Raw genomic sequence first — 144,179 nt, forward strand, 5'->3', positions numbered from 1 at the left:
TGCTCTCTTTTCTTGGTATCTCGTCAGGACACAAAGACTTGGACTCGTTTTTCTACATCTTTTTGAAAAAGGACATGTCCGATTTTTGAGATGTTACGTAAGTGAAAGAAGGCGGGCTTAGAAATTTGTTTTAAGTGAGAATTAAAGGACAAATCGGGATCGAAGATCACTCACGTTTCATTGGAAGCAAGTCAATGTTGTCTGGCGCAGCTATATCATTAGATCAGTGATTTTCAACCAGTGTGCCGCGGCACACTAGTGTGCCGTGAGAGATCGCCAGGTGTGCCGTGGGAAATGATCTAATATCTAGTGTTGCACCGATCTATCGGCCGAACATCGGTAGCGGCCGATATTCACCTCGTTTACCGATGTTAATTGGTATTTGTGGTTAAACCGCTGGGCACGTGCCGCGGCTGGGGGAGCAGTCGCCCCGTCTCCCTCCTCTCCACGCCGCCGGAGGCTTGATGTGTGGCTCGCCTCGAAGTTGTTTTTTTGGGGGGGGGGGGGCGGTCCTCGCTGGTGCGGGGGCTTTCTTTCTCTTGGGCCGCGGGGCGGTTTCCGTCGCCGGTGTGGAAGGCGGGGACCGGTTGGAGGGGAACTGGTACGGCGGTAAGCGGCAGCGACTCTGGACGCGTGTCACGCCCTTTTCGCGGATCACCTCAGCTACGGCTAGGGTTGCCAACCGTCCCTTGAAAAACGGAATCGTCCCGTATTTACAAACAAAAGCACCCGTCCCGTATTGAGCTGAAAAGGGACGCACTTTGTCCCGTATTACTGGGAGATTTATAAAATGGTCAGTAAAAGGCCAATGGAAAATGAATAACAGGGCACTTTATATGAAAATTTACGGTAAACTTGTTCCCAGGCAATGTCCTGCTCTGGGATCAATGAGCTGACAGCATATTCAAACACGATACAGAATACGCTCATCCCATTGGTCGAGGAGGTACTGTTGCTCACGGAGAAGATAGTGGAAGATAAGTAAGTATAAGGAGAAGATAGTAGAAGACAACAAAGCAGCATGGGTGACAGTGACACAGACGCCGACACTGCTTTACGGGGCGGTACAGCTTCGAGCAGCAATACGACTCGTACTCCTCCGAGAAAAAAGCAGAAAAAGATGCAAAAATACCGGGAGGAATGGGAAAAAGCAAACACCAGGGTGGAAAATGTGTGCGGAAATATCTATAAAGCGCACTGCACGGTGTGTTTTCAAGAGTCAGCCCACCACATTCTGTTTGCACTTTTGTTATTGCACTAAAAATATGCACTATTTCAGGATGGATGTTCTGCTTTCTATCTATTGTTTTATATTAATGTGTACAGTTTTAAGTTAAGCAAGACAGGTTTCTGTTTAAGAAAGATTCGTACTTTATTCAGTTAATTTTGTTTATTATTAAAGTGAATTGCTGGATAATAATTTGTTTCCCATGTGTTCAAAAATATGCATCTAAATCAATTCAGGATCAAATAGTTAAAAAATCGTTTCACTGACAAAAAAAAGGGGGCTAAAAAAATTCACCAGACCAGGAAGGGTGAAGGCAATCGGGTCGGCCAGCCCTACCAATGAGGTGTCCCTTATTTATTTTTCAGAGAGTTGGCAACCCTAGCTACGGCCCCGCTGGGGGAACCCTCCGTTCGTGCGGGGGGCCCCTTCCGGCGGTGCGCCTCGGCTGGCGCCTAGCAGCTGACTTAGAACTTGTGTGGATCAGGGGAATCCGACTGTTTAATTAAAGCAAAGCATCGCGAAGGCCCACGGTGGTTGTTGACGCGATGTGACTTCTGCCCAGTGCTCTGAATGTCAAAGTGAAGAAATTCAATGAAGCGCGGTTAAACGGCGGGAGTAACTATTGGCACTCAAAACAGGTCACTCTGAGGAGGGCTGTTTTTGACAGTGTAAAAAGGTGCTGTTTTATATGGTCCTTGTGGTATTTTAACCAAAATATGTTACAGACATTTCATTAAAATCCCATGGAACCATATCAACTGTAATAAAATGGGCATAATATGTCTCCGTTAAATAAAGTTTAGTTAAATCAAAGATTGTTTCATAAATCTGATTCAATTTGTGTTCATTTGATAAGAGTAATAAAGGGCTGAAATAATTTAAAATAGTGCTTTTTAATACATTTAGAAACTATATTACTAACTATATATATTATATGTACTGTGTTATGCCATAGAGTGTCATTTTGGTTGGTGGTGTGCCCCAGGATTTAGTAAATGTAAAAAATGTGCCGCGGCTCAAAAAAGGTTGAAAATCACTGGTCTATTGTGTCGAATACTGCACTGAGATCTAAAAGAATGAGGCACAAATCCCTGATCTGAAGCAGTTTGAAGGTCATTAGTGACTTTTGCCATTTAAGATTAAGATTAAGATGCATTTATTTATCCCAAACACATGCAGAGACATGCACAGGCACACTCATGCAGGTAGGGAAATTTAACCTCTGCTTTTGACCCATCTGGTGCAGGACACACAGAGCAGTGAGCGACCATGTACGGCGCCAGGGGAGCAGATGTTGGGGGAGTAAGGTGCCTTGCTCAGGGGCACTAGACAGGGTGGGGAGAATCCTCTTGGATTTTTGGACAGATTAATCCAGGTTCGTCTTTTTGTTGTTTCTCCGTGGAGTCGAACCAGAGACGAACCAGAGACCTTTTCTGCCGTAGTCCAAGTTTCTGCCACTAGTCCACCGCCTGTATCTGTTCTGTGATTAGCTCTAAACCCCAATGGAAAGTCTTCATATACCTTACTTTCCTGGAGAAACTCACTTACTACCTGCTATAATGCTGTAGTTATACAGCATTATATAAGGAGCAGTGTACCTGTGACAGCTGTGCAGAAGCATCTCTCCAATCACTAGTGGCTATCTATTTAGCAAACTCTATTCTGCATCTTGTTCAAGTCAAGTTCTTCAGATGAAGCTATATGAATTATATCTCTGCAAACTATGTGCAGTATTTCATGACACACCCAGGTCAGCAGAGAGACACCCAGAGTGCTGGTGTGTTCTGTGGTTAAACTAGAGGCCAAAGAGTTGAAAACCCAGTCAGTTGAGACAGTCTGAATTCTTTGGTGGACAGTAAAAAGCAAAAACATACTGAAAACCCACATCATCACAATTCCAGGTGCCTTCAAATCTCCAAAGACCAACTGCAGGTGTAAAATCCATTAGCTGCTTGTAGAGCTGGATGGAAAACACAAAATTATATGCAGCTTGGCGTCTTCATCCTCAGGTTTGGGCTGTTGGCAGACCGACAGTTCAGTCCAATGTTTAAGCAATGAATTCAGAATATGAAGTACTGCACCCACTTGAAATTTCCCCCATATTACATTCTCTTCACTTCAACTCCTAACACACATAGCTGCAATACGGATAACTGTGTCGAAGGTTCTCTTTATTTAGTCTTTATGAGACACATAAGAAGTTGTTGAAACACCAGGAATCTGTAAATGATTTGATCATATGTGAAGTGGCTCAAGCTCTGATGGCTCCATGTGATCCATCCCAGAGTACTCCAGCTCAGGGGCGGTTCTGGCTAATTGGAGGCCCTGGGCAAAGAACAATTTTGAGGCCCCCCCCCAAAAAACAAAAAAAACTATTTTGACTATGTGTGTGTGTATGTGTGTGAGCGAGAGAAAGAGAAAGAAAGTGATTAAATAAGTGTGTGTGAAATGGAGACTTGTGTGTGTGAGTGTGTGTGAGAAAGGGAGACATGTGAGTGAGTGAGTTAGTGTTTGTGTCATACTAACCCAGGGGTAGTCAACCTTTACTATCGAAAGAGCCATTTTGCCCCCTCTTCCCCCAAATTAAATCTGCCTGGAGCCAAACAAATATTTGATAACACAGGTTATAAAGTTATATATATAGTTATACAATATATATAAAAACTATAGTTTGTTGCATTTATTAAATTATAGAACGACAATAAAAAAAACTGTTTAACTGCTATTTTAACCTGTTACAAAAAAGGAAAACACCAAACTCTTATGAAGAGGAGAACATAATACATGTGTAGGCCTACTTTGAATTAAATGAAACACAGAACTATGCTTTTTTTGCTCATCTCCAGCTTGATACTTTTCAGCAGATGCTGTGTGCTCGCTCTGGAAATGTCTTTCAACATGACATTTCTTATTGTTTGCTAATTCCTCGCCACATATCAAGCATACAGGTGTATGACAATGTATGGTGAATTGTCATACACCTGCATCGTTGCATCGTTGGCAGTGAAAGCAAATTAATCTGTCCACGCAGAATTAAACTCTCTATTTACCTCATCTTCCATCCAGTCTGCATCTGAGAGCTCTGGGCTGTCCTTGCCTTTCTTTTCACAAAACTCTTGAATCTCTGCTCTCAGGTCCCATACTGTTTTAAGCACTTTGTCCAGACTGAGCCATCTGACAGCTGTGTGGGAGCCTATGTCCCCATGTTCAGTCTCATGCTCCTCCAAAAGTGCAACAAACTGTCTGTGATTCAGCTCCTGCCCTGATAAAGTTAACTAATTTAGTTACATCAGTAACATGATTCATTTTTAGCACTGACTTACACAACACCTCCTGATGTATAATACACAGGGTTCATACACATTTTTAACCCATGGATTTCCATGACTTTTCCATGACTTTCAATATCTTTAAACCAACTTTCCATGACCAAACATTTTGTGAGATCTCAGTGTATACATGCAAAAGAGACTAAATTTAGTATTTAAGCTAACAATGACAACATTCGAGTCGTGAACATTGAACAGAATCTAAAATGGAAATTTCCAAAATTCTGTGGAGTCAATGACATGAAGAACTGAGGCAGTTTGAGAGCAAGAAGAGGGACTAGCCATTTCTTATGTCATGACTGCACAGTGACATTACAGACAAGCTCGGTCTTTTTAGTGTATATAATGTATATTCTATCCATCTTTGACTTTTATCACTTCATTTCATGTTTGTTTCCCTTACTAAATATGGGCAATGTTATTTTTTAGGTCAACTTGATGTATGGCCAAAATAAATGTCTTTTAATTAAGATCATTATATTTGTGAACACAATAGCACTTTTGCTTCGTGCCAGTGCCTTTTTCTTCAGGAAATGTGTCTCTCTGCAACTGTTTCTGTCTTTGTTTGATGATGTACGCAAGTCTGTCTGAAGTTAAGAATTCAATTAAAGGTAATAACGTTAACTTAAATAACTGTTACAACCAAAGATGAGATGCCAATAAGTGTGTATATATGCCACAACTTAATGCTGAAAGTGTTTAAGAAATTGATAATGGTCTCAGATGACAGAAACATCAATTAATATTAATGTTTCAATTAAAAAAAATCAGTCTCCTGACTCTGGGTCTCATAGAGACTGAGCAGTTTGGGGAAGATCCAAAGCAATCCCCAGAGAAAATGAATGTTTTTGTAGGCTTTTTATTAGAACTTCAAAAGTAAGTGGATGCTGGGAGTGAAACTGGGAGGAGCATTTTTACAGCTGCCCAATTCAAGCTTAGTGATCCATTCATCAATCCTCAAATTCACGAGTGCATATCTTCCACTGGTGTAAATGAAGAGGAAATGGGTTTTAAAGGTCTGCCTTTAATTCTTGTTTGCTTTTTTTCTCAGGGCTTACCACAGTGACAGAGCTCAGCCTCCCTCCTCCAGCGAGTCTGTCTACCGCAGTACAGGAAGTGAGTGTTTTCTGTGGGGATATAAGGAATGCCAGAAGAACAGTACAAACCCCAGCTTAAAAAGCACTTGCACCAGGACAACCCACGGAAGAATTCAGGAAGCTTCGGCAGAGCAGAACTGTTCCAGGAGGAGGGTGAGAAGAAGGCTAATCTTTGGGGCAACACTACCCCCAGCTCAGCTGGAAAGGAATGCATCCTTTCACAAGTTGAATTGAGGCCATGTCTGGCAGGGAGATAATTGGGGAGAAATTCACAATTTCCCAGATTCTGGAGATGGTAGTGGGTGAAGGAGAGCTTGAACTAGAGCAGCCCAAGTCAATTTGACCCTTCTCCAATGAAGACATCACCACATACACTTCAATGTCACGTTAGACGTTTATCATTTTAGTGACACACAAATCAGGAATTAAATGTTTTCTTTTCAATTATTTTCTCTGCGTTGCCAAATTCTGGACGTGTCCTGAAACTATGTCTTATCCGAGTATTGTTGACCATGTTCACTCCTGTGCACAGTTCCATCTTCTGATGAATACTTCCTGCAGGATAAGACTCCAAGTCACAAAGTAAAGGTCTGAGACTGGTTTCATAGACATGACAGGGAGTACAGTGAACCTCAGTGACCACTCCAGTCACAGGATGTGAAATCTAGGGGAACCCTTGGGATGTAGAACAGTAGATTGGCAGCAGATTGGAGAGGTTCTAACTTTAATGCTACAGTGAACAGGAGCTGTTTGAGGGCAAAGGGAGGAACTGCCCAATGTGTTGTATGGTGTTGGTGATAAAGTGCTCATCAAGTGCATATGGCTTGGAAGGACTACCCCAGGTAAAACTAAGTACTGCTGCATTTTAGTTTTCATTGAAATGTGGCTACATAGCCACATTCCAGATGGGCAGGCCTGCTACCGAGCTGACAGGGAATCAACACCGTCTACTGGGACTTGTGGTGGTTGACTGTGTTTACATTCCCAAGGAGCACACATGCTGTGGTTATGTCTCCTGCATGGACAGCAATGGTAACACTGCATTAAATTCATAAGCTTAAGTTATTTGACATGTTTTTACAGGAACGTGTACACAAACTTCCTGTCCACCGTTTACCACTCAGTATGTTGTTCTTGACTTAATGTGGTATCTGTACCTGGTTTAATATTTTGTTTGCTGTCCTTTTTTTGTATATCCAACCAGCAGTTTAAATACACCCCCCCCCCCCACCACCACCACCACCACATTAAAGGTAAGTACTGTACATCAAATAATATCATATTATTCTAAAACTCATCATTCTACAATGAATGCCTTTGAATTTAGGGTTTTATGTATTTTTGTATTTTAATGCTTCTCTAGTTTTTAACATACTTTTTTACACTGTCCAGTTGCTACTTCTATTAAATTAAAAGATATAGGTGATAACTTGATTAGCCTCTACCAGATTTAATGGATAGATTTTTTGTTTTTTACTTTCAAGGGCTCATAAACATCTTTAAAATATTTTTTAATTGGATAAGGCAGAGGTAGAGAAGGTGAAATTACAGCGACCCATAACTTCTAATGTAAATATGATTATTGTTTCATTTGAGAAGAAAAAAAACTAGGGATGCACCGATTTATCGGCCGAACATCGGTAGCGGCCGATATTCGCCTCGTTAACTGATATCGGCTTATCGGTAATAAACTTGACTTTCACCGATATCATTGGCCGATGTTCATATTTGTGGTAAAACCGCTGGGCACGTGCCGCGGCTGGGGGAGCAGTCGCTCCGTCGCCCTCCTCTCCGCGCCACCGGAGGCTCAGTGTGCGGCACCGGGAGGTCCTCATCCGGTGCCGCCTAACGGCGTCGCTGGAGCGGGGGCTTTCTTTCTCTTGGACCTCGGGGCGGTGTCCATCGCCGGCACGGAAGGCGGGCTGTTGGAGGGGACCGGGTACGCGGTCAGCGGCGGCCACTCTGGACGCGTGTCGGGCCCTTCTCGCGAATCACCTCAGCTAAGGCGACCGCTGGGGGAACCCTCTGTTCGCGCGGGGGGGGGGGGGGGGCACCCTGCGGTGCGGTGCGCACCCTGCGGTGCGCCTCGGCTGGCGCCTAGCAGCTGACTGAGAACTGGTGCGGACCAGGGGAATCCGACTGTTTAATTAAAACAAGCATCGCGAAGGGCCACGGTGGGTGTTGACGCGATGTGATTTCTGCCCGACACTCAAAACAGGTAAAACTGAGGAGGGCTTGTTAAGTTATCTTGACTCACGCAGTGTAACTTGGTGTAAAAAGTATGAGCGTAGCGTCTGTTTAAGTACTTTATTCTCATGTGCACCGGCTCCATTCATCCGTCTCATGCACAGGTAACAAGGGAATTGACAACATACGTCATACACACAGAAGCCGTAACACATCTAATAAACGGGCAATACTGCTACCGTAAATCAATGAGAAGAGCGTTCAGGGCTGTTTTAGACAGGGTAAAAAGGTGCTGTTTTAAATTATCCTTGTGGTATTTTGACCAAAATATGTTACAGTAATTTCATTAAGATCCCAAGGAACCATTTCAACTTGCGGTAAAATGGGCATAATATGTCTCTGTTAAATAAAGTTTAGTTAACTCAAAGATTGTTTCATAAATCTGATTAAATTTGTGCTCATTAAAAGATAAGAGTGATGAAGGGCTGAACATTTTTTAAATAGTGCTTTTAAATAATGATTTAATTAATTTTCTGGCACAAAAGGGTGAATGAATAACAACAAAAAGAAAATAAACAAATATCGGTATCGGTATCGGCTATCGGCCAGATTGTTATTTTAAATATCGGTATCGGTATCGGCCAAGAATTTCCATATCGGTGCATCCCTAAAAAAAACTTAAAACGTGCAGGGCTGTCCTGTTAAGATCTGTGTACTCTACCAGCGCCTGAGTAGCCTGGGAAAATGAAGCCACGTCTGCATATCTGTGGTTTTGTAAGGAGTCAGCTCTGCAAGTCATACTGTGCCACACATGGCCCTGTGTGTCCCGGTCTGGAAACACTATAGGTGCTCAGCATTCCTTGTGGCTTATTCCAGAATAAATTGGTTTGTTTTTCATCAAAAAGTAAGAATATATGTTAAGTATAAACAGTGGCAACAGGGCTGATCTTTTGTCTGCATTCAGTGACGTGGAGCTGAGGTCATGTGGACTATTCAAATCATGAGTTCATTTGGTTCTGTTTGCCTGCTTTCTAGTTGGACTCAAGACCCTTCAATCACATGTTGCCTTCGATCATGTGGTAATGCATGGGATGAAACTTGAATAAGAATTCTGTAATTTTCAGGAAAGTTTTCCTTGACAAACAGACCAAACGTAGGACTAATCACAGTATAACATCTTCTATTCCAAACACTGAGTCCTGCCACATAAACATTCAGAACACATTTTCCATTTGCAATTCAGCAAACAATGGAATATTGGTTAAAGAAGAATTTCAAGTTTGAAATGGACCCGGAGAAGAAAAAGTGTATCACACAAACTTTGGAAATACAAAAGATATACAGTTGTCAATTTAACGAAAGGAACTATCATAGAAACAGAGTAAATTTTACTCATGCATATGGTTCAAGGGTTTTTTCTCTTTATGTAACTTGAGGAAACATTTAGTTTCATTTTATAGGTGAAGTGCACTCTGGGAGAGTCCTCTCTCTCCTGAACTCACCCCACATGAGGGCAATGGTTGCATGAGGTGCACCAGGAGCTGTGGTGGACATTTCCTGCACACTCAGCACCTTGGATGAATGACTGGTCCTCCTGTTCTTTGCTCAGCCTTTTAAAAGCTCCTCGTGCATATCTGCTTCACATCAGGATGTGGGGACATAATTACGGTTAGCAAGTTAAGGATGGGGAACAGCAGTGGAGCTCCACCGCCTTTTTCTTTTTCCACTGCCACCCTCACTGTGCCAGCATGGAACTGCTGGGTTGCCAGTTTTGCCAACGAAAATGTGGGGATTTTCTACACTGTACTTACCTAGAGGATCATCATCTTATGTACGCCCAGCTTTCAACTGTGTTTCTTTTTTAGGAAGTACAGAGTTTATAAAACATACTTGACCTTCTGGTACATTTTAATCCTAATTCCTATCACTTGCTTTGCCACATATGTTTTGGAAATATAATCCCTGCCTGGGTTGCATTAGTTCAAGGGGTCCTTGATATATCCTCCAAACCTTCATCTTTAACATTGATCTGATGAAGACCTCCACCCTGATCCACCCCAACTCCTTTTCACAAGTGATTCAAGAGGCCACATATAGTGCAATTAGATAATCCAGATTAATTTGTTTGTGAATGTTTGAATTAGTAATTTAGGGCGGCTACAGTGGTTAGCATTGTTGCTTCAAAGCAGGTTCTGGGATGGAACCTGACAGCTGACAGGGGCCTTTCTGTGCGGAGTTTGCATGTTGGGCCTGTAACAGACACCACAGATTCTGCTCACAGTTCAAACACATGCACGTAAGGTTAAATGAAAACACTAAATTGCCCGTAGGTGTGGATATGAGCGTGGATGTTTGTCTCTGTATGTTGGTCCTGTGTTACACTGTCGACCTGTGCAGCTGGGATCGGTTCCATATACTGCTGGTTCAGAGATGTTCTGCTGATCCAGCTGCATAAAGTGGCAAATGTGATCACTTTAACTTGACTCATCTGAGAATCATAATTGGAAATGTAGGGGTTTATAGAAAATCAATCAGAATCACCACCTTGGAGGGCCAATTATGCAGAGGGTCCAGAAAATAATGCATTATGATCATTATTCTGACAACCATTCTTTGCCAAAGTCTACCGATGTTTTAAGTCCCACAATAAATTATTTCATTATTTCTTTTTCTTTAGTTTTTCATTGTCATCCCCTTCAACCCAACTTTGTCTGAAGTACTTTGAACCAGCCCTCTCTCGCACTCTGGTGGCAACACGTGCTGACCTGTGACATCATAGTGGAGCTCTCCCCCTGACCTCCCAGGGGTCAGCCTGTATTCACAGCACAATGTGACTGTCAACACTCATTCCCCAGCCTGATGGGAGAAACGCCACATAATCAGTGCCGCCGTCACTGAGCGATGTCATTAGGAATGGCTCACTGATCTTCTATGGCCGACCCAGCAATGAGCACACCAGTGCCTGCCTGGCTGCTACTGCCGCTACTGCCCTGCGACCTCTGCGAACACACTCTGCGTTAAAGGTGTCAGCACTCGGCTACATGCGGGTCTGCTGATTGAATCCACTTGCTCCTGTGGCAGAGACACTGTGCCGAGTGATCTCACTGCACTTTGAGATCACCAACTGACACAGAAACATGTGGTGGAATATACAGCCTTTGATGTGAAGAAGACGCCATCAGGGATTCATGCTTTTATGCACATAAAGCCGTGCCTTGCAGGAAATATAAGGCATAGCATCTTCTGAGCTGCAGGGAGAAGTGCTTAAACTGCAGCCTCAAAATGAGCATTAAAATGTCAGCAGTGCAGCGAGTGGCTCTCTTATGGTGATAGGGGTTCATGAGTTTAGCTTCAGCTGATGCATATGTTCACAGTTAATAATGGTGTCTGCTTGATTGGAGCGTGAAGTACCCTTTTCTACAGTCTCAAGCTTTATATCACATTCAGGACTGTGATTTATGCACGTCTGAGAGTACACGCCTCAAGGAAAAGCCATCAGTTAAAGCTAAATTAATCAATGTGGTTGCCTGGAACTCATTAGAATAAATAAGCAATCCCATATGTTCTCAAGAGTGTAAATGAGTCTGAACATGTGGTGTTTTGCTGCCTTTCTGATTTCAAAATGCTGACTGACCTCTATGTCAACAACTATTTAACTTCCAGTTAAAACATCATAAGACAGAAACACCAGTGAAAAGTCTTGATTAAGAAAAGACACCACACACACACACACCACAGCTTCCTTTATATTTTATTTATTGAAAATGTACCAGACAGTAGGAAGTACATGCAGTATGCAGAGTAGGCATTTAAAAATGGAAACAGCAGAGGTGAGTCAAGGCCGAGCAGCAGGACGTACATTTTTCAATTAGGTTAAGTAAAGGATTACTCACTTGTTTTATTTTTTAACTATTATATCCACTCTTTCCAGTATGTTGTAACCTTAAACCTTCACTGTATGTGCTTTCACTACTTTTACTTTAACGCAACATTTGAACTTTATTTTAGTAAACTAAATTGCACAACGCTACACATTGGAATATCCATCCACTATGTCTACTCCTTTGAGGGTCTCACAGGGGGGGTGAGCTAAAAAAATTTTTGGTTACAGAAAATAGAACTTCTGAAAACATGTCAGATGGTATGAACTGCACACTCAATGTACATTGTGACGGACTTTAAAGGTTGATTGGAGCTGAAGTGATACTGAAAGTGCACATAGGGACGTTTAGGGGAAGAGCTTTCACTTCCTTCATATAGATATATAAACGCATGCAAGCAGACATGAACATGAGCATTTCTGCCACATGTGCAACACATAGTAAAAGGTGCAGCTTCTCGTGTTAACAGCTTTTCTCTGAAGTCGACCACTTGAGATGGAGTGGACCTCCCTGGTTTGTTGCGCGACGACCAGCATGGTCACTGCTGGAGCCGGCTGGGCTGCTCTCCAGCTATCTGCAACGACCTGAGCAACAATTACTCAGTATGACAGATTAACGTGAAGTCTGCGTCCAGTGCTGCTGCTGCACTTCTGACCCTGAGAAGGCAGCACACCGAGCCAAACGCTTCTTATCAACATTCAGTTAATCAGTGAACAAATCCTGTATCAACAGCTGTGCTGCTCAACAATTTTGGCTCATGGCCTGACAGGACGGTTCGGCTCAAGGATTTTATTTTCCCTATTTTCCGGCTGCTTAAATTTTTTTTTCTAGGAATCTTACAGACTGCAAATATGTTGGTGAAAGTGATCATGTGTGAGATCTCTTGAGGGTTTTAGCTGTGGGGATCATGCACTCCATAATTTAACTCTCCATTGAGCTGACTACGGTATAGGCTCTACTGTGTTAAATGCTGTTCCTCAGAACTTTGTGCTTGCAAGCGTAAAGCTTTCGTTGTGCACAATTTCAGAAGATTCCTCCCAGGGAATACAATCTCAGGCAGATCCACTTAAGGCCTATGGTTCTATGCTCTCTAATTTCATATCTGTTTGTTTTTAGATGTGTTATGCAGTTTTTTTTCGATCACAAGAACTTGCAAGAAACATATTCCAATGAAGGAACAATCTAAGAGCAAACATATTGCAGTAGTAACCAGGAATTTGTTAGTTAAAATGTTCTTCCCTTCATTCCTTCGATAGATTTTGGTGAAAGACATTCTCTGTATAAACACATGATACTGTTTCTTGCAGGAAATACTAGAAATACCTGATGTTAACCATATCCTTAGCAGGGAAGCAAGGAAGATGAACCTTTGTCACATGTTAAATGGTCAGGACTGTGTGAGCTACTTCAGTTTCCATGAGCACAGCCTTCAATAAGGGAATATGCATTCTTTAATTTAGTTTCTTTAGGGACAGTTTCTCTTTAGTAGATAAAATGAGAAATCTCCACTCTCCATCCACTCTGCAGTGCCTTTACCGTTCTAAAGGAGAAATCACCTCTTTAAACCTACTAAAGCTATTGCAATTTTTAAACAGATTCTGAATTTCACCAATGTTTTCTTATACAATGTTTGTTCTTTAAGTTAAGAACAGAGTCTATGCTCATGCAAGAGCACTCTTACTACTCTGCTACTGACGCATTTGTCTTTTCTTCAATTATAAAGTTGTATGACAGGATCAAGAAAGAAATGCTTCACTTAAAGGTTTCAGAGCATATTTTTATATTGGCAAATTTGTATTATTTACTTATGTGACTATTTTGAAACACATGGACATGTTGAAGAGGAGACCACTTTCACCAAAATACTCCCATCTTTAGCTGTTCGAACCATGTGCCATGGTTTTACAGCTACATCTATTAGTTACACTGGTCTGTCCTTGTGCAGCTAAGAGTATGAGAGAAAACTAACCAAGATTGTTTTGAACCCGACAGGCATTCTGTTTTTTGTGTCCGGCCCTGATCCGGCCCAATGCAGTTAATGTAGGGTGCACATTGAGTTTGTGCTACTCTGTTCCTGACACATGAGAACAGATATTTGCAGTGTACGAAAACCGCCCAAGCCAGCATGACGAATATCATGACATAATTATTCTCTGTACCTGTGCCGGCCTGTCGGACCCGCCGGACTCGTGGTCGGGTATCCACAGAGACTCAGCTGAGGGTTCACCTGCAGTGCTATGTTTCAGGTGATACTCTGCTCCAGCTCAGACAACTGTCAAGCCTGCCTATGCAAGCCTGTCCGTGGTCCGACAGGTCCGACCACGAGCCTGGCAGGTCCGACACAGATGCTCAGCTGAGGGTTCACCTGCAGTGCTGTGTTTCAGATTTGTTTGTTAACTGGAAATAAACTGCCAATGAATCTGTATGCTGTGCATTGGGTTAGATAAGTAGATTGACCAAAGGCAGCAAAAAGCCAATTCTGCCAGAGAGGAATGTAATTTAGCAAACAGTACTTTTGTAGCCTTTTCTTTCAAGCAGCAGATAATTTAAACACCATATACCCTAAGAACTAAAGAATATCACATCTATAAACTCCAATTCTATAAAACAATGGTTCAATTGGCCAAATCGTTTTTTCCCTTTTTGTCTCATTCACTAATTGATTTACTTTTGTTTTACTATTTATACTTTGTGTGCTGTCAATGTGCTGTCAATGTGCTGTAGGCCTTTGTCCATAATTGTTCTGTCATACAGTGACCTTATTGATTAAAATGTTGCACTTAACCTCACAACTTAAGTTAGTTAATGTGCATCGTCCCTCTTAGATAAATGCAACGCTTTGTTTCTTGCAAAGCCCTCGTGAGTAAGTACTTAATATACCATAGCAAGGTAATTAAAAAATTCAATAAATTCAGAAAATATATCAATGGCAATTGGAGAACAAATGCGGTCTGTAATTACTGTCAATTTGGGGATGGATGAATGAATGGATGGTTGGATGGATTGTTATTGACATTGAATGAAAATCTAATCTCAAAAGTTGTCATGATATTTAGCCTATGTAACTGTGAATGCTGTGCTAGGAAATCCATTGAAATGTTTCAAAGATTAATTTATAAAGTGAAATCAATCAAATTGTATACGTATAGCTCAGATTCTCAACTCAGAATTTGTCTCATAGGGCTTAAATGAGGGATCCAATCTCCCCTGACAGACAGAAGTGTAACCGAACACATACACAAAATTACAATATTTACAACATGATTAGATGAAACAGTTTGTAACATAATGGAAAAGTGTGTCGTTGTTTAAATGATTTCTACATAAGAACATCTCTGATCCAGATGTAGGGAGCACCAATGAATGTGCGTAGGCGCATTGTATGTCCAAATAATAATAAAGAATAATAGGACTCAGTAGAGCACATGCCTCTACCAAGGCCAAACAGTCCACTTTTAAATTCATTGGATCCAGATTTGAATTTGTAACGAGTTCCTCCCTGACCATCATTACATCCCTCCAGCAAGTTCTGTGGTAATCCGTCTTGTAGTTTTTGCTTAATCCTCATGACTATAAAAACAACTTTTGAGGTAATGATAATAGTAGTAATGCTATCTCTACCTTCAACGGTTATATAGTCAGACTTTTAGTAGGCACATCCCCCTTAACATAAACACATAACTCCCTCTTTAATCATTTCAGTTTGCTAATACAATGTAAACATGTGGCCAGGCGGCTTAAATATGGTTTAAATGAACTACTGATGACCTTGACAATTTAAATGAATGGAAATTCGAAGAACACATAATCGTTTAAGTTTACATTTATGTAATTAATCAGACAATAAACAATTATCTGATTGGTTTTGGTTTTGTATTACATACAAATTTCAACTTATTCGAATGTTAATGAGGTTTCAAAAAAGACATTGTTTCCTAAAGATAGTTTCTTCATTACTTCTGTTGACTGTACTGAATCTATGGCAGACATTATATGTCATTTTATTACAGAGGGGTTTGAGGCACATTCCGTGGAGCAAAAACACAGGAATACCTCTGCTGCTCAGTCTCCTCCACACCCTGTACTTTGTGTGGACAATCGAACACGAGCCCTCTGTGCTGACATGTGCTGTTTGCTCAACCTGGAACAGCAGTCAGAGATGCCATAACTCAGTTTAACTACCATGTTGAGTTTAATGGACTGGACACACATCAAACTGTTGTTGTCAGTATGATAACAGCCCGTTTTATGGCTCAACATCCCTGCAACATCCCATTTCAACATACAGATGAACCACTTAGCTACACGGCCTTCAGGGAGTTGTCATCTTTAGAAAAAACAAAAGAAAAACATGATCAGCCTCATTTACTAAAAGTCCTGCATGACTGAAGGTGTAAACGCTTTCATCTTTGTTGTCATGGCTGAGGAAGGAAAATGTCTGCACCTCAAAGTTGAAGAGAAACAACACAGTGGTTTGCTAAGTGAAGCAACACTGGAACCAACAAGAAGTGAAAGTGAGACGGTCACAGTTTACATGAAACTGGCGTCTGCTCTGGTCACCCGCGACTACTTCTGTGTTCATGTCGCTGTTCTCATTTCTCAAGTTCATAAGATTTATTTTAGCTCCTCCACACTGGCCTTTAGGATTTTAATATTAATGTGATCACTCCTAATTTATTTTAAGACATTTTTAAGTAATTTGTGATGATTATGAAATGATTGAGGAATTTTAATATCTACAAATCACACACCGGTCTGCAGAGGAAGATCATGTGATGGGACTGAGGGCTCCAAAAAAGGGCCCACAGATATTTGTGCTGAGATATATTATTCATCACTGAATCATATTATTAATTATTATGATAATCTATAGTTTTATTTCCTTTCGAAGTACGTGATAGACTTTAAAAAGTGGAAGAGCAACCCTAACCCTAACCTTAAGTGATGTTCATGGGTGTTTACACCCTGTCGCTGTTTTCTGTTCCATATTGCTTGGAACAAATGTGACCTTTGCGACATTTGAGCATTAATGGAAAGCACCATTAAATATTTTACAAAATGAACACTGATCACTGATCTGGCAAGCTGTGAAGAATGAGACGACAAAACAAAATTCCAGACCTAAGGATGGTTTTGTGCTGTACAGTAATGTAAGCCTTTGAAGGCCTTACAAAGGTGCTATTGTTATTTGTTAACCCTTTCAAAAAGGTATTGACAGTATTTGAAGTGAAACCGCCTCTCTAAGGTTTTTTGGGGCAACAGTTGTAAATGTGGACCCTCAGTGCTCTATTGGCTTCACTGGTATGTTGCTGGGTCAGGCTGTTTTCACAAAGGGGCTATCTGCTTGTCAGGTATATAAAATGAACGTTCTCCAACAGGTAGTCAAGCAGTTCAGCTCAAGAGCATTAGCAGCAACAGCAGCAGCAATAGCAGCGGCAGTGACAACACCTGGCAAAGATGACTTCCAGTGGCATGAACATGATGAGCAAGATCATCTTCTACGAGGAGAAGAACTTCCAGGGCCGCTCCTATGAGTGCATGAGCGACTGCCCTGACATGTCCTCCTACATGAGCCGCTGTCATTCCTGCAGGGTGGAGAGGGGTTGCTTCATGGTCTACGACCGCACCAACTTCATGGGAAACCAGTTCTTCATGAGGAGAGGCGAGTATGCCGACTACATGAGCATGATGGGCATGAGTGACTGCATCAGGTCATGTCGCATGATCCCCATGCACAGAGGCTCCTTCAGGATGAAGATCTACGAGAGGGAGAACTTCCAGGGCCAGATGCACGAGGTGATGGAGGACTGCGAGGACATCATGGATCGCTATAGCATGTCTAACTTCATGTCCTGCAACGTGATGGAGGGCCACTGGCTGATGTACGAGCAGGCTCACTACAGAGGAAGAATGATGTACATGAGGCCTGGAGAGTACAGGAGCATCATGACCATGGGCTCAAGCAGCATGAGGGTCATGAGCATGAAGCGCATCATGGATTCCTGCCACTAGATGACGACTCGTGATGGTGCAGCAATTAGTTTTGAAACAAACTCTTAAGCATGTGATACTGAGCAACTTATCTGCAGCAGATAAACAAACACCAAAGAACTGTTCTTCAACTGCGAAATGAGAAACAAAATAAAGTCAAGTTTGTTATAAAATATGATATTGCTTTTCTTATTTCTATTCCTCTCTCTTCCAATTGTTTTCATTCGTCTTTCTACGATTCCCAAACACATCTCATCAACAGTGCAACCCCAACTTCTGATATAACCTTGACAACAAGTTTACTGTAAACATAATTTATTATTATACACAAGTGACTGTGCTAGTTGTTCAAAATGAAACAATTGTATCATTGCCCAATGTGTCTTCGAGCCATGTGCTAACCCTGCCCTTTGCCTCCTCTGATTTCTCTATTGGGTACTTTTTCAGGTAACACATTTTAGTCGTTTTAGTTACATTATTTTCAGTGTTGTGCATACAACTGAGAAAGCCTACAAAGTAAGTGTGATTTTGGATGTGACATTTTTTGGGGTTGTTGTTTGACTTCAAGTCATTTCATATCTCCCAAGCAAGGAATATTATGCTTGTGCTAAGATGGCTTGAGTCTTTTGAAATCTGGAATCCCTGTGGGTCAGATTCCTCTGCTAGTGGTTCTAAACAAGAGTTAGAGATACATGGCATAATAATCTGTATTTCTTAGTAGAATATATTGAGCTAACAGATTTGGTGCAGCTGAGGCACCTCAAAGCACAGAGGCAAATTTCAGAAGTTGACCCTCCAAATTCCAAACCTTTCACACTGAGTTTTTGAGTTACTCCTGCTTTCCCTTTTCTTTCTCCTGTGCCTCTGTTGCCTTGTAGAGAGATCACAAGAAGAGAAAGGAGAGGGATGAAATATCCCTATTCACATCCTTTCTTGAAGAGAAGCAGCCATCTGCCAAATGTCTCTTCACATTAACTTTGCACCATTGACGGCAGTGATGGTGAAAGACAACACTGCACAATGCTGGGGCCATTATGGCTGGAACATCCAGTTCTCCAACTGATTTTAATCTCCCTTTCACACCTAACAGCAGGGTCTGAAAATGTCTTACTTTCCCATTCAAATTAATGGTAATGTTGTCTCAGACCTCTGTGTATCTCTCAAATGAATACATGAGACCTGATCTGAAAGTGAAAGATTGTGTAAAAGGCTGGTGAGGAACCTTTTCACTATCAAGGTCTATTAAAGTGTTCATAATACTTTTGATTGATGATGATGATGATGATGATGAGGATGGGGATGATGATGATGGAGATGATGATGAAGGGGGTTATTATGATCATATTCACTGCTGTATTTAGGCACAACAACTTGCTCAAACAAATCCTCACATTAAGTGGTGCCATGTATGGCTTGTAAAGGCAGTAATTCCTCCCTTGTATCAAAATATTTTACTTTGACAGGCAATCAAATATTGCAAATAAAGCAAGCAGATATTGAATAGTTGAGTGTTTATGGCCTGTTGAGCGAGCACTCATAACTGCCCTGTGCTCACCATTTCTCCTTTGTGATGATGATTCTCCACTTGCAGACATTGTTCTGTGCACTAATATCACATGCACAAGTGTGGTTGCTATGTTTGTGGGCAGAATGTGATCTTGTGAAAGCTGCATGTTGGGCACCCGAACTCAACTGAAAAGCTTTACCTATAGCGCCCTTTACAAAACCCACTGACACCCACTGGCATTTTGCTTTTGTCTGCAATGGGCATTCACTCCCGGGTCAAATGACTCTACTCAAATTTTGATTGGTTATGGCATGGTAGCGATGTAAGAGAGCGGCTATGCTGTCAGGACATTCTAGGGGAAAATGACAGAGGCAAACACTGCTCCAACAAGTCTTTTACGTCAAAAAATGATATGTTGTCCATCTCTCTTGGTCAGAACATTTCACTTGTTTTTCCTTGACAGCCACCATGCTGGTCTGCAATGACTCATAACAGCTACAAGTGTGTTTCGATTCCACTGACTGTGACCTGACAGTTCTGTAGCTGGAGGGGACCACTCGCAAGGACATGTTAATACTTTTTAATATTTTGTTTAGGCTATTGCAAATCTAACACGCCACACACAGCCTTGAAGCCAGAGGTTTGCCACCCATGGTTTGGGGTTTAACTACTAGCAAACAAAATAAAACATTTTGTTTTATAAGAAAGTCAGAATGATATTGGAAAGCTGCAGAAATTATTCATGGGTTGTGCTGAAAATACCTTCTGTGAATGTGGGCAGTGATCCAAAGTAATAGGTTCCTGTTTGTCAGAATCATCCATTTGGATTGGCTATCTGGATCCACTGTCAATTTAGGCCTGATCATTTGTACAGTGACACAGGTCAACAAATACATGAGACTTCTTCCAACGGTTGGGTTCAGCAAAATAAAAGGAGCTGAGTAGGTCTAACAAGGGTGTGAGTCAGATTTGAGATAGTTTGGATGTTTGAGCGTTGGCAACATCGGTACTAAGGTTACTCAAAAACCTGTTTAAAGAGAACAGAGTCTGGCAGCAGAGCACTGCTATCAAAGCTGCTTTTGTAAGTCACATCGAGACAGGGCTCTAACCATTTGAAAAACAGCCATGGGGTGAACGAGGCCAGCATTTTCTCGGACACAAACAGCACTACTAGGGAAACCAAACCAGAGAAGTCAGCACAACTCTCCATCACAGCACCAGCAGTGAAAATTGGAATCATATGAATGATGTTTGCAATTCGTAGTCATAGGGATTTGTGGACAATGGTGTGAAAGGATCAAACACTTCAGGAGCTTTCGCTTCTGACAACCTTTCCAACTTTACCAACTAGGCAGATGTGAGGGAGTGAGAGAGTAAGGTTTCAACTTATTTGTCCACTACGCTCGAGCAGTTTTGTGCATTCAACCAGCTCCACCACACTAGTACATTATCACTATTAGAATGATATATTGCAACCCACACCCCTATGAGGAAGGTTTTTTGTCCCCTCTGAGTTGTATTCATTTGGAACAACCTTGTCCTTATTTGTTCTTTTCCCATTTATTTGTTTATATGAACAGAGAAGGTGAAGTATTTCCCCAAAATTTGTTAAATTGGGTACAAACTGATACTTTGCTGAGACATCATGGGCAGAGAGATTTACAAAGAGCTGTGAGTGTAACTAAATATCAAGGAGAATATATTTGTGCTGTTTACTGCCGTCCAGCCATCAGTTGTCTGGCTTTACCGTCTTAACAGATAATTTAAAGTCGTCTTGACGTGCCTCAGATGGAAGCTTCTGCCAGGATGTGCCTTTCTACCATTTAACGATCAAGAAAAATTTACTGTAGATTAAAATGTATACAGCACACGATCCTTATTATCACAACAAAATCAACCATATAGTGAACCTGTTGGAAAAACTTGCACCTCAAAGAAACTTCCCAAACTTTGTGCAATGGGCAATTAACAATAAACAGTGTAAGAAGTGACCTCAAATGAAAACATAGCTGCTCATAGACCGATCTCCAGAGAACTTCCCGACAGTCTCCAGAGGGGATGTACAGTGCCTTGCATAAGTATTCACCCCCTTTGGACTTTTCTACATTTTGTCATGGTATAACCACAGATTAAAATTTATTTCATCGTGAGTTTATGTAATGGACCAACATAAAAATAGTGCATCATTTGGAAGTGGGGGGAAATATTACATGGATTTCACAATTATTTACAAATAAAAATCTGAAAAGTGTTGAGTGCATATGTATTCACCCCCTTTACTGTGAAACCCCTAACAAAGATCTGGTGCGACCAATTGCATTCACAAGTCACATTTGCAAGTCACATAATTAGTAAATAGAGTCCACCTGTCTGCAATTTAATCTCAGTATAAATACACCTGTTCTGTGACGGACTCAGAGTTTGTTGCAGATCATTACTGAACAAACAGCATCATGAAGACCAAGGAGCTCACCAAACAGGTCAGGGATAAAGTTGTGGAGAAATATGAAGCAGGGTTAGGTTATAAAAAAATATCCAGAGCTTTGAACATCTCTCTGAGCACCATAAAATCCATCATAAGAAAATGGAAAGAATATGGCACAACCGCAAACCTACCAAGAGGAGACCGTCCACCCAAACTGAAGAGTCGGACAAGGAGAAAATTAATCAGAGAAGCAACCAGGAGGCCCATGGTTACTCTGGAGGAGTTGCAGAGATCCACAGCTGAGGTGGGACAATCTGTCCACAGGACAACTATTAGTCGTCTACTCCACAAATCTGGCCTTTATGGAAGAGTGGCAAGAAGATTGTTGAAAGGGATCCATAAAAAATCCCGTTTGGAGTTTGCCAGAAGCCATGTGGGAGACACAGCAAACATGTGGAAGAAGGTGCTCTGGTCAGATGAGACCAAAATTGAACTTTTTGGCCTCAATGCAAAACGCTATGTGTGGCGAAAACCCAACACTGCCCATCACCCTGAGCACACCATCCCAACAGTGAAACATGGTGGTGGTAGCATCATGCTGTGGGGACGCTTCTCTTCAGCAGGTACAGGGAAACTGGTCAGAATAGAGGGAAAGATGGATGGAGCCAAATACAGGGAAATCCTTGAAGAAAATCTGATGCAGTCTGCAAAAGACTTGAGACTGGGGCGGAGGTTCATCTTCCAGCAGGACAATGACCCTAAACATACAGCCAGAGCTACAAAGGAATGGTTTGGATTAAAGAATGTTAATGTCTTAAAATGGCCCAGTCAAAGCCCAGACCTCAATCCAATAGAGAATCTATGGCAAGACTTGAAGATTGCGGTTCACAGACGGTCTCCATCCAATCTGACTGAGCTTCATCTTTTTTGCCAAGAAGAATGGACAAACCTTTCCATCTCTAGATGTGCAAAGCTGGTAGAGACATACCCCAAAAGACTTGCAGCTGTAATTGCAGCGAAAGGGGGTTCTACCAAGTATTGACACAGGGGGGTGAATACTTATGCACCCAACAGATGTCAACTTTTTTGTTCTCATTATTGTTTGTGTCACAATAAAATTTATTTTGCACCTCCAAAGTACTATGCATGTTTTGTTGATCAAACGGGAAAAAGTTTATTTAAGTCTATTTGAATTCCAGTTAGTAACAGTACATAATGGGAAAAAGTCCAAGGGGGGTGAATACTTATGCAAGGCACTGTATGTGTGAACACAAATGTCCAAGAGAAAGCCTTTAGACTTTCTGCTGAGTTTCTCCGGCCAGTCCCCTCCTTTAATGTCAGCAGAATGTACAAAGGGACGAGGGGAGAACACAGCTGGAGAATTCACCACAAGCGAGTGGGTGTGTTGACGACGATTCTAACATGTGGCAGGTGTAAAATAAAAAAAAATGAAGAATACATATATCTCAGAATGAAAAAGTGGTGCTGTACATGCAGAAGTCAGTGGTGAAGATGTCAAAAGAGCCTTTGGTGATATCTGCCAACGCTGGTGTCGATGTGTTGTAAACAAAAACATGTGATCAACGCAGAGGAATTAATACAGTACACCCTGCCTCTGCTCCTCCCGATCCATTGTTCATGTTTGTAAGGCAACCTTATGGAGAAGGTCCAGACCCAATTCTGGGGACATCCTTGTTCATGCCTGAAAAGAGCTCATGTTTGGCCTCTGCCCCAGAAAGCACACCAGTGCCTTGTCCCTGAAATACTAACCCTGCTCATGGTTCTGTTGGCATCTGATCGTGATCGTAGTGGCGGATCCTGTATCCTGTTGGTAGCTGATTGTCGATAGTGGTGGTGGATCAAGATGGTGAATCCCAATAGTGTCAGTTGATCATGATGATGGATTATGGATTATGGTGGATCCTGATCATGGTGACAGCTAATCGTGGACTATTATTTTCAACAAGACTTCTTGATAAACAATATGCCTTACATTACTGACAATAATTGCTCAATTCATTTACTTTCCATTATATTATGAACTGTTTCTTTTAAACCAATGCTGTAAATTATCTTATTTTGCTGATGTGCTCCATTACACATGGCCTCTATTACACTTCTGTCCGTCCTGGGCCAGGGATCCTTCACATTTGGCTCTCTCTGAGGTTTCTATTTAGTTGGGTTAGATTGTTTCCACTGTTAAAGGGACTTTTGGTAGTTTTTTCTTACTCTTGTTGAGGGTTAAGGACAGAGGATGTGGCATCTTGTTAAAGCCCTATATGAGACAAATTGTGATTTGTGTTTTTATTTGATTATTTTACCAAATATGGGAGCCATTCTATCGTCATAATATTATCTTTGTTTCTACATCTAATTTAAATCTGCTTTGATGGAAATGACTAAATATAATATAATGTTAAGACATTACATAAGGTCTGAAGGGATGTTACTAGTTGACAAGCATTGACATAAGTTGAGTTAAGACGTTTGGTTAAATACTAATTGGTTCATATTGTCTTAGTTTTAGCAATCCACAATAACATTGTGAGACTCACCAAGTGATTTGTCTAGATCACAGAAGGCTGCAATAACATTGGTTAAAAAATGAGCAGTCAGATGAGGAGGATGGTTATAAAACAAAACAAATTAGCCTTACGTGGAAATGTAATTCAAGGCAAATAGTCAAAGAATGATCCTCTCTTTTGCAAAGCTCCATCATTCTTCTTTTAGCTTAGTTCTTTTCTTATTTTCTGTACAATGAAGTGTTATTAGCAGCATTTTGAATCCACTCACTGAATTTTTTCTATACAAGTTGTACCATCTTTAAAAACTTTCAGATTTTCGAACTGCTCCTGTGTTGGATGCCTTTGGCTTAAATGAGTCTTAAGGATCAGTTTCAGAAGTTTTGCTGAAAAGGGAGTAGGTGCCACCTCACTATTAAGTTACTGACACGACTAAAGGCATTTAGTTGCATTCACTCTCGGGAGATTTGTACTCAACATAATGTTTTTCGAGGCTTTGTTTTGTGGACCTTTATTTCTCTTGTTGCCATGGATTAAGGCGGACAGACTGGAAAAGCTTGTTTAGGGCACAGAGGGGTGGCTGGGATAGAATATCAGACCAATGACCCCAAGGCCAAGGACAGTCTATCTAGTGTGTGTGTGTGTGTGTGTGTGTGTGTGTGTGTGTGTGTGTGTGTGTGTGTGTGTGTGTGTGTGTGTGTGTGTGTGTGTGTGTGTGTGTGTGGTGGTGGGGGCTCTTCCACATTGGCTCATTGTTATTTCCCTGGTAAATGTACATGGGGAAAAACAGATGTGAGCTGGTATAGGGGTTGAAAGAATCCAGTATTACGAGTGAGAGGAATACTATTTCATTCTGACTGAGGCAAACAGCTGCACTGTTGCACCTTCATGTTGTCAGCCAGTACAATGGGCTCACCAAAACTGGACAGCTGAAGACTGTAAAAACATAACAGTGTCAGAATTTGCCATCTACAGGACCTGACTTTATGCTTTAGCCTATCTAGTACAGTATTGTTGCTTGCTGAACATGTATATTTTTTCTTTATGGCCACAGTTTACCATCTTCTAATGGTTACTTCCAGCAGGATAGTGCTAAATTTCTCAAAGATAAAATCATCATCATTAAAATGGTTTCATGAACATCAGTGACATCAGTCACCAGATGTGAATAGCATGGACGCCTTTGGGATGTGCTAGTACAACAGATTAGCAGCATGAATGTGCAGCTAAGAAATGATGTTATCATCATCCAAACGTTTGGCTCATCAGTTTAAGACATAAATCCTTTTCAAATGTTTATAGTCCCTTAGCTGAACCTGTTTTAATGCATGTTAAACCCTGGTTGGCTGGATAGTGCATGCTGACATAGTCCTTCTGATAGGACGCCTGGGATAGTCTTGGTTCCTGCTTTAGTTTGTAAAGCATGAAACTTATGGGACATGATAAAGTAAAGCACATATCCATAGTTTTCTTTGTCTCGTTGCCTGAAGTCTGGACTTTAAACTGTTATGTCCAGAAAGCACAACAGTTTTAGAACTAAGCCAACAGTTTCCATGGAGTATCAGGGTGAAAATCCAAAATGGGTGGGTCCTGCCTGTCGCGGGCATCAGCGTGGTGGGTGTGAGCCACGTAACAAAACTGCCACAGCAGGTACATAGAAACAGACAAAGTGCTGATTGTCACTGGTGTTATCTGAGTAGAGTGATGGCAGCTGGCAGGGTAGGTTTCACCCAGTGAAAATGTAAAGTGACCTCATGTTATTGTGATAAAGTAAAGCAGGGGCCAGTTTTATTCCAGGGGCTCTCTTGATCAGCGACTCGAAGTACATGATACAGGCCAACTATGTAATGTGAGCCTGGCACAAACTGCCTGCTTCCCCTTGTGTGAGTGGTGAAAAACTGCTAGCTCACAGCAAAAACGTTACTGTCTGTTTCCAGTGCCCGGCTCAGAATGAAAGTCAGTTCTATTGAAACATCAAACAAAACACTTTGTTCTGTTTAAAACGAAATTAAACAGTATATCTGAATGTGGTTTGGCTTTGTAATGAGTAACAGAATAAGCAAGATAGAGTGAGGGAGCAGACCACAGATCTCAACTCAACATGCGGGGTGGGAAAAAAGCAACTGGCAGTGAATTGAGGGAGCATATTGCCGAGATGGGAGTAGCAACAGGAGTCATCAGTTTGGCTAAAAGGAGACAGAAGCAAGACAAATCTATCTCTGACATCTATCACCGGCATCAGTGAAATGAAAGGTTGACGTCAAGACGGAAAACCAAACTGCTGTAAAGACAGTAAGTCTTCATATGTGCGGTTGGTAATGCTTCATCAACATGCAGAGTGATAAAAGGGGGAATGAAGGAGGGTGGGGGCGGAGGAAGAAAAACCAATATAAGAGGGGGTACAAGCATTCCCGAACTCTGCACTTCAAGGAGCCCCATGCTTCTCTCCTCTAGCCGGGGCGTTGTGGAGCTGTTGTCATGGAGATGTGGGTCAGAGTGCTGATGTACGAGTGCAATATGGATTTGGCGCTGGCAGCCGAGTGCAAACAGCACGGGCTGGAGCCGGGAGTAAACTCCTGCTGAATCTAGGTCACCAGGATTCTCTCGAGCAGAGGCAGAGTGAGGCACAAGTTACAGCAGAGAGGGTGCAAGGAGCTGGGGGGAGGATGGGGAGGAGTGAAAGCTGTGGCTGGGAAATAGTGGCTCACACACAAATGGATCGCTGTAACAAAATAGTTTGCCACTGGCAAAATGGCAAACCAATTTGTTACAGGATTACATTGTAGTTGCTGTTAACAAATAAAATGAGAGTCAGCATTTTGCATTTTTGAATTTGCAAATTTTACTGGTTGGATTCGCTGGTGGATGCATTCAGTTATTTATGGTTTTTGATGTGACTCTAGAGTGCTGCTGCAGTCACTGTTTTCTACTGACAAACCAGCAATAGACATGTTTTTGTTGATATACAATACACAATATTTGCTGTAAAAACACAACATTTTTGAGAGTTTCATCCGTGTATTTGTACTTCTGTTTGTACAGTAGGATTCAAGAAGTTGGTTTGAATGATATTTCTGCAACCAATGTCATTCTGATAGTATGTATTGAGGCCCAGTGGTACATTGTGGTAACTCACTACAAAGACTTTGGGCATGGTATCATTTTAAGAATGATGACAAGGAGGAAAGAAATTATATATGCACTTTTATTACTGGAAACTGGAGTTTTTAATAGGTTACACAGTGTCTCCCAAACACAGCACCTTCAGCTTTTTCTTACCCAATTTAATCTGTGACTTATTTATTTATTTATTTCAGATTATTTTCAATAGCTCAAATGAGGGTTTTTGTGTTTGTCATTTGACATATCTGTTGGTATATCCAGCCCTGTTTAAGATATTTAAGATACAGACACTAAATGAAATCAAGGGTGTGTGGAAACTAGGGAAGTCTCTTCTCTGTTAGTTGACAGTGAAGTGAGCCTCATGTCCAAAGCCCTAAGCCTTACACACAGTGAAAACTGTGGTCACAATTCAGCTGTTTGTCTACAAAGACAGACTGTTTAGTGTTCCCAGCAAATAAACGCAACACACAGCAACTTCTCCTGCATCAGCAAAACCTAATTCAAACCCCTGCTGAATATTTGACAGTACAGGAAACAGTTCCCCCATTCCTTCTCCATAGACACAGACAGACAAAAGCCCACGATGAGAGATGGATTGCGATTCCTTCCTTTTAAGTGTCGCCCTTTCAAAGAAAAATGCTAATTAGGTGCTGGAACGCGAAATGGGGGAGCAGTTAAACTGGCACAGTGCAGCCATTGTCATTCTGATTCACAACCTTGACAAGGGAAATAATTGACTAACTACTGGTTACCGCAGGAGTTAACTGAGTCACTGAGCAGGTTCAATAGAAGTACATCAGTGCTTCACTCTCAACTTTAAAAACTTTCAAAACCTTATTCAAACACAAGCTAAAATATAAAACTGTATTGTTTCTCTTAAATTACTTTATTTTAAAAACTTCTTTTAATCATGATTCATCACTTATTCTGTGTAAACAAAACATGAACATATTATCCCTTAAGCTTAACTTGGGACCCAGACAGCACACGGATGTTGACCACTTCAGGCAATGATGCAGCACTTCTGGCCTTGTTGTGGCCCAGACACAATGGATGTGACACAGAAAATATCCCAAAGAAATGTGGGCCACTTTTGGCAAACATATTGCACTCTAGACAATGTGTTATCTGGATGTGAACCTAAAGTGGTCCATGTGGTAAATGGTGAATATGGCTCAAACCGCACACAACTAATTCGGGGCCATGGAATATTGCTATGGCTTAATTGTGGCCCATATCTTGCATACAGGAGCGGACTGCCCAAGTGCCATCATTCCACAGGGCATGTGGGCCGGATGTGTGGGATGTAGGCCAAATCGGTGCCAAAACAGTTTTACTATGTGGGTAGCCAATAGCTGACACATCTAGTAGATACCGAGCAACCTGGGCATTTATTCCGAGCCGCTCCTCTGTCCACCTCATGAATAAAAGGCCTTGTTCAGAACTGGAAATATGATCATGAGTGATCTGATCATAAGTGGACAGAGTACATGTGTGAGCTCACCCTAGATGCATCAAGGGAACATTTAGATCTGATCTCTCAGACCATATTCAGAGGTGGTCTTTGATGCATGTGTCCACATTCTTTATCAGTGTGACCACTAATGTGTCCTGGGCTGCATTTTTGGACAGCTTCTCGGCTGGTGTCGTCTGACCCGCAGTTTCATAAGGAACCCAAAGTATTTTTACTCTTCTCAGTGCCTACACATGGATTTATTTGCGGCCTCTGCCACAATATCAACAAGGATCAGCCCATATGGAGCGACACCTGGGAACTAGTTCAGGCAGCCAACTCGAACTGCGCTGCTCCAATCATGTGACATACCTCACTCTCTACAATTATCCATGGGAAAACAGAAAGATTTGAGATAACTTACTGCAAGAGAATTTCTGGTTTTTTGTCCAACTTAAAATCTTAACTTTGCACCGACTAATTGAATTGTTTAGACCACTAATCACGGTTTCAGAGTTATTAAAATTTATATTTTTGAGTTCAAAATACTAACAATCCCAAACAATTCAAGTTGTGCAAGCTAATTATGCTTTGTAAAGACAACAAACAAACAAGTTTAATCTACATGCTTATTTAAAACGTGACACAGTATTTGAAGCATAAAATAATACTTTAACAGTGCAAGACATGTCAGGAAAATATCCTCCAAATAGTCCCAAACAAAAGACTCCTCCGAGCAATGTCTGGAAATCAGGAAAAAACAACAACATTACAGCAGTGATAAACTGGCCTTCTATTCTGACTATGCACATACACTCACATTGACTTTTTATTAGGATCACTTAGTTAAAACTAAGGCAGTATAATACAACACTGTCACTGGAATGTTAGGAAACAAGACAAGTTTAGAAAAGCAAACTAGCCTCGTGTAAAACATCTGAAAATATCACTTTTCTTCATGTTTGTTTAACAGGTGGCTTGATAAAAAACTCAAATAATCTTACTCTGTCGAGTTAGTGTCTCTTCACTTGCCTCTGCGTCCCAGCATTTGAAATGTGAACCACACTCTCCACAAAGTCTATCATTCTGGTCTTGTTAAATCTCAAAACATAATATCAACCTCCAAAACATTACATGATAATCTTCCTTATTAAGTTTCAATGTAGTTTACTTAATGCAAAAACTTAATTTCTACAGTAGATTAGAACACTCACCTTCAGGACGACAGGCTTCACTTAAAATGGAGGTAAGATGAAAAGTCGAAAACCCCTGCAAAACTGCTTAGATCCCCGTTCTGACCTTCAAACTCAAATGTCTATATTTGGCCAACTTACATTATGTATTGAGGCCAACTTCACACAAAAAACTTAAACATTTTTAGACGCAAATACTTTTTATGTTTTAAAATGCGATTAAATATTTTTTCAGTTTAAAAAAAAATCCTATCAAGATGAACAATTAAAAGGCCCCCCATCCCATCTGTTGGCGCCCCTGCTTACCAACAATGGTTGAAAAACAGACGACATCAACACCTTACCGCTATTCTCCTCACTCCCTAAGAAGTGGCACAGCTACAACTGCAGCTCGCCATCACCAATGCTTACCATGCGATGTCAGACTCAACAAGAAGGAATATTGATCGTCAAAGATCATCAGTTGCTGCACCCTTAATACTTCAATATGTACTCTCCGCTGCTACTGTTGCAAATCAGATGATGGCTGGCTTGCTTCAATACCCGGAGGGTCTAGCAGCCTAAGACAGTGAACTGGAGCTGCAGCATTTGGAACTGGATACTGCCACGGCATAGACAGTCAACACCAGATGATGAGCAGGATTTTGCATCACAACCAGGCAGAAGGATCTTTTGCACATTTAAAACCACTTATATATCCTCTTGTGGATATAAAAACCTTCAAATAAAACACAGAATAAGTGTGAAACATGAAACCTTTAAGTTGTCGGCCATTAAACTAAAACAATTAGATGAAATATGTCATAAAGCTCTATAGTAATATTGAAATTTCCATAAGTAAGTGCCAAGTTTTAGCTACTGTTTGAAACATGGGGCACCAAATTAATTTATAAATTAAATTATGTACACGGGCGGCTGTGGCTGAGGGGTAGAGTGGTCATCCTCCAACCTGAAGGTCGGCGGTTTGATCCCCAGTCTGACCCATCTGCATGCCGAAGTGTCCTTGGGCAAAATGCTGAGCCCTGAATGGCCCCCCATAGAATAACAAAGTGCTGTTATTAGATGCACTGTATGACTGTATATAAATACAAAACCATTTACACTTGTAGGTTCATGGAATAAGTAATGTTGACAACATATTCAGTCTTTGGTCGCAAAACCAATCTTACATCCTGTGCAGTAAATAATCTAAGTATTAAGAAAAACTGCATAACGTTGTGAAAAAGGTGATCATGAAGTCTAAAATTTGAACAAGCTGACCTGATGAAATTCAAAAGGCTGATGTTTGTTGCAATGGCTACAACAAACTAGTCCTTATCAACTTAACATAATTGAAAAAAAGCTAGTTATAAAATACCATCAAGTGCTATAGACTGCATGGATGCAAAATAGACCAAAATACATAGTGTTTTTATTTAATGGGGATGGATCAGTTGCTGTGACAGCCTTGGGCAGTTTCTCTTTTTAAAATTGTCTTTTTGTCTTGCCCAAAGACGCTGCTGACACATGAGCCAGGCACTCTCAGCCAACATTGTTGTCACTTGTAACTGAATTCCCCATTTACACAAAATGATTGTGTAACCAGCAAAGGCCCCATCACCAGGGAGACCTGGAGACCTTCTTTTGCAAACAAGAAATGAGCATTAAAACAATATCAGCTGAGATAAAGCATTTATTCATCTGACACAGACTTAATAGTTATCTGTCTGTCTTTAAGACTTCTTAACTAATTCTTCCAAATACACTAGATATGACTCATTTCCCTATTTAAATTGAGAGTCAGTGACAGCTTGGATAATAAAAAGGGGGGGGGGGGGTACATGGGCAGTAAGTCATTATCGCTCATTATGGTTATCTTCCTGAAGGTTCTGAATAATGGAAGAAAAGCTGCTGTCAAATCAAAGATTTTTCTGAACATCACTCATCCGATGATTTGTTGCCATGATTATGCTTCGTAAATAAGACGTCTGATAAGTATAATTCTTACCACAAAATATAAAAAGTTACATTTTGCTTTCACGTATGTGTTTTGTGCGCAAGTTATCTTAAGTGTTCTCTTTGTCATTATAAGAAACTTTTAATTATGGATATTGGTTCTTGTATTTTTGCACAGTGAAAGTGCAACATTACAGATACAGAGTCTAATGACTAATACAATGAGGTCTATCTTTGTGAGTGACTTTCCGGAGCAAAGTAAATGACTGTCAGCTCAGCAGCCATGCTATTTTTAATGGTCCCTTAATTCCTAGCTGCTCCTTTTGTGTCCCTCTTCAACATTGTTCACATGCCCACTGATGCCTTTATCCGTCCAGACAAATCCCAAGCAACTGTGACCACATCCTTGCCATTCTTTGCAAGAAAACTCCATCTACAGCAATTAGTGGACTGTGAGTTGCTCTATGCGGAGGGCTTGGGAACATAACATCCATAGACCTCGGAAGACCTTTCAAAAGAAGACAACAATGCCTTTCCGGCATTCCACAGAGAATATGTACATATGCCCTTGAGTGAAAAAGGGGAAGAGCTCACATTCCCTGTCGTACAGCGCTCACAATTAGGCTCTGATGGAGTACAACAGAAAGACGTCTAAGAGGTCCTGTCAAGGATGGAAAAAAACAATTGAGATTAACTGTCTAATTCTAGTCGACTGAAAGAGTTCTGGTGATCTGCAGAGCACGGAGGGCACATGTTCAACCTGTTTCCCATAAGCCCCTCGGAGAAAAGTGGCCGCAGATGTGGGGTTAAATCCAGGCATGAGCAGCAGTGCAAGTGTGTCACATAACGAAGAATTCCCTTCTATCCGTCAAAGAGAATAACAAGCGTAACGGGACATAATGTGCTCATTGTGCTGTGCAGCATCACTTCTTATCTTCAGTAAGAGGAATGCCGAGGAGGGGTTTTTCAGGAGCTGCCACAGGTTTGCAGCTGTTAGAGCCAAACACACCAAAGTTGCTACAGGCCATTCTCAGTCAACACAAGGAAAGTGTGTGTCCCCAGTGGAAGGAACTCTAGAAAGATTATGGATGAATGTAAATTTACATTTTAACATTTTTCATTTAGCTGACGCTTTTATCCAAGGCGGCTTACAATAAGTGCATTCAAGTGCTATAAGTAAGTGCCATTTAAGTGCTACTAAGTTATTAGTTATAAAAGTTTTATTCAAGGTATAGTCGGAAGAGGTGTGTTTTTGAGTTTGCGGCAGAAGATGTGTAAGCTTTCTGATGTCCGTATGTCGATGGGGAGCTCATTCTACCATTTAGGAGCCAGGACAGCAAACAGTCGTGATTTTGATGAGTGTAGAGCTCGCAGTGAGGGAGCAACAAGCCGATTGGCTGAAGCAGAGCGGAGTGAACGGACTGGGGTGTAACGTTTGACCATGTCCTGGATGTAGCCACTGGTAGCCAGTGAAGGGAGCGGAGGAGCGGAGAAGTGTGAGTGAATTTAGGTTGGTTAAATACCAGTCACTCGTTGCATCCTGAATGAGCTGCAAAGTCGGATGGCGCTAGCAGGTAGACCTGCCAGGAGGGAGTTACAATAGTCTAGACGTGAGATGACCAGAGCCTGAACCATATCCTCTCCTAGTTACTCAATAAGTGCGGTCATTGAGGTACGAAGAGAGCAGGGAGAGAGCAGAACCTGAGACACCCAGGTCCTGAAGGGAGGAAATAAGGATCTGGTGGTTCACTGTGTCAAATGCAGCAGAGAGGTCTAGAAGGATAAGGACAGAGGAGAGAGAGGCAGCTCTAGCAGTGTGAAGTTGCTCAGAGACAGCAAGGAGGGCAGTCTCAGTTGAGTGACCTGCCTTCAAACCAGACTGGTGAGGGTCAAGAAGGTTATTGTGGTTAAGATAGGAGGAGAGTTGACTAAAGACAGTGTGCTTGAGAGTTTTGGAAACAAAGGGAAGAAGAGAGACAGGTCTGTAGTTATTTACTTCAGACGGGTCGAGGGTGGGTTTCTTCAGGAGAGGATTTACTCTTGCCTCCTTCAGAGAATTAGGGAAACAGCCAGTTGACAGGGAAATGTTGATAAAATGGGTGAGAAAAGGAAGAAGGTCAGGAGCGATCAACTGGAGAATGTGAGAAGGGATGGTGTCAAGGGGGCAGGTGGTCGGGCGGGCGGGGGTTACCAAGGTAAGAACTTGATTGGGAGACAGGGGAGTGAAAGAGGAAAGCAAAGGGGATGAAGATGAAGTTGATGGAAATGTAGTTATAGAAGGAGGATCAGAAAACGAGGAGCGTATGTCATTTATCTTTTTTGCAAGATAGTTGACAAAGTGGCTTGGTAGAAGGGAGGAAGGAGGAGGGGGAGTGGGGGGGTCAAGGACGTTGGAAAAGATGGAGAAGAGTTTTTTGGGGTTAGAAAATGAGGATTGAATTGTAGTTTGGTAAAAAGTGCTTTTGGCTGCGGAAATAGAGGCAGAATAAGAGGAGAGAAGAGACTGATAAGCGAGCAGGTCGTCCGGGTGTTTAGATTCAGCCATTTCCTTTCTGATGCTCGCATAGTGGCTCTGTCGGCACGCACCGAGTCAGACAACCAAGGAGCTGGGGAGGACTTGCAGACCTGTCGTGACATAAGAGGACAGAGAGAATCAAGAGAGGAGGACAGAGTAGAAAGTAGAATGTCTGTGGCAGAGTTAGGATGCATGAGTGAGAAAGAGTCAGTGGAAGGGAGGGCTGATAAAACAGAGGAGGCTAGAGGAAGGAGAGAGGGAACGACTGTTGCGACGGACAGGTACAGACTCTGTTGATCAATCAATCAATCAAATTTTATTTGATGTGGTAGGGTTGTCAGTTGGAGAAAGTGGGAGAGAGTAAGAGATAAAGAAGTGGTCGGAGACATGAAGCAGGGTTACAGTGAGGTTAGATGTCGAACAGTTTCTGGTGAAAATATAGTCAATGTGGTTACCGTTTTTTTGAGTAGGAGGGGAAGGACTGAGTGAGAGAGCAAAAGAAGACAGTCAAAGTAATAGGTCAGATGACTTGTCGGTCGGGATGTTAAAGTCACCAAGAAGGATAAGCGCAGGGCCGTTTTCTGGGAAGTTTGACAGGAGGCCATGATCTTTTCAAATTTAATTATCCATACAAATACAATGTTTGACCAAAAACAAAACCTTGGATTAAAAAGCAAGCAGCTCATATTTGACAGATTAGAGCTTCTAATCCAGAGTAGATGGACAGAAAAGTATTATTCAGAAACCATTGTGATAATTAACCTGCACACCAGTGTTGCTGCAAAGGCATGGTATTGTCTTAAGCATTGTGTGTGTGTGTGTGTGTGTGTGTGTGTGTGTGTGTGTGTGTGTGTGTGTGTGTGTGTGTGTGTGTGTGTGTGTGTGTGTGTGTGTGTGTGTGTGTGTGTGTGCGTGTGTGTGTGTGAGAGATTTTTTAAGGCTTTCTTTCTATTTCAATAGGGGGATATTCAACAGACTGCCCTAAACACAAAGCACCTTGTGTAGTACGTCTGTATTCATCAGTTGTATCTTTAATCTCCTCTCTTCACCTATAAATAAAACCTGTGAACAGAAGCTAATGCAGAGGAGCTCATTGATTTCTGTCTGTGGAGGGAAATCATTTCCTCCTGTTCCTGCTGGTATCTAGAGTTCTGCTTAATATTGACTTTGCATTCATTATTTATGTAATCCCATGGATCGCAGTATAGTGTATTTGCAGGATCTCCATTATCTTAAAATCTGGACAACATGGCATTCTTAGACCACACAAATCAGGAAACATACTGAGGACAACTAATCAGACATTCAGGATGTTTTAAAACTGCTGTTCTTTCTTCAGAGATAATGTATTCTCTAAGTGCGTTAGCATTGGCAATGCTAAAACAAGTCAATGGAAAAAGAAAAAAAAAGTCCCAGAACAACATATACATCCTTTTAAATATGTATAACAAAAGAAAGGTGAAGATGAATGGAACAGCTGGCATGCGATGTTCAGAGAAATTGTTTGTGTTCCTGTGGACTTGTATCCGCATTGCTAACAGAAAGCTGGTTCGATTTAAACTGTTCTTTGATCTTGGTGTGCATGTATCAAAGACATAAGCAGTGTAGCCCTGTAGTCCAGTGAGTAGTCGATGGCAAGAACATTGCATATGTCGGATCTCGGCAAGGAGACCGAGAAGCAAAGATTGAAGAAGAAGAAGAAGAAGACACAGCAGATGGCGGTAATGCACCTTGATGTTGGTTGCCACCCATCAAGAAACTGATAAATAAGAAGATGAAGAAGAACATTGCTGTAGAAAATCGTGTGTATATGGAGTTGTGGGTGACTGCATGTGGGTGTGTAAGTCTGATGTAACTGATCACATGTTGGTGTGATGCACAAACTGATCTATTTCCCATGCTTTATATCTCTTGTAAATAAAATATTGAGTGTACTAATTGTAAGTTGCTTTGGACAAAAGCGTCAGCCAAATGACTTGTAATGTTAGCTTGACATGGTTGTCTTGGTTCACAGAAATAGGTGCTTCTTAGGAACCATAAATCAATCACAGGTCTGCCAGTGTTATTTTTTTAAATACCAGAACAAAGTAAAAGCATGCATAGCCTAATTCAAATTCCACCACTGCCAGGTCCAATGGATTAGAGAATCAAGGCTATAGGACCTCTTGGCACCTGGAGCCAACATGTTCCCATACCTGCACTCTGTCTGGATTTGATTTAGTTAAAAGACATGCAGCTGGGACCACAATGTGTCTAACTTCTGGAGAACACACAAGTTATTTTCATGCGTCCTTCCCGTGATGACTTTTGTGAAATGGCTTCACTGTGAAACTGACAATATATTCCTCATCTCATTTGTTGCACACATTTACTGTGACAATCTATCATGAGCTGGCTTGTGGGCCAACCTGAGAGGTGTGAAGTTCAACCCAAGAGATTTATATCAATTATTTCTGTACAAGTCCGTTCCAATAAACCGACATAAGCCACACATTAAGGTGAACGTGTCTCTTTGTAACAGACCACTTGGACTGGCCTCATTCCTGATTCCTTTCCTAGTTTTTTGTGGTGACACGATGAACGAGAAGATTGCACCGAAAGAGAACTTGATTTGCTCTTATCTTAAAAAATAATATGTGACGTCTGTATTTTTTACACACCCTGTGTCGGTGCTTGCCACTGTTGTTTTGCAGTTTGTTCCCCTGCACAAAAAATATAATATATAAAAATATAAATAATATAAGCTCATAGACCTTCCTTTTCAGATTCTGATTTTGGCTGAAGCCCTAGACTCCTCTAGTTTCATTTGTAAGTTTGTCTGTTAATTTCTGCAAAATATATTGTTTCCACATTTGATCGCATCTTGCTTTAGTCAACTCAGCCTGTTAGCATTAAACAATTTGATAATAATATGGATAATACTGCAAAATTGCAAACCCTAACATTAACAAACAGTCAACAGATGGCTTTACAAGGTCTGAGGTTCTCGTTATTACATAATTTTCTGTTGCACATTTAGTTAAAGCAGGATTGACAACATTGTGTGCTATGAATGTGGGCTGAGCTGAACTACAGCCACAATCCCTGTTGGTGTAAAAATACCAGGTGCAGCCGGGCAGTGCTGTGGCCTGGAGCACATATCCAGGAACTGTGCTTCCTCCAACACCCAAAACAACCCCTCTGAGGCTCGCACGCTGCCAGCTGGCTGCCAGCCACAGAGCCTTTCCTCTCAGATCCCCCTCACCCCTCCCCAGCTGGCCTCTGAGTGATTATCAGTAACCGATGAAAAGAAACACGCAATACAGAGACCTGCACAGGAGCCCTGGCACCCACCACCCTGACCTACCTGGATCAGATTAAACTACTCAGCTGATGTCTTCCACATGCCCAGGTCATTGTATACACCCCAACAGCCCAACAGCTGGCGTGAGTGAGTGGAAAGTCAAAAGATGCATAACTTAATGCTTTTTGTTGCCATAATTGGTTCTGAATCTGCAAATATTATAATAATATGACTTACAACAACATCAATTCACACAAGTAGTAGGATTTGGTGTGGATTCTGATGGCTGGATCCATTATGGATCCAAATATAAGTAAAAGGTAAAATATCCAGAGGATCTATAGCCAATGCATTACTTTCCTGATCTCGCTTCATCTTTTTGGACCCTGCAGGAATCTGCACAAAATCAATCTAACTATACCAAACTGCAGAACTTAGCTAAAGTATTAGCAAAAGAAACAATTTACAAACATTTGACAACTATCTTATGCCAAGTCTGGAATACATTTCAGATTATTCTCACTTGCATGGTCATGATCTGCATAATTGAGCCAAAAGTTTATCCCAACAGATTTTTCACAGAAAGTATTGTCCAAGCTTACTTCAAGAAAAGTTCTAAAAAACCTTTAAAAAAACCCCACCAGAGAAGCACTTACTTGTAAAATATGGACGTCAAAACCACTCCTTCACTGATTACTATGGTACAGTTGATTGGCAGCTGAAGACTTACTCTACTAACACCAGAGGTTTGTCAAAGCCACACACGTAAAGCATTTGAGCTGAAATGCATGTGCTTGTGAGAATAGCAGATTGGTGCTTATGATGAACAAAGAAAGCAATGGTGAAAAGCCAGACAGACAGTATTTCCGGAATTTCGTACAGACCATCTCCTAAGACGTCTTTCTTTTCTTTGTTACAGTTTTGGTAAGAAAAAGTACTTGCTCTTTAACATCTATCAGCTCTCGTCGAACGGTTAACCAGAGAATTTATAAATAACAGGACCAGAAACCAGAAGAAATTAACACATTAGCAAAGTGCCTCTAGCGCTTTGGCTCCACGCCTACTAGAGTTTAAGAAGCTCAATTGTAGATCGATGCACAAACACCAACGCACAACTATAAAAGCTCACAATGGCGTAGGCCCGTGCGCTTACTGCTTAGCTTCGACACAGAACCACGAATCGGCCTGAAGTGTTAGCAATGTTTTGCATTCACTGCTGGTAGACGTTGCGACATGACTGATGAGATCCAATCAAGAAGCAAATGCAGGTGACTGAGTCATCATTACCAAACATAAGTTGAAAGTAGGATAAAGTGCAGGTGACATGTTGAAACCCACAAGAATTGCCCTCGAGCCAATTCACATATAGGAGCAACACTTTGGAATACAAGATGTGTTCTAATCATATGTTGTCCCCACATAGGGTGATGTGGTCCAGATTATCCCCAGTGCAACACTAAACGTCAGTAAAACTACTGCAATCGTTAACAGTGATGAATGAGGCACATTTCGGGGAGCAGACCCTTAAGACATCCAATAACAGCTCAAACTGTTGGCCTGACGCAGCAGGAGGTCCTCGAAGTTGAAATGAGTGAGGCCTAGGGGGGTTCACAGTTGGGATTTTGGTCCAGTTTCTTGCTGACCCATACATTCTTGCTACAAATGCTGCTAATCTGATGCAGCGCACACAGCAGCAGTCCTGTTTACTGAAGCCAGGGTCAGAGCTGCTCGCCACGCGTTTGTCATTAATTGGGAGCAACTGGTTGAAGGACGATAAAATAAGCGACTGCAGACATGTAAACCCAGTCCAGGACTTTGAGGAAGGAAACTGTATTGGGCTGGATCAGCACACTGACAACTCAAAGACCTTATATCTTAAACTGACAGTTGATTATTAATTTTGATGCATTTCTGTCGGTAATCTTCATTTTGAGAAGTCTTTCCATCTCTACAACCTTAAGGACCTGATGGTGCTAAAAGTTTTATTCTAAACCATATGTGGCCAACTCATTTCTGTTGTTTCTTCCATTTCCAGTTTTGCGTTTTCACTTCCAGTTAATGTGGCTCACGATAGCAAATTAAGTTAACAGTCTCAGTCCCATCAGTTCACACAGCCCACTGTTCATTTATCAAATACCTGTTTTACACAACATTTGTAGGTGAACCCACTAAAATTCCCATTTCAAACAGAAGCCAGCTGTTAGCCGGTGTTGTTTGATCTTTGGAAAAGGAGCCTAAGTAGGAGAACACTTTCACATTTTTTGAGGTGCTCATGTGGCTTGACATCACTATATTCACTTCAGATATCACTTTCAAAAAACATCTGTGCAGCAAAGCACATTAGCTGTTAACTAGCTCACAGCTCTGAGGTCAACTGATCGGTGACATGCTGGGTTTTTGGATTGTGACGAGTCCATGGGATGGAAAAGGGAGTGTAACTAACCAGACAAGTCTCCACTTTGACACTTGACCGGGTATTAACATCCCTCCTGAGTGATTTGATCACGGGAGCACAGCAGTAAGTACGGGTGTGGACGTATCGAGGGACCACCTCCTCAGCTGATATCATCTGACGTGCTAAAGTTTCACAATTAGGTATTTTCACACATCTCAGAGTTGTATAGATTTATTTGTGGCCACCACCACTATATTAACAACTACCAGCACATAATGATTTTAATTTTTTTCAAATGGATAAAGTTATTTAGTTGTAAAACTGTGTATTGATTCAGCCCCTCCTGGCTCTGCTCTCTCTCTCTCCCTCTTTGTATCTCTCCCTCGCACAGCCACACAAACTCACATTGATCATGGAAATATTTGTAAACTCAGAGTGGCTAAAAACCACATCATTTGGTCTTTGCAAACAGAAATAATGGATGTGTTTATTTGAATACAGAGCAGGGAAGTGAGATCTGATCACTGGAGACATGTGGGGACAAATGTTTTTTATTTATTCATTTTCAGAATGAATACCAGATCTGAACAGTGACACTGTCGATAAAGAGATATGTTAAATAGTAAATGGACTGTATTTATATTGTGCCGTACTGTCATAAAGACTCTCAAAGCGCTACAAGGCACATCCACCCAGTCATACCGCATTTGCTTACACGAGTACCTAACCCACGATCAAACCACAGACCTTCTGGTAACTGGACAACCCTCTCTACCTCCTGGTCCATGGCCGCTGACTAAAGAATAGATACAGTGATGTTGTGATGCCTGGAAAAGTGTGTATACTCTGAATTTTTGCCATTTATGTATTATTTTTAAAGCAGCCTGGCCAGCTTAGTAATACAAAGTGACATATAAGACTACTCTTGCATAGTTTTTCCACCCAGAAATGGGACAATATTATTTGAACATTTTCACTTAACTTCTGGGCATTTTGCTAACATTTTGCATCCCTAGTGGCCCACACACTTTAAATAGAGTGAGACAACCACACAATTATGCAACTATTCCTCAGTCCACACTTATGAAAATTGGACGATTCTTCTCTTGTCTTGCAAGGAGTCTGTGGGCCAGTAGTTTATTTTGTAGGCTGTCACTTGGAACAGCTAATTTAGCAGATAGTGCAGGCCAGAGGGTGCCACCATTATAAAATGTGCATTATTTGTCATGGGGTTGTTTGCTCCTGTTACTGGATAAATATTACAGTTTGAAAATAATATAAATATAATAATAATAGTTTTACTTAGACTGTTTCCACGGGATGCAAGCACAGGCATGGACTTGGGTTACTCTGATATTCTTATCCTAATTAACAAATCACCACATACATAAACCAACTATCCCAACCATCAAAGGCAACGAGCCAATCAGGGTAAGGCGTTTATCACACTACTGAATGATAAATCACAATTTAGTGGTTGGTATTCACTTTGCTGATTGAAACATTAGTGGGCATACATGGACTCAACCACTGGATATGTTATTACAGTGACAACATCTCCTGTATGGAGGTGTGAAGAGATGAACTTAGACTGTCATCCCAACACACATGTTGGATAGCAAATCCAAATGGGAATCAAACCCAGGTCAACTTTTTGGAAGGCAGCTATCCTCAGCACTATACCACCATCTCCACATAGAGTGTCAGACTTTCAACTTGGGGTTGTGTCATCACATTATTATGGACAAAAGAGAACTATTATAAAGGTCACAATGACCGTTATAACAGAGGGATAAAAAAGCTGATTGCAGATCTGAGCAAAGAAACTGATGTGATGAGCACCTACAGTAGTTATGATCAACCTAAACTCTATAAACAGATTGTTCATGTAAATATGCAGAATCCCTCTGTGAGCGACAATATTTTGGGTCCTTCTGGTTTCGTTTTCTACTTTGACCAATCACATTTGAGCATGTTTGAGCAGCTTTGGTTGCCTGCAGGTAAACAGTCTGTGTGGTGAACAAAAGAGGCGGAACGCATTGGCTCAACTGTATAAGCTATCGGCTATTTAATTTGTCTTTGTTGATATGCAGATAGCAATTAATCAAGATTAGATTAAAACTTCTTTTTTTTTCAAGCAGACGTTGTTATGTGATCCATTCGATTACGTTCATGACAGAAAGTGTCCCGTCACACTGAAGCCAGAATGGAAAAAGCATCAACTAGTGAGGGGTTTGAGATCACTTAGAGTTTTAGAAGGGAGCACCAAAGCTTTTATGACAGATTTATTTTTGCAGTTTATATGCTGGGCATGTGGCGCACAGACTAAACATCCACTCTGTGACACACGCGCCGCTCCGGCTGCATGTGTCAGCCAGTGGCATCACTGTGGCTGCAGTCTGTGCTGACACAGCAATCCACACAGACAAAAGTCTTATCATCACACACACACAAACAACAGCCCAGCAGAACAGACACACACCACAACTCACACTCTCTCGCCTGCTTTAAATCACATCCTCAAAGGGGGAACGATAAATGATCACTCAGACACGTCAGAAAATATGATTGATTCGACTTCTATCGGATCAGCTGTGGGTTCCTCTCCCTAACTGTGTGCACGTTGTCAATGATTTATTCTGCTCTCAGCCACTAAATACAGCTTTTCACCCATCACTTTCGCCCGCTCTCCTGACCTGCTATTAGACAGGTTGTGGAGGAGGCTGTGCGGTGCAGGTGTTTAGCCTTGGGGATTGGTTAAAAGGATGCAGCCGTACAAACTTTGAGAACATGCATGGACTATTCCTTACCATTATTACTTCCAGGTGACCGTTTAGGGAGAATATCTGCAGTAAACTGATGGAGCATTTTTTGGGGATGCAGTTGACCTCACTCACAGATGTAGGAAATGTTTTCTTTGCTTGATGCTTAGAATTGAGCTTTTTAAAGTCCCATGGCAGTTTATTACCTCCACCAAGGAAGTTATAAACTTAGTTTTCCAGTTACCTGCATTTGAAAATACACATATTCATTGTCTGTAGAAGGGTCATATGAGACAAGTGACACCACTCGATGTGGAGTGGTATGAATCTCAGGCAGAAGGAGTGGACACAACAGGAAACTGCTTGACTCCGACGCTCACTGATTAACAAAATGTTGACATCTAGTTTCATCTAAACAAAAAGCAGCGAATGGAAGCTCCAGGATGTTACTGGTCAAAGCCAAGAAATAAGCCAGAATCCCCAGTAAAACAATGTAGCATTTTACATGTATACATACCTCAAACTTCTGTCATTCATGACAGAAGCATGAGGTTCTCAACAATTTTCTTAATGTAAAAAAAAACATCATTTCTGTAAAATCTAATTAAAAGAGGCGGTAAGAAACTGTAAATGTTAGGCTTGTTAATCGGGGATCATTTTGCTGATAAATGTCATCATTGATAAATGTCATCATTGAAAATACATATTAGACATAAAATGATTTCCCACAGCAAATGCAGACTTTTTAAATAGCTTGTTTTGTCTTAGCAAGCAACTTTAACCCAAAGATATTCAGTTGTTAGTTATGTAAAAATCCTCATATACTATGCTTGAAAAATGGCACATGATTAGTTGAACATTATCACAGCAGCAGATCGATGGCTTTTTATCAACTAATCACTTCAGTGACAAATTTTATATTTCGGATGAACTTATAGAAGAGTTATAAGATATAAGTTGTTCTAATTCAAATATGATTGTAAAGTTGTGGGCAGAGGCAACTTGTTTACTGTTTAATTCTGAGTAACATAGCAGACAAGTGGAGCGGTAACTACCCCCAGCACACACTCGAACACACACACACACACACACGCACACACACACACACACACACACACACACACACACACACACACACACACACACCACCACCACACAAGGCAAAGCAGCCCTTATTTTGTTCAAACACGTGGTATATGCAAATAAAAGTGCTGTGTGGAGCATGAAGTCACTGATAATCCCAGCGTGGTGTTTTACTTGCATGGTGCCTGATTCGCCATCTGTGTAGTAGAGTACATAGACACACCCAAAACAGACGGTGATACTCCCTGAATGCTCCCAGTCAGGGTGGGGGACCTGAGCAGAGGAAGAAACAAAGCGATGGAAGCAGGAACTGGGGCCAGAGCACAGTGGGGAGTGGAGACCTGCAATTATACAAGCCAGCGGAAGCAGCTCCCTCTCCCTCCTCACACAGAACTTTAGCTTGTGAGAAAGAAGATCACGTTTCGGCAGCTTTTGTGCGGGTCCGAGTGTTCGATTCCTATACCTTTTGTAAACCAAGCACGTAGACAAATCTCCAGTCTTAGCAGCCAGGTTGACTCAGGCTATTCCCACAAGGCACAATAGGCCCGGCTAATAGCATTCCTGTAATGGCAGCAGAAAAGCTGAGGACAAACATTTACGCTTGGCCAGATTGAGTTTTAAAGAGCTCTTTTCTCCCCTGTCCCTGTCCCTTTCAGACAGGTCAATGGGCTCCTCCCTGCTGTTCTGTGCGACGCCATTCAAATCCCTCTATCACTCAGTGCCTCCAACTCTCTCCCCAGTTCTCTGCACATTCCCCAGCAAGGAAAAGTGTTGAGGGTTTGAGGATGGGGCCCCTGGGCTGAAGGAAAAGACAAAAACTATCTTGATCTGTGTAAACACAGTTTCATATCAATTGTGTCCCTGTTCAATCCCAGTCTATTATATGTTCATGTTAGGGCTGTGTTTAGTTATAATTTTCGTTGCCGGTTATCTAAAAAAAAAAGTTAACACCTTCTAAACCCTGACACACTCCAAAAACTAAGAAAAGAGCAAATTCTCACTCTTGAGAAGCTGCAACCGCAACAAATGTTATGTACTTCTGGTTGAAACAAAGCAAAGTCTTCAGAATATTTACTGTGATTATTTGTTTCCACTTCTGTATCATCTCCTAGAAAGTAAAGCATGCTATCATTTTAACTTGTTTTAAGACACTGTCAGAGACAATGAGCAGACATGTTCTGTGGTGAGCGAGCTCGTCGCTGAGGATCTGAAACCTTATTCAGACAGTTGTGTTTGCTTTTCCAACGGCTGAATCTCAAGCTCTCTTTTGTCTTATTTTCCCAACAAACACTTGATCAGGAAAATAATCAGGCACAAGGCAACACAACCAGTTCAACCAATCATCAAATCCAGCGATAGTTTAAGACCAAGCTATAAATCCTCACACTTCTCAAGGGTTAAGGGTGCAGGATGTTGCTCCTTGTTAAGTCTGATGAGTTAAATTGTCATTTGTGAATATGTGCTACAAAAATAATATTTCGATTTGATTTGATAGTTCAGTTAATCTACTAATCTGTGTGGCTCCACTACGACTCATTGGAACAAAAAACGGAGTCAGGTGGAGGCTATGAAGGCAGCGTGGTGTGTTCAGGCTCGGGTAAGAACATTCTTACCTCTCGATATGGCAGAACACTTCATGCAGCTTTGTTCATTTGCAGCAGGCTGCATTTGAATAAGCAGTACATCAATTAGTCTGGTAGTACACTGAGTTCTGGTCCCTTATTAACTCAAACTGTCCCTAGTGTGTATTGGACTTAAATGGCTTGTGTAACATTTTAGCCAAGACAGTAAATTTACATAGGCACCAAAGAGGTTTTGCCTGAGGACATACACTCAAAAAGAAAAGGCCTGGGACTTGCTGGTTGGACTGAAAACATCTTTGGTGGTGATGAGACAGCAGTGTGCATAGTGGTCACGACTCACAGTGTTTTATTCACCATCTTTATTATGCAGCCTCAGCAAATGCACGTGTCAAGTTTATATCAGCTGAGGACACAAGATACTGGTCACCTCTTATTTATTTTATTTTATTATTTGCATTTATTAAATCTTTTGTTTGAAATGAGATTATCACATACCCAGAGGCAGATTCTGGCACCTGACAGATAACCTTTAAATATTTGGTGTAAGATCTAAAAACATGTTTATCTTAATGCTCCAGTGTGGGAAAAAGAAATGAAACGCAAATGAGAATTTAAAATAAATGTAAGAAAAATCTATTTTTTACCCTAATGAGTCATCCTGATTTATTTTATTGAGAATTATTTTGATGCATTAATGAATTGATCACGATTTATTTGTAAAGCCAATATTTACACATCACAATTTGCTTCGTAGGGCTTAACAAGGTGCGACATCCCCTGAACTTAACCTGAAGCAAAAGTCATAGAATCTACACAAAAAAATACTTAAACAGGGAAAACCCTGACACCTCCTTGAGATCTGCATGTGAGAAACCCTTGGACAGAAGTGCAAGAGATGTCCCCTCAGCACTCAACTTATCATCAGGCCAGAACTGAGGTAGCAGCTGACTGAAAGCAGCAGGAAAGTAGCTTTGGATGTCTGGATGTATCCGAACCGTCAGAGATCATTTTATCTTTTAAAATTAAAGTGTATCAGTGTGGATACATAACAGCTGAAAGTCTCACATGTCGTGCAAGTGAGTACAATCAAGATGAAGTTTTAAGTTGAGTGACTGTGTGTTTAATCAACGTGTCAGGTCAAAAGGTTTATGGAAACGGGTCAGGTGAAGATTTGATTTCCAGATAATTGGAGAGGGTGCAGGTTGGCAAAATAGGACCCATAGAGGACTCTGCCCTTATGCACCGTTCACATCAAACAAGCCGAGTTTAGCCAACACCGTGTCCGCCGAGTTTGGTCAGCTTACCAATTTGTGTGACATTCAGGCAGGGGTGGTTTTATTTAGGGAAGCAGCACCAATGGGTTGTTTATGTGTTAGTTAAATCTTTTAATGCTGATGAAAATGGCTCACAGTGGTAACCAAGTAGCGGAGGCCTTACTTGCTGACATTGCCAAAATCTAATGTTGATGGTAATATTTAGCTTTATTTATAGAACACCCTTCACAGCATAAAATGCAAAGTGCTTGTCAATGAAATGTGGTTGAAACCAGAACATATCAAGACAATGACGTCATTACGAGAATACAACTTAAACAAACTAAAAGAGGTAATCTATAGTAAAAGAGATGACAGTAAAACACAGGTTATTGTAGTAAAATGAATGTTAAGATCGTACTATAAAGATCATTTAGAGAAGTTTCTTCAACGTATTAGTGAGGTGCGATACACCAGGTTCTATTCTTATGGTTTGTCTAAACAAAATACAAATATAAAATAACAGATGTATATCTTTTTCACGGCAGAATCTTCGATTTGTCAAAGTGCAAAAATACATTTTTTCCTAATAACACTTCAAGGCAACCCAGTATGAGGAGCCTGAATCTGAAGGAGCTGAATGGAATTACATTACATTACCCGTCATTTGGCAGACGCTTTATGCCAAAGCGACTCACAATTAGTGCATTCAACATCTATGAGGGGCCATTTAGGGGTTCAGTATCTTGCCCAAGGCAACCTGGGCATGCAGATGCAGATAACCACCAACCTTCTGGTTAAAGGACAACCACTCTACCCCCAGGATTCATTTTGATCAGCACCAAACAGTTCAAGTGTCAAAAGTTCTTAATGATGCCCCAGCATGTTACTGATATCTTATTGCAGTGGCAGAAAATACGATATCATATTGAAAGTTTAGTTTAACTACTATATAAATTACAGGGTAGTTCAATCTGTAACAATACATAATATCTTCTGTTCTGATTACATTCATTTAAACCAGATACATCAAACAGTACACTCACCAATGTATATTAATTCACATTATGATTGTGTCTGATGGCTTGGTGTTCCTGTTTGTACTGAGTAATCTTAGCCAATGAGGGTCCTCGCTGAGGGCAGTAAAGCTAGACAAACCAGACCCTACCAGAATACGTCTTCTTACGAGTTTACGTCAACTCTTAATTGGCCGCTCCTGTCATTTATCAGAATTTATGTTGGGTGTGTTGGATGATTATTAAATCAGGATTTTATCAGCAGGGCCGCAGATTGGGAATTACTGCTGCTTAACTTGTAGTGTTTATGGGCAGAAATTAAATAACTGCATCAGACTTCAGTTGTCGGACAACAGAGCAGGCCACTGAGCGGAGATGGAAGAGGCTGTCACCCAGCAGACAGACAGCTGGGTCACAGGCCATCCTGAGCTCTGTGTCCAGTCAAACAAAGACATGTTTACTAAAACTTCACATCAGTTGGCAAACACCGAATTGTTGTGAACACATCATGACTATTGTGATACTGGAAGCTGTGATGCTGATGAGTGACAACACTGTTTAGGAGTAACCCCCAAAAATCAAAAGATGACGGGAATTTTGTTCTTCTGGCATTTCTGTTGTAGCTTTTATTTTCTAAATAAAATGTAACACATTAAGTTTTGCAAAACATGGGACCTGAATCATTTCCAAAAAGATACAAATTCTGATAGTAGCCTTTTTTATACGTGCCACAAAAATGCAGGGGCTCATGTATAAAGTGGCATTAAGAGATAAATAAAGAAGTAGTCAAGTAGCCTATATTACATGGAACTCATGAGAGTCTCAGTGATGTCATCATCTGCTGCCAGTCAGCGGTGTACAATGACAGCCAGGTGTCCCAGCATCACTGAGCTAATGGGAAAAGCTGGTTTCCATCTGAAACTTGATATACTGTAATTAGCACAACAATAAATCCTTATTCACAACCTCCTTTTGAGAAATGCATCGCTTCCACTCAGACAAGTTTAGGCAGCACACACAAATCATTTGAACCACTGTGGGAGTTGTATATAGTTCAGCTGTTTTTATGACATGTAGGCATGCTGAGAGTGTTGCCACACTCACTCTTGTGGCCTCAAAATACGTTTAAAAACCTATTTACTGACCCAGGCGCCTCAGACACTAACAGGAGCACCAACCACAAGTTACTGCATGCTCGCGCTATGGTCCATACGGTTGTTACAGTCCACGAGGACAGTCTTTAAAGGGATTTTTCACTGAAAAATGAAAGTTCACTTATTATCTACTCACCACTATACCAATGGAGGGGTGGTTGAAGTGTTTGAGTCCAAAAAAACATCTAGAGTTTCAGGGGTGAGCAGCATTGCCACCGGGACCCCTTCTTCAGACATAATAAAAGAACAGAAAAAAATAACATACTCCTCTGCCATATACCTCCATACTGTTTGCGTGGTGTCATCCAAGTGTCCGGAAGCCCTGACATTCATATTCAACTCAAAACAGCGTCATTTACACTGTTTTTTAAACATTATTATTTTTGTTGTTGTTGTTTTATTATCTCTGAAGAAGGGGTCACTTTGGCTGCATCACTGTTTCCCCCCAGAGAATCCAAAAGTGTTTTGTGGACTCAAACACGTCACCCTCCAAGGTTAACAACTTTTCCATACTTTAAGTCAAGACTTTTGTGATAGTGAAACCTCTCGCTCAAGTCTTTTCACTAATTTTTCCATTAGCTGAGTGGTGGTTTATGTTGGTTTTTTTTCCAGAAAAAGTCTACTTGTATGTCTGATTAACCATTGAGTGAATCAGCTGACAGGAAATAACCACTAACCAAAGTGGACTTACAGTGGGAAGAAGAAGAATGTTAACCATTTTAAATAACTGGTCATAAATTGTAATGTGATCTTCATCTAAGTCACAAGTACAGACAAACACGCTATGCTTAAGCTAATAACACACAGTTATAATATTTTGTTTCTAACCCTAACCCATTACATATCCCCAGTGTTGTTGGAAAAGGAGCTGAACCCCATGGTTTAATAACTGGCCTAACCTCCTATGAACTGGTTTGAACGTATCACACTCACCCGGACATTTTCCTGGAAGATACACTGATGAACTGAGGGAAATAACTCTCCCTCTAGCTGACCTGATGTCGAGTTGTCCACACCCAGAGTCAGAAACCGCACAACTCATGATGCTCCATCCTCCCTACTTGATAGTTAACAGTCTGCATTTATAGTTTGTCTAACTGTGGACTAATGAATATTTAAACTCTTTAAAGACACTTTCAGAAATCAGTTTACCTCAGCCTACATCCACACGACTACGTTTTCATTTGAAAACACCCCTTTCAAAATGAAACCATATCTGTCCACATGTCACTACTAACACACCGCTCTCATACACTGGGCGTGCGTTTGCCAATGTAAATAGGAAACATTTGGTTGTTAGTTGCAGAAAATTTACCAACACATGTAAGCAGATGTATTATTGTAAAATGCAGAAATTAACTTCACGACAGCTGTTGGCAATGACAACAGAGTCAGTACCTCTTGTAGTCGAGGCTAAAGCCAGTTGTTTTCTTCCAGTAAAAGGTCATGTGATAAGAGACGAATCAGCGAAGGCTACACCAGGAATAAAAAGACCCAATCAGCAAGCGGCTGTGAGTGTCTATTGTTATTGTTTCCAAACATCTCAGATTGTAGCATGGGTGTAGCCTCAGGGTTCACATACTTTTTTCAACCTACACTGTGAATACTTTAATAGTGTATTCAGTATCGATAACAACAATACTTGGGTGGTTTGTACCTCAGACTACACCTTGAATAAAAGTTTAAACTTACAATTGAGTAGCACTTAAATGGCAATTACTTATAGCACTTTGTAGTTTGGCTTTCTTGAAGAAATAGTACTTTCTTGATTCTTGTTGTTCTGGGTTTGTTCCCTCATGGTTGAACGCACTAGTTGTAAGTCACTTAGGATAAAAGCTTCAGCTAAATGAAATGTAATGTAATGTCATTTTTAAGATTGGTGTTGAGTCTATTAAGCTGTTGACAATGGATACAGCGTGTGAGAAGACCAGAGGATGAAGTTTGTCAAATCCAATGAAGACCACAATATTTGGTTGAAAGCTCCAGAGGAAAAGGTAAGAGGACCATTTGATGCTAAGTTTTGAAGCTGCAGCTTTATATTATCACTTATTTATGTCCATTGACACACAGGCAGGACCACACCTACATGACTGTGGTTGAACCGCAGGTCATGAAAATAAAGTGAAAATGCTGTTAGGATGTCGGGGTGTTTTGAGATTCAGTCGATAACATTTAAAAGCAGCCAACTGAAACCCCCTGTGCTATTGCTGGGCTGGTTGTTCCAGCTCCACTCATCTCGGTGCAGCAGAGGACAATTGACTGTCTTTTTGGATTTGCATTGCAAATGTGGGCTAAGGGACCTGTTTGAGCACTATCAACCTTTCCCATGGGGCACATCACATGGTCTTCTAGACCGCACGGTGCACACTCCCAACCCACTGCTCCCCACCTTTCCACCACCTCTACACACACACATGCAAACACAGCGGGGGCTTGTTCAACTGTTGTTTGTCTGAGAAAGTTCCTGAAACCAGCCAAACTTGATAATTATCTTTTGACAGAAACTGTAACTGTTCCCAGTGCTCTATCTTTGTCCTTTTAAAATACTGTATTTCTACACTGGCAGAAACCTTTTACACAGTGTTCAATCTTTTCGGATTCTGTGTTAGACGTTTGATTGATCCCATCCGAATGCATGTGACAAAGTAAAGGTGGGGCGAGATGGTAGCTTACTTTTTGATTAGTTGGTTAAATTAAAGCCGTTTTGTCCTTTAGACAAATTTTTCTAACTATACGACAAAGCGACGCAAGCCTCACACAGCCCGCCAGGCTTGTGATATGTCTGCGGTCGCAGGACAGTCGCAGGACTATATTTCTGACAGTCGCAGGATTATAATTCTAGTGAAGGAGGAGGAGGGAGGGGCGCGGCGGGGGCTTGTGAGCGCCGCGGAGCATGTCAGGGCGAAATTCTCACAGGAACTCAAATAAATTTCCCGCCGTCAGATATCAAAACACATTTTGGGGGGAAGTGATGACAGAGAGAGTATTTTTATTCTTAAATTTTGATGAATGAAGAAAAAATTGGGCTCCAGCAGAAGGGGCACTTTTCTCATCCAGGGCAAAAGGGCAGGTGCTTGAGCACCACTAGGGGTTCATCTGTGCATGACTATATGCAAGAGTTTGTTGAATTCATAGCGGGTATTTCGATGGATTATGATTATAAACCTATGGCTAAAGACTTCTTAAATCTGAGTTGGCAAACTGGCTCAAAGTGTAGATTTTCCTGAAAATATTTCACACTTGACTATTACAATGAGTCCATTCAGAAATTTCCATACGAGTGAACAGACAAAGGTAACCGTCCTCATGCTGTTCCCAGGACAGTCATGCTTAGAAAAAGTATTGGGGGAAATGGGCACGAAAAGAGCCTTCCATTTTTGGTTGGACAGTTGGTGCCCCAGATGAACCAGCCTGGCTGGTCATTTTGGACCTTAAAAATATTGTCAAACTAGTTGTTGCAACAGTGCACATTACAAAGTCCATTGCTTTCCTTGAAGCCAATATTTGGTACCATAGATATAGGTTAAGAGAGCTGTTTCCATGAAAGTATTGCCCAAACATCACTTTGTGGAACATTATCCACAGCTGATCAGATTTTTGGTCCAGTAGTTGGGATGTGGACGATGATGCAGATTGAGGCGAAAGTATTTTCAAACAAGTGGTTTGACAAACACGCTGCTTTGAAAACTTACTCTTGTCCCTTGCGGTTAAGCATCAGTTAATGATGGCATATCACTTGGAGTCAATCTCAGCCTCCACACTGGGTCCACACTTTCTCCACATTTGCCTTTCACACATGCCCAGTGCCCAGACACGTCACAACAACTATAAATTCTAGGTGAGGGGTGGATCAACAGACAGCTGGTGCCTTCTACTTGTGTGGCACCGCTTTTTCATCCTGAGCAATTTGTTTTCTTTATGTCTAATACCTAACCCCATTTTTGCATCTGTTGCGTATGCGATTCTTACTCGCGGTGAATCCTGCAGAGGATTTACAGCTGTGTTCTAACATTGAATTCTCTGTAAACAAATGCATCATAATAAACATCCTGAAAGTGTTTCATAACATATGAAAATGATGTTAAGTGCTGTTGTTTAATTGAAACGTGTGGTTAATAAACCAAAACAGTGGTGGCCACAATAAGATGATTCTATGGTCTTAAGTGTTACATTCAAGGCAAACTAAAATTGTAAAAACAGAGATCCAATTCAGAGTAAGGATCATGAATTTAAAATTCACAAAATTAAGGCGTACTTTATCTTTGCTATCCCACACCGTGAAATTCAGATTCTGCATTTTGATTTTCAGGTAGAACACAGCATTTCACCTGTGAAACATAAAGAATCCTTTGAATTCTAGAAATGTTTACTGGTCCACATGGTTCCCAATGACCAACGGTCAAGTTAATTTATGTTTAGTCCAATCAGTCTGTAGGTTAAAGTGTCCTAATACCCAAGTGGATCTGAATGGATTCGCTTTCTACTGAGTCTAATATCTTGCGACACCTACATGTCAGATCTTGTGTGCAAACTGAAATTATAGCTCCAGGAAGTTAGACAGAGGACAAGTTTAGTTTATACTATCACATTCAGATGAGATAAAAGTGAGAGTGTAAAGAAGACGAACCACAAATATATTTCTGGAATGTATTCTTATATGGAAGACTTTTCATTTGGTTCATTTTTAAAATGAATGATGAAAGCCATTATTTTTGTGACATGATAATTAAACCAATGTAGCTGGTTGAACTGTGATTATTCCTACGTACATTGAATGCAGCGCCACAATCTATTGTTCACTCCCTTTCCCCAAAGCCCCGCCCTCTCCCGGAGCGGGGGCTGTGATTGGCTGAGTGTGAGTGCGGTGCCGTCATCGCCCGGAGCCTCCATTCATCTCTGCACTTGGGCGTTGGACTCGGCATCTTATTAGCAACAAGGGAAATTTCTCCATTTTGCAGCCTGCCTACAGCGACACGGCCACCGGTCTGGGATTTTATTACCGCTCCTCACCTGCCAGCGCGTCCCTGCTATTAAAAACCCCTCTGCTCATTCCAGGCGGACTTTGCTTTACATTTTCCCCGTGAATCTTCCCTTTGTGCACAGGGGAGAGCGAGAGGGGGAGACAGCAGTGAAGAAGAGCGTTCAACAAAGAGGCTTGTGGGTCTTTGTTCGGATTTTTTTTTAGGGGGATCAGAGTTTCTTTGTTGGAGCAAAGCATGGGAACGCAATTTGCCAAGGCAGCTGGAAAGGCTGAAACTGTCGCGGAGAAGCCCGGGGAAGCTGTTGCTTCACCCACCAAAAGCAACGGACAGGTAAATGATATTTTAACATCCAGCTCCTTCCATCCATCGCTGGGAGAGGGAGGGGGTGGGGGGGTCCGCGCACTGGGGGCGCAATCCGTGCGTAATTGTGGTTGGATTGAATGGCGATCTGCGGCGAGAGTTAAAACAAAATGGAAACTACTAATGGTTTTTATTTTGTAATGAATACTTTATAGGCCACTGAATGAGCAACAGTTGATCGTTTGAAATGTCCTCGCCGCGGAAACCTGTGCGTAAAATTGCGCCGATGAATGAAAGAAACGTGACCAAATACGATTTATGGTCGAGATGAAGAAGGAACCGCTTTTGTTGCCGATCCCTCCGAACCACACGCTTTGAATGACGCCATGCGCTGAACGGCTGATTGGTGACCCCCCTCCCCAAAATGAATTGTTTGGGGTGATTGTGAAAAAGCGGATCGTGCAGTCGCCTCGCGATCGTCATTTGGAAGCTGCTGAATGAGACGAGATGCCGCCAACAAAAGGCCGAGTGCGCCCGGAGCACCACGCCTTTTGTTACAGATGCGCGACTAGAAAGTGGAGAAGGCGGTGAGCGTGTGTGTGTGCCATGCAGGAGGAGAGCGCGTATCTGAGCCAGTGATGCGCCCCGGAGAGAGAGGAGGTTGTTCTGCTGGGAGCGGCCTCCGATTCTAAAAGTTAAGATATTTATCAAACTGGTTGAGATGTGATACATTTCTCAGGAAGTGAGTGTGCGCCCTGTGATGAACTAATGAGCATCTGCGTTTTTAATGAGCAGCTGCTTCGCTCCGCCGCTCCACAGTTGGAGCTGCCTCGTACCGACCCCTTGCGACCCATTGGAGGCACTGCGCTCAGCATGTGAACGAGATCCGGAGAGAAAGGGGAAACACGTTGCATTATCCTAGTCTCACACGTGACCAACCTTTTGTGCGCGTTTAATTCCCGTGTCAAGCGTCTATTTGCTCTCAAAAGTTGAAACTAGAAGTTGACTCCAGGCCGGAGGGGAGCGCTGCTTTTGTCACTGCTGATTCGATGGTGTCTGCTGCCCCTGGTGTCCATCAGTGGCACTGTCCAGGTTGAGTTCTGAACCCATGCCAGCTCTGTACATGGCAGTAACAAATGTTGTTTCTCTTTTTTAGGAAAACGGCCATGTTAAAGTGAATGGGGATGCCTCTCCTGCGGCGGCTGAGAATGGCAAAGAGGAGGTGCAGGCCAACGGCAGCGCCACAGCCGAGGAGAGCCCCAAGGAGGAGGTTGAGAACGCCGAGGCCGCCCCCGTTGAGGCCGAGGCCGCCGATGGAGAAAAGGTAGAGCTGGCGTCCCCTGCTCCTGCCGAGGGAGAGGCAGCGAAAGCGGAGGATGGTGCCACGCCTTCAACCAGCAACGAGACCCCCAAGAAGAAGAAGAAGAAGTTCTCCTTCAAGAAGTCGTTCAAGTTGAGCGGGTTTTCTTTCAAGAAAACCAAGAAGGAGACGGGAGACGGAGCCGAGACCGAGGAGGCGGCAGCGGATCCAGCAGCATCCACAGAAGAGGCCGAGGGCACAGAGGAAGCAGCAGCAGTCGCTAGCGAGGAGACCAAACCCGCTGAGGGGCAGGCCGCACCTGCTGCCGAGCAGGCCAAGGAGGAGGTAGCGGCCAAGCCAGAGGCAGCAGCAGCAGCAGCAGAGAAGCCAGTGGAGGAGGCCAAGGAGGTCGCTCCTGCTGAGGAGCCAAAGGCAGAGGAGAAGCCGGCTGAGCCCACAGTCGAGGAGGCGCCCAAAACAGAGGAGGCCGCCCCCGCCTCACAGGAAGCAGCATCAGCGGAGGCTCCTGCTGCAGAGGCTGCTGAATAAGTTCACGAGAGGAAGAAATTAAAACAAAAAAAGGATGAAAAAAAGATAATCAAAGAACATTTCCCTGTTTGTATGTGGGAGTGATGCCAGGGCTTTGAAGAACTTGTCTACAAGCAGGGATATTTTAAAGCTTTTCTTTACTTTTTATTTTTGGTTTCCATCCCCCTCTCCACACAAAACCCATCTCAGTCCATTGTTACTTCCATTCATTCGGGCTGGGACGATGGGTGGCTTCAAAACGTACAGCAGATTTATTACATCCACACTCTGCCATATATTTTTTCATCAGTATTAAAATTTTCTTTTTGAATTTTTATACAAAATGTAAACAGAATGGTATGGACATGCCCGTGGTATGAAGGAGACAGGGGGTTGAACTGTAAATGAAGGCGGGAGGTGAGTTCAGGGAGGGAGGAGGGGTCCTGGGAAATGTGCAGCAGACTATTATGAAAAGAGTAGTCTTAAAAACGATTATACCAACACCTACATACACCATGCGGTTTACAACACTAAGTCATTCCTGCGATAAGACGACAGAAGCATCCCAGGGTTAGGGTTTTTTAGGACATATAAACTCATAGGAGCTTTTCACTTCTCATTAGCTGTTCCAGTCAGTGATTCAGTAGAAATACAAGTTGTATAGGCTTTATTGTTTATTGTTGGTTTCATGACCTTAATAAAAAATGTAAGTATGTATAGGAGGGGTGTTTTTAACTGTGATTATTGTACAAAATGAAATTTGGAGCTCAAGAAGCACATGAAGACAGCAGCTCTCTTTTCCACCCGCTCTTTTTTTGTAAGATAACAACCAACTCAAGAAATAAAAATAAAAAGTCACCCCGGAAAAGAACGTCACCAATTTTGAATTCAAAAACCAAGCTGTGATAAGTGGAATGGTTAACTGTTTATATACTGTGGTATGTTTTTTTGATTACAGCAGGCAATGCTTTTTTCAGTGGTCTTTGACAAAATGTACTGAAACCTATCAGATGCATATGTTTGTGCAGCATCTTGTCTCTCTCTTTCCTTTCCTTTTGTAAATACTGGAGAAGCTTTGGCCAATTTGACTTAGAGATGGAATGTAACTTTGCTTACAAAAAATGCTATTAAACTTTTCTGCTTAAGGTGTTCTAATTTTCTGTGAGCACACTAAAAGCAAAAATAAATGTGAATAAAATTTGAGCTGCATCTGTCTTTATTTTAGCATTTATATATATATATATGGACGAAAGCATTACACCTGCATGTGGATGTTGACTACAGCTGTGGCCATTAATGTGCTGTTACAACAGCCTCCGCTCCTCTGGTGTCAGGCCTCCGATCATATGTTGGAACCAGTTCATACCAACGGTTGGATCATGCTGAGGTCCTGGTTCTGGGGAAACCATTTCTTTATGCTGGAGCGTAAAACATCCCATACTTATATGTTACAGACATGAAAATATTTGGGTTTTCTGTAGTTAATAAAACTTCTCCCTTTATGAAAAATCCAGAGCATAATAAGCAGTAATTGTTTCAAAAAAGTCTGGCTAGTTGACACTGTCTCTGACCTCACTACAAAGTCCACCAGTGATATTTAACCCATACGATTCGATCTCCATGTCACAACTGCATTTGAGGGCAGCCTGGCTTCAAACCCACAGTGATGTCATCAAATCGATTATACAAACGCTACTTAGGCTGAGATGTAAGTGACACAACCTTTGTCTGGTCAGGAGGTGGGTGTGAAAATTCTGCTGTTACACACACACACAAACACTCCCTGCTCTGCACAGTAAAGATTACAATTGAATAAAGTATTAAACAAGTAAAAGACAGTTTTTGGGGAGGGATGGTTAATCTGTATTTATAAAGCATTTTTCTAGTTTTGATGACACATTGTGCTTTACTGTAGTTTTCTGCCAGTCACCTATTCAGACACACACACATTCACCTATGGCCGGCTCTTTTACTATGGGAACGGGACAGCTGTCAGCGGCACGTCGGGTTCAGTATCTTGCCCAAGGGCATTTCAGCACGCGATAGGGGGAAGACTGGGATCGGACCACCGACCTGGTTAGGAGGTCAACTACCCCCTGAGCCACTGCTGCCCTGGAGTCTTCTAGTTTCCTGTCATTGGAGCTTTATGACCCAAACCATGACAACAATCAGCGATTAGGACACTTACGTTTGCACATACACAAATCTCTGCAAAAAATCACCGGAGATCTGATCTGGTTCCACATTTACATTCAGTCAAGGTGGATCTGGTGAAGTAGCTCAAATATCCAAGACAGAGGTCTTAGGGCCTAACATGCAAGATTTCCCCGTTTTTATTATATGACCAAAAAAATGGCAAAAGCGTGTAATAGACCAATGTTCAGTGAAGTGAAAAAAGGTGAGATTGATTATAAAAAGCAGATCATGTAGAAAAACTTAAATGCTTTTTCTTTCCTGATAAATGCCAAGTACAGACCTTTTTATGTATTCAAAGAAAGAATTTCAAACAGCATCTTTAGTTTTCTTTGTTCAATTGTCTATAAATTAGGAATAAGTTTAAGCCTCAGCTCCACAAATTGATTGAAACTAGGCATGTAAACTAAGGTGTGGAGATCAGGGGACTTTTCTGAGGTGAGGCCCATATTCTCAGACTCTCACAACCCCTGGTAACAGACTCCTCAGTTCCTTACTTTCACTGTTCTGTCAACAAGAGAAAACCAGAGTGAAACTCAAGGGACCGCAGGACACTGTGAAATGAAAAGGGGGTATTTGAGACTTGAGAACAGGCAAGCAGGTGAAAGGCTTAGAAACAGCAGTCGGTCTACTCAAGCTGGCATCAGTCAATGATCAAAACTGCAAAATGGAGATTACAACCAGAAAGAGAAAGTTGCTCCAAGGAGCCAACTCCTTGAAGTGATTGTGCACCTTTTTAATACGGTCTAATTTATTCCACTGCATCACAGACATCATATTATTCAGTCAGGGCCGAATGGTTCAGCATTGAGGTGGAGACAATAAGTAACCTACCAATGTTTACTTTTAAACTGATCAGTTAATACACGTCGGTGGTCTGAGGTTTTAAGCCACTGATTCAAATTCATCCAAAACTCACACATTTCAATGTTTCTGACAGCTAGAAGGTATCAATGCTGATGGGAGATCATGTTCGAACATTTCAATTTGTCACAACTTAAAAAGACACAGGTGACATTACCTGGAACACAACTTCAACTACAGTGTTCCCTAAATATGTAACAGTGAAAAGCAAGTGAGGCTTATTTTACCATTTTACTCATCTTATACTACTACACAATAGTGGCTCCTACAACCAGCATTGCACCTGCTGCTTCAGATATCTTAGGTCAAAGCGCCCCCTTGTGGATGAACATTGTTATTACACACAGCTCAGATCATTGAGCCAGCAGTTACCACAAAACACATTAACGGATTAGTATAAAAAGTTTTATTGACAAATGCAATATATCAAAATTCAAGGGTCACTGCAGGTTCCACTTTAGATGACCTGCCGTTTCTTTAAAAACAAGCCAGTTTCCTTCAGAAGATCAAGCACATTGGAATCAAACGGGTATCAAAGGACGTCAAATTCAAGTAGTGGATCCAGGCGATCCGCTGGTAGACTACACAAAGAGAGGCTGATGCTTCATCAGAGATTTAAGAGTAGAAAATGGAGTCACAATAAATATAATGCTTCTGACGGTGATTTGTGGCAGAATTGGATCCTTGATGGTGGACAGCACCGCAGGGTTCACCTCAGAACCATTCAGTCACTGCTGGGCTGCTCGGTCTTCACACTGGATAAGACAAGACAGTTGAACTCAGCTGGGGTGGTTGGGGGCAGTTGCACTGATTCAAGTGGGATTTCTCCAGAGAGACAATTAGAGGAAACCATTCTACTACAGATTTCTGCTATAAATATATATTAACAACTGTATAAGTTGTCATAAGAACATGATTAAAGTATGGCTGAGGCTGTGGTCACACCTGCTGCTCCAGGCCAAAGCAGAAATTTGTCAAATTTGTTATCAATACAAACTTATTAATAGCTGAACCAAAACATTTGCTTTCTTAAGTGTAGCCTGATGAGCAAGACAGATTTTCTGAGCAGAACGTGAAGGGAGTCGAGGCCAGTCAGGTGTGAACACAGCCTTAAACTAATGGTGACTGAATGCTGTTATAAATTAAGAAAGGCGAAGATAGGAGAAATGCAGAAATAATACCAATCTTTTGTGTACACGTGTGAAAACAAGTCTTTGAACTAAAATAAACAGAGAGCTTTGTCACCTTTTTGTCTCCGTCTTCTCAGGACTGCTCTCCTTGGTTTTCTCTTCCTCTTTAATCTCTACAACTAGACGGAGAACAAATAAGTCACATGTAGAAACAAATTTCCACTGCTTTTGAAAAACAAGTTGAGAGCACCCACCAGTTTTCTTCTCCTCTGCTTCCTTGTCGTCATCATCAGCTCTGGGCCTTTTCGCTCCCTTCTTCTGATTGGACACATTCCGCCTTCCACCCTCGCCCTCATCCTCAGAGTCAGAGAACTCTTCATCGCATGCTATCCTCTTATCTGTGGCACGAACTGCAACCAAACAACAACAGGATACCGATTAACAACATGACGGTCAGAGTGATTGTGTAGCAGTGTACGTTAATGCACGTGTAATAATATTCTTATGATAAAATATGATAGCAGTCACAGATATGTTTCTTTTTATTCTTTAAGATCATTTGAATACTTTAATAGTTTTACTTAACAGTTTAAATACAGACATTTATATATAACAGAGTAATGCTTACAGTGTGGTGTTTGTATTTTGGACTTAGTTTTTGACCGCTGCTGCTGTGTATTTAAACTAAAAATGTTCAACTATGAATGGACAGTGTGTTTCATAATTAAAATTAAAATTTGCATGATTGTGTAAAACAGAAAAAAAATATCACATTCCCACTTTTTTTTATCCCATTCGTTATTTCTACTTAGGGTTAATGACTTCTGAGTTTTTACAGTGAACTTCTTTGGAGACTCAAACCGAAATTAAATGCTGGAGCTCTAACAGATAAACATGGGCACATTAGTTACTGAATATAATCAACAGAGTGTGGGGTAAAGAGAGATTGTCTTACTGGACAAGCGTTTATCAGGATCCTCCGTGTCCTCGTCCATGGCGTCATCTGGGACAGCATCCTCTGCGACGGCCTGCATCTGAACTCCAGGAGCGTGAGGAAGCATCCGCAGGTTCTCGTACAGCCGCTGCCTGAACAGTCACATTCACACAAACCAACGTGTTCAGGTGACTCAGGATGAGTTTAAATAACACAGGGATACTTGTTACAAGTGCTCTGGCAGCAGTCTGTGACATTGATGTAGAAAAGTTGAATTTATGTATGTGTTTATTACGTGTTTGGTTCATACAGACTGCCTGAGAGGACACTCTTTGCTCTACCGTAAATACACAGAAAAGAACTGACTTAAGTGCTCAGATAAATGTGACATTTCACTTTAATGGTCAGTATTTATATAACTTTCAGAGTAGAGCAGCTAGGACGGTAATGTCAAAGAAGCTGAGGTATGGTCACTAGAGCACATTCAAAAAAATATGCTGATAAAAGCCCATTGAGGGGGCTGAGGGCCTCTAATAATACTTTCAACAAACAACCAATGACCAGAGGTTTCTCAGCCTCAGACTGACCAATCGGTGATAATACATTTAAAATCTACTGCAGCTTAGTTCTTACTAATCAAATGACTCCACACTTACTTGATCTTTTCCATGTACTCCCGTGTGTTCTGATTGGTCATGTTGGAGGGGCTGATGTGCAGCTTGAAGTCAGGTCCAAAGTACTCAAAGTAGTCATTGTAGGGCAGTTCTGTAACAGAGACATCATTGAGAAGAGTCACCCATCTGTGAGAATTAGGATAAACACAGCTGTAGAGGAGATGTACGCTGTAGCTAGAGCGTCAAGGGATCAGAAAAAGCTGCCAAAACACACCTGTTAATAGGATTTACTGAGATTTAAAACCGACACTCAACCTAACTGAGAGGAGGATGAATTGAAATGAGCGGAGACTTCAGTTAATGTCCTAAAATACCATTAAGAAGACTTCTGTCCACTCAACAGCCTGTGATTACAAACCCCGTCTTTATGTTGCACACACTCAGTGGAACCGACTACTGGCTCAGTTCCCTGTGAGGAGGAAAGGTAGGTAGACGGACCCTTTCCAGAGGTGAGCTCATTAAACATTCTCTCACCACCGACCCTCAATTTCATCCAACACCCCAACACTCAGAGGGAGCTGTAGATGAAGTTGAGTCAGGCACAAAAGCTTGGTATCACATAGACATTTTGGCCATGTTAAGCCCTGGTACCAACATCACTTGTGATGCCGTCACAAGCTCTTAGTACAAGTGTGAATGCACCAAGATGCATTGTGGACTAAATTTAAGATCAAACAACTGTGGGCATTTTTGGAGGTAGTCTGGAACACATGTTGCCACATTCTTTTAGCTGTGTGAACGTGACCTAACTTAAACACATGCAGGTAAGGATGCCACAGTACTCATGATGCAAAAAAGGTGCACTGGCCTATTGAATTGACATTTTTAGCATTCTTTGTAGTCATTGACATGAAATCCGCTACAAACCATCAGGGATCTCTGTATCCAGAGCCACAGCCGTCTCATAGGTCCAGCAGCGGGCCACGTTACGGATGGTGTATCCTCCTCCACCCAGCATGAGCATTGGGAGATTGAAGGTCTTCATGTACTCCACACACTTGGCATGCCCTAGGTGGAGTCAATGTAACCATGACAAATAAAAACCTAAGCAATACATTCACCTGTTTTTAGACTAATCTCTGATCAAAACTGAATAATCACAAAATAAAAGTAATTTTTTGACAGTTTTGTGTAGATCTATGCGTCTGTACCGCGGATGGTGAGGTTAAAGCAGCCGAGGCGGTCTCCTGACAGAGAGTCTGCACCACACTGAAGAACCACAGCACTGGGCTGGTACATCTCCATCACCTTGGCCATCACCTGCAGGCTCACAGAAGAATCACACTCAGGAAGTGTTGAAAGATAGAGTGCATCGTCCTTTAAACAGTTATATTTGAATATAGTTTGGCAAAAAGACTTAAAGCAAAGAAATTGATTTTCCTAAACTGTAAATCCCTGAGTAGCTTTAATGCTTGATTATATGGAGAAGAAAAACAGCGCTGCTTGTGGGACAGTCAAATAGCACACATGAAAATATGACTTGTCAACTGCATGTCAAAAACAAGAGGTCCCCCTGTTACACATCTGCTTTAAATGCCTATACCTTATCACTGCAACTCGCTAAACCTCCATGAGCAACTAGTCTCAAACGATGCACAGTGTCAACAAGTGGTTTTCATAGTCGACTAGTTTGTGAAACACATAGCTGCATGTGTCTGATGTAATCACAAGTCATGACTCACAGCACTTTAACTGCTTTTGAAAAAGGTTGAGATTTTTCCATCTCTGTGCAATGTGGACGCTGCTGCAAAAAACAACCAATAACCCATCAACGTGTTCCACAATGGCATCGGCATCAGGTTTAAGTGTGAATCTGAAAATGTCCACGGTATTGCCAATGGGAAAAAAGTTGTACTCACAGGCTTGAAGATTTGCTCGTATGACTCATCGTCAATACCATCACGCAGAGGGAAGTTGACAGCATAGTATTTGCCTTTTCCAGCTCCAATATCCTAAATAAAGAGGTCAGTACAGAACAGACATGTTACTAAATTATTAGAGTTTTTAATCAGAGGACTTCTTTGCCTTTTCATTCATTTATAATACAATTTAAATTTATAATTAATTAGTTTGTTGTCTTACACTAATAAAATCCTGTTCTACTTTAATGGCTATGCACGGCATGAAGTAACAATCTCATGCTTGTTGTTTTCATGTAAACGTCTTGACCCATATCTAAGACTGATGCTCACCCTGAGGTCTCCAGTTCCAGGGAAGTACTCCCCGTATTTATGGAAAGACACAGTCATGACCCTGTCTGTGGTGAAGAAGGCCTCCTCCACTCCGTCCCCATGGTGGATGTCGATATCAATGTAGAGCACCCTCTGGTGGTACCTTGAAGAGACGGATAATTTATACAAAGTAGAGGAAAGTACAAATAATACATAGTTTGGTTAACACTCTATTTTCCCAAGACACAACCTGAAAAATAAGGTCCCTAAGACAATGCTTTGGAGAACAGTGTTTTTCGTCAATTGGATGTAAATGCCCTCTCACGAAGTTGAGTTTTATCGAGCTGTTTGTGACACTCACTTGAGCAGCTCCAAGATGGCCAGCACAATGTCATTTACGTAGCAGAATCCAGAGGCTTCAGACTTCTTTGCGTGGTGAAGTCCTCCTGCCCAGTTCACTGCAATGTCAGTCTGCTGTCGGTTCAGTTTCACTGCACCAGCTGCACACAACACAGAACACACTTTTTACAGTCTCATAACAATGTATACAACTCTGTACTTATCACTTTCCCAACAAGATTTCAACATCAGTTGTTTGTGTGTGTGTGTAAATATATATATATATATACATAACTTGTGACTGTACATAACTTGTGACTGTACATAACTTGTTTATGTTAGCTTGACACAGTTGTACACTGTGCTATCAAACCATGGATTCAAAGTTATTAACAGAGCAAGACATCTGACCAATACAACTTATGGTGAGCACAGCTTCAGCAACAGATAACAAGTCATTCAGAAAGGACAACCTCTACGGGGGAAATTATGACAGTATGCTAACTATCAAATAATGACAGTATGCTAACTATCCCAACAATGCTTCATTCATTAGAATCCACAAAGTTTTATTTATTAGCCTCTTTCTCGAAGGGTTGGGGTCTAACAAGAACATGGAATAATATGCCAAAATACCATTCTGACTGTGCTCCTTACTAACTGGATGTTAACATGACTTGAGTGAAAAAATAAATCATGTAATTCAAAGTAGCAATCAGCATTAAAACATCTGATGACAGCTGTGAAGGTGTTTGCTGATACTAGCCAGTGTCTCTGGTTAGTGGCAGTGACAGTGACCACACAGAGTCCCAGCGAGAGACAGACACTGCAGCCTGCACATATATGGACAACATCTACTGCAAAGACAACTCTAGTTTCTTCTGACTTACCAGCAGAGCCACCAGCAGAGAGTTGGCAGAACTCAAACAATCCATCGAACACAGGACAGTCCTCTCCAACATTGACTGCAAGAAAAAAATGTGAGAGATCATCCACTGAATACAACCAAATCAACACCTTGGAGTAGAAGATGTCTCGTAAAAAAGTATCCTTTGCAATATGGATATAATCACTTTGTTTTGACCGTTTGCACTAAAATGCCTGAATGGTTGGATACTCCATCATTATATTTCAGTCGGTCCATTTCTCCAATATCACACAAAATCAGTTTGCTAGCTCTAAGTCTTCATTGTAGACCTGTGTGCAGCGAATCATTTTGGTTCCTCCTGCCATAGTTGACAGGGGGAGAGATGTAAAGCTGAGTCAGAGCTGAACATGTGCTGCTGGGGTGCTCTGGTGTCCGGACTGTCCTGCAGCATCGGTAATTAAATAAGATTGCGTTAGAGACACTGGGACCCACAGCCAGAAGAGTCTGGGGAACGGGACTCATCTGAGAGTTAAGCTCTGTTACAAAAAAGAACCTTTTATAAATAGGTTTTCCACTGTGAGTTTTTGTTATTTTAATCAAATTTATATTCTGCCATTGTTAACTAAATTCATTTGGATTTGAAGTATTTTTTAGACAATACTGATAATTGATGAAGTCTCCTTGAACTGTGAAGTTGTGGTCTCTTTCTGCCAATGCAGAAACTCAACAATGAATAAGCTATGAAATAATCAACAAATTAATCAAAACGGAAGAAGTTGGGGGCCTGCTGAGAAGCCTTCACAAGGAGCCGACAGACTACTCACAGCGCTGCATCTGCTTGCTGAACTCAGGCATGTTGTCTGGCCGTATGTATCGGAGGAACTTGATGTAGTCATCGCTGTGATATTTGGTCATCTCCTCTGCTGTGGCCTTGTGGGGTCTCTGTAACAAAAAATTAAACAGTTGGTCCACCTTCATGCACTGCTTCAACAGTACAGCACATAATGAAAGTTGGTGTAAAGAAACTTACATAGATTTCCATTTTCCTGTATAGTCCATAGTTCAGAAGCAGGTTGTGAGTCATACGGATCCTATGTGGTTTCATGGGGTGGCCCTGTCCATAGTAGTAATTTCCTACGTCACCTGCAAAAACATAGTGTGAAGCCCAAATTTAGAAATAATAGTGTACGTTTGTCTTGTACAGTCTAAAAACAACATTGTTCAACTATTGGTATTGTGTTGATGTCTGCTCCACTGAAAACCAGTCCCATCGCTAATGAGCACTTCTATAACTTCAAACTGGACCATTATTCATATATACATGCTGCAGCTACGTTTCACATAGAAAATTATAATTCTACATTATTTCATCATGCTCTCACAAGGTGAGATTTCTGTCAAAAACATCTAATGAAGAGTCTGTGACAGTCTTTAATAATAAAATAATTTCTGACTTGACCGAAGTCTATTGGTTCCTACTGCTGAAAGAAATACAAATATCGTGTGAGTGCAGTAATTACACATAATTTTATCTCAACAGCAAGTGCTCAATGAATTGTTACGGGAATATTTTCAGCAGTGGATTACTACAAATTGAGTTTTCATTTGAGCATTTCTCTCTGTTGATTTATTGATTTGGCGTTATTTAATTCAGCAAAACAGTATTTCTCTAGGCTTATGTTTTGAAATGTCACACTGAGTTCTTTTGTCTAAAAAGATAAAGTCATAGTGAATTAAGTGAGATGAAAATAAGACCAGGCCCTCGTATTTTATCTCTTATTTATAAGCTTATTCTTTGTTCTACTGTATTTTGGTACTTAACTGTGTATTCTAGTACTTTATTGTTGTCATCTATTTAAGGCGTATGTATAGTTTTAATTACATTTAATGTTGATTACATTCTATTTTGGTCTATTTTAATTCTTCGTTGCGGTTGTATTGCCACTTCTCTCTATGTGCAATGTCATTGACCTGCTGCTATATCACAATCATTTCCCAATTTGGGATCAATAACGTATTATAGAAGAATAAACTATATTAGATAGTAAAGTAATATGTCTATCTATCAAACACAAAGTTGAACTCGCTCGACCCTTCGTACCACTGCTGCACAGTAGATACATAGAAACGCAGGCCCAGCTGATGGCTCATAGAGAACACTAGTGGAGATCATGTGTAGTCTCTTTCAGTCAGGTTTTTTTTGTGCTTGTAGATTATCGTGTATCTGAGTCGTTATATTTCAAAGTGCAACATAACTAACTGGACCCGGTGGTTCGCTTCCTTCCTCGCTTGGTTTCCTCTCCAGTAAGATGTCGCTGGGCTCAAACGGGCACAGACACAGTCACTAATGTCCCGCTGCACTTAGGCCTGAACCCGATGTGGATGTAAAACTTAACTTCCTGCACTTTCTCCTTCGTTTCGTGAACTCACTGGTGTTCGTGGAAAAAACACACACACGACGCACAAAGCCTGGCGCACGGCCGCAAACACAAAGCTCAAACGATGATGCTAATGAATGGTGCGGTTTCACTTACACGCACGTTAACGTCAAGCTAAAAACACACAATTAACCGCGTCTAGCGTTCATTTACACATTCAGGTTGGATGGAAGTAAAAAGAAAACAAAATGTTTATTTGGGTCGCTACATGCTTTAAACCCTACTTAACACGTAGAGTGACCACAGACGCCACTTTACCGATGGTCATTAACGCTAGCCTGCTTGTTAGCTAACTAGTGTGCGACGCCATTCATTTGAGCGGCAGCTAAGCGGACTAGCTAAGCAGCTAGCGCTAGCCTGCCTTAGCTCCATTCAGACACACTCCGGATGTCCCGTACCGTCGTAGTAGTAGCAGACCTTCTTCTTCGTCCCACCCGCAGTCGTGTACGCCATGTTGCGATTCTTGGTCTCCTTCTAAAAGTTGGCTTGAGTTGGATTCAGCGGACGTAGAGATGCATGAACGCGACCAGGAGCGACAGACGGTGCGGAGCGCTGCTCAGTGGGAGGTGCAGCTGCAGCGGGGGGCGGGGCGGACCTCAAGAATATAAAGGTTCTTCTCTTATAAACAGTACGGGGTTGGGAAGTGGTCCGGAAGTGAATACACTGTCATGCTGAGACTACACCGGGGCTGGTGCTGAGGGGGTCAGCCTCAAATGATCCGAACCAGAGGCCAACCGCGACGTGTTGAGGGAGAGCAAGGCGACAGTGGCAGCAAGTAAAAGAAGACATTTCAATGGAATCCAGAATGAGGTCAATATGACGAGGAGTAGGGGCTGGGTGTTAAAGGGATGGTTCACCCATAAATTGAAATGCACTCATTCACTCAGCAGTACACTTAATATGATAGGAAAACATGCAACGGGTATTTTCGAACCAATATACAGAACCAAAAACAATAGAACACATCCAGAATGCAGGAAATCTACAGGATAAAATAAAGAACTGATGGAACAAAAACGCACAATGAAACCAATATTGAACACTGTTGAAAACATATTAGAACGTTGAGAGTGTCAGCAATGGAGAACACTGTTTTTAGATTTTTTAAAGAGACGGGACTGGACAGACGATTTAAGAAATAAATGGAAACTGAGGAAGATTGAAAACTGAAGGGGGCGCTACTGCAACACGTTGCATGCCAGCGTCTGTATGGTAAAACCTCATCGTTTTTTGCTGCAAAGTAAGTACATGGGCATCTCCATGCAGTTATGTGTGAGAGTTTGGCTGACAGGTAATCTGTACTTACTTATTTTATTAATCAAATTATCAAATAATCTGTAGGAGTTTTCTAATTCAGGGGCCATAAAAGGGCCACCATTCGCACAGAGAGGCCAATTACATGTCCAGAATCCAAACACAGTTCCTAATTCATTAAGGTGCACATTTAAGTCATCCTTTGTTTCGTAATAACATTACATAAATATAATTTATCTGACACTTTTATCCAAAGAGCCTTACAATAAGTGCATTCAACAATGAGGGTACAAAACCCAGAACAACAAGAATCAAGAAAGTACTATTTCTTCAAGAAAGCCAAACCAAAAGTGCTATAGGTAAGTGCCATTTAAGTGCTACTCAATTGTTAGCTTAAATTATTATTCAAGGTGTGGCAAATTGTGGCAAATTATTTCTTTGAATGTCATATTAGTGTGTTGGCTTGGCTCGTTGAATGGTTTTATGTCTTATCTCATGTGCAAGACATTTTCACTTCCCACTCACTTGATCCTTGTAGAGGAATTATTGGGGGTCACACAGCAATACTTCAAACCTAGAGCCTTCTTCCTGTGAGGTGACTCTTTTCTAACTCATTTAATTCTTAACATGATTTAAAGGTTCAGTTTGTAGGATGTAGTCACTTCTTGTTATGAAGTTGCAAACAACTGAATAGACAATGTCTTCAAAAGATAAGTAGTATAGATAAAAGATGGGTGTATGGATGAATGCACTTCACCTTGGCCATTCTGGGCTACTTTAGAAACATAGAAGTCCAACATGGTGGACGCCAGACTACAGATGTACATATAAGGGCTCTGTCTAAGGTAACAAAATAAATCAATTAGTCCCCAATGTTCATACTCTGTGGAAAAAATCATAAAAAATAGCCGCTGTCCAAACAATTGGACCTTCTCAGGAGTTTGCGTTTCACGTATAAACGATGTATGTGGAGATTTTCTCCTCTGACATAAAAATACACAGGACTTAAAAAAATAAACTCACAGGTCACAGGTGCGGGGTGGCTCAGCAGACAGAGTCCTAACGTATAAATTCCTCTTTTTCATCCAAGGATTTTTGTATTCTCTTGTTTTTTCAAAATTTTCTGTTGGTTTCGTTTTAGAAACATCATCGACAAACCCACGCACTCACAGTGAATCCTGCAGTTTCACGAGAGAGAGAGATTTTCTAGGCCGCTGGTCGGAGAGTCTGGATTCTCTCTCGGAAATTGGCGTTCTCACATACAGCCCATTCTGAGACGGTCAGGAGATTATCTTCAATTCAGTGCAAGTCTGAAAGCACCTATTGTGAATTTGATGTCCAGTTTCGGCCAATAAATTACACTCTCTTGTCTGTGTTATGAATAAAGCTGAAGTCAGGAGATGATTAGCTTAGCATGGCCAGTTGGAGTCATTGTGAAACAGCTAGCCTGGCTCTGACCAAAGCTCAAAAGCTAAGCTGATCCCCTCCAGACTATTATCAACGCAGACGGGAGAGTGGTAACTGTCTTCTTATTGATTTCGAAAAATGTTAACGATTTCTTTCAGTACCAAAATGTAAACAACAAAACACAATAAATCAGTTGACAAATGTCTACACGTTCTTTTAATTTAACCTTTATTCAACACACAGGATACAGAATAAATATCCGCACGGAAACAGATTTTATTCATTGTCTAAGAATAAGCTGTTGGTTTGACGGAAAAGAGGACAGGATTTTTTTTCAATATGGCTTTTTGCCAGGTATTTCGCTAACCAATGAGAACGCTGTAGGGGAAGAAACAACATACTTACAATAAAACACAAGCTCAAGTCTAAAATGCTTGGAAGGTGTTGAGCCAAACTTGAATCACTTTATTATATTTTGATGGTCCTTGTCTGAATCACGTTAGGTAAAGAAGAAGATGTCACTCTCTAATGGACCGATCACAGCATGATGGGAAATATATGAACAATTTTGTTGATCATGAGATGTAATTTTTCATAGAGTTTTATGATGAAAAGAAAGCATCTCACTAAAAGCTTATCTTAACGGCATAAATGTCAGTGTTTGATAGTTTTTTTTAAGCAACAAAAATAATCACAGATTGGAACTGTTTTTTTCTCCGCAGTGAACATTGACAGTCAAGTGAATTATTTTGCGAGATCAAGTGCTTTGAACTGAATCTTTTAGTCAAACCAATCAAACCATTTTGCTTTATTTTCACACATGTAAAAACAGACTCACATCAAGTTCCTTTTATATTTGGTCACAATGTTGTTTTTGTATTAAATTCAGTCAAAGTGCTATTAATATCTTTTGAGATCTTAAAGTGAGGTGTCTTGTTTTATTTAAAAAAGAAAAACCCTAATCCAGGAATCTCATTTGAGAGGTTCAAAGCTCATCATGGCCAGTTGAATGTTCTACCAGTGATCTGGTAAAACTTCTGATTGAAGGGGTGAAAGAACTTCTGCAGTTTTGTCACCACTGACGGGTCCACCTCTGGATGGATGCGGCCCTTGCTGCCTGCCAGGCACTTGTTGAAGATAATGTTAAATCGCAGACAGTAAAATCCCCTGGTAGCATTGAAATACAGATTATATTGGCTGATCCTTGAGGGTAGGTTGAGGAAGCGCTCAACGAGCTGCAGCTCTTGCAGTGGGTCCATGATAAGACGGTCCCCGTCCACAATGTGGAACTGCTCTACAGGAAAGTACTTGAGCCAGCGCTCGAGGTGTTTCGTGTAGATGCTGGTCCGAACAGCTTTGTACTTGGTGTTCACCTCACAGGTGTTGGTGTCAATGGCCAGCTTCTCAAACTTGTGGTAGGTCTTGTTTTTACGCTCCTTGCCCTCTAGAACTTGAGTGTAGTCAGACACAGCTCTGGTGGTGGGTTCACGGACGATGATCAGCAGCTTGATGGAGGAGTTCATCTTGAAGATGCGTTCAGGGACCTCCTCTGTGATGAAGTACGCTGGGCTCTTCTCAATGGTGATCTGGTGAGGGAAGGAGAAGGGCATTTTCCCTCTGTACCAGTCGATTCCACGAGCATAGTTTTGGTCATTGTCAAAAAAGTGAATCTCCTGTGAAGCCTTGACCACCGCTGGATGCAGGTTGAGCATCTCCAGCAGGGCGCGGGTGCCTCCCTTGCGAACCCCGATGATGATAGCCCGAGGCAGCTGCTGTACCAGGTTGTGCAAGTGAATTTGCTCTTTGGTGGCATTTCCCTTACGTAATTCATGGAGCAGGCCACGCTTAAACTGCAGGGTGCGGAGAGGGATTTTCTCTGGCTCAGGGGGGATCAGTCTGCCTTCAATGGGGCAAATGGGCTGTAGCCTGAAAAGGAGAAAGCAAAAGAGGATTGAAAAAGACATTTTTAAATATTCTTTATAATAAAGATTCCTAGCTTCATTTGTAATGGAATGTATTGGTTAGATCAGGAGTGAAACTTGTTTTTGGTACAACACACCCTGAAACAACCATTTACTAATTTGCATTAGAAATTACTTTAATTCATGACAGATTCTAGGTGTGCCCTCTCTCTGCTTTGCCATGATAACGACAGTATATGGTCCATACTAATGTTGCAGTATATCTACAGAAGCTATTCATAACTATATCCCAATTTTATATTATATTATACATTTTTATTTGCTATCCATGTTTCAAAAATCTTCCCAAGCAATAGTTATCTGTTTTTGCATTTTCTTATTATTATTTCCTTATTCTTATTATATAACATTTTTAGGATCCAATAGACAACTGACAATAGCCATAAAAACCGGAAAAGGAGGGGACCGTGAGGATGTTTCTTTTAAAGTACACAAATTTGAACAAGGCACCAAATCATTACATTTTCTTCACAACAACCTGACAACACAGAAGTGATGTATTATCGTGTATTATGTGTTGTGTCATATGTTAGCAAATAAATACATATATTTACAATTGTGTTTCTGGTTTCTGTTAGCTAGCGGTTTCTTACTAACAAACTAGGCTTCAATACTCAATAGTATACTTTTCTGTTAATGTCTGCACCAAAATACCAGCTTCTGTAGCTGTTAAATGCTCCACCATGTTTACCATATGGTTGTAACCAGTATCCACTATCTGGTGCTAGAGAAGGGTGGGTTTTGAAGAGCTTGTATTAAAAACACACTGGAAACAATGTTGATGAGAGCAGCAGACTGGAGGCAGCTGTAAAGGTGCTGGCAATAAAACCCCAAAAATCTTTAGAGATGCTAAAAAGGTTCATAAAACTGAGGAAAGCTTCAGAGTCAGTCAGTCACTACAAGGAAGCGACTTCTTTCACATTTAGCACATTTTACCTGTTGGTGTCATAAAAATGATGGACGAATTCAGTTCTAACTTGTTCATGAACCCAAGATCACACCTTTGCACAGACACATGGGATAATTATCAGCTTTCTCAACAGCCATAACCCAAATATGTGGGGTACATTTTTTTGTCTAAATAGCAGAAAGCACCATTCTATAGAATTCATTTGAAAATCAAGCCATCACTTTTCCTAATGTTATTTCAATTTTGCCACTTTCCATACAAACTGCTGTCGGTGCTGCTCCACTGGAGGAATTCTTGCCCTGACTTTGGTCACTCAGGAGGCATTTCTTTTCTATTCTTTATAATCAAATTATAATAATACATTTATTTATACAGCACCTTTCATACATACAATCCAACTCAATGTGCTTTCCAATAAACAGATGTAGATCTAGGAGACCGAGCAAAACCGCTCAGGTATGTCTGTGACATGGCACTGGCCTGTAAAAATATCCCTTTTTTGTTCTAAGACCAGTTAAGTTTTCGTATGAAGCAGTAGATTTAGATAACTTCATGAACCTACTTAACCTGCGCTATATTATCCGCACAAGATCCAGTGAGAATCTTAAAAAAATAACGATGCAAGATTCAATGAAAGTGCTTTATACGCAGTATTCTTAAGAGTGCCAGTGATGACTTACCTATCCAAGGTCCCAACCCTAGCCACGAGATAGAGGACACTTCCGATAGCAAGGCTGCCCAGTACGAAGAGCTTTTGTCTCAGCAATGCCTGCTGTTTGAATAGCATGGCCCTCCATCAATCTTCAGGACTGCGTCTTCAGCCTGTAGACAGCAGAGCACATAAACCACTAATAGCCAGGGGAAGAGAGACAGCCTAATGTTTATTAACACACACTCAATCAAGTCTTACAAGTGATCAAGCCACGTTCACATGAGCCTGAAAAGTGCTGCAGTGCCATTACAGAAAACGCTCATCCACCAAACACCACTTTGTTACGTTCATTTATTTGTTTTATTTCTAGCAAGTGGTGGATTGATTTGATCTAATATACTGACGTACTGTAAGAGCCCTGCTTTGTGATTATTAATGAGTAACATTTCAAATTAAAGGATATACTACAGAGGAAAGATGAATGACTCCCTTCAGGAATACGACTACATTTGACAAAATCTGGTCCCCAATGCCAAACTCCCACACAGCACAGAAAAAATAACAACAGCAAAAACGACAGCATGTTTTCTTCTCCGTTTGCCCCCCTCCACCCCCCCTGCCCAAGACCTAATCATGCTGATATCTTTTCAAAACCTCCTCAAGTACTTTATCAACAAACAATTCCCCTGTCTTTTTTTAATCCTTTGCTGGTGACTCTATACCTTTTTATATCATCATTACTATAATTATTATCAATATTATTTTAATAATTTCTCTCCACTTCTTGTCTCCCTTCCTTTGGTGCCAGTTAAATTTAGGATTGATCTTTAGATTCGTTTAATGACTTTTAAAGCTCAGCAACGCCTGGCCCCCAGTTATATATATGCAGAGTGACTAAATCCCTATGCTCCAAGCTGTGATCATAAGATGTATTATTATTATTATTATTAATATTATAATAATTATTAATACGAATATTATGTGCAACATAAGCATCCCATATTTAGCATAAAAAATGAAAAGCTGGGGTAAAGTATTTTATTTATATTTATATATATATATATATATATATATAAATATATATATATATTAATCACAACTTAAGCATTTCTTGTATACGTTTTCCTCTTGACTTCAGTGAAAGTCTAGACTTTAAAAATCTAGATCTCCAAAACTCGAATCCCAAAAAGCACAGAAATGTTTGCTAATTCTACAGAGAAAATACAGTTTTTTTGTATTTCATTATCAACTGACATCTGCCGGCTTACCACAGTGTGACTTGGAAAATCACATCATGGAATAACCGATCATTACAGAAGTCATAGCACTATTACATAAGGGCCAGTTGCACTCAAATCCAGCCTTAAAACTGCCTGTCATTACCAATGGAGCAGATCCTCGAAACCATCTCATAAACAAGTAGAGAGAGGTTTGACCCCAGTGTGACTGGAAAACATTTCACTTGTATTGCCTTGTGGTGACTTCACAAGGGAGACCAGCAGAGCATCTGCAATTTCATCAGTCTGACAGAGCAAAGGAATAAAGCAAGTTAGCCAGGGGCCAGCCCTGTTTGTGGAGTCCCATTTGGAAAATAAATGTTTTTCATTACATCCAGCATATCTCTGAAACAAGAGGGAGCCATACATTTAGTGGTTTCCATTGGAAATACTTTCCATTTTTAGGGGCAGTACACGTTACTTCTAAAGTAATCGACCTGCTTTCAGTGTGATTTATTTCAAGGATATTTGATAATATTTTCATTTAGACTGTAACCTAGATTTTGTTTTTTAATTTAAGATATTTTATTCCCAGATAATAAAATGTTGAATCCATAATTAATTCAATAAAATCTGGTGTTTTGCTGTTACAGACTTACTGAGCTGGTATGAACTGGCACGGTTGTCTTCCTTCTCTCCTAACAAAAAGGTGTATTTATAATTATGTGCTTTTTAGAAAGTGTCCTCTCATAGATATGGGGATGGCAATGAATTGGCTACTGGTTATAGATAAAGTTATAATGATAAAAAACTAATATTGTGTTGCTAGTGTGGTCCTGATCACCAACTCTTACTTAGCGACCTAAGCTAACTGAGCTTGGACAATATGATAATTAGCTACACTGGATTTCTTGGATAGTTCTAATCTGATATTCCTCTTGTATCGTGTTGCAAAACAAGGGCTATTAGAGGTTTGCTACGGTGAAATATCAAGAAAATCTCCAACCCGCAAGTTGACATGGCTGATTGCCTAGGTATGTGGCCAGGGCTTAAGACTGAGGATGTCCTGCTGTCGAGGGCAGTGGTTCCCAAAGTGGGAGTCCCGACCACCCGGGAGTCACGAGATGCTTACCAAAATCCAAATACAGTTTTTAGATAATTTAAAATGGAAAATTCATCCCATAATTGTATAAATAAATACATACATATGAGTTGAAATTAGAATAATACCATGCAATAAAACATAAAGTACATAAAGTGACATAAAGTGCCAGCTGGTGGATAGAGTTAAGAAAGGGAAATATGCTTTACAGTTAGATGAATCCACAGATATATTAAACTCTGCCCAGCTGCTTGTTTTCATCAGATACACTTTTGATGGAAAACGTAATGCTGTTTTCCTCTGCACTGAAGGGGATGTGCACGGGTGAGGACATTTTTACAAAACCAAAAGAAGAGGGACTATCTTGTAGAAATTGTATTGGTTTGTGTAGGGACAGGGCTGGAGCGATACTGGGGGAAAAGAAAGGACTGAAAGCGATCTCTTTCAAGCAAAACACTTGCACCACAGCTTAAACATGTTCTTGACACTGCGATAAAAATGCTCAACTACATAAAAACATGTCCACTCAATATCAGACTTGCTCTTGTGGGGAAATGTGCTGAGTGGCCTGTATGAGCTGCGAGACGAGGTGCGCAGATTTCTGATGGAGCATGGATCCCAGCTCACTGACCACCTCACTGACCTTGACTGGTTAACTAGGCTGGCGGACTTGTGCCAAAAGACCATCTCATCACTGACATACATAAAGAATAAATACAGTTGCAGCCAAAAGTTGAGAATGATCTCTGAGTCGCCGTCTCCAAAATAGAGCCCAGAATGGACTTGCTCTGCTCCATGCATATTGCCCACACATTTTTTTAGTGAGTTTAAGAAATTAAAGTAATGTTTAGCCAAAAATAAATAATCCTAAAGTTTTTGCACATGGCAGCAATAAGGTGTCTGCTGCTCGTTGTGCACACAGACAAACACAGACATCACCTGCGCACTTGTTTATACTTATGTGTTCAGTCAGCCCCTGTTTTTGGTTATATTCTATTTCTAAAATTACTATAAAATAATATCATGGCTGTTGTTCTTTTGTGTTGTGTTAATGCTCAAATTTGCATAGGCCTAATAGTGCGTTTGCCTGGCTGTGCGCAACATTATATACCACATCCAGGATCGGTGGGGGTCGCCAGTCTCTGGAACCGTTATTTTGGGGGTCACAGGCTGAAAAGTTCAGGGAACCCTGGACTTCAGGGGACGGCAGAAAATATTTTTGGGACGGACAAAGATCTTCCCAGTGACGCCTCCGGGACGAACAGGAGTTTTATATGCTTGTAAGTATAATGATTGTTTATTAAATGACACTGAAAACAACAATGTTGTTTTACTGTTGTAAATAACATCGCTGAATGGCTACCTAGCGCAAGACCTACGGAAGATTCTAACATTTGCCCGCGCCTCAGGTCACTGACGCTTGTGGCAGGAAACTGGAACCTGCATTTTGCCCTTCATCGCATTCAGTGATGTCAGTAAGTGATGTCCTTACGACAAACCCCAAGTCTGACGTAAGGGCAACTGGCCATCTGCTTGCTTCTTGCTAGCTAACGTAAGCCTGGTGCTTCCCTGGCTATGAATGTCTATAGTCCTGTTATGCTTTTTACGTATGAAGTGTATTTGGCAATTAACTTCAATTGTATCGGATTCGGCTACAACCGAGACTCCAAAACCCACCCCTCTGTCGGCATAGTGGTTATTAGATGACGAGTGAATTTGAATTTTTTTGGTGAACTATCCCTTTAAGGCAACACTTCTGTTCAGCACAAGCTGCATAGTCTTGTTTTAAATACTGAACACCCAAACTCATTCAAATGTAAACTCTTTTGGACTGGGTCAACAGTTTCCAGAGTCTTTGACCTGCAGAGACCCATAGCAGCTCTCTGTAGACACTACTCTCTCCTACTAATGAATAGAGAGTACCACTTCCTGCACATTCTTTGTGACTTATTTATAAGCATACAGTACATGGAAATTAATTGTTTGCCCTGTCAAGGAGCTGCAGCCAGAACAGCTGTGTTAGGCCACGTGCACAAGTGGGGATTCATACAGAATTATCAATTATGGAGCAGTTTGTTTTCAAAAACTATGCACTGGGACAAAGCAACACATATTTGTGCATATTTAATTCTGCTAGACAATTAGAGAGAAGTATATGCAGTACTATAGTGAAAAGAAAAAACGTAGTCACTGTTTGCTTATCTACAGAGCTGGTAAAGTGTTTCACACTGCTCACTTTGGAATGACACATCTGCTCCTGCCAAGTAAGATCAATCCTGAAAGGAAAGTGTAGATTTGGTTTATCGTGTCCTTAATGAATACAGTGTGACCTTAATAAATTCAATAAATAAACTTCAAGAAAGTGGCATGTTATGAGCAAACAACCAGAGGGGAGCATCATTGAGAAAGTAGTGAAAGTGTTTTTTCACAGATGTTAGGCATAATACCTTGAACCCAGAAATGCTCAGCAGGGGAAATAAAAAATGTCGGCAGATGGTTTAGAATGAAGTTCACTGTCAGTAATATTCTTTGGGGGAAATCCTCCTGCAGTAGATGGGCACAGGGTGTCTGATCAGAAAAAGTTGTTCACACTTGAGAGCTTTGAAAGTTCTGCTGATTTGATCTTTTCTGGGGAGCTGACATTAGTGTGGGACTTTTGCAAGAATTATGATAGTAATCAGTTTAAAGATGGCATGCATAATAATGTGTGCCCAGCAAGCAGTGTGTAGTGCTTTGTCTATAAGCCAAACAATGACTGGATATATATATATATATCCAGTCATTGTTATATTATATACATCCTGATCAGGATGAACAAAGTGATAACTCCCAAAAGTAAAGCCAATACACCTTGATTGGCCCCATGGTAGCTGGCTGCAGTATAGGTCATAAAGCGATTCGACCCTCCTAATCACTACTACGTAGATATAACATCACCACTGCAGAATGGCAGCTCATATAACTGAGCTATTTTGGCTTTCTTTAGTAGAGTGGGAGGAAGTGGAGAGGTGTGATCCATCTACACAGTCAGTGATGCAGGAAATCTAATGGGTGTTCAGCATTGCCAGACTGCCAATTGACCTTGTGAGGTTTTAAAGTGACACTATGTAGTAGAAGAAATAGCAGACAAAATTAGTCTCTCTATCTCTTACAAGTCAAAAGTTGATTTCCTAAACCCCCTTGCTGAAGGATATATAGCGTTTATATATATATTGCTCTATGATTACCAGTTCACTAGTTTTTGTTGTTCAATATTGTTGTTGTTTTTATATTGTTTGTATATTGTTGTTTGTACAGTGCACCAACCACACCAAGGCAATTTCCTGTATGTGCAAATATACATGGCAATAAAAATAATTCTGATTTCTGATTAGTGCTGCACCATAGGATTTACCATCATCCTGCATTTGTTGGCCAAGGTGACCATTGTTCTGCAAAAGTTACACATGCTCCAAGCTGGCAACATAAACTTGTTGTAGTTTGAACACAATGGAGATTCCACAATTAAACTGGTTTATACTCTTTGAACCCTGAATGGGCTCAATGTATATCATACTAGTAATCACTTACCATTAGAACTTGATATTTCTTGTATAAAAAATATGGAAACATATGTGACTTGACAGTCACAGGAACAGTCAAGAGGTCCATGAACGAAGATTCATCATCTGAGAACCATGAATATCTACTGTTATTCAATGGGAAAATGGTGACCATACTTAAAGTGTAAGTCAGGTGGAAACTGTGATCTAATGTTAGTTCTGAACAAAAGGTCAGTGGGTCACAACAATCATTACGATTTCTCCCCTGGGGATCGATAATCGTTAGGTGTAGAATGTAGGAGAGCAAAATGACAGCCATCTCCATCCTTGTTCCTGTAAATTTACAAGCTTCTCACGTCCGAAATGTAAAAAAAAAAAAAAACCTGTCCAAACATTTTAACATTCCAGTCCATTCCAACAAAGATCACACTCCTCTGTCCATTTTTCATTTTCTCTCCTCTCAGCTCCTGACCTCAACACGTCTCACATCACCCTGCTTTCATTCACTTTGACCACACGCAAAACAGGAAAGAAATCAAAAGTAGGTACATTTGCATACACACGTCTGTGGCTCAGCGGTCGTCGAGAAGGGTGGCGGCTCGATCCCAGTCTACCCCATGCTGCAGAAGAGTCCTGGGGCAAAATACTGAACCCATAGTGCTGCACATAGATGCACTGTATAAATGTGTGTAAATGGTAAATGGTTTTGTATTTATATAGCGCTTTTCTAGTCTTGATGACCACTCAAAGCGCTTTACAGTACAGTTCTACCTTCACCCATTCACCCACACTTTCATACAGTGCATCTATTGGCAGCACTAAATTATTCTATGGGGGGCAGTTCAGGGTTCAGCATCTTGCCCAAGGACACTTCGGCATGCAGATGGGACCCCTCATCCACAGCCGCCTGTGTGAATGGGTGAATGGCAAAAACTGTACAGTGCTTTGAGTGGTCATCAAGACTAGAAAAGCTCTATATAATACAGACCATTTACACACACACACAAAGACACACACAGTTTTCAGCGACACGTCATTACTGATCAAACCATACATGAGCACAGTGTTCTGGGCTAATGGGCTCAGAAGGAAGCGCAGCAGAAAACAATTACAAAAGAAGCAATTAGACCAATGTTGACCGGCTTTTTTTGTGTGTATTTAAAACACTGCAAAGTGCTAGTTTGCAGATCTGATAGGAGCTAATTAGTTTCCTAATTCGGGAACATGTGAAATTCTAATAACAAACTACACTGCTCTATTCTCACCGGTAAAGCCTGGTAAAATACCACAGCATCTTAGATTACTTCCTATCCTGTTATGTGTCAGTGAAAATACCGCTTTAGGAAGAAGACCACCAGCCCTTCATCACACACATTCACTGTAAACTGTGGCGCGGAGTTCTCAGTCGTAAGGAGGCAGGAACAATCTTTGGAGAGACTAATGCTATATTGTTGTCATGTTCTGTCATTGTAGTTTGTTGATTTCAGTCTCTTTGTGTTTTCTGTTTCCTGATTTATTTTTTAGTCTCTGTTCCTTGTGTGTTGTTTCTGTCTTCACTTCCTGTCAGTGATTGTCTTCCCCAGTCCTCATGTGTAACACCTGTGTTTAATTGCCCCTGCCTTCCCTCTGTGTATTTAAGCCTCTGTGTTTCCTTTTGTCCTCTGTCGGATCGTTTGTTCCTCTACCGTCCATGGTGTCGTCTTATCCTGCGTTTCTGTCCTGATCTCCTGAGCCTCTTCACCTTTGAATCCCTGTGTAAGCTTCGTTGTGTTTTGTTAAAAGAACTTGTTTAATTAAAATTACCTTCTTTTTTTTTAACTCTGCATCTGGGTCCATCTCCTTCCCCGAAGCGTCACAATTGTGCCCAAAACTATCAAGTCAGATCAATTCTATTTCCTGCACTACACACATAACTCAGAGGGGCTTTGCTGTTACAGTGGGCTGTTGATTGCCTAGTGTTTATAGAAGCACACAGTATCCATACAGATGAACAGGGACATGACAGAACTGAAGAACTGTGATAGTAATAATATTATGCCCAAAGCCTTATTACTATTTTAAATTACCTCTGTTAACTTTTTTTTTTCAATAGAAAAAAATTCCTTCCTGGCTTTGAAATGGCTCGAATATTAACCTACACATTTATATAACTTTGTATTTTACAGATCTATTTATATATAAGTGACACCTGCCGCTATCTCCTCCCACCCAGCAGCCATGAACCTGCAGCTCTGACTCTGTTTATCAAACACACACACCTTTCTTAGTTTGCTGTTCTGTTACAGTAAAAAAGGCAATGTATTAAGGCCAATTCATGCTGCTGCATCGAAGCTACGTCGTAGCGTACATGTAGATGTGAACGCTACTCAGAGCACTACGCACCCCCCCTTAAATGTAACTATGCGTAGAGGCGACACAGACTAGAAGAGCTGTGATTGGTCCGCTTAGTAGCATCCCAGTTCCGGCAGACTCACCGCCATTTTTGAATTGAGTTGAAGGAAAAAACACTGACGTCTTTTTTTCATTGCTATCAGCTCCAACTCCAACATGATCCGCTAAGTAACACTTGCCATTGTTCTGAAGTAAACAGATGTGCCAGAGAACTTGTAAATAGGCAGACCAGACAGGTAGACACTCAACCCCACCATGGAAACTCTACCGCTACTAGCGTTTCGGCGGTGTTATCGCAGAGCGCAACACACCACATGCACAATAAAGGGAGAGGTTCAACAGTTTAGCATGTAGTGCTTTTGTCAGACTCAGGCCATGTCCAAACTAAAGAAATGTCGTTTAAAAGATTTTTTAAATCCATACAGTACGTACAATACTACATCATTGTTTGCCAGTTCCTGCCCGTCTGACAAAAACGCAACCCCAGAGATTTCAAACTTCAACATTAGGTGATTGAGAATTTCTGATGATTTCAAGTGTTAATTTAGCTATTCCTCTCTGCAACAGAGGTGGTGAGTAGTGTTATCATGCACTGTACACACAATTTTGTAGAAAATTGTAAAATTAAGACCCAGATAATATTATTTTTTTCCTTCAACAGTTTAAACTGCAGGATATTTCTGCACATACCTGACTGTTCATCTTTTATTTGCGGAGCGAGCCAGCGAGTGACTATAAATGGCCGGCACCACAGTCGACTTGACACAGCCTCACAACTGTTCTCTTATGACAGAACTGGTGCACACTCCAAAGCAATGAAAGATTAAGTTATCCAGTTAACAAAAAACATTTACATGTAAGAAAAACAGAAAAAAAAAAAATCCATTTGATTCTTTGTTAGTGGAAATATATTTTTCAATGTTGGATGGAGATGAGGACATTGTGGAGGGAGACATGGAGAGGCTAGAGCATTCATGAATAACACTATGTGCCTTATTATTGTTATTGATGCACAAGGGAGTGATTCTGCTGTTGAGCTTAGAGCTCCCCTCTTAACCGACCTCCACCCAACTCGTGTCCATTTTGTGATATTGCACCTACATTATTTATCACCAATCACTACAGATCCCCGAGTCTACTGGCATCATATTATCCTGTGAAAATGATTTTTTTTTTTTTATATGTAACATCAAGGTAAGATATACACTCCTGATCAAAATCTTGAGACCAGTTAAAAAATTACATGAATTTGCATTTTGCACTGTTGAATCTTAGGAAGGTTCTAAGTAGAGTTTCAAAATGCAAAAAGAAGAAATGGGAATAACATTATTGTCGATCACTTCAAAAATTCGTTTTGGCATGCTTGATGCAAGTGTTTCCAAAAGGCTAGTGCGAATGTTGCGCCAAGTGGTGAAGATGGCTTCACGAAGGGCATCCACTGTCTGGAACTGAAGTCCATTTTTGTAAACTTCCCTTGCCATCCATCCCCAAATGTTCTCAATTGGATTAAGATCAGGGGAACACGCAGGATGGTGTAGGATGGCAGGATGGTCCAAAAGAGTGATGTTATTCTCCTGGAAAAAAGTCTTGGTCAGACGGGCATTGTGAATTGGAGCATTGTCCTGCTGAAAAACCCAGTCGTTACCACACAGACGAGGGCCCTCAGTCATGAGGGATGCCCGCTGCAACATCTCCACATAGCCAGCTGCTGTTTGACGCCCCTGCACAACCTGGAGCTCCATTGTTCCATTGAAGGAAAAAGCACCCCAGATCATGATGGCGCCCCCTCCACTGTGCCGCGTGCCAAGTCTAAACGGGCAATTTTGTGGCGTTGAAGGAGACGTGGCCTTTGAAGACGTTTCTTGTTTTTGAAGCCCTTCAGATGCCGTCTGATGGTTATTGGGCTGCAGTCAGCACCAGTAATGGCCTTAATTTGGGACGAGGATCGTCCCATGTCTTGACGGACAGCCATTCGGATCCTCCGGCTCAGCGCCGGTGAGATTTTTTTGGGTCTACCACTTGATTTTTTTGTTCCATAACTCGAGGATCTTTTAAGAAATGCAAAATGACTGTCTTACTGCGTCCAACCTCAGCAGCGATGGCACGTTGTGAGAGGCCTTGTTTATGCAGTTCAACAATCCTACCACGTTCAAAGACGGTGAGCTTTTTTGCCTTTGCCATCAAGAGATCTTCACAGTGTGATTACTTGACAGGAAATGACATGGAATCCAAATTTTTGCACAGATTTTGGCTTTTAAAGGCTGTGGTCTTAAACTTTTGATCAGCTGATGAACAGCCTATTTGAGTTAAATTGTTGTTTTCAATAAATTGCCTGCTCACAAGTTTTGGTCTCTTGTTCCCATTTCTTCTTTTTGCATTTTGAAACTCTACTTAGAACCTTCCTGAGATCCAACAGTGCAAAATGCAAATTCATGCAATTTTTTAACTGGTCTTAAGATTTTGATCAGGAGTGTATATATATATATATACGTTGTAATGGTTTGTCATCTTGTTTTTTATTTTCAGCCTCTTTTTCAGGAGTGTTTTCTGTTTCCTGTTTTATTTTTGTAGGACCTGCTCCTCGTGTGTTCCTCACTTCCTGTCTGTGATTGTCTGCCCCAGTCCTCATGTGTTACACCTGTGTTCAATTGCCCCTGCCTTCACTGTGTGTGTTTTTATAAGCCTCTTGTCCTCGTTGGATTGTTGTCTAAGTTTGTTTAACCGTGGTGATTTGTCCTGTCCTGCTCTCCTGTCCGTGGGGGATGGTGCCAATCCACACCGTTGGGTGAGAGGCGAGGTTTACTTTGGAGAGTTCTATGTTCATGATTTACCAGAATCGCCACAAAAAACAAGAATTTGAGTGTCTAATCTATAAATATAGATAAATTATTAATCTTTATATGTTGTTCTTTTCTGCTGACTGGATTTTGAATTTGAGAATTTTTTGACCATCCTCACACATTACTGTATATGCCACTATATATTATCTGTATTTTATATTACATATCTGTACAGGTGAAGAGTGCCAGTCTGGATGTATCAAGTCCACATTAAAATCTTCTGTTAAGACATCAGCTGCAGCCCGAGTTATCATTTCACCAGCTTCCAGTAAACTTCCATAACAGCAAATTACCTCATTCAAGACACTAGAAACAACTTCAGTTTCAGTTCAAGTTGTAAATTTCCACCCTGGGGTGATTTAAGCCTGTTAGATGTGACATGAATGAAGACATTATACAAATGATCAGGGAATAGTACTGAATATGACTTATGCAACATAAATGTTGATGGACCTCAAAGTGTATCACACTGTCATTATTATGCCTTGAGTAAAATTTGTAAAACTTGCGCAGCATGATAACAGCGCTGGCATGACAGTCAGATTTGTCAGTATGTGAAGAAGGGGATGTTTTAGAGAGTGGCAGTTTCTCATTATAGAGACAGTTTTCACACATCCAAATTATAGAGACCTGCCATGTGAACACTGTCTGAAACTAATTTTATCCCCAACCACTAGTGGCTCAATTTAACAATGAGCCTTTGAGTGTGTCTTTGAGAGCTCTGATGTGACAACATTGAACCCAGGAATAATACAGCAGAGAATGTCAACACTGAGCGTAAAACTTAAAGAAGCAATATATCTGGCTTTACTCCCGACTCTGACCTTCAAACACAAAATAAACCGGCAGTCATAAACTTTGAGTTGGGAGACATATCCCCACAAGGTTTGTGCTGTTTTATCTCAAGGTTCTGTGTAGAGTGTTAAACTACTCCCATTTTAACACATAACACCTCCTGCACTCAAAACCCACACATATGCAGGCACGCTGCACGCAAAGACAAACACGAGGTCGTTCCTTTGAGAGGTTCCGATAAATGACGAGAAGTAGCCTTTTAAGAGTTGTGAGAGAACACACAGTACATACCGCTTCAAACATTAAATGTTGCCATGCCATCAGATTCTATGGTCTTAAAAATAAGCCAAATTGGAATAAAACATTCCCAAAGTAGGTTTGAGTGGTGAGAAAAACTGCACTTGAAACAGCATAATGTGTTTTATAAAAACAGGAAGGCGTTCCGATTACTAGTGGACATCAAAACTATCTAGACGAGAAAATAGAAACATTGCATTTTACCAGGGATAAATTTATAGCCTCAAAAAATTAATGTGATCAGACTTGCCACGCTACAACTGGCTATCACTGTGGTTGGATCTCAACCAGGACTAAAGGGAATCAGTTTAATCAATCAACATTATCAAAGCTGCACAAAGTAAGGTTTTGGTTTGACCCACTTAAACAAAATTGCACCTACTCTGCAGCACCCTGTCAGCTTTACAGGGTTTTTATACTCGTTGTTCATTGTTTAGCTTTTTCAACCCGTAACTTTACTCTTTGTTTTCTAGTGGGAGCAGGCAGCTATTTTGAGTTTTCAAGCTTCTGATGAATCCCCTATATAAAACTTTCTGTTCTAGTCCACCTACACCGCCTTGAAGCATTTTAACCATATTGTTTTGGTGGAGCTTTACAGTTTTGATTTAGTCTCCCAACTCCTTCCCATTAACCTGCTTCCAAGGAGCTATAAGTAAAACCACAATACCACATTCTACAAAGGCTATAGAACAACACAGCTATTATTACCACAAAGGTAAAATATGTTTATATCATTACAGTATATAGTTAATGCCGTACCACAATACCACAGTAATGTTCTACAATTATGCAATTACATAAGTAATTGCTTCATTTTGTGAAATAGAGCTTTGGAAACTCACATATCTGATGATAATGTGAAATGTTCAGGTAATCGACTAGGCCCTGTTGTTGCCCAACAAACATTCCTTTCGATTATGACCATGACCTTTGCCAGTCACCAAAATGTGATCAGTTCATCTTTGAGTCCAAGCGGACGTTTGTACCTAATTTGAAGACGTTCACTCAAGGTGATCTGAAGATCTTCAAGAAAAACATTAACATAATTTGTGAGGCCACCTTGACCTTGAGCTTTGACCTTTGGCTACCAATCTCATGTGATTTATTCCTTGAGTCCTAGTGAATTTTTGTGCCAAAGGATTCCTTGAAGGAGACAATAATATGTACTTTGTTAGGTCACCTTGACCTTAACCTTCGACCACCAAAGTCTGATCAAGTAATCCATGAGTCCAGGAGAATATTTGTACCAAATTTGATGAAATTAACTCAAGGCAGATATCCCGTTCACAGGAATAGGACGTACGGACAACCAGAAAACAGAATGCGTCCGGGACATAAAAACTATATTTAAACTTTTTCACTTGCAACTCACCTCAAACCCAGAGGGATCAATCCACCTTTATCTAGCAGAGCAACCCAGTAAGATTAACTAACAAGATCTGTTTTTAATCTTAAATTTAAGTGCACTAATGAAATTTGGTAGCGAGGGGCTTGGGTTACGGTGCAAAATTAGAGTGTTGGTGTGTGTGTGATGGGCGGGACTCTCCGGTCTCTCCACCTCTTGGGAGATCCTGAATCACATCAGGTACAAACACCTGCTAGCAGAGAGGTCTCTGAAGCAGCTGTATGAATCTAACAGCTGGTGAACCACCTCCCCCTTCCCATTGCCTAGAGAAGAGACTGTGTCCTAACAGGTTCACCCTACAGCTGAGGAAGGAACAGGGGGCTGCTGTTGTCTGGTTGTGGCCCTACAGGCAGACCTATGGTGTTGCCAAGCCTCGGAGCGCCACCTGTCGTGTCTTCACTCAATTCCCACAGCTCCCTGCAGCAGCTTGCCTCTGTGGCTTCTGGTTTTCCTCTTTTACCCTGACATGCTGCTCCCCACATTGGGCACTCTCCTCACCATGTACAGTGAGCAGTAGCTAAAATAATAGACATCCTTCTAAAAGTTTGTTTGTTGAAAACGTCTCTATCCAGATATTCAGTTGAAGTCTGATTTACTCAGGATTACAAGTTCATGAGCAATGAGCACACTTCTTGTCTAGACACTATGTTGGTTTGTTAGATCTCATGAAGTGTTGTAAGCACTCAAGCTCCAAATGTTACCTCCCACACTGATGAAAAAAGGAGTCAAGGTATGCTCATCATGCCTCTGCAGAAGTGTCTTCATTATGAAGTGTCCCCCCTACAAGATTTGTTATTTACACCAATTACCATCAGTTTTTAGTATTATCATTATTTGCCAAGGCGCTGATGCTGACAGCTCCCTTACCTAGGCAGAAGATATATGCCTAGTTTAGGATCTATTCTTATATCATCTCATGAGAATTGTAAAGATAACAAGTTTAAAAAAACACTGAAAGAGTCGCAACTGTGATTAGCATGCACTGTCCCCACAACAACTGCATTACCAAGATGATCCACGTCTGTTAGCACCTTGCTGTTTAACACTTTCCAATGTTTTGCTTCAGTTTAAAATGGTTCTGGATTCAACTGGCTAATGCCAGTTATTTTCTTCTTTTTTTCCAAACGGCTCTTATTCTGCCTGTGCAAGCTAAAACACAGTCGTGGAATTTTCCAACTTTTCTATTTTAGTCGAGTTAATGCCTTTCCAAACAAAAACATGGTTATGTATGTAGCCTCAGGTGGAAGGGGGGGGGGGGGGGGGATGACTGAATATTCTGCTGTATGAAGTCCAATGTGTGTTGAAAGAAGATTTTGGAGGTTAAATAGTGGGCACAACAGGGAAACAGCCCACTGCTGCTAGACAGGCTTGTGTAATATCCAACGTAGTAATCCAATTTTATTTAATGCCTGAGGGCTTTGATAATCTTTGTATAAACCAGTGACGTACTTATTTTATTGTCTGGTGTATAAGACTAATTTAGAGCTGTTGAAAAAAAAAAATCCCTGGCATCACACCTCAGAAATATCTGAATCTGGAGCTCTGCTAAGAAATATCCTAATAGATTATATATTTCTGACATAACACAAGGTCCTGATTGCCTACCATCAATAACTATTTGCAATTAGGGATTGGAAATCAGTTTGAGTTTTGGGGAGTTGCAGAGTCTCGACCTGGTGTAAAAAATATAAACTGGTCCAGCTTTAAAGATTGTAACTTCAAAGTTATAACAGTTTTACGACAAATGTAGTAAAACAAAGTCACACACACACACACACACATGCATTCGCACACACACAAATCAAATCAGTATTCTTTTACGGCTGAAGAAGGGACATCCCATCGACACAGGAAAAATCTTGTCACCTCATTTCATAGCTGGACTAGCAGAGGCCCTGGGGGAGAACAGAGAGAGGGAGGTGGCAGGCAGAGGTTAAAGCTGAGTAATGTGTAAGTGAGGAATCTCTGAGTCATGAAAACACTGCGGGGATTGCTGAGATATCTCCCTGCTGAACAGCAAGCTCACACCATTCACCTCCTTGTTTGTCAGCTCAGCCTCTGATCAGCTCCCCTTTGTTGGTGAGAACTGCAGCAACCTTGGCCCATCCTTGCAATGTAGCTCTGGATAATTTACAGTATGCGTGCTCCCTTTGGAAACCATATCAAGAGCCAAGGCTGTCCATCCATTTTTCCCAAATGTAAGTGACACTGACTCAGATATGATGTTGGCGGGTGTTTTAAGTCTATGTGAATGTCCTGCAGATTGCTCAGGACTGGGCTGAGGGAAGCAAGGGAGGCTCCCGATGTAGGAGCAGCCCTACAGTGGTAGAAGACATATGCACGCAGCTAATTAGCCCCTTTGCTCACTCAAAAGCCTTTTAACTGTTTCCAGCCATCAAGCACCTTGTGATTCCCTCTGACAGGCCCTCTGCTCTGCTTTGCATATAGATGACAGCTTGGGTGTTTAAAATTTCATCCACCTCTCTCAGCAGAGGCCTATCACTGCCCGGGATCACTGCTCCATTGGAGTGCTGGCAAGTAGCACGACTCAGTAGGACAAAGCTGTGTTTCATTAACCCTTTCTCATACTGCTCAGCTGGTACAATACTCTTCTTTCTTGATTTAAACATATTGTAATGTCAAGTCAACTGTGCCAGAGGAGTGTGTTGGTCTCAGTGATGTTGGGGGAACTGTTGGGCCAGTGGCTGCTTGGACTACTTCATTTCTGCCACATAACTTTTTCTCACAGCATGTAAAGCAGGCCTATATTACGATTTGAGTTCAACACACCCAGGATATATTTCCGTTATCTGTCTTGATTTCCCCTAACAAATGCAATAAGGCCAAGTACAAACATGATGCTGGTAATCAATTGGGTAAGTCAGTCCAAATTTTCCTTATATAGATATGATCGTGTGCATATAGAATGGGTGGTGTTTAGTACATATGACCAATCACTGACTTGGACAAGTGTACCGACAGCAGAGTGGCATATTTCACAAACGAAGAGCTAGGAGTACAAACACATTATCCACACAGAATGAAACACAGCATGAATGTGTAAGCGAATGTTTTTATAGTAAAGCTCGTTTCAATAGGGCAAGAGTTGTTCTGACTATAATTTAATTTGTGTTTCCATAACATTAAAGTGTAATTTACAAGGATCCTCATTTGTGGATGAAGAGTTTTAGCCTTAATCTTTCAAGTGCAGCCCTGGTGGGTTCTAGAACACTTAAGAGCCAAAATAAAACAACAGAACCCCACAGTGAACAAGTAACCCACACAAGCAAAGAAAAATAGAGCCATTCAGTCCGCCAGTGGTACTGTGAGCACATATCTCCTATGTGTCAAGTTGTATACATAGAGCTCCAGCAGCTAACTTTGTTAAAGCATTCCCTCCAATGAAAACGTAAATCATTTATAGAGACTCTTATTTGCGTAGGTAAAAGGATTTCTCAGACCCCTGTCCTTCTCCAAACCCCTCTAACAATCCAAGCACAGAGCTCCATGGGATCCTTTAAGAACGGTGGTGTCCTAACCATAACCTGCTTAGCTGTACAACATAAGTTACCATGGTGATTTACCCCGATAAGAAGGGAATGAGCGTCGTAGGACTTAAAACTGAAAGTGACTTAAAGAGACCCTGATAACCGCAAATCCTGCTGAGTGGTACAGGACCCTGATGTCATGATTACATTTCTGCTGATCAGAGCTGGAGGCTTTTAAATTAAAAGAATAATTAGACCTGGCAATGAACGTCTCCTTCACACTGAAGATAAAAGCCAGATATTAGTGTACAGCTTGACTGCAAACAGTCAGACAATCATACAGATGCAAAAAACAACAACTGTGAGGCCAAATTAATTAGGAAGAAAAAAAGGGCTAATTGTAAAATAATTATCCAAATTAGAGAATCTGAGAAAAATCTCATTAAAAAACAGATGTTAAAAACTTGTGCCAAAACACTTTTCCTGCCATGATGGATTATTACTGAGCCGATTAGGGCTGTGACTAACAACTGATTTTTATAAATGTATTGGAAACATGTAGATAGTTGTTTGTATGTCGTTTCTTTTGTATGATCTTTTCAAGCATTATTACATTTCTTTCATTGGGTTTCATTTTACAAAGGAAGGCTTGAGGTTTAAAGTTATTATCTAAGCTTATTAACATTAGATAAATAAGTTTACAGACCAGTGCTGTCTCGATCACAGTCTTCAGGTCACCTTATAGTCTCATGTCAGTCACAGATTGGTTGAACTAATCATCCTCTGAATTTCATTAGTATTCAGCAGACACTCACCCAGAGAGATGTACGGTGAAGGGTGCAGGAAGAATAGGGTCATGCTCAAGGATAGAGTGACAAATCAGTAATATTTAGGTAATTTCAGGTAATGCTGGATATTTAGCAATTTTGACTTCTGTGACTTATTCCGATATCCTGACATTCATATTCAACTCGAAACAACGTAATTTACACCATATCGAAAGAGGTACTGTTAATGACAAAACTCAGTATCTTCTTTTAAATCTGTTCTTAAGGCTCACTTTCATCAAATGGCCTATTTTTAACTGTTAGGATTTGTTTCTAACAATTTGATATTATTTGATATTGTTGTAATTTGTGAATCTTGTAAAGCAATTTATGGCTGTGTTTTGAGGTCTGAATAAGATATATTGCACTTGGTTAGAACACAGGGGAATAAATAATATGTTTAGTGCAAAACATTAAACAGAAACGTAATTCAGCTTGAGTAACTTTTAATGTAATCAGATAAGCAGAAACACTACTAAAAAAGAAATTTGTTGCCCAAGATAAAGTAGTTTTACAAATTCATCATTGGGTCTTGAAGCATTGTATCACTGAATTTTTGTGTTTGTCTTCTCGGTTAATTTCTTGACAACAGCTCCTAAATAACTTGAACAACGGTTGAATCTTGTGTATAATTCTTGAGCAGGAAATGAAAAACACATTTTCAGTTATGCCAGGAGCTTATAATTTACTACACACTTCAAATACTGAATCTACATTAATAATGCATCCAAATATATATATATACACCTATGTTTTACTTTTCTTGGAATGTCAGTCATGATAGAATATTTATTCATCCTTGCTGATACCTAGGACACAGACTACTTTAGTGTTGTTTATACCAGACCCTGCAGTTTCTGGAACAGAGTTAGTAAAAATCCATTTGTACTTTTATGTCTTTGACAATAAGTTGTACTTTCTTTCACTCAGGCTTGGATTAGCTTTAAGAGCCATGAGTATGCGAGAGCTCAAAAAGCAGATAAGGATCATAAATCACAGACGCTGCTTCTGCCCCGCGTCGATCTGATCCATTGTTAGTTTGGATGCGTGGGTTGTAGTTGCCTCTGATAATTAAACGTTCTTAAGAGAAAACATTTATGCAAGTAACAATATGGGGAAGAATCCATCTAAAACACCCAGCCCTTGCTTGCTCCTTAGAGAAACACTCCACAGATGATAATGCATCTTTTGTAAAAGACAAAGGTGGCTTTGCTGGAGATCTTCAGGAGTTTTTTGCAGTGCCCCAAGCAACACACACTTCCATTTTAGTGGCTGCATTAGCCTTTGGACTCTGCAAAGTATTCCTGTTGCCCTTAAATAAACACTCGATAAGATTATAATGCAGGAGGTGATTTTTCAGTCACAGATGAAACAAAGCTCACCTGTCTTTAGTCTTTCTCAGACACATTGGCCATGTCTGTAATATCACAAGGAGGATGCAATAAAACACAAGCCTGGAAGCTTCAGTTATTACAATTAATAATTCATATGAGTGCATTAACTTGGCAAAAGAGAGAGGGAGAGAGAGAGAGAGAGAGAGAGAGAGAGAGAGAGAGAGAGAGAGAGAGAGAGAGAGAGAGAGAGAGAGAGAGAGAGAGAGAGAGAGAGAGAGAGAGAGAGAGAGAGAGAGAGAGAGAGAGACTCAACAGTATTCAATATAACACACAAGTTGGAGACAGTGAAAGAATAAATAAATACACATAAACACATCATGCTTCTTTGTGTCGAACACTTGAATCTCTTAATATTTCTCACTTCTGCAAGGCTTGGATGCAGAGACATTGATTTGACTGCAGGGAAAAGCTAGACTAAAGAAGTAATGTAGTCTTGGACTGTAAATCCTGGTGATTTGTGTTGATGAAGAATCTAATTTAAATGACAATTTGAACTTGCTGCTTTCTGCAATGCCTTTTACTACCATTTAATTTCAGATCGTTCTGCTTGGCATTATCACTTAGTTACATTGTCGATTGCATAGTTCAAATATACTTAAAACTAGAAATACCACACTGTGGTTGTATGCCTCCACCAACCACTGCAGTTTCTATTTCTTTTTCGACGTAACCTTTGACCACTGACATCAGCTAATCTTTGAGTCCAAGTGGTGAAAATATAAAGCCAGATTTGAGATATCAAGAAGCAAAAATCATGTTTTGCGAGGCCACTTTGACCACTCAAATCTAATCAGCTAAACTGGGGATCTAAGTTAACACCTGTTCTAAATGTGTTACTCTCGAAGCGTTCTTAACACATTCATGAAGCAAAAAAGGGCTTTGTGTAGTCACAGTGACCTTTGACCTCCAAATTCTAATCAGGTCATCTTTGAGTCCAAGTTAACGTTTGTACTTAATTTGAAAGAAATTCCCAACAGCGTTGCGATGGACTGACAAGTGGTTAATCTGAAAACAGTATGGCTCAGACCACCGGCTGTAGCTGGTGAAAGGACATAATTACATCCAATAATTCTCCCTCATTGCAAAAAGTAGATTCTAATATATATATATCGAGTTTCCAGTCAAACTGCTACACACGAGGTCTCCTGCTTCATTGGATCTTTTCTCAGTGTGTGTGACCTGCTGGCACCTAAGTTCCTAATCACAGTGACATGTTGGTCCATGATGGGCTTTGCGGCAAGGAAATGTTACAATATGTGTAGAGTGCACATTTAGTACATCCTTCTGTACAGTGACGCTGACATTCCTGTGAGGATGCAATAAGAAAAAACAGGCTTTGTACTAGCGGGTGACTTTAAGTAATGGCTGAGTCTGTGGTCAGCACAAAGAAATGATGATGAACAAACTATTATGAACATGTGATGCAGAAATAAAATAAAGTAATGTCAGAGTGTTTCTGCAGCTGCAGAGAGAAGATAAGTAGTGAAGGTGTGATGATGTCAATCTGACTGTTCATTTGTAATTATGAACAGTGTGTGGTTCTATCATTTTAAGAAAACACAAGAGATGGAATCGTTTTTATTTTTCATCATATTCTGAGCTGCACTGGAATAATGAGAATCAAAGCATCGTCACTGTCAGGAATTCTGGCACGATCAAAGAAAGTTGTATCTAAATGAAGCTTCAACAGCCGTGATGTATTCACTTGGTGTTATTAACTCTCCCTATATGTCAATTAGAAGCTCTGTTTTAAGACTAGAGTAGCTGCAGTGTGCAGGGTCAGGATAACTTATTCTTTAGAAAAATTAATCAAGAGTTCCATTTATTTTCTCCAAAGGGCAAAGAGAGAGTAAGATCATTTCAGAATGGACACAGGCAGATGGCATCCCATTTAGAATGTTTTTTTTATTCTCTTCATGGGTTGATGGAGTCAGTAATCAACATATTTTGTGTGTGCATGTTTCACACATATGTTTCAAAGAATGATCTGAGAGAAAACTCATAGAATTCCAGGTAAATAAATCTCACAGTACCAGCAAGACAGGCTGATGATGTCATGTCTAGCTAACCACCCTCAGGACTTGATATCAGAATGAAGTGCTGTGAAGTCCCATCACGCGCAGCTGTAATTTTGATTCCAGCAGCCAGTCGGAGACATGACGCATCACAATGTCTTTGGGTTTAATTACATTTTAAAAGCACCTACAGAGTAAATGAGGCTTTAATCTCATTTTTAATAAAGTGCTCCAACTTCCCAAAGCACACAAAGTTGTTTCATGAGCATATCAAACTGCTTTAAACAAGTTAAATAGTTAGTTTTTTTCTTCATAAAAAATGTCTTTTAAGGCTTGAGATTAAATTATTTGTTAAAACGTTTGAAAAGCATATTTTCTGCATTTTAAACTGCAATGTTTTGGGAGTTGTTTTGCTGGAGTAGGATGCATTAGAAGACCACTATGCCAGATTAAAGCCCACCCATCTCACAGCACCTGATTCTATAAATAGAAGGAGTCAGCGCACCATATGATGCAAGGCAAGAATTGCAGATATATTATAAATGCGACCCTGGGAATGTGTGACTACAGGGACTGTAAAGCTTTTTGTGTTGCTGTACACCTGTTTTTTGGCCTCTGAACTACACTGTTTTCTATTTTCTGTATGAATCCTCCCATCAGCACAATACAGGCTGAAATCAGCATCGCCAAAGATTAATGTTGCTGAAAAATTATGATGGTGGAGCTATATTTTGTCCCATTCCCAGCAGGTGTTTCAGCAATGCTGCAGTTACCCTTCAAGTAGCATACAAACAGCTTGATATCATTTCACATTTTATTCTCTCCTAGTTATTGACCTGTGAGCACATCTTATATGTTGACACTATCATTATACCAAAGCACTGAAGTCAAGGGGCTTGTGTGAAGAGCAGTGGTTTATGTGAGTGTTCCTGTTCCCTGTGTAACCCGCTGGCGTTTTTTTTTCATGTATACAGAGTGGGTGACCTCAGTTTCACTGGCTGACATGACCCTGCTGTGTCCCTCTCATGACTTACACACTGCTCTTGTCTTTTAATATCAACTTCAATTATGGCATCTTGTCTCAACTGCCCAGCTGCGACGCACAAAAATAAAAATAAAAAACCACAGAGCCCCGGGCAATATTGATTTTGTGTGGCTTTCATCAGCATATTTCTTCCATAAGTTTTCACAATGGAGACATCTCCACAATAATCACTGTAAACACAAAACATGAGTAAACCATTTTAATGTTTCGACAAGAACTATTAGTGACAGTGATGGTAAATAGATGGATATAGGTGTCTGTCCTTTCCTTGGAGCAGTATTTTGTTGCAAATCATTTCCTTTTAGATTCTTAGAAAAGGGAGGAGGGTGGACTCGCTAGGAGTGAAGCTATACAGTGACCCCAGTGTAGAAACTAAAGCTAAAATACATCTATGATCACAAGCAACACAAGAGTGATCTGATTGCATCGTAATGAAAGTGTGATCATGTACTGAGTAGTAAAGTGGGCAGGGTTATCTTGGATATCCATCGATCTGAAAGGTCTGGCTGAACAATATGTCTGACATGCTTTCTGTGTAGACACACTTCAAGTCTGGAGCAGCAGTATTCACCTGTTTTCAGCTAAAAAGCCAGCCATATTGCAAAACTATTATCAGTGAATGAGGCCAGTGTATGTCCATCGTGTATTTGTCAAGGTAAATACTACACAGCTCGCAGTCCTTTGTGTTCGATCTAGTATTGGGATCATAGCCTAATATAGGAAATACACTTAGCCTGTATGTGTTTAGTTTAAATAGGCCAGAAGATGCATTACTGCACAGCTGGTACAAGTAAGAGCTAAAAATAGACCTAATCTATATGCAGACAAATTCTGCAAAACAGTACTGTTGCTTTCCAACCTTTAACCAGCTAGATGTTATGCGCGGCGAAACACGTTTAATTACTGGACTCCTCTGTTGGGGCTGTTCTTGGTCCATTGTGCTGGGAGCAGGTATTGATTTCAGGTTGTCCTCTGCCTCATTAGACCGTAGCGGAGCTCTGCCCTGCAAGCTGGAAGGGAACGGCATCAATCCATAAATAAGCCGACTACCCAACATCTTCTATTATGTCGGGGTGAAATATCTGGATGCCCGAAGGTGTGTGAGCAGTGAGCGTTCAGCCTTTTATAGTTACCCTGAAACATTTAAGCCACAACAGGGCAGCCCCCTTCAGTGCCCTGGAGCTGATAAGAGCGCCCTGGGTGTAAGGTGGCATTAGGTGTTTGCATTGAATCAGAGGTAATTATGTCATGTAATTATTACCACTTTCTTGTTGCCACTGGCCTACAAGAAAGTGGAGATAATTATGTCATTGTAATTATTACCCATTTCTTGTTGCCAGTGGCCTACACAGGAGACAGAGACATGAGTGAGGACAGGCGGTCAGAGTCACAACTAGGACCAAAATGATGGTACCTCGCAAAACCTCACTCACCTCACAGCCACAGCCCAAGGCCCTGGCTACTCCTGTATGCTTGATCACTTAATTAGAAATGCTAAAACTCTGTGAATGACCAGAAAGAATTAATCTGGTAAACCCATGTTAGAAGTTTGCCTCCTGATTTTAATCTAGAGATGCCTTTGGTTGAATTGGACAGTAGATGTTCAATGAGCTGACATTGATCCTTTCAGATTTATCAAACGGGAAATTAAGAAATAGGACACGAATCATTTCATTTCAGAGCTTCAACAAAAAATCCAATAGCTACTAATACATTTTGTGAGTTTGGGGAATCATTAAGACATGGTATTATTGAATATATTTTTGGAGAGCAGAATATTTAGATCTTTGATTGAATTTGTGACCTCCTATAGGGAAATAAGTAGCATAGAGAGAGAGACACAGCTTCATTGCAAGGGGTCTTGGTTGGGTACCACTGCATTGGAGGATGGGTCCAATATGGTTTTGGTCATGTCACTAGGTAACACCAAAAACGTGTTGCAGCATATGTGCTCTCACAGCAAAACAGAGATAAACCTCCATCAAACAGTTTGCCTTGCCAATAAACACAGAAAGAAGTGGACGTGAAGCTTCAGGATACTGCACTATGAAAAACTTGTGTCTACACCAAGTTGGTCCAAACGAAACCAAAGTCATTACTATATTCGTACTTAAAGGTAGTGAGGTTCCTCACCTAGACAAAGAAAATCTTCATTCAAACTGTGGAAAAGTACACCCTATGATTCTGATGTGTTCTATATTTTCAAGCTGGAAGGAACCTCTGCTTTTCTAAATCGTTTGGTTTTTCTACTCCATCATTCAGTCACCGCTGCCTCACACAGACTGAACTAAATCTCTGTTATTTTAAAAAGGAAATGAGGAAAATTGAAAGCTACGACTCAATTTTCTGTACTTTATAATGGATGACAGTGGCGGGGGTGAGGGCAGGTGATGTCTATGGCAAATCTGAAAATGTAAATTCCAGCCCCTTCAGAGGCAGCCTAAATTTGTAAAGACAGGGGCTAAATTAAACACAGTGCAATAGCTGATTTCAGAGCTGCACCCCACATTTTAGTAGATGTGTGCCTGCATGTGTGTACACCTGCATTATCTTGAGCCCATATGTGCATGCTTGTATGATGAAAGTTAAAATACATTTCATCCACTGCGTTTGACTTCATGCATAAGCAGAGTAGCCAGCCTCAGAAATCAAGGAGCTAGTTGAGGTTTTCAGAGAACTATTCAATTCAATTTTATTTGTATAGTGCCAAATGATAATATGCATTATCTCAACAGGTTCTACAACTCCTACAATGAGCAGCACCTTGGCAACTGTGGAGAGAAATAACTTTAAGAAACCTCTAGCAGAACCAGATTCAATGTGGGTGGCCATATGCCTCTACCGGTTGGTTCTCAACTCACTTATTTCTAGCAGTCTGCTCACATAGATCTCCACAGCGCCAGAGACAGTTTTCCTCTTCTTCCTCACCATTCAAGTGACACAAAAGCAATAAAGAGATATACACTACAGTGTTAAAGGTAACCTTCACAAAAACCTTAATAAGGTATGTATTCTGTTGCTTGCACTTGTTTGCTCTCAGTAGGTATGCGCAAGCAAACATCCCTTGCAAAACAATAAAAGCTATAAACAATAAAAGCTATAAATGACATATGACATACCAAGGTCGTGCACCCTACAACAAAGAAGCGCTCCAATGGACTGGTCTCGTGAACAAAACACGACCCAGATAGAAGAAAACATTGGATTTTCCTGGAAAATATACAGAGTCCTTTGCACAGAAATCAGTCCACATGCAGCCAAGAAACTTGGGATGGGATTTTTTTAAAGTTACATTACATTCCGCTCACATCTGTCATAAAAAAAGTGATAACCTACTTATAATACCTTTAAAGTGAAAATTACATTAAAATATAGTTAGGGTTAGGCATCTTTACACATCCTTGGTGTTTGTTGTGATTCAAGTACTTAGCTTGACATTCGGGTTTTGACTGATGCTGTCAGTACTGTTATTTGATTGATGGAACATCTGTGCGGTTGGGCACTATAAATAATTCATTGTTTCAGTACCAATACCTTAACATGCAACAGTTGCTGGATCAATGACAGAGAGACAGCTGCAGGGAAAGAGGCTTACAGAGGGAGAGTGGATTTATTGCTCTGCAAGATCCCCATCGCTTTATAATGAGGGAGAGACATAACACTGAGTGAGGTTCTCAATGACTTAGCAAACACTGAAATGACATGCATGAAATAATGTCTGGAGGGAATCAATGCTGACCTCTAATCAGGGAATTGAACCCTTATTTTTCTGATATAAAACTAGTTAGCATAGTGAGCTAGTTTACGCTTTGAGAGGAGAGCACATGATGAACCAAACTTGTACCTAGTTAGGAGAAACACAGGGTTTAAGTATGTTGGATAACAAGACACGGGTGAAACTAATAGGGCAGATGTTCAACAAAGGAGGGAAACCAAAGAAGTACGGGAAGTAAAGTGGAGATACACACAAGGAAAGTAAATCAGGAAATAAGGAGCTTGAAGTGCAAAGTAGCAATGTGTGTGCCTGTATGGACATGAAAACATTGTGCATGCAGGAACAGGGGCCCATTGTTGCAAAGAACATATGAAATCATCTATTTGGGATTATTATTTGGTTTTAAATCAGAAAAAGCAAATTGATGGAATAAAGTGAATTAAGTTGTTGACTTTGCTGACAAGACGAGAGAGAAAGAGAGAGAGAGCGAGATAGACAGAGATAGAGAGAGAGAGATTTAGATTTTTGAAACCTTTATTTTCAAAATGTATACAATGTTTCAATGGATAGGCACAGGACGTTTCAGAACAATTCTAAAACCTCCCTAGAAAAGAATATTAAAACATCATCAACCACAGAACATACTACATCATTAAAACACAATTATTTGATGAAGCCATCCATGTCCTTCATTTCTTTAAAAAACCTAAAATCTACCCAGTCTCCCGTTTCAGCAGCGAAATAAAAACAGGAAGAGCTTCTTTTCCTGTCCTGTCCTCCACTCTGTTCTTCCTGCTGCTGTAAATGGACATTTTAGCTTCTCCTACAATCCAATTTAAAAGTTTCCATTTGCACTCATTTGATTTCCTATATCCTACTCCTAATATGAAAGCACTCTTACCCCACGTCTCCCCAAACTGTTTAAACCTCCTGCAGTGTATTAAAAAGGAAACAGAGTCTTTCACATTCATAAAAAGCATGGAAAACTGTCTCTGCTTCTCCACGAAAAGGACAATTGCACTTGACTGTTGGGTTGATGATGGATATAAAACTGTTAACCACAATGGCTCTGTGTAAAATCCTCCACTGCAGGTCACCAGTCCTCTTTCTCAAAGGCGGTTTGTATAAAACCCTCCACACTGGTTTGACATGGCTGTCCAGATCCAGTCTCCTCCTCCACACCTTGTCAGGCCTCACATCCAGCTTGCTCCTGTTCAAGGTTAAAACCCAACATTCATACACAGCTCTTCCTTTTGCTCTGTACAGGTCCTCTTGTTTCCATTCTGTTTTATTTAAAAAAGGTCGTGTGAGCCAGTCCAGATTTTGATTAAAACCTAACTCCGGAAAAGGGTCGCTGTCATCAGGGGTTTCTGTTCCAGCAGAATATTCCTGTAGCATCTTTACCTCCTCGCCCATGAGTCTTTTAATCCATTCATTTAAAATATGAATTGCCTGTCGCCTGGACCTCTGCCCGACGAGGGTCGACACCGGGATGTTGATTAGCCCAGGACCTGCTGCATCGACTATCGTCCTCAGGGTTACAGCTCCGGCCGTGCACAGCATGCTGGTGAGGCCTGGTGTGGATTTGCTCTGGACATCCAGCCTGGCTCAATTGATCAGCGGCTCTTCTAAAAGCCAGTGCAGAGAGTTGCAGCCTTTTCTATTTAAAAAGGTTCCATGTCTTAAGAAGTGACTGATAAAAAGGAGATAATCCATACAGTTTAAAAAGCTTAAAATCCATTAAGAACAGTTGCATGTCTAAAACCAGCCCAGTTGTCCCCCTCAGGATGCTGCTTGTCACTTGTCTCCAAACAACATCCTGTGGACGTACAACATATTTTTGTAAAAATTGTAATCTAATAGTGGATATTCTACTTTGAATGTGCACCAGCCCTTGCCCCCCCTCCTCCTTTGGTAAAAACAACACACCCTGGGGCACCCAGTGTAACCCGTCCCAGAAGAAGTCTGTTAAAATGGCTTGTAGTTCTGTACTAAGCCTTTCGGTGGTTCCAAACATGCCAGCCGATGCCACAGAGCAGAAGCTACCAGGTTATTTATAATCATTGTTCTGCCTCTGTATGATAACTGTGGTTTCAGCCATTTCCATTTGTTGAGCCTCCCTTGCATTTTCTCAGCCACACCCTCCCAGTTCTTCTGAACCATGGACTCCTTGCCTACATAAACTCCCAGGTACTTGAGACCGTCCCTCCTCCACATTAACCCCCCCGGCAGACTGGGTAGACCCCCTTCCCACCTTCCAACTGCCAGCGCTACGCTTTTCCCCCAGTTCGCTCTAGCAGCTGACATGGTTTTAAAATCACTGACTATTTTCCCCAGTTCTTGGATGTCCTCCTGATCTTTTACAAAAACGATAATGTCGTCTGCATATGCTGATAAAATGTGGCTTTTTTAAAAATCATTTAAAATCAACCCTTCAATATTTGCTCTTATCTTACTTAGCATGGGTTCAATAGAAAGTGCGTATAACATCCCTGAGAGCGAGCAGCCCTGTCTCACCCCCCTGTATACTTTAAAAGGTGCACCCATGCCTCCAGTGATCTTCAGTACACTCTCAATGTCCTGATACAAAACCTTGATCATAGCTATGAGACATGGGCTGAGGCAAAACCTCTCCAGAGTCTTCCAGAGTCAAAGGTGCTCAACCCGGTCAAAAGCCTTTTCCTGGTCCAGAGAAATGAGACCAGTTTTTAATGCCTAATGAACTAGAGAAGTCCACAATATCCCGAGTCAAGGACACATTGTCCAGGATAGACCTACCAGGCACACAGTAAGTCTGGTCTTGATGAATAACTTCCTCCATCACCTCCCTCAGATGGTTTGCCAGCACTTTGGACAGTATCTTGTAGTCCGTGCATAAAAGCGACACCGGACGCCAGTTCTTGATCTCCTGAAGGTCTCCTTTCTTTGGCAGGAGAGTTATCACTGCCCTCCTGCAGCTTATCGGCAGCACCAAGTCTCTATAACTCTCATTAAAAACAGTGAAAAGATCTTCCCCCATCTCGTTCCAGAACTCCTTAAAAAACTCTACTGGAATGCCGTCGATGCCTGGGGCCTTTCCCCCTGCCATGCTCTGCAGGGCCGTGTAGAGTTCCCTCATTGACAGGGGGCCGTCCAACCCAGTATTCACGTCTTGGGGGACTTTGGGCAGCTCTCCACAGAAGGATTCATACAGGGAATTGTTCTCAGTATATTCAGTTTTGTACAGATCCTTATAAAAACTCACGGCTCTCTTCCGGATCTCCTTGCTGTCGCTGAGTTCTTCTCCCTCAGGAGATCGCAGAGTGTGGATGATTCTGCTTTGTCCGTTCTTCTTTTCTAGTCCAAAGAAGAATTTAGTCGGTGCATCCATGAGCGCTGCCGTCTGGAACCGTGACCTGACCAGCACCCCCTGAGCCTTTGGGCCCAGTAGGTCTGTAAGACTACTTTAATCTTTAATATGATCTCGATTTCCAGTGGAATCTATTAAATTCAGCGCCACCACAATTTTCGACTCTAGATCCTCCATAGATCTGGTTATGTCTCTTATAACATTGAGGGTATACTGTTGACAGAGCTGCTTTATCTCAACCTTACCACAGTCCCAGCACAGCTTTAAAGAAATAAAATCGTTCTTTCTTTCTTTAAAACCGCTCCCAAAAAAATTAAAAACATCCTAAAATGTGCATCACATAAAAGAGACGTGTTAAAATGCCAGTATGCGCTTCTAGACTTTAGCTTGGAGATAAAAACGTTGCAAATAACCAGCGCGTGATCCGTAAAACCAACTGGGAGTATACTGCACTTTCTGAAGATACTAAAATTGTGTTTAAAACAATACAACCGGTCCAACCTCACCATGGAGATGAGATTCCCTCGGCAATGAGTCCAGGTGTATTGTCTCTTATTTTCATTCATTCTTCTCCACACATCACACAGATCATGGGCCTATAGCAGCTGCCTCAGTGCACTCTTTGAAGCTCTGTGGGGCTCCAGGTGGTTCCGGTCTAAAACATCATCTTCTCTAAAATTTAAAATCATCAATTTTACTCTTCTTAACGCCGTTTCTAAAACCTTTAAAAAACAGACTCTGTCGGGTCCTGAGACCCGAGCATAAACATTCATAAAAACAAAATAAAATTGCTCGACCTTTGCCCTCACCACCAGTAGTCTGCCCTCCACCACCTCCTCCACTTCTAAAGACTCCGGTGCGAAGCTCCTGGAGAAGATGATGCCCACCCCCCCACTAGTTGTGCTTAGGTGGCTAAGGACCACCTGCCCCTCCCACTCTCTATTCCAGTCATTCTCATTTTTTGGGTCACTATGTGTTTCTTGTAAGAACATCACTTCAAAGAACTGATGTTTAAAAGACTCATATTGTAGAATATAAAAAAAAAAACACAAAAAAACAGGACTGATTGGTAATCAGGATGTTCAAGTTTATTCATCATCGTCATCTTCATCATTGTTTTTCTGTTGTCTAATTCTCTGAACAATTTTCCTGAGTCTATATATCTCCTGGCCAGTGAAACCCGAGTTTGAAAACAGCTTTTTATCAGAGAAATAATCTTCTACTTTCAATCCCTTCATATTCTTTGTTTTTATGAGAAACACTTTCATCTTCCCCGCACTGTAGCTTCTTGAGCTCTTCTGGCTTCCTGTCTTGAAGTCGGAGGATTCACTGTCAGCAGAGTCGGTCACCATGCTGGACTCAGACTCTGCTGCTCCTCCCCCTCCTTTCTTCACTGTCCGTTTCTTAGCTTTTGAGGTTCCACTGTCGCTCCTGGTCTTTCTTTTTAGACGAGGAACTTTAAGCACCTCCTCGTCTCCATTTCAATATCACTTACTTCCCCCTACACCTACCTGAACCGCCTGTTGGACCCCCCCTGTCCCCTTCTGTCCTTCCTCACTCACCTGATCTGCCTGTTGGATGCCCCCTGTCCCCTCCTGTCCCTCCTCACTAACCGGACCCTCCTTTGGGATCTCCCCTGTCCCTTCCTCATTCAACTGACCCTCCTTTGGGATCTCCCCTGCCCCCCCCCCCCCCCCCCCCATTCATCTGACCTTTCCCTGGGACTCCCCCTGTCCCCTCCTCACTCACCTGACTCTGCTGTTGGACTCCATTTGTCCCCTGCTGTCCCTCCTCACTCACCTGACTCTCCTGCTGAACCCCCCCGTCACCTCCTTTTGTTCCTGAGTGTCAGCTGTCTTATTTCTCTTAGGACACCCTTTAGCTTAGTGTCCTTCTTTCCCACAGCTGAAACAGTTCGTGTTGTTTGAAGTCACAAAAATTACGTAGACAAACTCCTCCACTCTGATCTTGAACACCAGGTTCAGATCCTCAGTCCTGTTGTTAAGTATCAAAAACAGATGCCCTCTGTGGGAGGCCATGTGTTTTAACAGAGGGGACTTGCATCCTGAGGACACTTTCTTAACCTGAGACACTATTTTTACCGTGTCCTGCCAGTTCTCTTAACAATGTCTCGTCTCTAATTAACGGAGGGACGTTGGACAGAGTCACTTTTACCACCGGTGTGGCGAGAGGCAGAACAGACATGAACGTATCGTTCACTTCAATCCCGTTCGCCACCACCATGTTCACCTTCTCTACGCTGTCCAGAAAAATGACAACCGCATTGTTCATCCTCGCAGCGGACTTCACGCTGCTGTTGCCGACCACCCTCCCCACGGCCAGACTGCACTCCTCCACAGAGCACGGAACGGCGGAGCGATCTTAATGCCGTGCTTCCGGGCTAACCTGGCGAGGTCCATGGCGTTTAGCACGCCGGCCCGCGGCCGACTGCAAACACTCAAACACACACACACCACCTAACACCTCCTCCGTGTACACCGCAACACCACCAACACTATAACCAACAATACACTATATAACTATAAACAGAATTATCAATAAAGAGATCAAAATCGCACAAACCGCCACCAGCTCTCAACTCACACGCATTCCACCACCACACTCGAGAGAGAGAGAGAGAGAGAGAGAGACAGGGTCAATCATTGTTTCCACAAAATATTGTGTGTTTGTGTTCTTTTGAAAAATTCAAAAATTTGCACAAAAGCCAGTTGATATTTTGAAGATAACTTGAATGTATGTGTGAATAATGGGTGAATATAAAGTGGTAATATAGGTTAAAGTAATGCATGCAGAACAAATATATTGTTACATTTTTGAGTATGGTCTCTTTTATGCTTTCATAGTTTTAATTAGTATGCTAACTGTATTTTAAATGGAGACATTTGTTACAAGGCATATTATATTTTTCTGCCCATAAATGTAATCATTACAGTGAAATGGTCAAATAAAATATACTGTTTCCCAAATGCCAGGCATTATTTGTGACCTACACTACAATAAATCCCTGTGGGATTTCTGAAAACAGCTTTTCAGGAAGAAATGCATACAGCATCACAAATGGCATAAACTATGACTAGTCAGCTGAGAGAAGCTGAGATACAACTAAGGTAGAATCAGCTAAAAAATTATTTACAATAATTGCGATTTAATTGACCAACCAGTAAAATAACTATTGTTTGCTTTGCAACTTGTAAGACTTCCTCGACATCCACTGCTGCAGGAATGCCTTAGATTAAAGTGCCTTGTTTCACACAAATATTATACTATGTACTATACATTTTTGTTGTCCTTGTTTTTTTTTTTATATTTGTCTATTTCTGTCCATTGAGAGCAAAAGAAAAACCGGTGTCAAATTCCTTGTATCAGTACCGATACATGGTCCGTATAGCTAATTCAGATTTTCAATGCCATAAACCTTTTTTCCCCCTTCGGTTGTTCATAATGACATTTGTTCCATTTAAGGTAATTTAGTCAATTACTGGACTTGAACGGCTTGGTTTTAAATTTGAATATTGGTTGTTCTAAATCGATATACTTATGTAGGTAAGTATGCACTGTATGTAGTAAAGGTCCGGCTGTCCTAGTTCACCTGGTATGGACACAATAATAATTGTGCCTCTGAGAAAAAAATATTACTCTAAAACAGGATACATCAATTTTTTCGCAGGACACTTCTTTTGGACACGCATTCCACCACCACACTCGAGAGAGAGAGAGAGAGAGAGAGAGAGAGAGAGAGAGAGAGAGAGAGAGAGAGAGAGAGAGAGAGAGAGAGAGAGAGAGAGAGAGAGAGAGAGAGAGAGAGTCAATCATTGGCTCAGTCAATGTTTCCACAAAATATTGTGTGTTTGTGTTCTTTTGAAAAATTCAAAAATTTGCACAAAAGCCAGTTGATATTTTGAAGATAACTTGAATGTATGTGTGAATAATGGGTGAATATAAAGTGGTAATATAGGTTAAAGTAATGCATGCAGAACAAATATATTGTTACATTTTTGAGTATGGTCTCTTTTATGCTTTCATAGTTTTAATTAGTATGCTAACTGTACTTTAAATGGAGACATTTGTTACTAAGCATATTATATTTTTCTGCCCATAAATGTAATCATTACAGTGAAATGGTCAAATAAAATATACTGTTTCCCAAATGCCAGGCATTATTTGTGACCTACACTACAATAAATCCCTGTGGGATTTCTGAAAACAGCTTTTCAGGAAGAAATGCATACAGCATCACAAATGGCATAAACTATGACTAGTCAGCTGAGAGAAGCTGAGATACAACTAAGGTAGAATCAGCTAAAAAATACCCAAGTACACGAACAACGTCTCAAAATTACAGGGTCAACAAACTTTTAATGTTAGAATTAGGCATTGCCCTTACACTTGATTTATGGCTTTCTGTGTATATTTGTGTTGTTTACACATGCCAGCAGTCTTAATTTGATGATATTTCAGAGTGAACCTGTCACTTCATTTCAGAATAAGCCTATAAAGCAGCAAAGGTGCTGACACATGAGAAGAGATATGAGAGGTAGGATTAATCATGTGCCACAGAACGTGTATAAGTAGGGACATAGCTCAGCTAAGCTGGAGGGAACGAGGTAGAGGGAGGGAGCGAGAGAGCAAAGACACTCACACACATACATTGATGGATGAGCATGGTGTGGATTTACTGCTCTGTCTACCTACACTCAACTCCACCCCCACCTAGCTGGGGTTATTACTAAACTAAGAGAACAGGCTGGTGAGGCAGCAGCAGGTCAAGTCATCGAAGGCAAGAAAGGGAAAAAGGACAAGTTAAAGGCCAAGGTTGGTCCACCCTCACCGTACAACTTTTAAAGACTGCTCCTGAATATCCCACAAATTAACAATATCACCAAGGAAAATCGTATCTATTATTAAACCTATACTTTTTTGGGCAATTTAGCCGAACAATTTGAACGTATTTAGAAGGAAAAGATTGAAAGGTGCTACTTCAACAACAACTAAGCAAACTTCAGCTGTTGATGCAAATGAAAGCCTCCAGAGCAAGTATAAGGATTTTAAATGGAAAGGTTTTTATTGAGGACTAGTCCAGTCTGCTGAAAGTGGTCCTTCCAATAATCATGTTAGCACAGATAAGGAACTATTATGCACTCCTTTGGCTCAGGAGGTGCAATGGTTCATCCATGAACCAGAAGGTTGGCAGTTCAGTCCAAGTCTGACCCACACGCATGCTGATGTACCTTGGGCGAGATACTGAACCCCAATTTGCCCCAGATGGCTGTGCTGGCAGTGTGTTATGTGATAGACAAAGTGCTACTCATAGATGCAATATGTGCAAATACGTGAATGGCAAAACTACACCACTTTGACTGGTCATCAAGACTAGAAATCGCTATAAAAATACAATACTATACAAGATACTAAAAAGCCTAGATCCATACAATAAAAATCTTCTTATGTCGGCAAAACTACATTTGTTTGGCTGCAAGACGTACAAGGATGTGGTATTGTGTGAAATGAGATTTCAATACATACCCTCTATTCCTCATGACTGCCAGAGGTGGTGTTTAGCACCTGGATACTTCTTTATGCACATGTGCAGATCCTCCAACTGTAATGCAGAAAGAGAAATTCAGACTAAAACCAAACGGACAATCACAAATGTTAGATCTATTGTACAAAGAAAAAATGATTAGGATCACATAGAGCAGAAAAATGAAATGGAAAAATGTAGTGCCTCCTGCCATCCTGAATTACAAACTATCACACCATGAAAATGTCTGAACACACCCACTGACTGATTTTAAGCTCCCAAGGAAAGGTTCATCCAGTTTATAGTTTGCATGACAAATGGGCGGCAGAGGCTGGCATCTAGTGGGGAAACTGCGTGCTAAGATGAGAATAAAACACAACTTGTCAGTGTGAAATTGCTCCTCTCCTCAGTTAATTAAAACCAGCCCACTGAGTGTGTGGACGCCTGGATAGAGAGGAGTCTTAAATCTGAAAGTCAAAACCCCGGTTATGTAAACAGTGACCACCGTTGAGCCAAAGCTGCACATGAGGAGCTCTGTCCTCAAATAACTGTCTCACAGAACGTGGTCTCCTTCAGTTCTGGAGACAGAGCTTGTCCTCCTGTGGTACAAGGGAAAGTGTGAGAGTTGAGTTTATCTTAATTTTGCTGCTTGCAGGAGCAATGCTCTAAAACTGCAAAGATCAGAAGGTCAGTGCCCCACTGGGTTGAGTGATGAGGAGAATGTCCGTCCTAGTACTGCGAACACATTGGAGGAAAGAATCCACAATCTAGTAATAAGTGAGTGGGTAAATTCTATTGGGTGGTAGGTTACCATAGAAATATCAGCATTGTCAACTCAAACAAGGTCACGTTGAAGCCCTTGAAGCCCCATTGGAATATACATTCAATGACAAAGGTCCAATTGAAGTGAAATCTCACTGCACACAAGATCTAGGTCAAGATGCAAAAATCTGGACCAAAATGTTCTGCTGTCCTGTATTCAGCTGTTCCCCCGTCATCTTCAGCTTTTCAACTGGCTCTGCTCTGATTGTCCCAAAAGTCACTTGATATTTTGCAATAAGGCATGCTGTGTATCTGTCTGAAGCAGGATGCACAAGGAATATGTTGTCCATTTCTTTTATAAGAAGGTTTTGTATTTCAAAAATGTCATTGTTTGACCCATTTCTTCAAAGCTTAACTCAAATAAAAAAATTGACACATTCACTATAACGGTCATTTCATATTATGTGACATTTAACAATGTGAGGTTGATATTTTGTTATTGACAATTTTTATATGGGAAAGGCATGACTCTCTTACCTTCGGGTAAAATAAAATCTCTCCAGTAATTTGGTTTATGCCCAAATAAATGTGCACCTTAGTACTATGGTAAAATTTCTGTAGTTCAACTGAGATCAAACAGCATGTTGTTTATGGTCCAACATGTGCTCTGTAAATTAAGCATCATTTTTTCTCCTCTAAGAAAAAGGACTTAGGGGGAGAAACTTACACTCATTGTGACGATTGATCCCGTATCTTTGTATTTAGCGATCATAGTGCTATTAGAATATTTGTCTTCTGTAACTGAGGGACTTCTTTACAAACTGTCAAATCAAACTGAATCTGCAAACTGTGCCATGAGAGTAACACAGGCACAGGCCACCACCTTTGTTATACTTTGACAAAAACAATGGGCCTCGTTACATTTGTTCATACAGTGAGTTTGTACAAACACTACAGGTCAGATTTATCAAAGGATTTTTTACTTCATCAAAGTGTGTAAATAAATTTGCATAATTTTCACCCCATTAATACTAATTAAGGCTTTGCTTCCTGCCCAGGAAGTGTTCATTCATGAAAATGGCATCAACGAGTAAAAAGAACAACTTTACGAGCTCTCAGACTAAGTTGTGATTTAATAGATGCAGAGAGTAATGTCTAGAATTTTTTGCAGTGTCAGCAATGGAATTAAGTGACCGACTAAAGCAGTGCTGCTAATTAAATTAATTAAGGCAAATTGCTTTTTTCATTTTCAAATTAGAAGAATTAAAAAAATTCCTTACAATATATTATAACTCTTCTTGTCAATTCGTTATGATTGTGAATAATTTACAATAATTGCGATTTAATTGACCAACCAGTAAAATAACTATTGTTTGCTTTGCAACTTGTAAGACTTCCTCGACATCCACTGCTGCAGGAATGCCTTAGATTAAAGTGCCTTGTTTCACACAAATATTATACTATATAGTATACATTTTTGTTGTCCTTGTTTTTTTTTTATATTTGTCTATTTCTGTCCATTGAGAGCAAAAGAAAAACCGGTGTCAAATTCCTTGTATCTGTACCCATACATGGTCCGTATAGCTAATTCAGATTTTCAATGCCATAAACCTTTTTTCCCCCTTCGGTTGTTCATGACATTTGTTCCATTTAAGGTAATTTAGTCAATTACTGGACTTGATAGGCTTGGTTTAAAATTTGAATATTGGTTGTTCTAAATCGATATACTTATGTAGGTAAGTATGCACTGTATGTAGTAAAGGTCCGTGCTGTCCTGGTTCACCTGGTATGGACACAATAATAATTGTGCCTCTGAGAAAAAAATATTACTCTAAAACAGGACACATCAATTATTCGCAGGACACTTCTTTTTGATTGTCTGCTTCATTTCAGACTATAAATTATTATTATTATGAGTTATGTAGTGCAGCAACACCCATTTATGAGCATATGATAACATCAATTTTGAAGTCGGAGCACAGAGAAATCAATAAGAATTATATTGTGCTTCAGTTCATTGGCTCTGGGCTCAAAGGGGACGTGAGGCTGAGGTAGAGATGGGGTCCAGGATATGTTGTGATTACAGCGCTGAAGGCTGAACCCAGAGGTCAGGGGCTGCAGGGTCAAACCCCACAGGCCCACGTGCCCAAAAGCAATGTGCACCACTTTAATCACATAAAAAAGTGGCTGCATGTAGAGAAAATCCAGTAAATCACACATGATAGGGTCAAACACACATACACACAGCAGTGAAACCGTGCTGTGTTACTGCCGCAGTGTTGAAATTACTGCTCCTGGAGGACATCAGACTCTGCCAATCATGTCCATGCTTACACACTGCGGTGACGGGCATGTGTTTGCCAAGCCTTGCAGAACAAATACTCATTTAATTTATGCAAATATGCACAAGAGTAGATTCATTTGAATTATTAAACAGATTGTTCGGCTGGTGAGTCGGCTGCATACATGTCTTGTCTAATTATTAACAGCAACGTTGTACATGGGTGAAACAGACCAGAAGCATTTCTCCTTGGCTGGGACAACATTGTGAGACCAAAGGAGATTTTTTTCAGTCTTTATTTCTGATCGCTCTCCTGTTTTTTCTCCTGCCCGCCTGTCATTCTTTGTCCCTCACACTGTCTCTTTCTCCATCTTGAATTCCCCCTCTGTGCAAAGACAGATCCTATTCTTTATCATCATCTGTGATTGTACACATCAAGTGAATTCCTGTGCTAACTGTCACTCTGTCAGAGTCATCCTTTAAGTTATTGTGCTCATCCGGTGTCCAGCCCGTTTTCAATGCAGTTTTGTATATGTAAATAAAGGTGTGCCCTTCCTGCTCCACGATTGTGACCTGAGAAGTATATAAACCCAGACCGCCTGCCAGTCAAGGCAGCTGTACTTGCCAGCCCTGCTTCTTGTGAGTTACTGTTAAATTGTTCTATGAATTTTGTATAAGATCAAGCAGTAGTCAAACTATCCCCTCCTTACAGTGTTGGAAACTTGGTCGGATTGTTGATGTGTGTTACTCACACTAGTTTTACTGGTGCTGTAAATTTGTATTTTTGTTTTTTTGAAATAGCTAGTGAGGATATTTCTGCTTAGAGCTTTTTGTTGTTAATTATTAACTCTAGGTTTACAGTCCTCTTTTTCCACTGTAGTTTGCCTCACTCTTATTTTTATAGACTTGCTACTAACGTACAGTATGCACAGAGGATGAGTGCATGCTAATTGTGAGCAGATATAAAGTTCAACTTTGAAATGTGAAACTGTTACAGCGAACAACGTCAGGAGGTTAATCAAAACACATTACTGACAGAATACATTCAAAAGAGACGGGATTGTTTTGTCATACGTTCCCTAGAATCTTCATGTAAGTGCCCAATAATAAGTGAACACACTTGAATTAAAGTCTACATGCATACAATTTGTGAAATTGACCCTATATTCCATTCTAAAGCAATGAGGCACTTTGACTGTCTGAGGATGATAATGTATTTACTTGCTTTTAACATTAATTTGAGCTGAAACAACAAAGGAAAGTTCACCTGCCGCAAATCAGGATGAAACGTAAACACATTCTATCTTTATTTGATTTGGAAAGTCACACTCTTCTTTAGTGTCTTTAAACAGAGCATCTAAAACTGTGTGAAAAGTGCAGGTGCGGATGCAGCAGGGTTATATCTCTTGTAAACTCATCTCAGGGGGAAAAGTTAAATATAGTTAAATCTGTGATATGTTTGTTCACCTTTCTCTGGCAAAAACTGTAATCGTACATGAGACGTTATCAAACATGGAGAATTCCCACAATCCCACAATCCTCGCCCCGTGCGTGCAGCAATTTCTTCAACTGGATGGTGTGAGGAGGGTGGTGTTTATAGAGACTTACGCCGGGTTCACACCGGACACGAAAGCGCTAATCCCTAGCGCGCCGGCGCTTGGCTGTTCACACCATTCCTAATAATATCACATACTTTTGCTGGTATCAGCCTGCAGTAAAAATGGCATTTAATAATTTCCTCAAGCATATACGTTGCGCCAACATTAACTGCAATATATAGCTCCCCAACATGTGTCTTTTTTGGTGTTGTCTTTATACAACACGTGCTGAGGATCATAAAACTCACTTTACTTCTCCACTTCAATAATTCATTTAATGTCATCCATCTTCAAGAACTTCTCCGCTGTTTGCTCCGTTAAATGTCGGGTGTCGAGGGTAAATTACGTATTCTCCAGCCTTGGCGCGGCGCGGCAGCGTCCGGTGCGAACAGCACAAAGGTTTAACAGGGGGGTGGATGGGAGCCAGCTGGCTTTTAAGGCTTTGTGCTGCGCTTCGGCGTCGCAAGGGCTCTTGCGCTTGCGGGCCCCTGAAAACGCAGAAGCATGCGCCGGCCTTTAGAGCTAACACTCAGGGTTGAGCTGCAGCGTTAGTTGCCATGGCAGCAGACCTCGGTTTAAATCTGACCTCCTTTTGTAGAACCAGTTGACCACAAAGTTACTCCCAACGTCTTATTTCAAGTTAAGTCCACTTAGATCATCTGAGTTGTTGTAAGTAACTTCTCTTTTGAGTTGACCTGCTCAGAGCTCACTCCAAAGATTCTCTTTTTCTGAAGAATCAAAACCCCTGCACCACAGATCAAGGAGGCCACTAACAGGTGACACCAGAGACTTGAGGTGTGATTATACTTGCACATGGGTTCTGTGAATGTGGTTCTGCATCTGTGGATTCAATGTGGTACCCGTGGTAATATAATAATAATAAAACAAATTTAAAAAAGAGAAAAGACAAAGCAAATCAAAGACAGTTATTTGTTTCCACTGGAAAAAGGTATACTCTTGAGATTAAAAAAAACTGGATTTTAAGAAGGGAAGGTTTTGTTCCCATCTAAAGTTTACTTAATAAAGTCATTCAGCTTTCTGGAGTCAAAGTCTTTCCCAAAACAATCCCCAGTGTCAGTGTGTCCATGCCATCCCCAGCTGCTCTCCGAGTTGTGTTTGTTAATTAGTTTGGATGTTGTTTATGGGGCTGTAGCAGTAAAATAATTAACAATGACAAATAACATTCGTCCCCACTGGCTCCACAGCTGTGGGGATCTCGATCTTCTGCAACCAGTTTTCATCAGGCCATGGGAGCCAAACCAAAACCGCTAATGCATTAATTTATAACATGACATGGCATCTAGCTGAGAGAGAATGTGTGTGAGAGAGAGAGAGAGCGAGGTTGGTTGTGTGAAAAATTGCAGCGTCACCACATGAGTCCACTTTTAGCCCTCTTGCATCAAGTTACTGTGTATGCGCTGATACAGCCCTGGGAAGCAGAAGTCCGTGCGTGACGAATTGTTTATTAATGGATGAGACTCGCTAGATTCATCAAAGCCTCAGCTGTGTGGTGACATGTGCAGGAGTTGGATATCTCAGTTAGTGAAGGGAGGACTCTGCATGGCAATTTGAGATTAAACAGAAATAGATATTAATCAGAGACCCCACCATATTGCTACTGAAGACTCATTATTATGACCACTGTACTTGCTGATGCTAAACCAAAAGACGCTGGCATGATGCCGCTGTTGTGTGATGTTATAGTGAGCAAGTGTTCCTGACTCCTGAGATGTGACATGTAACAACAGCATGGAGTCTGTCCTGACATGCTGGCTCAGTGACTGCTTCCATCATTCAAGCCCTTCTGAAAAGGCATGTGAGCTTGCCACTTTAGCTTTGACTAGAGCTAACCCTCGTAAATCTAATGATATATGATAGACAATACACCGTAAGCTGAAACTAATGCAGCCACAGTAAAACTTGTAATGTTATACTGAAATAGTTTGAGAAGTGTTGATTTGACTTAATGGAACTTAATTTATGGAAGTTGCAGTTTGTGATGATTGAATTGTAAGGTGTTCTACAGACGGGTTTTTTCAATTATCTTTCCACCCCTTTTATATAGAACATAGTAGATGTGTGACATTTTAGTGAATAAGGATAAACAGATCAGTTATCTGAAGTAATAAAGTTAGAACATGATGATTTATTATGTATAAGATTTTTGATAATATAGCTCACAACCTTCACCTCAGTAAAAGCTGCATTCAGCAATCATGCAGTCAGAAAGTGAAAGGAAGAACAAATATAGATAGAAATGTCTGAAAGAAATAATTGTCAAAACACAGTGAGCCTCAGTGTCCATATTAAAATACACCTGTGGTGTCATTAGAGACGTCTCCCTCTTCTGCCTAGATACCATTTTTTCACGGACAGATAATCAAGATCAGCGGCAAGGTTTGAAAGAGTTTATTTCAGTTCCTTTGTCAATGCGTGTGTACTCTAAACAATATCGCCTGAAACAGAATGGATCATGTTGAAGTTGAAACCGATGAATGTTGAACAGTTTACTGTGAACGCAGGCACAGACAGTTACATTTCTCAGGAAATGCATTTCAAGATACTGGATAGTATACGGGGTTATGCCATATCTATAATGTACCTACAACTTTGATTCAATAAAATGCATAATTAAAGTGATAGTTACTCCTCCTGGGAAATTACAAAACAGTTTTTGACGCAGTCCACCAGCTTTTTCTGGATTTGCTCATGCTCGCCTTCAAGTTGGAAAGTCTCTAAAACCAAGGCAAACAGGACCCATCCTTATTAAATGCCCCAAAACGTCGGCACCTAACCATCTGGATGTCAATAGCTGGATGTCTGATGTTGGAAAATTATTAAGGCCAGCACAGTTATTGGCAAGTATCAGTTATCAAAACAAGCAAAAGACACAAAACCATTATTTAATATGTAAGCTAACACTCAGGTGGTGCCTTTATTCATCAGGATAAACCGCTGCTTCGTGGCGTTGACATCAACTCTTCCAAACAGCTGTACTGTATTTGCCCCCCACATCAACACATTCTGTCCACAGGTCTTGGACTAGTTGTGTCTGAATGACACATTTGGCACATGCTTGAAATTCCAGCATATAACTATATGGACCACTCCCATGGGTGTTGGAATCCGATCAACTAGTTAATCAGAAGCATCACATTAATCATGACTGATCAAAAATGTCAGTACCCAGCCAGCTGTGAAGGAAACTCATTGTGGCTGCTTGTATCTGCATCAGGGTCATTTATCTCTATGCCACATCTGGTGCTACACCTTCATCATTCATAAGAAAGTCAAAAAAAATTCTGAAAATTATTTTTGTATTTGATCAGATATGAGTGACAGTAATATGGAGCAAAAGCATAGTACCTCCAGCTCGCCATGTTGCCAATGATACTTGGGTTGGAGAAGGGTTTGAATATTCAGCAGGGATTACATCATTTAACTGTCATGTTGGCTTCCACACAGACAGTATTGTTGCATCAAGTCAGTCAGTCTGAATGTGCCTTAGGTACAATCATTTCAATAACTGTTTTTTACAGTATTAATCCCCTCTTCACATAATTGGATAGAATACCAAGGTGCCAAGTAATATTTCTTATGGGACTGCCCTGTCAGGAGTGCAGATTGTCTTTTGAGGCAGAGGAAGGGTTGGATGCAAAGTGACAGTGAATCTTGGAAATGGGACTCTTTAGAACATTATTTGTCATAAATTACAGACCGGGCCTAAGCTCAAGGTCAGCTGTAAAAGTGACAGCCTACAAGCAACGCCCGGTCTGCCACCATCAGCCCAGGATTCATTAAGAAAGCACTGTCCAACTTTATCTGTTTCCCAGTGGCTGTCCCTCCTAAGGCCAGTTGAGGAGGGAGCATGACCCAGTCCCATGTGACGGACTTTTAAATTTGGGCCAATAAAGGTTGGTTTCATCCAGACTAGTAGAAGACTTTTAACAGAGGGCAGACAATTACTTGGCAGCCTCCATAAAGACTTAAAAGGTTGAACTGATTAATTTGCTCTTGTCTGGCACTAAGTGAAAGGTGGCGCCTGGTTTACTGATCCCTTATGAGCTCACAGTCCATTTACTGTAAAGGTGTTGCAAAGACAATCCATTTCAATTTAGATTTTTTTTAAGAATAAATTTGTTGGCATCATGAGATCACACTGGAGGAACCTTGCTGCATTGTCGGATGCTGAAAGGTGATAGATGTATGTTTCTCTAATAGGGTGTTGAACACTACTTGGTCACATATGTAAAGAACATCAGCATCATCAAACATCAGAATCCTTTTGCATTTATGAGACGATAAATTATAAATGTCCCTCTGAGCAGTTCTGCTTCTTCAGGACAGACTGGATGCTACAGGGACTTCCGAATGGAAGGTGAGTAGAAGGGCCAGGGCTACTTAGCTTTTACATTGCTTATCACTGCTATAAATTTGTAAATTAATACAGTTTGATGCTGTACTTTTAAGCATAGAAATTGGAAGTCTAAGTAGTAATAGTAGTTTTATTTATTCATTGACAAATCCTTCACTAAAACAATTTTAACTAAATGCATTTATGCAATGTTTAGCTACATGCATACATTTCCTAACTTAAATTTATTGTACTACTGGTTTTCAGTTCATTGTACCACTTCCATTTCACAGTAACTTACAGAGTGTCTGAAATGGATGGGAAATCATTTCAGATTCATGGACCCTTATTTTTGAGGACACTTTAACTTCTGCTACCTTCTTAAAAACTGAATCTTTCCCCGACCCAGTGTTTCTTTCAGTGAATGCAAACTTCTTACAAACGCAGTGTGTTGCAAATTATTTTGCATACATTAGTTGCATATCAATAGAGTGATTAGACACAGATTTGCACGAGTGATGCAAAAGAGTTTTAAGAATGCATGAGATTTATGGAGGAAAGAGGGAAAAGGAGATACTCTTACTGGTGAGTTCTGAGATGAGTCGAGGATGAATTGAACACAAATATAGAGCAACACTGATGATGTCTGTCTGAAAACATCTTGGGGTCTTGCTTTGAGATATAACAAAATTCTAACAGGCATGCTGCGTGTAAATAAATATAAAACGAATATATACAGTGTAATAAAGAAGAATATATATTGCACATGAACCAATGTATTGCTGACACAGAATGAGTCAAGTGAGCTGTCCAGTGCTGTACTGCAGAGTGAAACTGGTTGTCCATCCAAAAAACGGTAAATGTTCTGATCTGTATTTATCCAGCACTTTTCTAGTCTTGATGACCACTCAAAGTGCTTTAGAAAACAGTTTTACATTAACACACACATTCATGCAGTGCATCTATATGCAGCACTTTTCTCTATGAGAAGGGGCAGTTTTGGGTTCAGTATCTTGCCACAGGACACTTCAGCATTTGGAATGGGGAAGACTGGGATCGAACTGCCGAGCTGCTGGTTAGAGGTAAGACGACTCTGACCCCCCATCCTCCTATCTCCCACCACCTCCACTGGGTCAAGGGGGTATCCCAGGACTGATATGGCCCTACTGATGAGTCTTATGTGCTTATTTGACATGATACAAAAAAGCCTAAATAACAAAGTGATACCATTTGGATAGAACCCTAAACAAATCCCATACAATGTTTCTCTAGTGATCAACATCTGACCTTCTGTACCTGCCTGTGCTGTGTGTAGTTTACTGACATCACATTACATGACGTGACCTCTTGCTGATGTGCTGAGCTGCTAACATTTCAGGCTTTAATGAAAAATGTAATCCCACACTATCTCAGACGGCACCATTACATTTGCTCAAAACGTCTGTCAGACTCAGCTGACGCGCGGATTCCTCCACACAGGGGATGGGGACGCGCGATAGAACCCGGGGTAATTCGGCTTTATTCCTCAGCCCCCAGTGACAACTTCCACAGGGCTTGCAGTCAATCACACTGTGCTGTCCTGTCACCTGCAGCAGCCTTCACTGAGGATAAAGCCCAACTTCTCTGTCTCCTCATCATCTCCATGCTCCCCCTGCTTACGTGTCTGTGCTTGTGTGTGTCTGAGATAGTACTGCTCTGAGAATCCACATAATCATCAAGTATTTCTATCTTCCTCTGTATGAGCTGTGTCAGATTTCCACACTTAATGCATGATAATGATCTTGGCTGATGTAATTTGTTTGGCATGTAGACAGGACCAGTCAAAGCACAGGTCTATTCTTAATTGTCTTGTTTGCTAATAGGGTTTCAGGTTTAAAGGGTGCAAAGGCAGGCGTAATCGGGAAGCAATGGATGAATAAATGAACATTAGACAGTGTTGTCAGTAATCTATAGCTCATCTACCATTCAGATGATAAGTCTGGCCGTGAATATGTGTTGATTACAGGTTCGCTCTTTAAAGGGTCAGTTTGCCCAGGGATACAATATTCCTCACTTATCTTTGGTGGGTTTTGATCTTTCTGATCGTTATGGTTTCATTTTCTCAGATTATAAATCTGCAATATTAAATATTTTATCCGGCTCTGTTCCAAATGAGTTTCATTCTCTTCGTAGCTTACGATGGGGCATGCAATAAGGGAAAGGTATTAAATGAATTAGAGAGGCAGGATTATATTATGTTTGGTGTAGTTATTAATAATATAATCATCGATCTGTGTCGTACAATAATACCATCTCCTATATTTTTGACAGAAGTGGATCTATATAAGAAACTTCTCTCTTGGTACTGTAATGGGAGGGGTGGGGCTGATTTTAAACAATCCAAGATATACGAATTAACAGCCCTTTTATTTCTCGAACAACGTGTGAACCAACTTTATTCACCACTTCTCAGAACTCCTCCACAGAAACCATCTACAGAGACGACGAGCATCCTCTGCCACCCTCCCTGCCAGGACACACGTGGAAGCTTTAACAGTGACTGCAAGTGTTCATTAGAGATAGTCTGCCCACTTAATAAGCTCCTGTGGCAGACTGTACCTGCCAGTCAACTATTACCAGTATGACAGCAGCCTGCCGTGCTCCAGCACAAGCTCTTGTTTTCCTGACATTAAACCCATTTAGACCCATTAGAACTGAGAAGCCAGCACCTTTTGTGCAACTTAAAAGTGCTTTCTTAACCTGTGCTTAACTGTGGTTTGTGTCTCGAGGCAAGTCTGGAGTGGCAGGGGACTAGAGGCACTCGCACTGCCTCTATAAACAAACAAACAAGGTTCGTTTTTTCACAGGGGCTATTCCACAGCACAAGGAGAGGGTTTGAAAATGCATAACATCTGTAAACTGCAGGATGGTGATTGATGGAGATCACTGCAGAGCAAGTCAACATTATCTATACAGACAGAGCATTTCATATGCAAGGTGATTCAAAGTGCGTTGACACTGATATGAATGAAAACACTAAACTAATAGTTTCCAGGCATGCACACATCTCTGTGAGGCTCTATCTTAGGCTAAATGCTAACACCAGCACTCTAACAGCAGCTAATCACACTGCTGACAGTCTTCACAGGGGCTTGTAGTCCCAGGGTCTCTATCCATCCTGAGATAATTACACTAGCCTAACCTCTCCCACAGCCATGACTACTCCATCATGATCGGAGCGGCTTGGAGCGGGGGTGGCTCAGTGGGTACACTCTTCCCCATTTCACATTCTGAAGTGTCCTTGGGCAAGATACTAAACCCCAAGTTGCCCCTGGCGGCTGTGCTGTGCTGCCCATACATAAACTGTATGAATGTGTGTGTGAATGGGCAAAAACCTGTACTGAATCTTTGCAGCTTGAATAAACCAACACAATTGATGGCCCACAGGGAGACATGACTATGTATCAAATCTTTCTACTTTTAAACACATTTTAGGGTGTTTTCAAACCGGCCCCCATGGTGCGAACTCATTAATCCCACTTGCCAGTCAGACTAAACAATTGCACCAAGACCCTTTAGAGAGAGGGGCTTTGTCCGGTCCTAAACTAACGTGTTTTTGTTTTAAGTGGTCAGGTCTGAACTCAATCTTGCTCCTGTAGCCAGGTGTATTGTGCATTATGGGATGTGGCAGAGAACGTAAACAATGGCAGCCTGTGCAGTAGAGGTAGTAGCAGCTGGCTGGAGAATTATCTAAAGTCTGACTTGGACTAGCAATGCCTCAGATGCATCTGACCAATAAGTGAAGTGAACATTATAATGTGGTTTATAGTTAATTTTCTTCATTTAGATTTTACTCTGTGAAAAAAATCTGAACAAAAGGTAAAAGGCTCCTAGTTAACAAACTCATTAATTGATATAGACCAGAACTAATGGGTTTTAAAATACCATCTGGTCCAAAGTGGTGCCACTCCACCAGTACAACTATTCCCATATAAAAGGTAGAGGCAGGGAATAAGAAAAGAGTATATAGGTATTTGACAGGAATGTGCAATTCACATCACAGTCGGACTCAAAGTCTTAGCCATTCTTTTTTTAATCTGTCAAAATCTATTCAGTATAATCAATAAAATCAAAAAGTCGATAACCCAAATCTCTGAAATCTAGAGTGACACTTGCCGAAAAACTTTTTATTTAGTTTTTTTTATTAAAGAGTTTGGATGCCATTTCTATTTTTTTGGATTCAATAGCACATAAGGTTTCTATATATTTTCTCTGATTATGCAATGCAAAGTCTCTCTTTACCATAATTTTAGAGTTCTGTTGGTTTGTTCATCTTCATGCCACATTTTTCCTGATTAGACATTTTCTCTATTTCAACCTTTATCTGCCAGGTTGTGCAACGGAACTGTTTGTAAGTTTCAGATTTTAATCGCCCAAAGTTGGGTTTGCTTATGTTGGAGATAGAAATCCCCATGACTGATGTTCATGGGTGTTTAATAATCATCACCTCCAACAACAGGGCGTTTTCACACAAAGAGAGTTCAAATGATCCAGGCTAGAGTTAAGACTCCTTTTGCGATTAATCATTTGATAACTAATGCTGCATAAACTCATCAGACCCAGTGTATAAAAGTAAAATATGTCATCAATGAATTGCTGTTAAAGATAATGGATCAGATTGAATGTTATTGGAATAAAAGTTTAACCCCACCTCAGGTTTCTCATCTGCTCAGATCTCATTCATCATGTTCAAATCAGCAGGGACCAGCTTAGAAAGTGAGATCAAAGAAACTGTGCGTCGGTTCTGTTCAAATATAAAACTCAAAGTTCATAATCAGATGCATCATCGTTTAAAACCAATTTTCCTGCAAGAGCCCTGACGATTATTAACTGAACTGTGGTGAAGTCAGACTCGGAGACAGAAGTGTTGGGCCTGTTAACTTTTAAGTGTGGGATCAGAACACTTTGTTAACTCTGTAGTCCATATAGGAATTTGTAAATGACTTACTGCCATCAAACCAGGTCTGATGTTGGAACAGGAATTCTTTATGAAGACAGGGATCTGCACATCCACTCTAACCCTAACTCTGCTTGTTATCAAAGCAACAACAGAGGTGGTGAGGCCCTGCGGAATGTAGTATGGGATTCAATCTTTTTTTTTAAACCTACCTTTTTAAAGATAGTTTTTGTTTTGCTCACAACAGTCCACATCTGTACTTCTGCATATTTTACCCTATTAACTAAGAAAAAAATCCAAGCATTTATAACATTGCTGAATATTTTGGTTTTGATTTTGAGAACGAAAAAAATTATGCATTTATTCTAATTCCTCTTTGCCCAAGGCAGCTCAACCAATAAGCTTCACTTAACTTCTAGCAGTAATTCACCTGGCTGTACATTGTATTTAAACACTAAATGGACTGTCTGTAACTCATAATTATGTTGCAGTCATTAGATTGTCGATATGAGATATTCTAGATTTTACAGATTAGCTGGCATGTGTGGTGCAGTGGTTAGCACTGTTGCCATCACATTCTTGGTTGGAATCCTGCAGTGTAGATAAAGTGACTGTAGGTGTGTGTGTGGTATATGTATATATTATGAATACCACATTAATAAATATAATAAATATGTTGGCCCTCTTGAGAGCATGTAGGCGGCTGTGTAAAATTGTCGCGGGAGACTTTTCATGTTTTTTTAGATGATATTATGCTTAAATTCTGCATATTCCTCAATCAATTTGTGTTACAAATTACTCAGCCAAGCTGCGGCACAGAATATTCCAACATAGGGAACGCTCACCACTGTGCACAGAGAGGGGCATGAACAGAGGCTTGATAGGGGCCCAGCAAATCAGTTTTTCTGCAAGCATAAAGTTTTAGCAGCTGGAAGTAGTTTGAAAAATAGTCAGCACTACTGTCAAGTTGTGGGAGAGTACAGTTAGTGGGGAAACATGTAAAGCAAGTGGTATGGTCCTATTAGTCCGGATCCAGCAGTTCCTGTTGGCTGACGAGTCACAACAATAGAAACAAAGTTTTATTTGGACACAGGAAAGCAGCAGATTCCAACAAGACTGATGTATTTTTTTTGTACAGAAATCCTGCAGGGTGCCACTTTAATTCCATAACGCTGGCATCTTATTCTACAGTGCAGTGAAAAATTTGAGTATTTTACTATTGTTTTTCTGGCTTCATTCTTAAGCGGCACACTGTACAGCATTGCAAGCTCAAGCATTGCATAAATTCAAAGAGAATATTTTTTCTGTTTTGAAACAGGCCGGATCTACCCTGCAGCTCCGACTCTCCAGAGAGTGCCAATTATCTTGTTTTTCTTGTCTTTGATCATCCAAACTGAGATGGTGCAACATCACGCCACACTCAGGTGACGAATTATCTCCTGTGTCCGTCTTTAAACGCATACACTGAACAGAGATCACATCTGTTGTGCTGCTATGCGCTGATGCAGACAGCGGCGCCTAACGATAACAAGTGGCAGGAGAAGCTGAAGTCCAGTTGGCAGGCCCCGGGCGCGTTTGGCATAACTGCACTCCCTGGTGAGGTGATGATAACGTCAGATTACTTAAATCATCAGGCGTGAAGCTCTGTAAATGCACATCAACAGGAAAGATAAATGAGGATGGGCATGCGAGCCAAAGTTGACGCCTGACTGATGCAAACCTTTTAAGTAATACAGTCAAAGATGGCCAACACACATCAGGCCAAAAGACCGTTGGCAGTAACCCCTTGCCTGAAAGTTTGTTCCAACTTTCTCGCCATGTGTCTTCCTGTGAGCAAAACTAGGTAAAATGAGAAATAAGCAACTTGATTTTTCAGCTGAAAGGGATATTTTTCAACACGTGAGGACAATGCCTCCCGGTGTTATGGCCGTAAGTTTAATAAGGCATGATTAACTCGTCAAGTACTGCTTTGCTATGTTGACAAATAAATGTGGAGGGTATCGGCTGTGTGCTGGGAGGGGGGGAATGTAAATCACAGCCACACATCAAGTTACCAATCCACTGACGGTCGCCTGTGTGATCTGTGTGTGCTCCACCTCACTGCCTGTAGTGCCAACTACACGCACACACACACACACAACTTCCTGATGTTAAAAACCATGATGCTTTTAAAGGTGTAGGTTGACATTTTTTAAATATGTTGACTTTGCTCTCTTTATAAAAGAGTGATACGTCTCATGTCTCCAGGTTAACTACAGAGCTGGAGTCATGGAATTATAGCAAAAAATGAAACTCAAACCACATTATTCCGAATTTTTTTATTAAATTAAAAAAATATTGATTATTTCTGTGATTATGACAGTGATTTGCTCCTGTCGTCAGAAAACTCAGTTTGGCCCATAGGCTCTGGGAAGGAAACTGTCACCAAGAAATAGTTCCTCCACACAAGTCAAACCCTAAAAGGAGTCTTCTGTTTCCATGGAGATTAGCTTTATGGAACTTTATGGATCAGTCTTGGATCAAGGCATAAGTTTACAATCTGGACAGAACCACTTACAGTTCTTGTTGTGTTAAGCTTGGTTAACCACATAACCATCTCACTGTCAAAACAGAAACTTCTCTGCCATATGTTAAACAGCTTTATCATAAAAAAACATATCTCATATGGTCTGTGACATCACAGAGGAAACCTGGCGAATGTGTGTGTGTGGTCCCTACACATGATCGTTGGTTTGTTGTTGTAAAGGACACACCACTGCTTAAATCACATTCCAGGTCATGAAACTAGCACAACATCAAGTTGGCTTTATAAAATATTGTCACTTTTGTTAAAAAATGGAGGCTCATCCATCGATTGTCATGGTTAGTGAACACTTCTCAGTTGGAATCTCTTAATGGAGCTGCCCCTAAATACATGACAAACAAGAAAGTCCAATAGATAACTGCAGAGTGGTCTTTCAGGAATACTGAGGGTAGAGTCTGCATGGAGAAGCCACTTGTAGTTGCCTGTTGAAAACCTTTTTATTAGTACAAGGTATGCCATCATTGTATTTTATTCTATTTATGTTTATGATTTTACACATTTATATCTCCTTTATTTATATTATTTCTCTACCTATACTTGTTTTTAATGTTTTATAAAGATTTAGAATTTATTTTTCCTTCTCTTAACCTTTTTATTCTACAGCTTTTAATTTTTATAATTTTGCTTCAAAATACAGTTAAACTCTGCTTTCTGATGTTAAATAGATTATTTTAAATTTTGTTATTAAATGTCCCTATGCAGAAACTTGAATCTACCTCTGTGTATGAAATGTGCTTGATAAATAAAGCTGCCTTGATTTAGGGTTAAGAGCACAAAAAGCCTGAGAGGAAGTTCAGCAGTGCATGTTGGCTACAGCATCCTTCCCACTATAGTCTTTTCATTAAACAAAGCCTGCTCTGTGTTACATTCTCTGCACAGTAACAGCAATTTGACCAACAATGCTAATGAGCTTCCATGTTTGGATTAAGAATATTTTTTAAAGACTGTACAAACACCTGCCTGTCAACGGTGATAAGCAATGAATCATGCAGCCGTTGAGCTCGCTGCCCTCAGCTCTTATCCTCTCATTGTGTGTCTGAGGCCTGCAGCGTGATCCGGAAGAGGCTGATTCAGCACCACGGACAGCAGCTCTGCCTGACATGACTCCTATAACTGCTACAGAAATCAGGTTTTACACCAACCTTCGTCCTTGTTCCCTCATCTCCTGGGATATGAGTTTTATCTTGAAGGATAATGCCATATTAAAACATACAGAGATATACTAAGGTTAACATCAAATTTGTGATTATGATAAATAATAGATAATTATCACATTAGACTAATCATTGGGACTTTAAAACAACAGGAAACAATAAAGTCACAATTTTCTAAAGCGCAGGTGTCTTTATGTATTTTGTCTGACAACCAATCAAGGTTTTCTTTTTCTTTTTGTCAAATCCTTGTGGCACTGCTTATATCATTGTTAAAGCTTTTCTTGTGTGGTAACACTTCTTCCAATATCTCATGAGTTAATCAGCTATAGTGAAGATGCAAAGCAAACATTCAAAGAACGACATATAAAGATTTCAGAAATTATTACATTGATATAAATAATGAACTAAGCTGAAGATATATGAGCAGGGAGACACTTCCGAGTCCTGTTTATACAACTTTTTGAGGACTATCTTGTCATTGGCTGACTGTGTGCCATCCACTCAACTAGAGGGCTTTTTATCTAATTTCATAGAGAGAAACAGATATTTGAAAGAAAGACGGATGGAAACACAATCCAACCAACCAACCTTCCCCTGACAGAGTTGAAGTCCCAGGCTCAAGTGTCTAGCGAGACCATGGTGCGATCAATGTCCATGATGCAATGCGGTGGCACGTATTTCCCACCGACGTGTTAAGATCGAAACTGCATGAGTGACTGAAGTCACAGGTGGGTTTATTATGTGGAGCGTGAAGGTGTCAGCCTCATTAAACCCAAGTCAGATCAGTGGAGTGGAAAATAATAATACCACTGGGACATGCAGGCGTTCGCTGTGCAGCACATTTATCACTCTGCAAAAAAAGACATATGTTATAAATAAAAGAGATGCTGCTCTGCCTTTAAAAAAAAAAATCATGTTCATAAACGTAATTTTGTTAAATACTGGGATTGTCTCTTGTTTCCAGTTTATTACTTTGGTACAGGGCAACATCTCACTGTGACATGGAATGTATTATGAATAATCATTAACCCAGAGGATTGTCATGCTGACTCTTCCTCCAGCACCATAGTTACTATAGGCCTAATATTTACAACATGGCTAACGGGCAGCAAATGCAGTGGTTCACACTGTTGACTCAAAGGTTCTGGGTTAATACTCTGTGTGGTGTTTGCATGTTCTCCCTGTGTCTGAGTGGGTCTTCTCCTGGTGCACTGGATTTCTCTCACAGACCAAAGACTTGCCAGTTGATTAAGAATTGCCCACAGCATGAATAAATGTTTGTCTCCTAATGTCAGCACTTTGACAGACACGCTGTATCACCCAATGTCAACTGGGAATTGCTCCACAGAGGATAACTGGTATAGTTACATAAATTAACTAAAACAACTTGGATAGGGCCAAAGAAAGACTGTGGTTAAGGTAACGAGCACATTTAGCTTGAAACCTCTGCCTCCAAGGGACATGGAGGCTGGAGTGCCCTTGTGTTGAGGCTAGGCTTGAGTCCCACCTTATTTGGGCAGATTATCTGCCCAAATAATCCTGAAGTGTGAGGAGTTTACAAAATAATTGTAATGTTACCGATTGAGTCAGAGTCTCCCCGATCTCAAATCGCTAATATCAAACATTGATATTGACACTCCTACAGAAACCCGCTATCGCCTATGAGAGCGAGCTGAGCGGGAAGCATCACCAACCAGATGTTGCGTACTTGTACAGCTGCAACTAAATACAACAATAATACATCCCAACCCAGCTAAACTCAGATTTGGTTGCTCAATGTGAATATTTGAGGATTCACTCCACTTTATTTAAATCTAACTGAAATAAAGTGGAGTGAAGATTGAGCTGCCAGAGTTCTGAATGGTATTTCGTGGGACGTTTAGTGTGACAGCAATACTTAATTAACACATGTATTAACGATGAGGCAGAAACGTGGAACAACACCAAGGATCCAAGTCCGCTGATGGGTCCCTGACTTTGTTTGCTTGTGTGCTGTGCTGACTCACAAGGAGAGCCGTCCAATTAGATGCTGAAGTGTTGACACACAACGAGTAATGATACTAATACAAAGCATGTGCATTGATATGTCTTAGACATATTAATTGGTAAATTACAGCAAGGTGATAAAACACGATATATTTGCTGAATTCAGCAAAACTGAAGCGAGGGCTCTGGGTGCAGGTGAGAGCAAAGTGAAAGCAGAGACTCTGCAGAACAGCACTGAAAAAATAGGATTCTGGCCCGGCTATGTTTCCTTGAGCACTTATAATTGCAGTCTCAGAGGTTTTGTACTATCTAGCATACAACCAGAGCTTCCCCAAGTGGAGCATCGTCCAGACATATTGTCTCAAGGTGCTCGTTCAAATGTACTCCTCGTGTGTTAGCAAATACAACCTGAAACAAACTGGCTCCGAGCTTATGGGATTTCTCTCTGCAGGCTAATATGTGTCCCATCTTCCTCTGTTCCCCCCTAGGTCAACATAGCAACAGTATTGAGTCAGAGATAGGGCAGCAGAGCTGAACTGTGCAGATAAAACATCTAGGTTACATCCCAGAGGATGTTCTGTACCCTGACTTGAAACACATTTCCACCTCATTCTATCCTGTGACAGAAACTCATAGATGTACTGTGATGTACTGTATGTGATTCTGAGGAGAATGTCTTGCCCTGAGGGTACACAGAACCATTTCCCACCTGTTTCTCTATTCTGAATTGTAACAGGTTGCATAATGTTGAATATTTTTCCTCACTACTGCAGGTTTCATGGAGATATGGCGGAAAGTGGCAGCTTGTTAAGGGGGGAACTGACAGCAGACACAAGAATTGTATTTTCTTTGATTTTGGAATCCAGCTAGAGTTGGCTGTATTTTTTACAAGAGGATAATATTACATTTCTGAATAATGCGCACAAAAAATATCATATTTATTTCCTTTCCCCTAACAATTATTTCCTCCTACTTTAAAATGTGTAATTAAAGGGATTGTTCACCCAAAAATTGAAAGTTCAGTCATTATCTCCTCACCACTATGGCAATGGAGGGGTGGCTGAATAATTACATTACATTTCATTTAGCTGACGCTTTTATCCAAAGCAACTTACAATAAGTGCTTTCTACCATGAAGGTACAAACTCAGAACAACAAGAATCAAGAAAGTACAATTTAAAAAAAAAAAAAAAAAAAGCAAAACTACAAAGTGCTATAAATAAGTGTCATTTAAGTGCCACTAAATTGTAAGTTTCAGATAACTTAAAATTAAATAATAATTTTCACAGTCCAAGGACAGAGCTTTTCACCTGGCCACCTCAGTCAGAAAGCACAGATTCTGCAGAATGGTACAGTTGACATCACTACACATGCTCGATTTTTTAATAATAATAATAATAATGAATGAATGAATAAATTAATTTTAATAGTTTCTGTGTGCTGAACTGCATGCAACACATCACTAATAGGACATTGTCTGGTTAACAAAATCAAAACCAGTCGTCAGAGTTTGGTTGCCTCTAGAACCTTTCATCATTCTGAGAAAGCAGGAAGGTTTGCACATGATCGCTATTGACACAGCTAATTGACAAAAAAAAGGAGAAGCCTGTTTCAACCCAACCTTTACATAGTGGAACACATTAAACATTAAAGGACTCATCGCATGCCCATACGTTGGTATGGTTCCTTGGGGTCTTAATGAAATGTCTGTAACATACTTTTGTCAAAATACCACAAGGATCATTTAAAACAGCACCTTGTTACCCTGTCTAAAACAGCCCTCCTCAGATTGACCTGTTTTGAGTACTCCTCCCCCCTCTGACCCCCCTCCCCTCCTCCCTCCTTCACAAGATACAAGCGCCCAGATTTTTAGTTATCCATTACCTCTGTAGAAATAGGGCTACCGGAGACGAAGATACAATCTTGCAACCATATCGTTTTGAACCAGAGTCAGGTGGGCCAGAGCTTGCCTGCGACAGCCCCAGTGCCCCAGTGCAGCCCCTCAGTGGGAGCAGTTGGAGCTGGAGCTGGCGCAGACACTTAGATGTCTGAGGGGTAGCAGCGGCGAGCTAACGCTAGCTTGCAGCAACTTAGATCAAGATCTATGCGAGGGCAGCTCACTGGGAGCATTGGAGACTTCCCTGCGGTGTAGCCGGGGAAGCGGAAGTGACACGGTGCGATGCAGGGTTGTCCGAGGCAGCGGCGGATCTGCTGATGCGATGACATAGCGGCTGGGATCAGCAAACGTCGCCACCTCGGACAGCCCGGATTGCACCGTGTCACCGCCGCTCCCCCCGTCGCTTTTGCCGCTTGTGAACTCGTTGCTTACCTTGAGCTCAGGGCTCCGGGCTCCGAGCTTTCGACGGTGGAGCGCGCGAGCTTACGCTGCAAGCTAGCGTTCTCGCTGCTGCCATCCCTGAGACAGCTAAGTGGCCGCATAAACATGCCAATTGTCGAGGCGTAGACCCCCGGGACACAAATCGCGGGAGTTGTTGGGTTTTTGGGACGGTAGATATGCCAGATACCCAAATTAACGTGTAGAAGCATTACAAAAGTGAAATTTTCATAATATGTCCCCTTTAATAGGTTTTTCATATTTTCACTGCAGAATATTTCCAGTTTTTCTGCCTTCGTGGCCTTTGACCATTCCTTTATTAAATCCCCCAGAGCATTTAGAAGCTGACTTGAATTCAGAGTTGGAGAACTGACCTGAGACTGCAATAAACCTGTGAGGACCGCTGCCTTCTTTTGGCAAGAGCTGGTGCCGAGATATAAATCCAGCAGCAAAGGAAAGTCTGCATCAATGGAATGGCAAATAAAGTCTGTCTGTCGGCAATATAGCTGACTATTCATTGAAGTCTAACGAATGACTTTATCAGCTTCAATAACGACCTGTGTCTTTATTTATCACAACTGCAGAAGGTACCAGAGTTGATTTGGGCGAACCTGGTTGTTGCATAATCGGCCATATTTCATTACAAAGCCTCATTTTCATCTGCTCACTTCTGCCCTGATTCTCTGTCCTCTCATCCTGCTACGGGGCTGCACATGCACACGCACACACACACACAACATATCTGCAGAGGCGTTGCGACGTAGTAAACCAGCTTTTGTGCAGTCAAAAGTAAAAGATCACTTAATAACTTTATCAAACCATTTGATTCAGTTAAATTGTTGTTTTCAATAAATTGCCTGCTCACAACTTTTGGGCTCTTGTTCCCATTTCTTCTTTTTGCATTTTGAAACTCTACTTAGAACCTTCCTAAGATCCAACAGTGCAAAATGCAAATCCATGCAATTTTTTAAATGGTCTTAAGATTTTGATCAGGAGTGTATGTAATTTCATTATTTCACTCAGACAACACAAATTTCCAAGTTTCTTTGCAGACGTTATTTATTATTTTATCACATACTTAATTTCAGAGTCAGTACCAATCCCAGGTATCATTAGGCGGTAGGCATGGTACACCCTGGACAGGTCACCAGTGTACACACATTAAAATATATACTCAATTTGATGCCTCCAATCAACTTGACCCCAATCTGCATGTCTTTGAACTGTGTGAGGAAATTTGACCCTTGGGGCCACTGTAGTTTTAATTTCCGACCATGACCACAACATTCAAGGTTCACATCTGGCCTGGGACCTTTTCTATTTCTCAGCTCTCTAAATCCTCTAAATTTGAAACTGTCTGTTTCTGTCTGTTTAATCTCTCTTCCTGATCTCTTGGGGCCTGATCTACTAAGATTCCAAAATATCAGCTTTACGAGTGGCCGAAAGCGCAAAGCGAAAATGTTATGCCATGGAATTGGAGGTGTTAGTTGAGGTGGCGATACAGCAAAGAAATATTAATATAACTCAAAGAAACGCAATATGGGAGAGTAATTTCTCGAAAATAAATGCTGTGGGTAAAACAAAAAGAACAACCGATGAAAGAAGAAGAACAAAAGAAAAAAATAGCTCATAATAAAACCTCTGCAAATAAAACAGGTGGGGTGCCGGTGGAAGAGATACCGCTGACCAATATTGAGCAGCAGGCGTTGTTCACTTTCTGTGGCATGGGCGCTCAGGCGCAAAAGCTTTTCGCTTTTGCAAAAAGCTAAACCCACAGATGAAAATGAAATAGGAAATAGGAAGACATAATGAATGTCAATGTTAATTTTTCTTTAGGCTTCTGTTCTTTAGTGGCTGTGAATTCTCAGGTTTGTCTGGCTGCAGCCATCTATGAGCAACACTGTGCCGATGTATTTGCATCTACTCCTCCAAATATGTTGGCATTCGGGTAGAAACGCCTGATACGGCATATTAATGAAGACAAACGTACTTAATGGACAGCGCGTGATATTCTGTACGTAATCTTCAGTGCGCACCGTTAGTAGATAAGCTTGCGTGTTTTTTTTGCAGTTGAAATTTAGTTTGCACACGTTTTTACACACGCAAACCTCTAGTAAATCAGGCCCATAGTGTCCATTGTAACCCAAGGTAATGAATCAATAATTAGGCAAATCTTAAACCATATTCAGGCTTATAGGGGAAGCATGCATCAAAAGAGAACCCACAGCAATAACTGCCTGACACTACTAACTCTAATAAAAGTGTTTGATTATGTCTTATAGTGTGAATAATTCAACCTGGTAATAAATGAAAGTCACTTTGGGATCATCTGAGACGCCCACATATGAGCAGCCGAGACATCTCCATCCTTTGGTTTTATTGTCCCCTGTGGCAGTCAGTGGGAATAAATTCAATGACCTTTGACCTTCAGCTGATGAAGGTCAGCTGAAGGCTCCATCTCATTTTTGACAATTTAAAAACAGTCTACTAATAGCGCTGAGAGCCTATTTATAATGTGCTGTCACAATCCTGCTTTGTCACAGCACATTATGAATGGGGATGAAAAACCCTCGGTCAGAACAGAGACTGCCCCCAACCCATTCCCGATGAGATCAGTATGAATTTAAAAGACGAGTGCACACTTCTAATTTCAATAAATATATTATCTTGCCACTCGTACAGCAGTCTTTTTTTATCATAGCATCAGTTTAAAGCAAACATTAATCACTTCAAGTGGCAGAAACAAATCAAGCATTAACTCTTTACACCATGCTCAACATCTCCTCTTCGACAGCAATGCATGCAAACATTTCTCTTAATTGAGCTGTGGCTCCTGCCTGTTTCTCCGGCTGCAGCTGCTTGAACCTCCATCAAAGCACCCGTGCATGAAAGAAAAGTAATAGAATACAGCCGCAGGTCATCACATTTAATAATATGATGATTATTAACACAGCGATCGATCTGGCATAAGTGAAAAGAATCCTTGAAAACATGGCTGGGCTGGAGACTAAGTGCTCCATCAGATAAAGGAGAGCTATAACTCAGTGCTGGGAGAGAAGGAGGCTGCTGCCGTTTTTCTCACTCAAAAGACGGTTCAGATTACCACTCATCAGCTTCACTCCCCACAGACACAAAGCCACAAACTCCAAATGCTTCCTTCCTCTGACAGGATGGGTGAGGTTGACCACTTTTTATCAGCTTTCATCTGACAGGGCTTCATGTAGGATTTTAGCCACCAAAAGAAAGTTAGAGTTGCCTTTTCTTATATATTTGATCTTCAATCACCAAATTCGAATCAGTTCATCCGTCAAAGTAAATGTTTGCACCAACTTTCAAATTATTCCCTGGAGGTGTTTCTGAGATATTGCATTCACAAGGCAAAAATGTACTTAGGTCAAAGCGACCTTGACCTTAGACGTCAAAAAACGAATCATTGAGTCCAACTTAACATTTCACTTTTGTCATCATACATTGTGAAAACCGGGTAGACTGGCTATGGAATGTTGATTTTAATGAATAAGTAATAAGAAATGCTACTGAATTTATCAAATCACATATATAACCACTGCCTAATCAAATACACTAAAAGTGGAGAGTATTTAATCGTGTAAAATGTACCCGTATCAGATCATAGACCATAGGTTGTTTCTCTTGTGCATACTGTATAGCCTGAGTTAAATTTAAATAAACTCTTGAGTCTACTGGAAGCATAACACATGCATTTCCAGTGGCTCAGATCTTCCTCTACATAATATTTCAGTTTAGCACTAACGTAAAACTCTCCACTAAATCAGGTCATGACTGGTCATAAGGTGTGAAATAGAGGAGCAGTAACTTAACACAGACGTTTTTTATTTGACAAAATCCTAAAGCCACTTGTAAACGTGTGTGAGAAGATAACTTGTAAGTATATACTGTATAACTCTGGGCTTGCCTCCAGTAAATTACTACTCCTGCCTGCTAGACACTTTTGGAACTTTCTAAGATTGTCAGTTCTATCTGTTAAGAATCATTATAGCCTCAGAAACTCACACACAGGCAAGACGCTGAGGAGAAAGTGGGTCCACAAATGGCACGTTCGCCAACACTGCTAAGTATTTCATGCTTATTGTCACTGTCCCCAGGTGCTGAAGACTTTGAATCTTTAAAATGTCCTATGCAGTGACACTAGCCAGCCCTCATCCACAGCCCTGCAGTGGACGCAATGTACTGCCAAAGACATCGGTTGCCATGGTAACGCTGACAGCCCCTCCCCATAAAGGCTCTAATTGATACCAGCAGAAAATTAAGCATCAGACCCTGATCAATGGTGCTGTGTGCAGACAAACACACAGACCGCCAGACATTCGGCATTGGCACAACCATGTGTGGCAGTCAAAGCTTCAGATATACGGTACAGCTGGGACAAACCATGAGACAATCTGTAAATTTGACCTCAAGCTCACCCATTGAAAATATAACTTAGTAGATTTGATTAAATTTGTATGACACATTTATGTCAGATAACTTAATTTCCACTGATGTTATCCTTTGTATTTTTCATCAGACAAAAGTCCCATTCTGTCTTTTTTCACCAATTCTAAATTACCCCACTTCCCAGAACATTTGAAGGGGCTGCCTCTCATTTACTCAGACATCGCATTACTCTGCGGAAATGACTTGGAGTAAATCAGCTTGCTGCTGGAAATAAAATTCTGAATGATTTTTGCATTTAGCACGGCAGCATTATGTCCAGGCATGCCAATAAAACCTGAATGGTAGGTCTTTTTAATGGCTGTGTTTCAGCAGGTTGCAGTGGGGCTGAAACTGAGAGAGAAAGCATCCTTTGGAGAGAATGGCTTGAGAGAGGGAGCCATGATACAACAGAAGCCAAAGCTGGAAGGAAGAACGGTGCCTCAGCCTCGCAGTCTGTCTGCAGACAGCTGGGGCGGACAGACATCAGCTTTTTTGTCAACACACTGCTGGGTGAAAACACTCGCACAGACAGGACAGGAGGACCGCAGGGTTTTTGTCTAAGCTTTCTTCACTCTTGACTGGGTTTTAACAGACGTGGCAGACGTACAGGCAGAAATGAAAGAGTCCAGACCGATAAAGGGGATGAAATAATTGAGAATACAGTCCAAGACTTGAAGCAGCACTGAGCTCAGAGTGAAGAGCATCCAGAGAAAGAAATGAGGGCTCTGTAATATTGGTGGATTTGAGCTTACAAGAGACATTTGACAATAAAAAAAAATGGATTACCAACTGTCCAAAATGTTCTAAGACTTAAGGACCCCAGGGCATCTAAAGCCTAAAAGCCTGTGCACACAGGAAGGTTTTCAGCTGAATTTCAAAGTAATACGTTCAAAGTATGGAGCAGATACACATCAAATTTTACCAATATTGCTGTGTACACAGGCCACATAACAGTCCTTACCACAAAAGTGTATATATACTCTTCAAGCACATTTTCTTTTAGAACCAGATCAATAAATATGAGCCTATCAAACATACACATATCAGTTTTGCATTTATGATTGCAGATATGCTACAATATGAACATTAATTTGACAGAATAATCAATGCAGAAAATGTTTTTCTTCATGTTGAATTAAACTTCTTGTACGGCAGAGTGAAAAGAGAGGTTGTGTGTGTGAGTGTGAGACCTCTTCAATGAGGCAATGGTGAAAAATACTCGAAGTTCAAGATGTTATATGTCATAATGAGAAGTGTTAATCCAAATTTATCAACTTAAAAAATGACTGAACTTCATCCGCTCAAGACTGAGGACAGTAAGTGGCTGGAAATATACAAATGGCCTTTCAGTTATCTTTAAATAAAATTAATAAAATGCCCCGTATTATACATTGCAGGTTTTGGTTTGAGTTTTTTTCATAATTTGAGCTTATGTGCTTATTTGAACACTTTTGAAACTCTGTCTCAGACTCTGTCTTAAAATGCAGTATGTATTGTGCTCTACATCCTCTTTCTGAGTTTAACTGCAAACTGAAAACAAGCACTCGACTGTTTACATCATCAGCACGACTGCGCTCCCTGGGGAATAAAGCTCTCACCCTGGCCACATCTGCACTTTTCTCCATCCACTGAGCAGCACGGGCCCATAAACAATGTTCACGGCGAGATGAGAGATGATGTTTTATTTCCACACACCTCATCCACCTGGACTATGGCTTTGTCTACACCTCTGTTTCGAACGTATTGCTCTGTGTAGGGCTGCAGCAGCAGGGACAGGAGGTAGAGGTGAGACAGAGGAGAGAGGATGGACAGTCAGAGGGAGAGGTACAGCGAGAAGAAGGACGAGAAGGAGAGTGATATCCACGGTCATTATTTATATGTTCAGAAGTCAATTACAGAGCAAACACAGCATCAGTAATAAATATGGATCCATGCAAAGCTCCAGCACAGCTTCAGTCAAAGGCTGTGAAATGCGTTCACTGCAGAGGGAAGAGAACTGAAGGCAAAGAAAACAAAAACATAAAACATGAGCAGCTCCGCATCCAGGTCATCACATGATTTGAAAGAAAACTTCATGTTTTTTTTTGTCCCTCTTACAGTAAGATAATTTGATACAGTGTGTGATTTCCAAGCAAATTTTTAAAAGCACATTTTCACCCAAATCTCCACAAAACTAAGTCTAAAACACAAAGCTTGCACTAAGTGAAAATGTCTGAATAATTTCTGGGGCCAATATGAGTTAAAAAGAAACAAAGCTATGCTCAATTTCGGGATGACAAACTTTAAATTATTTTCTAATACAAACAGGAATTACCCTGGAGTCAGAAGAGATATTAATAAATCATGGAAGACTCCTTTTAGAGCTTTCCATCAGCCGCAGACTCATGTGAGTCCAGCTTGTCACTTTGTTAGACAAATTTTTTATCCTAATTAAAGAGTTTTGATAAGCAAGTAGTGATTCTCCATTTACATTTTACAACCACATGCTTGTAAAATGTATATGCTCTATGCTCTGTGTGTTTGTGTGTTTTTTTGTTTATGTATGTCCAGCTCAAAGGTTTTGTCCTGACTAATATTAGTTTAGTAATTTTGCAGTTTATCTCTGAGCAATTATGATCGAATGTCAAAGGCCCCAAATCCTGTTTTAAAGGTTGGTAATACTGGAAAAGTTCGTATTAGTATGTTTGATTAGTAATAAATCAAGTGAAAATGACCTTTGATGATCACTACTTTAATTCAAGCTCAACAGTATTTAGTAAAAGCCTCTACAATGTGAAGCTTTTTTCAGTTTCTTGTTAAGACAATTTGATTATTCTTCTGTGTTTGGCTGTTGTCCTAAAAAACCGGGGGAAAACCTAACGTACAATATTCTAACATTTTACTGACTAAATTCTTCCAAAAGAAAACTCATAATCACTTAGGTTAAACACACTAAACAGTGCCCTTTATTTGAACCACAGAACAAATTCAATTGAAAGAAGTGTTTTTCGGATAGCTGAGCTGTAGAAAGCAGAGGAGGAAAAAAAACGTAACATCTCATTAAATGAATCCCAGGACACCAGTGTGGCTCCGCTGTGGGAGGACACCGAAATTGCATCAAGCAAATCTGGGGAATGGAACCCATATGGTTAATGGATGTGGGTTATGGTATTGTTTTGGAAGGCTCTGCAACACGCCGTCCTTCAGCTGCTACAGCATCACAGACCCCCACAAATCATTACGGCGGGATAATAGAACACACTTGATCAGACGCAGGAGGAAGGAGTGCCAGGGAGAAGAAGACCAGTCTGTGAATAATGATTACGGTCACCTTAGTAATATATCACCATCGGCGAGAAGATGACTTGGATAAGGGTGTCTGTCAGCACAGAGGGCTGACAAATTTCTGCACCACCTCAGATTTCAGTCCCACAGAGCCACCTTCCTCCTCTTTACATCCGCCTCCCCCCGCCTCCATAATTGCTTGCTAAGAAAAAAATTAATCCACATTGAAGGCACCCAAACACGTCAAATTGGAGATAGCATGACCCTAGTGAGTCTAGAGTGATGACACAGCGTGTCACAGGGCCTCACTTCTCACTGAAGTGTCCTGCTCGCTAAAGTTACCAGGAAGCTGCAACCAAGGTCGTGTGGGTGCAGTATAGGTGGGCCTGAATACTGGATGAATTAAATTAGTGCCTCTGCAAAGGCGAACGTGAGGGAAATGCAATAACTGACATGAGGAAGGGGCCGGACTGATGCTCTCGAGAGGCTGCTGTAGAATCCGACTGATAGACTTACTCTCTCCTTCTCTCCTTCTTTTCACAGTTTCACTGGAGTTGGCAGCCTCCCGGGCTGAGCTGGGCCGGACCGTCTGCCAGGCAAGAGGCAAGAAGCACGACACATGAGGCACTCCATTTGTTACTCCCAGAAGGTCACTGAAGAGCGTTTTCAGGCCCTTCCTCAATGTCCGCTTCCGTCCTGCCCACAGGAGTCATTAAGATGAATAGGACAATATGCCTTCCTGGCTGCTGCAGCTAGGCATGTGTGTGTGTGTGTGTGTGCCGTCGTGACCTCTGGTAGCTTAAATTAGAGCGTCAGGAACTCATCTACTGCTATTGTCTGATGAGAGCAATACTAGAAGACTGTGATGCATGGGTGTCACACTGAGGTGATGCAGAAGTTGTCTTTGGATTGAGGTGAAAGATGAAAGATAACTCGGAGTAAACATGATCTATCAATGGGAGCAGTGTAGTTACTGTTGAGGACCTTGAGGTCATGACGTCTGCTTTTTTTCTAGTAATTACAAGGTTTTAGCCTCAACATAACCAAGTCAAAATAGCTGAATCACCAAAGTCAACATAGAATCAATAACATCTGCATGTAAACTGGTGACATTCATGTTAAGACAAATGAATAAATTAAAAAAAACATTTTCTGAACTTGAATCTAACATTCAAACTGACACCTATGCACAGATTGTTGTTGTTTCTGATTTGACTTTTTATCTTATTTGATAACGATCCTCATCACATCCAGATAATTTGTTACTTGTTACTCAAACCTTTCCTCACGATAATTGTCTTTTTCCATCTTGATAATTCTAATTTCATGAATTGTGTGTTGTGTCACAGGTAAAATCGTCTGGTTTTAATGAGCTCTCCACTCTCCTTTAGTTTCTCTAATCTGCAGCATAATTTTCAAAGTAATAGTTTCCTCATACATGTTTAGACCAAGTAGCTCTTCTTGAGCTCCTTGTTTTGTCTCCGTCAGAGTCCTTCACCTATTCTGTGTCACATTCACTCTCCTCCATGATGCCTTAATGCTATTTTCTGCCTGCATCCATGTTGCACGGGTGAACTCAAAGTGACTGTGAGAATGAAATAAAGGATCATATGAAACAACAGACATTTTTTCTAGCGTTATTATTATTATGAATACATATTAAAATTGTTTTCTGTGAACAAACACAAATATCGTGAGAATGTTTGTTTTTACAGGTTCTACCGACATGTCTAGAGTCATAAGTCAGTCAGTCACTACGATAGGCTGAATTGAGTCTGTGCTTTCAAAATCCCTGATGTCTATCTAATAATATTGACTTCATCAAAGAAAAACAACATTTCTTTCAACTTTAAACTGCTATTATCTCATAAGTAAATTGAGCTGATGATAGCCGTTAAGAAAAGGAACTGTGACAGCAGCCAGAGCAGCAGGACTGTGTATGACACACATATCCTAGGAGGTGAAGGTGAAGTTTTAAATTCAATGCTCAGACGTTGACCCATTCGGGTTTTTCACAAAATTACAGGAAGTGCAGAATGAAGGTTATTGATGTCCACACCAGTATTAGCAAATACATGAAAGAGCGTGTTGCAAAGAAGAATACAAAATCATATTTTTTCTCTTTACATTGGACAAAACCAGCAAGTCGAAGAATGGTCTTTGCAAATATGTTGTGTGCCAAAAGATTCTCACAGACACATTTCCAGGCTCTATATTCAAATAGTGGAGCATGTCATTGGTCTTCGTGAAGACCAAATTATGTTGTTTTACCCAGTGTGAGTTTACAGATGTGACCAATGACGCTGTGTTTATGCGTGTGTGACGATGTTTGTCGGTGCGTGTGTGTGTGTGTTCAGGCGAGCGGGAGAGAAAGAGAGAGAGAAAAGTAACCATCAGTGGGTGGTGATCAGTGTTAATATTGTGGCTACAAACCAGTTAACATATGGAGACTGACAAGCTAAATATATGTAGCGGGTCAGAGACGTCTGGTGTGTGTCAGCATGCCAGCTCCAGAGAAAAAGAGAGTGAGAGAGAAAGGTGTCAGATTTGTCATGATGGACTGAATTCATGTATGAATATATATATAATATAAGATATTAATAAGTGTAAATTCCTACGTTAAGGTTTGAGGAAGAATAGCATTATATGAGGAAAATAAAAGGACAAAATTGGCCTAAAAATCGGCCACCACAAAAACATCGACAGACGATGGACAGAGCAGTTGACAGTGGCAAACTGAAGTTAGGGAATATAAGCAGAAAAGAGTCAGGATAAAGGATGTCACAGAGCTGTGATTAAATGCGCTGCTGTCGGTGGTGAACGTCCCTACAACCTGTCCATAACAGAGAACTTACAGAATTTCTGAAACTTTCTTCAGTTCAAATAATGCTTCATACATATTCCGATCTACCAACTCCAGGACAAGTGGGCAGCAACACTCCTGCTATGTTTGTCACATGGTCCTTATCCACAGGTCAAGTTTATGACCAAACATGTCGTCTGATATGGGTTTATGAGTGCTGATACTGGTAATCGATACTTGGAACAGATATACTGAAAATTAAGAACAACACAAAATCCAACACAAAACTAGTGCTACATAAGATCTAAACATAGCAGCGACACAACTTTAAAAAGGGTTTTAATAAAAACTCATTATAACTTTCATGAAGGCTTTGGTATCTCACCGCACTACTTTAAACTTAAATCTAACGAGTGTATATTTGTATTAATCAGCCATATGTGGTTCTCACAAAGGAACAGTGTATATGGTACCTGCTGTCCTTTTATCATATATAATGATGATAGTATATGACCACACTGTAACAGACGGAATCAGACATTTCAAAATGAATCAAATTTCTCAACAAACAGATATTTCTTGAAAACATGAAATTGCTTAATATCTACTTCAATAATCCGCAGGATTGATAATTGGTTGATTCTGACATTGACTGGTTTATTTGTTCATTTATTTATTGCAGAGAACAGTCTCTGATTACAAAGTGATTGTATCAGGTAAAATAAATTATAGTACATAATATTATAGGACAAAGACAAAATGCTATCGATCCTTCTGCAGATACAGTGCCCAACTGGAAGAGAGAAGGGACTCCAGGACTAAGCATCACCATCATGGTGTAGTTGTTGCACCGGTGCACTGTAACATGCAGCTACACCTCTCAGAGCTCAGTGCTCGCTCCTTTCTCTGCGAGAGAGCTCTGGGCAGTTAACTAATTACAAAAGCCATCTTAGATAGTTAATGCAGAGTAATGATGACAGGAAGCAGCACTGGGAATAGCACCTGTCGCCTGGGACAATAATAAATCCCAAGAGACAGTGCACCAAAACCAACACAAGGGACAAGGGAAGAAATGCTTGTTAAACACTGAGGCAGGAAATGTGTTGCACCGGACTTCTCAGCGCTCAACCTCTGGAAATACCAGGGTGGAGGATCTGGGGATGAAAGTGGCAACGTGCACAACGTTGCACACTGTGACAGGGCTGGAACCAACATCAGACAGTGGATTTGGAGGAAGGTTCATGACAGAGAGAAAAACTGTTTAACGATGTGTAAGTTTGAGCTGTTTCATGCTCTGCTATGAGTGCACATTAGGATTGTTTGTTATTGTCTTAAGAAATTCCATTTGCAGCAGCAAAAGAACAACCGTGCAAGGAGGCTCACTCAAGTTTCTTGTTTGGCAGATTGTTTCCATCTTGAAAATGCAAGGCTATTGTTTCAGTATGAATATTATACACAACAGTATGGAGAGCACTATAAACTAACCATGGGCACTGGCTGAACACTGTGTGGATGTGAAGGAAATCTCTGAACTGCGTTTAATCCTGCCTCTTTTGCACAAATAGAACATTTTGGCTAATTGTAATTCTTCATATAACAAAAAAAGATAAGTTTACCTGTGAAGCATCCTCAGTGGGACACGGCGCCTATCCTCTTGCAGCCAGAACGAGGAGCCGGGATGCAGCGGAGGTCGGGCCGCTTCTCCACATCTGCCGCGGAGGCTTGTGCGTCCAGGTTGTGCGGGACAAGTGTCGGCGGTGTGGAAGTCAAGGGGCTCCAAGTCTGTGGTTCCTCTCGGCGTGCGCGCAGGAGCAGCCAGGTGCGCACAAAAAAAGCAACAAGGACAACAACATGCAGAAAGGACTCAGTGCTCGTCCCGTCGTGCGCCCGGTCTCAGTGCGCGTTGGAGGAAAACATAAAACGAGTTCCTCTCAAGTCCACGCGTACCGGAGCCCCGTCCTCCTGCACCCCGCGGATCAGTGTGGTGAGCTGTTGTTGAACGCGTACTGACTGGAGGAGGCTGAGCTGGGAGAACCGGGGCGGCTTCCTGGAGGGCGGGAGGAGGAGAAGGGAGGAGGAGAAGGGAGGGCGGATGCGCAAAGATGCTCAGCTCATTGTGAAGATTAAAAGTTTCTCTAGGAGCAGCAGGGAGTCTTTGGTTTCCACATTTCTAACAGGGTCACGTTTATTCGACAGTTCAGGGCTGAGCTAAAAGGATATAAATTTGAGTTTGCTACATGAACATGATTATGTTCTGATGAAAAGAGGGTTAGAATATATTCTGAAAAATGAAAAAGTTCAATATAGAAGTCTGACATGGAAGTGTCTATAAGCTGAACCTCATCACCTCCCATCCAATATGAAGCCATGGCTTCATATTGGATGGGAGGTAAATCATTTTCATATATTTTTACTTTTCCTGTCTGACATTTTTTAAGATGGGTAGGTCGATGTACATTGGGTGTGTTCTGTGTACTGTGCATCCTGGAATATACATCAGTGTAGTGAGGGGGAGATGTTCAACCACCACACTTGTTTTCTGTGTGGGAATAAACATTATCTCCAGAAAATGTATGTGCATTTTTTCAGGTGTGTTTGTGTGTGTGTGTGTGTGTGTCATTTCTGCAGATACAGCATTTTTGTTTTCCCTTATCCCCCCCCCCCCCCCACACACACACACACACACATTTTCTGCGATGTGGAGATGATGTTATATCATGTTTCTCTTAGTCTGCAATCTCCTGATCTAACAGAAGCATGTGTGTGTGTATGTGTGTGTTTGTGTGTAAGAGACAGGAAGAGATTCATCATTTCAGCTTACATATAACTGTAGTGTGGGATAAAACTGGATTTCATGTCATA

The 144,179-nt window shown here is 41.0% G+C and overlaps 4 protein-coding genes across 5 annotated transcripts; 2 read left to right on the forward strand and 2 right to left on the reverse strand.

The window, feature by feature from the left end:
* Positions 1–17,179: 17,179 nt before the first annotated feature.
* On the forward strand, positions 17,180–17,734 carry LOC128460179 (gamma-crystallin M2-like). Its single transcript, XM_053445245.1, has one exon. The coding sequence runs from the start codon at positions 17,180–17,182 to the stop codon at positions 17,732–17,734; it is 555 nt and encodes a 184-aa protein (XP_053301220.1).
* A 36,049-nt stretch (positions 17,735–53,783) lies between these two features.
* Positions 53,784–57,228, forward strand: marcksa (myristoylated alanine-rich protein kinase C substrate a). Its single transcript, XM_053444863.1, has 2 exons — positions 53,784–54,227; positions 55,354–57,228. Exons 1-2 carry the CDS (start codon positions 54,132–54,134, stop codon positions 56,044–56,046), a joined length of 789 nt encoding a protein of 262 aa, XP_053300838.1. The 5' UTR covers positions 53,784–54,131; the 3' UTR covers positions 56,047–57,228.
* Positions 57,229–59,473: 2,245 nt separating this feature from the next.
* LOC128460469 (histone deacetylase 2) lies at positions 59,474–68,224 on the reverse strand. Of its 2 annotated transcripts, none has more exons than XM_053445681.1 (14): positions 68,035–68,224; positions 66,229–66,341; positions 66,023–66,140; positions 65,221–65,295; positions 64,353–64,491; positions 64,013–64,154; positions 63,680–63,772; positions 62,972–63,080; positions 62,688–62,828; positions 61,803–61,911; positions 61,168–61,298; positions 60,467–60,622; positions 60,328–60,385; positions 59,474–59,837 (listed from the first exon to the last, which is right to left on the reverse strand). In XM_053445681.1, exons 1-14 carry the CDS (start codon positions 68,087–68,089, stop codon positions 59,807–59,809), a joined length of 1,470 nt encoding a protein of 489 aa, XP_053301656.1. In that variant the 5' UTR covers positions 68,090–68,224; the 3' UTR covers positions 59,474–59,806. The 2 variants fall into 2 exon arrangements, with proteins under 2 accessions (XP_053301656.1, XP_053301655.1); XM_053445680.1 differs by having other exon boundaries at positions 60,328–60,391.
* Positions 68,225–70,514: 2,290 nt separating this feature from the next.
* Positions 70,515–108,887, reverse strand: LOC128460222 (heparan sulfate glucosamine 3-O-sulfotransferase 5). The gene is made up of 3 exons (XM_053445302.1): positions 108,808–108,887; positions 73,870–74,011; positions 70,515–72,223 (listed from the first exon to the last, which is right to left on the reverse strand). The coding sequence occupies exons 2-3, from the start codon at positions 73,974–73,976 to the stop codon at positions 71,293–71,295; spliced, it is 1,038 nt and encodes a 345-aa protein (XP_053301277.1). The 5' UTR covers positions 73,977–74,011; positions 108,808–108,887; the 3' UTR covers positions 70,515–71,292.
* Positions 108,888–144,179: the final 35,292 nt, after the last annotated feature.

The sequence above is a fragment of the Pleuronectes platessa genome, chromosome 17 (genome assembly GCF_947347685.1).
Source record: "Pleuronectes platessa chromosome 17, fPlePla1.1, whole genome shotgun sequence".
NCBI classification, from domain to species: Eukaryota; Metazoa; Chordata; class Actinopteri; order Pleuronectiformes; family Pleuronectidae; genus Pleuronectes; species Pleuronectes platessa.

Coding starts and splice junctions, on each gene's coding strand:
- marcksa (XM_053444863.1), top strand. CDS start 54,132: ATGGGAACGCAATTTGCCAAGGCAGCTGGAAAGGCTGAAACTGTCGCG. Junction 54,228..55,353: donor CCACCAAAAGCAACGGACAG/GTAAATGATATT, acceptor TCTCTTTTTTAG/GAAAACGGCCATGTTAAAGT.
- LOC128460179 (XM_053445245.1), top strand. CDS start 17,180: ATGACTTCCAGTGGCATGAACATGATGAGCAAGATCATCTTCTACGAG.
- LOC128460469 (XM_053445680.1), bottom strand. CDS start 68,089: ATGGCGTACACGACTGCGGGTGGGACGAAGAAGAAGGTCTGCTACTAC. Junction 63,773..64,012: donor CTGGAACTGGAGACCTCAGG/GTGAGCATCAGT, acceptor CTCTTTATTTAG/GATATTGGAGCTGGAAAAGG. Junction 61,299..61,802: donor GAGTACATGGAAAAGATCAA/GTAAGTGTGGAG, acceptor GTGACTGTTCAG/GCAGCGGCTGTACGAGAACC.
- LOC128460222 (XM_053445302.1), bottom strand. CDS start 73,976: ATGCTATTCAAACAGCAGGCATTGCTGAGACAAAAGCTCTTCGTACTG. Junction 72,224..73,869: donor AGGGTTGGGACCTTGGATAG/GTAAGTCATCAC, acceptor TCTCCTTTTCAG/GCTACAGCCCATTTGCCCCA.